This window comes from Notamacropus eugenii, chromosome 1, assembly GCF_028372415.1.
Source record: "Notamacropus eugenii isolate mMacEug1 chromosome 1, mMacEug1.pri_v2, whole genome shotgun sequence".
NCBI lineage: Eukaryota > Metazoa > Chordata > Mammalia > Diprotodontia > Macropodidae > Notamacropus > Notamacropus eugenii.
In genome coordinates, this window is record NC_092872.1 from 55,726,302 (window position 1) to 55,870,480 (window position 144,179).

The 144,179-nt window shown below is 39.8% G+C and overlaps 2 protein-coding genes, 1 long non-coding RNA gene and 2 pseudogenes across 4 annotated transcripts; 3 read left to right on the forward strand and 2 right to left on the reverse strand.

Annotated features, from left to right (window-relative positions):
* Nucleotides 1-395: 395 nt before the first annotated feature.
* On the reverse strand, nt 396-68,022 carry LOC140500133 (uncharacterized). Of its 2 annotated transcripts, XR_011965621.1 has the most exons (4): nt 67,884-68,022; nt 38,483-38,582; nt 2,490-2,586; nt 396-630 (listed from the first exon to the last, which is right to left on the reverse strand). It is a non-coding gene; the product is annotated as an uncharacterized lncRNA (long non-coding RNA). The 2 variants fall into 2 exon arrangements; XR_011965622.1 differs by lacking the exon at nt 38,483-38,582.
* Nucleotides 7,242-7,863, forward strand: LOC140522687 (ubiquitin-conjugating enzyme E2 L3 pseudogene; annotated as a pseudogene).
* On the reverse strand, nt 21,068-23,848 carry LOC140522698 (hydroxyacyl-coenzyme A dehydrogenase, mitochondrial pseudogene; annotated as a pseudogene).
* Nucleotides 55,664-62,481, forward strand: LOC140500102 (brain-specific serine protease 4-like). The gene is made up of 6 exons (XM_072602396.1): nt 55,664-55,862; nt 57,057-57,083; nt 57,510-57,672; nt 58,815-59,089; nt 60,869-61,026; nt 61,763-62,481. Exons 1-6 carry the CDS (start codon nt 55,679-55,681, stop codon nt 62,009-62,011), a joined length of 1,056 nt encoding a protein of 351 aa, XP_072458497.1. The 5' UTR covers nt 55,664-55,678; the 3' UTR covers nt 62,012-62,481.
* Nucleotides 68,023-92,851: 24,829 nt separating the features above from the next.
* On the forward strand, nt 92,852-105,535 carry LOC140501369 (serine protease 30-like). The gene is given in 6 exon segments (XM_072604956.1): nt 92,852-92,909; nt 93,496-93,522; nt 94,136-94,301; nt 95,678-95,970; nt 101,631-101,791; nt 104,187-105,535. Coding segments are annotated over 6 exon segments (933 nt in total). The 3' UTR covers nt 104,415-105,535.
* Nucleotides 105,536-144,179: the final 38,644 nt, after the last annotated feature.

The following is a 144,179-nucleotide window of genomic DNA, read 5'->3' on the forward strand; positions in this document are numbered from 1 at the left end:
GCTTCAGCTTTGGACAGTTCCTGGCAACCACAGGTAGTGTTTCCTGTTTGGAAACCCTCCCAGTGGCAGCAGCAGGGAGTGGGTTTGTAGAAATCACATCTCAGAACCTGCATAGCATTAGAAGGGGAAAAAGAGGCTAGGGGGGAATGTCTGCACAGAAGGACGTGTGGAAAGGCATTGAATGTTCCCAAACCTCTCACTAAAGCCCGTGGCTTACAGAATTTCAGAATTTCAAAGCTAGAAGGGTCTTCATTGGCTACCAAGTCCAACTTATACCTTAAAGAAACACATACATACCTGTACATATATGCCTACCTACATACACACATATGTACATTTATACGCAGGTATACACATATATAGTATGTAACAATATATAGCACATATATAAGATGTGTGATGCATGAAGTATATACACATATACTTATATGCACTTATACACATATACATACAGATACATATATTTATGTCTGTAATAGACAGACTCTAATTTTTCTAACAAGCAGTCCTCTGTCCTTTGCTGAGAGATCTCCAGTGAGGGGGTGTAGCTTGCTTTACTTTGGACAGCTCATCCTCTTGTGAGCAAACAAGAGGGACCAGGAGAGTGCATCCTTCAAAGAGAAGCAACATCTGGAAAGGAAAACAGCTGGCCTGTAAATAGACAGTCCTCGCTAGGGGGGTGGTGGGGTTCAAGGGAGCTAATGGATGTAAGGCCGTTGACAAACCTTAGAGTGCTTTGTAAATGCCAGTTATTCTTATGGTGGCTGTTATCATTTGCTTCCAGTCACCAGATTTCCAGTCAGCTAATGAATTTGTTCCTTTTCTGACCCTTCTACGCACCCCTGCCAAGCTTAAGCAATGTTTATCGAGTAATCCGGAGATTAGCCAGTAAACATTTAGTGACCAGACTGGGGTGGGGATGGGGGAGATGGGCATAGTACAGTTTTAAATTTAATTTGCATTGTTAACACTTTCTTAAGTCTAGTCAATCAACAAAGGAATTTATTTAGCCCTGATTTGTACTGATTGCGGATTTCTGACATGTTGATGCCCACGTTCTTAGCCGAGCTCCACCTGATGCTAATAACTGATTCTGCAGAAACGCGGTGTGAGATGAAACAATGTTATGTGGGCCAATTTGTTCCCTAGGAACAATTCTGTAAATATTATTATATAGCTGAATGATGTTCCAGCGGCTCAAGCACCGTCGCATGTATCAGGCCTTTCTTCCCCATTTCTCCCCCCGCCATCCTCCTGAAATTACCTTGTCTTTGCTTTGTTTACATTTTATATTTATATTTAATTTATTATTTTTATGTTTTGTATTTTCATGTAATAGCAAAAATTATAATAGCTAACATATATATAGTGCTAATTATATACCAGGCACTTAAAAAATATCTCATTCACTCACCTCAACAACCCTGAGAGGTGGATGCTATTATCATCCCCATTTTACAGATGAGGAAACTGAGGCAAAAAAAGATTAAGTGACTTGCCCAGGGTCACACAGATAGTAAGTGTCTGAAGCCAGATTAAAACTCAGATGTTTCTGACTCTGGGCCCAGGGCTCTGTGCATTATGATGCCACCTAGTGCCCACAAATATGCGGGGTGTCCCAAAAGTCTCGCGAAACTTAAAGCTTTAAAGGAATTAAAGCTTTTAAAAATGACTCCAAGATGTTGGGGACACCCTGTATATGTACAAATTGTCCCCACCCCCCAAGAATGTAAATTACTGGAGAGCAGAGGATATTTTGATTTTGATTTTGTCTGTATCCTCAGCACCTAGAACGGTGCCTGGCATACAGTAGGTGCTTAATAAAGACTTGCTGCTTTATTGATATAGTGCAGTTTAGTTACAATGCAGTGATGATTTTCTTTTGAAAAACAAAAACATTGCCTGAACCAACCTTATGAGGGGAGATGTGTGCCTTTGGTGATTACAATTGATTTATGTTAAACTAAGCATAATTTCATTGGCCATCATAGAGATATAAGATCATATCATTCTAGATTTTTATGATTTGGAGTGCCTGGCATATAGCAGGTATTTAATAGATAAATGCTTATTGGATTGAGTTGAATTAAAAGGACGAGAGAAAGACCTCCAGCATGTTGACTGCTTCCTTCATGGAGGATTTATGGAAAGACATGGACAAGAATTGTATGGGATGAGATATGTAGGAGAAATTTTATGTAGGAGAAAACTGAGCCCCAGATAGGTGAAGCCCACTATAGATCAACAGCAAATTGATGACAGAGTGAGGACGAGAATCCAGATCTCCTCTGTGTTAGATTTTCCTGGAGGTATAAAGAAGTACACACAGGATAAAGTCAAAACCCTGGTGCAAATAATGCTGTGGGGAAGCTGGGCACAGGCACTTGGCCTAAGCCAAAAAACACCTTTAGGAGCAACTTTGATAGCTGCTCAAAGTCCCTTTTCCAAAGAGTTTCTTCCTTTTTTTCTTTTCTCTTGCTGTCACTAACCTTAATCTGACTTCCTTGGGATGGTGTTGGCAGATGCCTTTCTTCTCTCATTACCTCAATTGAAGCAATTAGCTGAGGTAGGATTTGAAAAACTTCACTAAGGAATTAAGAAAAAGAATAAAATCGAATAAGTAATATGAATAAAATGAATAAATAACATTAATTATTAACACTATCAGCAATATTAATAAATAATATTGATAAAAATAAACAAATCAAATAATAAAATCAAACCAAGTACAGGAACAGAAGTATCATTTTTATCAAAGCTTATAATATATTCTTTAGGTTAACCAGTAGCTTGATTTCTGTGGCAGTTGAGGGTTTGCAGAATGCTTTCCTTGCAACACCTATGTGAGATAGGCAAAGCAAGTGTTGCTATCCACATTTTTCAGATGTGATAATTGAGTCACAGAATAATGAAGTGACTTATCCAAGTTCACACAGCTGCTGTCTCTTCTTGTCTTTCCTTGTAACAAGAGGAAGATTTTTATATGACAGTTTCCCCCATCCTGATTCACTCAGGTTTGCTGATCAACCTTTCGTTGGGTGGAAAAAATTGATTACACCCTTCTCACTGAAAGTATTTAAGGCTGATTTTGCATCTCTTCTCCTTAATCAGATTGATTAAATTATTTGGATTGCACACTCCCGCAAAGCAAAGCATAGTGGGGAAAAAAACCCTGGAATTAGAAATAGGAAACCTACAATTGAATTCCCAACTGTGACATTTATGCCACACTGCCTCAAAACTTGAGTTACTCCTCCTCTTTTACAGGTGAGGAAACTAAGAGGGTTCAAGGGACTTGACCATGGTCACAGAGCTGGCATTGAAGCCAAGAAGATTTGGATCCAGGTTCCATCTCTGGCGTTTATTGATCGTGTGATTCTGGGAAGTCACTTTTCCTCTAAGTGCTCAAGGCAATTCTCTTAGACCGTAAGTAGCAGAAAGATGCCAACTTGCATTGGTAGAGAGCATCTCCTGTGGCAGTTTCCTATGCCAATAAAATCACAGGGCTAGTCCCACTCCATTAATATGGATTTTTCTAAGACTTTATGATCCTCAAGGCATTATACAAATATGAATTATTACTGATTTGTGAAGGCTTTTATTATGCCCTAGTTTATATAGGGGAGATGTAATTGTTGTCTTCAAATGCCTGAATGATTTTTATGTGAAGGGGCATTAGTCTTGTCCTGTTTAGTCCCCAGGACAGAATTAGTACCATTATTGGAAGTTACCAAGGAACAGATTTTGTTTCAATATAAGGGAAAACTTTCTAACAGTTAGAGGTGTCTAGTCATTGAACGGGTAGCCACAAGGTGTTAGTGAGTTTCTGGTTACTAGAAGGGTTAGATCAGGTGAACCCAGATCAAATCAACTCCACTAAGGTTCCAAGACTGGGTGTGTCAGTCTATCCCCCCCGAAAGTCTCACCAACCCTCCCGATCATTTTCTATGCTAAAGACCACTCCTTCCTTACGTGCATTGTTTCTCCCTTTAGAATGTAAACTACTTGAAGGAAATAATGGTCATTACTTTTGTATTTGTGTTTCTTCCTCTTGGTACAGTGTTTGGCACATAGTAAATACTTAATAAACCTCCCTCCATTCATTTCATTAATTTTCATTCATCCATCCATCCATTCTTATTTAATATTGGACCTTTTCATGATCCTTTTTTGAATTCTCAGTCTCATCCAGATTGTTAGCTATTGCTTACAACTACAAATTTGGTAAACACACTATCAATGATTGTATAAACTACATTGATAAAAATGTTAAGAAGAACAGAGTGAGTCATAGATCCTTGGGACACTCCACTGGAGATCCCCTGCTAAACTGGCATTGAGTCATTAATGGCCACTTTCTGAGTTCAGTCATTCTATCAGCTTCAAATTCTATTAATTGTAATACCATGTAGACCAGGACTTGGCACAAATCTGCAAGAGACTATTTTGTTATTTAGAATAAATTAATGATAATAATAATTAGAATAATTCTAATTCCAAATATATTTGCTTAGAGAAATCCAGAGGGACAGACATCTAGCCTGCCTTTGAAAGTCTCCCTGGCACAAGCTATTTCCACTCACAATCTATAGTACGTATCCTTCAAATGACAAGATTTGTAATCAAGATTAAACAACACTAGACGTGGAGCCCAGATGTCAGAGTAAAGGAAGCAGCCCAGTTCTGCCAACTTTCCTCTCCAAACACCTTTAAAATAACACTTTAAATTGAATTCTGAATAAAAGGTCAAGGTAGCCCAAGACAACTTGGGAGGCCAGAAGGAAAGGTCTGTGACACTGGGGTGGGGTTGGCTTAGAACCCGTGTAGTGGCAGCGCCAGCTATGGGAGGCAGCAGCAGCAACTTTGGGAGTTATCAAGTTACAGTTTTAAGGGGATCTGGCAACTGGTCAGAAAGAGATTAAAGGGGAACTCTGTGCTAGCACTGGGTGCAGGACAGAGTACTCTAACCCCTTTTGGGTTGCAGTTCCAGGGCAAAGAGGATTGTTCACTGTCTCAAAGGATTAGGGGCAGTCACAAGGGATTAGGGGCCCTGAGGAGAAGTAGCACTTTTTATCTCAAGGGAGTAGGGCCTCTGAGGAGCAATATCACTTGTGGCTACAAGGGATCAGGTGCCCCTCCTGGGTAAAGACCAGAGTACTCCTAAAGTCCAGGAGAACAGGACCACACCTTTCCCAGGATCACACCACTTTGGAAGCACCAAAAACTTCCAAGCCCTCCAAACTAGTTCTGAAAATAGCAGTTCACAAAAGCTTGGGACAGTCCACCCCTCTCCCTGCTCCCACCTGGGAACAAAGCCCAATTTTAACATAAAGTTCACAATCAAGAAATAGGATGGAAAAATAAGCAAACAACAACAACAACAAAACTTGACCATTAAAGCTATTATAGTGACACACTCAGAAGAAGATTACAATTTAAAAATGGCTACAAGCAGAGCCTCAAAGGAAAAAAAATGTGATTTGGGCACAAGCTCAATAGTAATTCCTGGAAGAGCTAAAAAATGATTTAAAAATCAAATAAGAGGCAGAGGAAAACTTGAGAAAAAAATGAGAGTGAGAGTGATGCAAGAAAATTATGAAAAGACAATTAACAGCTTGGTAAAAGAATCACAAAAAATAAATTGAAGAAAACGGTACTTTAAAAAACAAAATTGACCAAATGGAAAAATAGGTATGAAACTTCACTAATAAAAATAACTCCTTAAAAAGCAGAGTTGGCCAAATGGAAAAAGAGCTACCAAAGCTCAATGAAGGAAATAATTCCTTAACAATTAGAATTGGGTAAGTGGAACTTACCAAGTGGATTCCATGAGATATCAAGAGACAATAAAACAAACTCAAAAGAAAGAAAAAATAGAAAAAAAGTGAAATATCTCACCAGGAAAACCTGCCTGACAGCCACGATCGAAGAAGGGGCTTAGAGATTAAAGAGAAATTCCATTTGGAATAACTATAGACAATATAAAATACTAGGGAGTCTAATTGCCAAGATGGACCCAGGGACTATATGGATTCAATTACAAAACACTTTTCACACAAATAAAGACAGATTTAAACAATTTGAGAAATACTAATTGCTCATGGGTAGGCTGAGTCACTATAACAATTTTATCTAAAATTAATTTACTTATTTAGCACTATACCAATCAATTTGCCAAAGAATTCTTTATACAGCTAGAAAAAATAATAACAAAATTCATTTGGAAGAGTATAAGGTGAAAAATATCAAGAGAATCAATGAAAAAAATGTAAAAGAAAGTGGCTTAGCAATACTAGATTTCAAACTATATTGCAAAGCAATAATCATCAAAATCTAGTATTGGCTAAGAAACAGAGTGGTGGATCAGTGGAATACATTACGTACACAGTATACAGTAGTAAATGACCAGCTAATGTTTGATAAACCCAAGGATAAATCCAAGCTTTTGGAGCAAGGACTCACCATCTGACAAAAATTGCTGGGAAAATTGAAAAGCAGTTTGACAGAAACCTGCCATAGATCAATGTCTCACATTGTATGCCAAAATAAGGTAAAAAAGGCTACATGATTTAGACAGTAAGGGTGATATCATAAATAAATTAGGGGAACATGAAAAAACTGTCATATCTATGGATAAGGGAAGAGTTTATGACCAAACAAGAGATAGAGAGGATAATGGAAAGTGAAATGAATACTTTTGATTACATTAAATTAAATTAGAAGGAAAGCAGGAAATGCAGGAAATTTTTTTAATAGCAAGTTTCTCTGATAAAGGTTTTTTTTCTCAACTATATAAGGAACTCAGTCAAATTTATAAAGATAAGAGATTCCCCAACTGATAAATGTCCAAAGGATACGAAGAGGTAATTTTCAGATGAAGAAATCAAAGTTATCTATAGTCATATGAAAAAAATGTTCTAAATCACTATTGATTAGAGAAATGCAAATTAAAACAACTCTGAGGTACCATCTCATAACTATCAAATTGACTAACATGACAGAAAAGGAAAATGATAAATGCTGAAGGGGATGTGAAAAAATAGGAACGATAATGTACTGTTGGTGATGTCATTAACTGGTCCAACTGTTCTGGAGAACAATTTGGAACTAAGGCCAAAGGGATATAAAACTATGCATATCTTTTGATCCAGCTGCTCTAAGGACCCTATCCCAAAGAGATCAAAGAATAAGGAAAAGGACCTATATGTACAAAAATATTTATAGCAGTTCTTTCAAAGAAATTGAAATTAGAGATTGAGGGGGATGCCTATCATTTGGGGAATGGCTTAACAAGTTGTGGCATATGATTGTGATGGACTACTATTGTACTATAAGAAATGACAAGCAGAGACCCAAGATGGTGGCCAGCAGGAAGCTGATGAAGGTGCTGGAAGAAATCAGCAAGTGTGGGATGAAAAACTTCTGTAACATCCAGGTTGATGAAGCTAATTTATTGACTTGGCAAGGGCTCATCATTCCCCTGACAACCCTCCACATGACAAGGAAGCCTTCAGAATCAAAATCAACTTCCCAGCAGAGTATCCATTCAAACCACTTAAGATCATTTCTAAAACAAAGATTTACTACCCAAACATCAATGAAAAAAGGCAGATCTGTCTGCCAGTAATTAGTGCTAAAAACTGAAAGCCAGCAACCAAAATTGATCAAGTTATTAATTCCCTCATAGCACTGGTGAATGACCCCCTTCAGGTCAACCTAGCTGAAGAGTACTCTAAGGACCACAAAGAATTCTGTAAGAACACTGAAGAGTTTACAAAGAAATATGGAGAAAAGCAACCCATGGACTAAATCTTCTGTGATTGATTCTAACCAGGGCTAGCAAAGACCTGGAGCAGTGCATTTCCAACACCCCATAACCAGGACTCTTTGGGAAACTGATATGGATCACCTCCTGGCATAAACTTGTGACAGTTACTAATTTTCTACAGTTTTCTTAATCAAAAGTGGTCTAGGTAAACCTGTAAAGAAATGATTAAACATTTAAGATGTTCTAGTTCTGATTTCTTTGTTTTAAAAAGCACTGCTTCAATCTACCTTAAAGGATTGTGTGCTTTTCTTGTCCAACCTATCCCAAATCTTCAGTTTCTCTTCAGGTTTAAAAAGGAAAGTTAGTGAGTGGTGCACCCTCTTGATCCCTCCCTTCCCCTTTGTAGGTCTTATTTTATTGAGTTCATTTTAGTCACACTCCTTATCCCCAGAACAATGCCTTGGAACTCCCCATTTAAGCTCTTCCCTTTCCTCTACCCCCCACCCCAAGCCCTGAAAGAAAAATAGCCTAAAATCCAGCAGTCCTATTGCCTTCGCTCCCTGTGGTTCTGTGTTTTGTGAGATACAGGTTGTGAGATTGTAACATCTAAGAGACCCAAATGAGGCCAAACCCAAGGGTGAAGTCTGTGATGAGGATGGAGCCTGGCTGTTGTGTAAATCTGGCTGATGTTGTCAAAATGATGTTAATTAAATGGGCAACCCCCTCCCCCCACAAAAAAAAGAAATGACAAACAGAATGGTTTCAGAAAAACCTAAGTGAAGTGAGCAGAACTAGAACATCATGTGTAACAGCAGTATTGTAAAGATGATCAACTGATCAACTATGGAAGATTTAGCTTCTCTGATTAATGCAATGATCCAAGACAATTCCAAAGGACCCGTGATGAAAAATGTTATCCACCTCCAGAGAGGAATTCATGAACTCCAAGTGCAGATTGAAGCATACTTTTTTCACTTTATGTTTCTTGCTTTTTATTGTTGTTTTGCAACATGGCTGATATAGAAATACGTTTTGCATGACTTCACATGTATAAATGATAAACTATTGCTTGTCTTTTCAATAAGTGGTAGAGGAGTGAGAAGGAGGAAAAGAATGTTACTCAAAATTTAAAAAAATTAAAAATAAATTATAAAATAGTAAACATAAAAAGATCAAACAGGAGAACAACGTTTAGATATTAGTATTTGATTCATCAAATAGAACGATAGCAACTTAATTTTTGATACATCCTAAAGAATCATTTCCCTAAAACCATACAATTCCTTTTTAACCATCCCCCTTAAATAATCTCCTTTCAATATGACAAAGGTGAACATGAGATACCTCTTTTAATTACCTTTTAGTATTATCAATATCCTAATAATTTTTAGAGAGAATTCTTTCCTGGGTTGTTCAGGTCTTACTCTTGGAAGCTCGTTGGACCTCTGACAAGGATGAAGCAAAAAAGAACTTTATATCAGGACATCACCTCTTTAGAATTTTCATTTATTCAAGGCATAACTGATTAGATCTTTCACTCATATGAGACCAAGGTTCTTAGACAAAAAACGTGGAAAAAATATCATTTAAAAATATTTCTAAATAGGGAATGGGGCACCTTAGTATGCATTAACATGATCAGTTAGTCATTTATTAAATTGTCACATTCCAGGCACTGTGCCAAGTGCTAGAGATGTAAAGTCAAACCCCAAATAGTCCCTGCCCTCTTTACATTCTGAACACTGAGACAGCATATGTGTGTATGTGTGTGTATATGTACATACACACACACACATATATATGTATGTATGTATGTACCAGTCATATCTAACTGTAATCAAAGGTAACTTAGGAGGGGAGGTCAATAGCAGCTAGATGGAAGTAAGAAAGGCCTCATGCAGAAGGTGATGCTAGAGTAGAGTCTAGAAGAAGGCCAGGGATTCTGGGAGGCAAAAGTGAGGAGAGAAAGCATTCTAGGCACTGGGGACAGTCCGTGCAAAGACACACAGATAGTCCTATGAGAGGGACCACACGTAGGCCAGTATGATGGGACCATAGAGAGCACTGCAGAGAATAATTTGTAAGTAGCCTACAAAGGTAGGAAAGGGTCAGGTTGGAATGAGCTTTAAATGTCATGGAGTGAAGTTTATATTTTATCCTAGAAGCAATAGGGAACCGTTGGATTTTATTGAGTAGTGGAGTGGCATTGTCAGACCTGCATTTTAGGGAGATCACTTTGGTGGCTTTGTGGAAGATGGCGTGGAGTGAGGCAGAGAAACCAAAGAGGAGACTCTGGCCATAGTCCATATGAGAGATAATGAGATTCTAAATTAGGATGGTGTCTGAGTGGAGAGAAGGGGGGGTATATCTGAAATATGTTATATGAATAGAAATAAAAAAGATTTTGTAACTGTTTGGATATAAAGGGTGAGTCAAGTAAAGTCAATGAACATTTATTAAATGCTTACTGTGTGCCAAATATTAGGCTAAGTGCAGGGGATACAAATAGCAAAGAGAAAGGCAGTCCCCATCCTCAAGGAGCTTACATTCTCATGGAAGGAGACAACACTTAAAAGGGAGCTGAAAAGCTTGGGGGAGGAAGGAAGGGAAGTGCCTACAGAAGAGCATGGTGGTAAAGTCTGAAGACCTGGACCTTCTTCAAAATGGAGGTCATGGGAAGAGCTCACCAATGGGAGAAGGGTGCTATAGGAGGTCTGTCTCAGGGTGAGAATGCCATAGGGGTGGAGGGAACTTTCAGGGTGAGAAGGCAGCTGAGGTACGCTGTCAAAGTCCAGAGAGTCAGAAGCAGAATTGAGAGAAAAAAGTGAGAGTGAAGAGGCAAGGAGAAATATGTGTCCTTAATACATATTTATACAATACAAATAATACAATACTGGTGTCCTTAATGTCATAGAAGTTTGTAAGATTGGTGGAATTGGAGGAAAAGACAGTGAGCTCTATTTTGGACATGGTGAGATTGCCTATGCCTACATATGCCTACCAGGGATACAGTTTGAATAGGCAGTTTGTGATGTAGAACTGGTGAAAAGAGAGGCTAGGATAGAGCCTTGATAGAACCACAGTTAGCAAGTAAGACACAAATTAAAATCCAATAAAAGAACCTGAGAAAGAGCAGTCACATACAAAGGAGGAGAATGAAAAGAGAATGGTTTTGGGAAAATATAAAAGAGGTGGAATACTAGGAGACAGTGGTCAATCGTATTAAATACTGTAGAGGTCAAGAATGATGGGGATTGGGAAAAGAGCATTAGATTTGGCAATAAAGAGATCTTTGGTGTCTAGAGAGAGGAATTATATTTGAGTGATGGAGTCAGAAACCAGATTAGAGAGGAGAGGAAGTGGATGACTTTTCAAAGAATTTGAGTGAGGAAAGATGAAGAGCTATAGGTTTATAACTAGTAGGGATGGCAGGATCTAATAAAGGTTTTCCTTTTCTTTTCTTCAAGGGTAGAGGAGGCTTGAACATTTTTGTAGTCTGTAGGGAAGGCTAGAGAAAGATTGTAGATTAGAGATGGATGGGATGTCAATGGGGGTAATATACTGGAGAAGACAACACAGTATGGAGTCAAGATACATGCAGAGCAGTTGGCCTTGGCAAGAAGGCACATTATTGGAGAGTGTGGTAAAGAAAGAGAGTTGAGGGTTATGAGATGATGTGGGAAAGAGGTAGCTTTTATCAAATGGCCTTTATTTTCTCTGCAAAGTATGAGGTGATGTCCTCATGAGAAGATATGCTGTGGGAGGTTTAAGGGGAGAAGGGAAGGTCTAGAACATCCACTTTGATTAGTAGAACAAAACCAATTACGGAGGAATGAAAAGATTGCTCTGGTGCAGCGAGGTCGCAGGTGGGATTGGATAACGCATATTTCTAGTGGATCACATCACATTTGGGTGATTTCCTCCAGCTTTTTCAGGATTAAGGGAGTAGGAATAGAGGAGGTAGATGATAGGAATGATTCAGGACTGGGCTTTGGCAAATTGAGTGGTGATAGGACAAAGGGAAAAAGGATTAAAAAGTAGAAAATGGCATGGAATTGAATTGTTTCACTTAGGGATCAAGATTGGAAAAAGAATATATAGAAAGTAAGGATGATGCACTGGGAAAGAACCGAGGGGAAGAGACTAAAGGTCATGGTGAAGACAGAGACCACATTTAGGAGGAGTAAGGGATGAGGAAAGATGGAATGACAAATTATGATCAGATAAAGGATGGTTAGAGTTATCTTTATCTTTCAAGTGGAATGTTTGTGGGTGATGGGAAGATCGAGGATGAGCCCTTCTGTGTGTGCAGGAGAGGTAGAATGAAGGAATAGGTCATAGGGGTTAATTAGATTGAGGAAATGGAAGGTTAGGCTATTTGAAGGAAAATCTACACGTATATGGAAGTCCCCTGGCATGAAGGCAGCAGTAGGGGAGAAGAGGAAGACGGTGAGTCAGACCCTGGATTCATTAAGAAAGGAAGAAGGGTGTTTTGGGGGTTGGTAGGATTCAGCATTGTGGTTGTCTGTCTCTGGAAGCATTCCAGCTTATTAAAGCCTTTCCTAAATTGTGGCATCCAGAATGAGTACTCTCGATGTGATCTGGCCATGGCAGAGTATGTTGGGATTAACACTTTTCTTTGATTCGATATTTCTCATTGCAGCCCCAGATTATATTAACTTTTCTGGCTCCTGCTGTCGGTGGGTGAGTTCACTGTGCATTCATAATCAGTGTCTTCAGCAAACTCAGATTTTTCTTCCACACTAGAATTCTTTTTCTTCATATCTTCAGAATTTTATTCTTGAAAATTCTCTCATTTTAAAAAAGAAACACTTCATTGTTCCTGATAATCTGGAACCCGAAGAGGCATTCAATCATTCATCCTTCAGTCTTTTCATCTTTCTCTGTAGGCAGGAACCTAGCCTGCATTCAGAGTGCAGGTAGCAGTCCTTTGGTCATTGCTGGAATACAAACACCACACAGGACTAGTCCCAGAGAATGTGTCCTGCTTTCAGCACTTACAGAAAGTGAGTTAGCATTGTATGTAATCTCTCTCTCCCTCTATCTCTCTCTCTGTCTCTCTCCTTCTGTCTCTTTCTGTCCCTCTCTCTCCCTCTGTCTCTCTCTTTCCCTCTTCTTCCTCTTCCCCTCCTACATCCTCCTCCTCCTCCCCATCTCCTCCTCCTCTTCCTTCTTCCTCCTTCCCTTCCTCCTTCTGCTTCCCCTCCTTTCTGTCTCTGCCTATCTCTTTCATACCACACACAGACTTATCCTTCTTAATCACAGATCTAATCTTGTCACTCCTCTACTAACATATCTTTGGTGGCTATGCACAGAGTAAAGGGCAAAACTTTCTTACTAATATTCAAGGCCTTCCATAAACTGATGCCACCCCATTTTCTAGTCACATCTCACCTTCCTCTCCTACATGTGTTGGATGCTGTAGCCAGACTAGATACTCTCTGTCCCTTGCACATGCCTTATTCTTTCTTTCCTTCATGCTTTAGTTTATGTTGTTCCTGAAAGCTGAAGTGTCCTCCTGTCTTCTCTTCCTGTTGAATCATCATCTATCCTTTAAAGCACAACTCAGATGTTACCTCTTTCAGGAATACTCTCTGAACCTAACATTAATAATGACCTTCCCCCTAGAACATACGTAGACCTTGCCCCTGTGAACCTTGCATGGCACTTTGTTTTACAACTCTTTTATATACTTAGCAGTTAATACTAACACATTCTAGTTATCTTATCTTTCTACTATTTGTAACTCCATGAAGGAGGGAAACAAGTATTTATTGATTAATTTAATAAGTAAGGATTTATTAAGAACCTACTATATTCTGCACACTGTGCTAAGAACTTTACAAATATTATCTCATTTAATTTCATGTTATTATCCCCATTTTTAAAGTTGGGGAAATGGAGGCAAACAAAGATTAAATGGCTTGCCCAAGGTCACACAGCTGAGGCTGGATTTTAATTTGGGTCTTCCCCAGCTATCTCTTCCCTGTGCTACCTCTTTACATGAGGTCAAGGATTATCTCTTAACTTTGCTTGTTACAGATGATGCTTCATCAGTGTTTGTTGAATAAATGAGCTAAGGGAGAAAGGAAGGAAACAAGTATTTATTAAGCACCCACTGTGTACGTACCAACAAACACTGGGTTATAGGATCTTAGAAGGTTGAATATCAGATTGAAGAAAACCAGACCGATGAATGAAGAACATTAGGTTTCTACGATAATATGTTAGCTTGTGTGTTTGGTCACTGATGACTCGCTTTGACCATAATGTAATCTGCAGCTTCTGTTAATTTATAGCAAGACTAAAAAATCAATTCACATGTACAACATCTGCAGGTGTCTAGGGAAGAGGTATTAAAAAAACTTTGAAAACTGAAGTCTGTTGTGTATTATGTATTGTGTGCATGTGTGTATATAGCTATTATATATTTAATATTCTCTCATCTTAATTTAATTTTAGACATGAGGTAAAAAACACATACTGAGCTTTTGTCATCTGCTCATGTGATCCAAGTACCTTTATATCAAATTTTTTAGACATTTCCAGAATACATACAAAGATTAAATGGCATTGTTTTTATAAATTCCTTGAGAAAATCAATTTCTGTTTACTTCCTCATTCTGTTCTTCAAATAATAAAGATTATTTCTATTAAAAAAGAAGAGCCTACTATGTGCTAAGCACTTTATAAACATTACCTCATTTGATCCTTGCAACAGCTTTGCAAGGTAGATTCTATTTTTATTTCCATTGTACAATAAAAGAAACTGAGGGAAGAGGTTAAGTGACTGTGCTACCAGGGTTGTACAATCAGTATGTGTTTGAAGCTGGATTTGAACTCAGGTCTTCCTGACTCCAAGCTCAGGGCTGTATTCACTGTGTCACCTAGGTGCTTTTGCAATGTTCCTTTACTATTGTTGACCTGAAAACTTGGTTAAGAAAAGGCAACATGGCTAAATGCATACATTTTATGATTTAATTAATTAATTGATCAATTCCCCATAAAGAAAACAGTTACATAATGCATTATGGAGCCAGAAATGTTCTGGCTACCCAGTGCAGAAATCTTCTGGATTATATACATTTTGCTGTGAGAAAGGAACTCTCCTAATTGAGCAAATCATAAATTCAGTAAGACAGGACAATTAACAAAGTAATGTTGGTCAGGCCTTGGGATTCCAGCTGGGTAAACACATGTCTCGGTGACGAGAAAGGAAATCCCACCACTAGTGAGTGACAGGCTTCCTGCCCCAAACAGATAACTGACATAGGAAAAGGCTAAACAAAGTTCAATAGAAATTACGACCTAAGATGTCTATTTTTCTTCACCATTAATATGCCATAACATAGTATATGTCTACAGATAACAAGATACAAAGGAAAGCCTCATTATTCAAGATATAGTGTCTTAGGTTAAAGGTCTCCTCAAGGAGTGTAGAGTCGGCCTTGGCTGGCTTTTGCTGACATAGGAAGAGGCACTCTCTGAGTTTGCTTCAGAGAGAACAAAGAGATTATTCTAAAATTTTATATTAAACATTATCACTATGAATTACTCTTTCACCTGCTCCTAAAAGGGATAATATTTACAAAAATGGGTACCAGGCAAGTGCTCCAGAGAAAAATTGTTGAATGGTTGATATAACTCATCTTTACTTCACTACAAAGCTTTGTTTTTAATCCTGAAAGTTGGGACAAATGGAATGTGATGAAGACCTTTTATATGAGAACCAGTTCTAGGATGGTGGAGAGAGCCCTGGATTTGGAGCTGGAGGACCTTGCTGCTCACTAGCCATGTGACTTTGGGCCAGTGGTTTCTATTTCTATAAAATGAAGATAGAACTACCTGTCTATCTGTCTCAAAGGGCTATTGTAAAGATAAAAAAAAAGTGACGAAAAAGAAACCTTTGTAATCCGTAAAGTTCTTTGTGAATGCAAGGTAAGGAAGGTATGACCTACCTCCCAGAGTTGTTGCCAGGATCAAAAGAAATAATATTTATAAAGTGCTTAGCCTGATAGTAGGCTCTTCTTTTTTTAATAGATGTAATCTTTATTATTTCAAGAACAGAATGGAGAAGTAAACAGAAATTGGTTTCCTCAAGGAATTTATAAAAACACAATGCAAAACAGCAATGTATAAAATACTCTGCCTCACTTGCTTATAGAGTGAAGGACAAAGCCTGAAAAGGAGAGGATGGGGAAGGAGACCAAAACACCCCAATTCATTGAATTTTAGAATACCAGAAGTGAAAGGGAACTTAATGCTAGTGCCTTCTTTCCATAATTATCTCATTTATGTGTATAAATATCTGGTTTGTACAGAGTGGTTTGCATATTGTCTCCCCAGTTAAAACTATGAGATCTTTGAGAGAAGGGAATGTTTTTACCCAGTGCTTAGCACAGTGCCTGGAATATGGTAGGCACTTAATAAATGCTTTTTATGCTGTCATATCCTTATTTTGCCACCAGAGGGCAGAAGAGAATAAGATGAATGACCAGAGCCTCTCCTTTAACAGGAACGAAGAACTTTGAATTTCAGAGCATTAAGGTACTTTAGAGGATTGAATATAAGATCTGGAAGGGGCCTTAAAATAAATAGACTGCTAGAGTTGGAAAGTACATTACAACAGTGGTTTTCAGAGTGTGATTTGGGGACCCCTATGGATCCCTGAGACTCTTTTAGGGGGTCCTTGAGTTCAAAACTATTTTCATGATACTAAAATATTTTAATTTTTAATGTGGTAAACCTTGCTGGATATAACTCACATAAACAAAAACTCTTGGGTAGGGGAGAAGTCTTCAATAATTTTTAAGAGTGTAAAGGAGTTCTAAAACCAAAAAGTTTAAGAATTGCTACCTTAAAATGTAAAATATAGACTATCAGAGCAAAAAGTGACCTTAGAAGATCATCTAGTTAAATTCCTTTTTCTTGTGAAAAGTTTTTTTGAATTTTTTTTTTTAAAGAACAAGTTATTTCCCAATATTCCTTCTCCCCTCATTGAATACTGTCTTGTAACAAAGAACAGCCTTTACAACATTCTGCATCTGTAGTCCCCAGCATCTCTCAAGGAGAAGAAAATATTCTCTGAGAACAAGATTAGTCATTATAATTAATCTGAGTTCATTTGCTTTAAATTAAAAAAAAAAACCCATTGTACTGTAGTCTAATTGTAGTCATACTGTAATCTAAATGTTGTCATATTATTGTTTAATTTTAAATTGTTTTCTTGGTTCTGCTTGCTTAATTCTGCATTAGTTCATGCCTTGTCTCCCTATGTTTCTCTGAATTTTTCCTATTTATCACTCTTATGTTACAGTAATATTCCATTACATTCATATGTAATAATTTGTTCAGTCACTCCCCAACTTATGAATACCCACTTTGTATTTTTTTTGGCTACCACAAAAGTGCTGCAATGAATATTCTAACCTACATTAAAATTTTACAGGTTGAGAAATGAAGGCCTAGTGAGTGAGAAGTGACTTGCCTAAGATCTGACTTAATGGAAAAATCAGACTTCCTGACTTGTAGCTGAAGGCTCTCTCCATTGAACTACACCCACTGGAGCTTTTAAAGAAACACACTCAAAATGTCTCGATGAATTTCTTTCTGCTCCTTTTTAAAGTTGAAAATGGGACTGAATAAAGACTTATTCCACTGATTCAGACAAACCTTATAAGGAAAGAATGTCATTGTGAACTTGCAGGGAATTTGATGGCTGAGAACCGCTTTTCACATTAAAACAGCCAGGGTAGCCGAGCAATGGTGATGGTAAGAAGCTGAGAACAATAGTCCTAAAGGCTACATCACCTTCTTCTCTCCCATACAGTGATTGTCTACAGGCAACAGATTAAAGCAAAGAGAGCCAGACTTATAGGCTGTTATAGGCTGGCCCATTACATGGCTGGTCATGTAACTGATTGTACAAGAAATAGGGAGGGAGAGGAAGGGGAAGAGAAAAGGGGGGAGGAGGAAGGAGAAGGGTGGGGAGGGAGAAGAGAGAAGAAGAAGAAGAAGAAGAAAAAGAAGAAGAAGAAGAAGAAGAAGAAGATGATGATGAAGAAGGAGAAGGAGAAGGAAGAGGAGGAGAATGAGAAAGAGGAAGAGGAGGAGAAGGAACTAAGAACTAGGTAAAAATTTTTCAGGGTAGAACTCTGGGAACCTTATGCTTTGGTTTCCCCCTATGTTGTCTTCCTTGGTGAAGGATATCTTGGATGCTTTAAGTAATATGAAATCCTGGGCTCAGAAAACACCAAATCACTTAGGCAGTAATGATAAAGGACATGAGTCTGCTAAAAGGATTGGGACTACAGACACCAGGCCTGACGCAGAGCCAAGTGCATGCTTCACCAGTGGGATATGTTCTGGGTGTGTTTCATCTCCTGCCATCTTGGGATATAGTGACAGAACCGGGGTCATGTGTGAATTTCTCTTGGTTCCTGTGGATCCAGACCTCTGACCTGAACTGTCTTTCTACCATCTTACTCCTCAATCCCTCTCTTAACCATCTTTACAAATATTATCCAAGAGTAGCAGTGGTTGCCCTCTGGGGACCCGGCCTGCTAATTTGAACACAAGTTGGGAAATGCTGCTATTATTTTTCCTCCTCCTCCTCTTCCTTTTTCTCTTCTTCCTCTTCCTCCTCCTCCTTCTCTTCCTTCTCCATTTTTCTTTAAAAAGCTGGGACAATTTACTTTTGCCCTGTGCAGTTTTCATTTTGATTCTTGAAATATAGCTCTGAAAAAAGGCTTTTAAAAAGCCCATTTTGTTTTAAATGGAGTTATTTGACCGTACCTTTAAACCCAAATTATTCTGGGTTTCTTTAAATGGTCAGTAATAGGTCCAGCCCAAGCTTCTGTAGCTTGTGGTTTAGGATCTGATAGCTTAGAATGAGTGTAAATAGCAATTGTTTTCTGTTCTGGCCAGCGACTCCAAAGGTCTTTCCCCTCCCAGACTGATATCTTTGTGATGGTAAATTGGGCTATCTTTTGTCTCAGTTCTTACCTAGCCCTTAGTCATTGAATGGGTGTGGCCTCAGACAAACTGAGACCTCGGAAAGACCTTAATTTAGAAAGGCCAAGGTCACTCACTACATCTTTGGTCACCACCAGTTGTCTCGACCTTTGTCTTGCCACTGGACTCTGACAACTCTGGAGGAGAGAACTAGGCTGATGACTTTGTGTAGGTCTGCCTCACTCAAATTCAATTCACGTGCAGATCCAGACATGCATTTGATGTCATTGATTCTCTCTGAGAATGAAGGATGAACAACAGTAACCCTGATCCCTGGTGTTTGCAGAGGGAACACTTGCACCAATGCCATCCTTCATCATCATAGGACTCTTCATGGTTTAAGCCCAACCAACAAGTATTCCACCAGTTCTTTGGCTACCAAATTTGCATCCTCTATATCATTAATTGCTCTTATTCAAAATCATTGTCTCCCGAGACAAGAATATGCAGCTCCATCCCACAGTCCCCTAGTCCCTTCCCTCCTCTTCCTTTCTTGTACCTTTTGGGACTTCTCTTGTCTCCCCACCTTGATATCGAAGGGATTGACCTTGGCAAGGGGAAGGGCAATCTCTTCCTCAGGGATCCGAATAAAGGAGGAAGGGATGGGTGAAGATGGAGAAGGATTTTCAGGTTTGGAGTAGATATGATGAAAGAGCTCATGATGTATTGGCTCATTTTCCTTATTAATATGGGAAGTGAGGACATTTACTGAGAGAGATGAGTAGGGATAACATCAGGAGCTTGGGGAGAGAAGAGACGATCTGAAAAAGTAGCTGAGGGGAGTGAAATAGATAGTTAATCAAGGAAGAATAAAAGGATTGCCATGCAGCAGTAAGAGCCTTGCTGATATTAGCATGAATATTTAGTAGACCCAGTGGAGTTATTTCCTCTGTTCATGTTCAATGGGAACAGAGAAAAGAAAATGGTGATCCAAGGCTGAGAAGAGACAGAGTGTGAAGGTGAAAGGGCAGAGGACAAAGGAGTTCAGAGTAAAGGACAGCTATAGGGTTAAGACTATAGTTAGGGGAAAAGGAAGGGGAAGGGAGGAAAGTGAGTCCAAGATAGGAATTATGGAACAAAGAGAGCTAGAGCTAGAGAGAGTGGAAATTTCTTTGAGGATGCTAAATAGATTTAGAAGGAGTGAGATATAGGGAAAAATGGATGGACAAGAGATTATAATCAGAGAGTGGCACAGTTATAGGTGATGATAAGATTAAAGATATGACCATTCATGTAGGTGTCTGAAGTAGAGTAAAGGTGTAGGTCATTAGAGTTGAACAGGCTAATAAACTGGAAGGACAGGGTGTCTGTGACCTTGAACCAGGTACTGAACCCTTGAGAGAGATAGTAAACTGAAGGCCAATGGATTAGAGTAGCAAAGATATGGACTGGATAATACAGACAAGTAGAATGAACCTGAGAGAAGAGGTTGTTGAGTGACAATAGCAGAGGGAAGCTGTGTGTAATCCCTCAGAATTTGGTCCTCCATCACAGTAACCACATTTTCTCAGGATCTCACTGGTCCTTGAGGTCATAAAGTGTATGAAGACTCCTGGCAGTATTCATGGAGAATTTATAGAGAGCCCACTGCTACATAAAAGAGAAGCTAACCTGCTAATCAGTAAACTCATCTAGCACCTGCTTTGGAGGAAGCAGCTGAACCTTGAGCACCCCACTAGAATTCATAAACCCGTTGGTGCTACCAGGGGCAGCTTTCTAAGCCAGCGCAAGGTAATCATTAGAAAAAATAAAAGCAAAAAGGGAAATTTAAAATCTGAAGCCATTGTTGTCCTAAGCGAATGTTGTTAAGGAACCAATGGCCCAGGATGAAGGGGGAGAAGGGAGAAGAGTGGGTTTCTTTATCCCCTCTTCTATTTCATTGCCATATGACAGTATTTCCTGTCCACTGTGAGTAGCTGATACTCCAGATTCTTCCAACCATGCTACCTTGCCACAGTAATGTCTCATATATGGAACAAGGAGTATGCCAACTCCTCTTCCTGACTCGGTAAAGAACAGATTTAGCAAATATTTTATTAAGCATTTACTTTGTGTTTGGCTCTGGCAACATGGAAACAAAAACAAAATAGTCCCAGCCATCCAAGAGCTTACATTTTATTGGGGATAGGAGAGGAAAATTACATAAACACATATACACATAAAAACATACATACACACATGTAAACATACACATATAAACATATGTGTTTAGATACATAGACATAGATATATACACATATAAATAAACCTATATAAAACATATAAACCTATATAAACCTACATGAACACATAAACATGTAAACATTTGTATACCTATAAACATGAACATACAAAACACACACATATGTACATATGTAACACATACATGCATGAATATAAACATTCAAAAAATATAAAAGCACTGATTGAAAGGATCATTAGAGGCTATTTGGAAAACATATACCTGAACTGAGACTTGAAAGAAATAGAATGGTTTTGGATGATGGAGATGAGAAGGAAGCCCATTCTAGGTATGCAGTTGGGCATGCCTTTGCAAATTCACAAAGGTGGGAGGGGGAATGAAAGGCAACATGATGCATTGGAAAGAGTTCTGGATTTAAAGTCAAGGGCCCTGAGCTCAAATCCTGTCTCTGCCACTTGTTACCTGTGTGACTTTGGGCTGGTCTCTTAGCTTTTGTGAGACTCAATTTCTGTATTTGTAAAATGTGATGGGATTTAGTCTAGATGATTTTTGGCCTCTGTTCCAGCTATGATCCTATCATAGTTGAGTTCAAGAATGTCTAATAGGCTTGTTTGGTTGAAACCTAGATGTTGGTGTTCATGATGCTGAGTATTGTGAAATAAAGTTTCAAAGATAGATTGGGGACAGCCTGTGTCAGACTAAGAAAGATGCATTTCATCTTAGAGACAATAAGGAAACCAATACAGATTTTTAAGTGTATGTGGGGGTCATAGACTTTCGACTTGGTATGATATTTTGGCAACTGATGGATTGGATAGAGTTGGTTGAATGGGAAAAAGAAAGAGGAAAGAAGATAAAACAGAAGCAGTAGAAGCTGTGAAGAAGGTGACTTGAAAGGGTTTGAAATTAAGAAGGTCAAAGATTAGAATTTAGAAGGAAAAATTTGGGAGATTTTAATGAGAAATCAAAGGATGAGAAAGAGAAGAACTCAAGAAGAATGAATTGAGAAGAAGAAGGAAGACAAGGTAAGACAAGGGAAAGGAATTGGATCTTCCTGTCAAGATACTAAGGAGGTAAGGTGACAATTTCATCACAAACAGGTTGTCACAGCAGTTCTCCAGGAGAGATGGACACGAGTGTTCATAGTATCATAGTCTCAGAGATGGAAGGGAACTCAAAGGCCAGTTAGTCCATTTTCTCATTTTACAAATAAGGAAACTGAGACCCAGAGAGGTTTAGTGACTTACTCAAATTCACACAAGTAGTCTCAAAGGCAAAATTTGAACCCGGAGCTCCTGACTAGCAGTAATATTCCACTGCCATGCTATCTCCTGTTGGACAGGTAGGTGGCACAGTGAATAGAATTCTGGTCCTAGAGTCAGGAACTTTTTGTGTTGTTCAGTTGTGACTAACTCTTGCTGACTCCATTGGGGATTTTCTTGGCAAAGATACTGGAGTAGTTTACCATTTGCTTCTCCAGCTCATTTTACAGGTGAGGAAACTGAGGCAAACAGGATTAAGTGACTTGCCCAGGGTCACACAGCTAGTAAGTATCTGAGGCCAGATTTGTTTGGTTTTTTTTTAAACATGAATTCCCCAAATAGTTAGGAGAAGACACGAATAGGTGTCACCTTCTTTATAAGCATCTAATTTTACAAGAAAATGAACAGATTCATTTGTTCCAAGGCACAAAGGGCATCAAGCTTATGGAAAAATTGAGACAGACTGAAAAAAAAAAGCAATTAGTTCCCAGATGGAGAAATTTGTTATTACCTAACAAGTGCCAAATAATCTTTAGAGAGATAACAATCAAAATGCACAAAAGTCAGGGCAGGCTGGGTGAGGGAATTTCTGCCCAAACAGCATTCTCATAGGGTTCTTCAGATGGCCAACTGGTACCTGCTGACAAACTTCCTCCCACTCAAGAGACCCAGGGGATCACTTGTATTTGTAAAATCCTTCTCCTGTCTTCCAGCTCAACTTCTTTTCTTCTACCAATTTATTTAGCAACTGGCTGGGTTGGAATGATGAGTCTTTCGAATCCATCTATGATGAACTTGGTGGTATCCAGACCAACATTGTCCAGGAGTTCACATGGACCCATGGGGTAACCAACTCCCACCTTCATGGCTACATCAGTATCTTCTTTTGATGCATCTCTTCTTTCGTGCATCCTGATTGCTTCTATAAGATATAGTACAAGGAGACAGTTTACAATAAATCCGGGGCTATCCTTGCAAATTACTGGATTCTTTCCCAAAACTTTGCTAAAGTCTACAAGAGATTCAAATGTTTTCTGACTGGTCATTGGTGTCTTAATGACCTCTACTAGCTTCATCATGGGCACAGGGTTGAAAAAATGGAGCCCCCCAAATCGGTCTTGCCTGGTGATAGAATTGGCTAAGTCTGGGATTTGCAAAGAGGAAATATTGCTGGCAAAGATTGTGTGTTCTGCTGCAATCTTGTCCAGCCTCTGGAAAAGCTCATTTTTTACTTTCAGGTCTCCATGATGACTTCTATCACCAAGTCAGTGCTATGGACCACAGAAGCCACATTTGTGCTCAAATATATGTTGCTCATGGTCTTCTTAATAAATTCATCACCAGCCTGAGGGTTCCCTGCAAATTTCTTTTTGGCCACTCTTCGGAGGTTTTCTTCAATTTCTTTTTGGGACTTGGTCAGGATCTCATCTGACTGGTCCACTAACACAACTGTATGTCCAGGTGATGCAGCAACCTGTGTGAACCCCGCACCCATGAGCCCATCTCCAATGACAATCACGTGCTTAATGAAGATCTTCTTGGCTGAGGCTGCAGGTCCAGTGACAGAGGAATAGGAGGTCATGAAGTGCATGAATTGCTGGGTGACGAAGGCTGAGGCCAAATTTGAACTCAGGAATATAAGTCTTTATGGCACCACATAACTGCTGCTACTGAGTAGCTCCACTCAAAGTTCATGCTGGTCTCCTTGCTAGAAGACTAAGGGGTCATAAGTTATCAGTGAAGACAAAACCTTTCATTTTTAAAGGATGGAATAATTTTAAATGCAACAATAAAGAAAATGGATCTGAATTTGCTGAGGGGAATTTTAACCTTTGTCAAGAAGCTGGAGGGTTAGAAAATCTCCACAGAGGAGAAAGAAGAGTCTCTTTTTGGTCAGTCAAAAAAGAGAACATTAATCCTTCAGTTCTGGACAGCCAGGAGGTGCAGTGGATAGAGCATCTGAATTCAAATCTAGCCTCTGAAACTTACTAGCTGTGTGATCCTGGGCAAGTCACTTAACTCCAATTGACTCCCAAAAAAATCCTTCAGTTCTTCTCTTGAGAATAATTTTCAAACTATGTATCTGTAGAGTCAAAATTTTTCTTTGTAACCCTCATCCTTATTGATTTAGGTAAGCAAAACAATGGCATCCATAATGGGTGCATTTTACTCTACTGGAGCATGAATGTTTAGAGGTAATATAGATAAGAAGTTCTTACTGAAGACAAAAGAGAAGGAATCTCTGGGGGCAGAAGCAGCTGCTTGTTCCCAAAGGAAAGTGCTTCTGACCCACAGGGTTGGTTAAAAATGTGAGACCATCTAGTAAAGGTCAGAAAAGACAAGGGTGGTGGTTGGTGACTCCAGGCTGAGGGACACTGAGGCAGTGGTTTATTGACAATAACAATGGAGAAGGCTGCTCTGTTCCTGGGTCAGGGTTTCCAATGTCATGGAGAGACTTGTCAGGCCTGATGACTGCCGCCCACTCTTGGTGATTCATGCTGGTGCACTGATACTATCAGGAGGAATCTAGAAAGCATTGCCAAGGATTATGGAGGCTTGGGCAAGAAGCTGAAGACCCAAGGGGCACAGGTGGAGTTTTTCTGTTACTAATGTTAATTGAAGGCAAGGGTTTCAGAAGAGTCAAGTCACCAAGTGGGTATCAAATGCTTACTATGGGCCAGATACTTTTCTAAGTGCTGAGATAGGAAAAAAGGCAAAAACAGTTCCTTCCCTGAAAAAGCTCACATTCTCACGTGTGATTTAATGGGAAAAAAAACCCAAATATGCATATACACCTCGTTTGCAAGGTAAATGGCAGATATTCTTGAAAGGAAGGCACAAGCATGGACCAGGGAGGGTCTCTCAAAGAAAGTGGGATTTGAGCTGAGACTTGATGGAACCTATGGCAGCCAAGAGGTCAAGATGAGAAGGGAGAGCATTCCATGTATTAGAGAGAGCCTGTGAAAAGTCACAGAGGGGGAAATGGCATGTCTTGTGTGAGGAATCATAAGGTTAGGAAGAACTTTAAAAGCCAAATAGAGGATTTCATATTTGATCCTCAAAGTAATAGGGAGCCACTGAAGGTTATTGAATAGGGGTTTGACATGGTGAGACCTGAACTTAAGAAAGATCACTTTGGCAGCCGAGTGGAGGATGGACTAGAGTAGGGGAGAGACTCGAGGAAGGGAACTTAACTAAGACTATTGCAATATTCCAGAAGATTTGAGAAGTCATCAGTTGGTTAAAATCAGCCAATGTATGAGACTAGGCTTTGTATGGACCATGGCTTTGTATAGACAAAATGGTAAATTTATGATAGGCTTTTAGTAAGGTATGCAGCACCTTATAAGTTATACTAATAATGTTTTTACATAGATGCTTACAAATCTAATCAAAGAAGATTTAAATTAAAAAGGAAAGAGAAGGGGAGGAAGAAAACTACCCAAGCACACATACCGACTTGGATGCCATAGCAATCAAGAAGCCCAGACTTCCACAGAACATAAAATCCAAGGAGGAAATCATCAATGAAACCCATGCTCTTGGATATCTATGCACAAACACACAAAGTCTGGGAACTAAGCAGGAACTTGAGATCCTAATACCAAGGAGAGGAGCTCAGCCTAATAGGCATCACTAAGACTTGGTGAGAAATAACCTATGTCTGGAATATATTTTTGGAAGAGTATATTGTATTCATAAGGAACACAATAACTGAAAAGGGGTGGGGGGGAACAGCATTGCATATGAGGAAGATAGACTCATCCAAGGAAATCCAAGAGGTAGAGGAGGGAAGGCTTATTAGGAAGCATTTGGATGAAGATGAACAGTGGTAATGTAGAAATGATATTGTCATTTGAGTATACTATAGCCTATCAGGACAGGAAGAGGAAATAGATGAGGAGTTTGGGTAATAGATCACAAGGTTGGAACAGTCATGTTGTTCAGTCATGCCTAACTCCGTGTGACCCCATGAATGTTGTCCAGGGATTTTCTTGGCAAAGAAGTGCCAAAGGAGTGGTTTGCCATTTCCTTCTCCAGCTCATTTTACAGATGAGGAACTGAGGCAAAGAGAGGTTGAGTGACTTGCCCAGGGTCACACCACTAGTAAGTGTTTGAGGCTGGATTTGAACTCAGATTTTCCTACCTCTAGGCTCTATCCACTGCACTCCCTAGCTAACCCAATCATCATGAAAGACTTCAATTAAGCAAGCAATATATGCCAAGCCTAGGGATGCAGACAGAAAAGCAAGGCAGTGCTACTTCCTAATCAGGGGGAGGTTTAGCTTTAGGATATGATGAAACCCACGAGTCCTTAGGGAACAATCAGAGGTTATATGGCCTAGAGGATTTTCGTGGCAGGGCAGATGATAAGGCCTGGTAGACTTAGGGAGCATTGACAGGGAAGAGGCTAAGTCTGTGTTCCACCAACAGTTCCCAGTTACTAGAAGGATTGCTGTGATTGGCTCCCTACTCATCCAAGTTATTTGAGTGATCAAATCTTTGCCCAATGATCACTAGGAAAGGGGTAGTGGTCTTAAGGATTGAAGCACAGCAGGATTTGGAGCAGGGGTTATCTCCCTTAGGGACAGGAATGGTGTGTGCATATGATCAGCATTTAGCCTAGAGAGCTATCCATTTCATGGTGAGATCTGGGATGAGGGAAAGCAAGGACTTTCTTTGAACTGTTCTGGTTTAGTCTGACCAGACCCTAGTGGTCAGCAGTGTAATACGTCAGTTTAGAAAGCTAACGTAATCTTAGGGGCCATTATGAGAGACCTACTTCTAGATATGAGGTCCCAATGTTACTGTTGTACTCTGCCCTCGTAAGAGAGCAGAGTAACATCTGGAATGTTGAGCTCCATAATTTAGGAAGGATACTAATATCCTTCCTAAAGGATATCAGGAAAAACTAGGGGGTCTCTAGATCACTGAAGGACCTCAAGATCTTGCCATCATTTGAAAGAATCTGGAGATGATAGGGATGATACGATAACTTTTTCAAGTATGTAGAGACATAATACAGAAGGGAAATTATACTTGTTCTTCTTGGTTTCAGGAGGCAGACCTCACAAATATCAGTGGAGGTTGCCAAACACCATATTTAGGCTTGATGTAAAACTTCCTGACATCAAAGGCAATCCAGAAATTACATGGGTTGCCTCAGAAGGCAGTGGGTTCTCCCCTTTCCATCACCTTTTGTTTTTCAATTTTTTTTGGATTGGGGAAGGCAAGGCTATTGAGGTTAAATGACTTGCCCAAGGTCATACAACTAGTAATTTTTTTTTTCAAGTATCTGAGGCCAGATTTGAACTCAGGTCATCCTGACTCCAGGACTGGTGCTTTATTCATTGCTCCACTTACCTGCCCCTTTCTATCACCGCCTTGTCACCTCCATAAATGTTTTAGAGCAAAGTCTGAATGCCTTCTCATTGGGGATATTTCAATGAGGATTTTTGTCCAGAGATGGACTGGACCAGATGACCTCCTAAGGTCCCTTCTAGTCCTTGAGATAGCATGATTCTTTCAAAGGGAAGGATTAGAAGAAGGGAAGCCAATCAGGAAGTTCTTACAATAAGCCAGGTGAGAAGTACAAGAGGTTTTCTGTAGAGTGGTATCTGTGTCAACGAAAGGATAGTATAGATACAGGGGGTGTTGTGTAGTACTTGAAAAGTAATTGTTATGGGGGATGAGAGTGGTAGATGTGCTGAAAAATGTTTAACAACTGCTCTTGGGGGTGGGGCATATGCGTAACATATTTGAAGGTTTAATTTGTATTATTAACATTTTCGCCATCATTTTTCTAAGTCTAGAAGTACATAAAACAATAAAACGAGACCTACTTTGTAGCATTTGCTGATCTGTGAGGTGTAAATGGTCACAGTGAAAATTTAATAATCAGCTCTCAAAAAAGTAAAGAGAAGAGATTCAAAAAGAGCCCTATAGGACAGCCATGCCTAGAGTGGGGTTCAGAGGTAGATAAAAGAAAATATAAACAATAGGGACCAAGGAATGGTGAAATTGTAAGAGGACGACGAGGAGAGAGTATGGAAGTTGAGGAAGTAGAAGGGTGGTCAATAGTATCAAATATCCGGAAAAGTAAAAAAGAATGAAGGCTGAGAAAATGTCCTTGGGTTTAACAATGAAGAGATCAGTCCTAGTCCTAGGGAGAACAGTTTCAGATAAGAGATTGGGTTGGAACATAGAGTGCAAGAGATCAAGAAGTGAGTTGGGAAGTGAGGAAATGGAAACAATCATGATGTGTGGTTTTTTCTAGGAGCTGATGCAGTCAAGTGAATGCTTTTTAACGATGGGAGAAATTTGGGTAAATTTATAGGCAGTAGGGAAGAACCAGTGGAACCACAAAGAACCAGTGGAAGGCAGCCAGGTCACTGAAGGAACTCAAGATCATGTTATCATTTGAAGGAACTCAGCGATTTTCATTCTGGAGATGAGAAAATGAGATACAAAGATTAGACAGATAGGGGAGATTATAGCTAGATAATCAAAGAAAAAGGTCCTAGAAGAGATGAGAACAGAATCATGGACATAAATAAAGGTGTTAGTCTTGGTAAGATATGACACCCCTTCTTCAGAGACTGGAGTCAATGAGGAGGTGAGAGGTGAAGATGTAAAGGGGTGCGTAGGTGTCAATCCCTGGAAAGGAGGGAGGTAAGAACATGACAATTGTCCCTGGTTTTCTCAGCAAAACAGGAGGCAAAGTCTCAGTCCTGTTGGGAAAGGGTATGGTGTGGTGATGTTGGGAGTATAAGGAGAGAGAAAGAGCTGTTGAAGGGAGCATCATAGAGAGTCATAAAGCATAAAGGATGTTTTATAGAAGCATAAAAGGAAAAATAAAAGGCTGGCTATGCAGCTGCAGCAAGAGCAACATTGAGATTAGATCATGTGAATTTGTAGTGAATACCAAATGCCTGGTGGTATGACTTCTTCCAACCAGACAAATCCATAAGATTTAGGGCTAGAAGAGAAATTCAAGATTATTTAGTCCAACAGCCTCGTTTTACCTTCAGAGGGTAAGTGACTTCCCCAGGTCATAAAGGTAATAATTAATTGAACTGGAGTTGGAACCCAGACACCGACTCCAAAGCTAAATACTTTCCCCCATGTTGGTTTTTTTTTTTTTGTGCCAATTTAAAAGTTGGAACAAAAATGTCTAGTAGAAATGATTGAGGGTTAGGTATTGGCAGGGCATGAACAACGAGAAGACAAGGGACCAATGGAGTCAAGGGTGGAGGATAAAGGTGGTGCTTTATTTATGGATAACCATAGAGGCAAGACTATTAAGGCAGAAAAATGAGGCCAGAACCCAGGTGATGGACTAGGAGAACAGGGAGGGACAGAGGCACCAGAGGTGATGATAAACAGAATAAGTTTTGAAGGAGTAAGAGAGTTGGAGAGATAGAAAGATAGGAAATTATGGTTAGGAGGAAAATTTTGAGAGTTCAAGATCATGAAGGTAGCACAGTTGTAGGTGAAAGAACACTGGTTCTGGAGTTAGAGGGCCTTGCATCTACTTCCACTTTTGACGCTTACTAGGTTGGTGATCTTGGCCAAGTCCCAACCTCCCTGGGCCTCAGCTTCCCTGTCTGGAAAGTGAAGGAGATAATGGTGTTTGGCAGCGTGAAGGAGTTCAAAGGGAGGGAACAGAGAAGGCGATGTTTCTGAACTCCAGTTCTGACATTGCCCTTTTGGTGTTAGCCTCTCCTTTCCCTTCCCCCCTCGAACCCCCCAGCAAGTTGAGCTATCAGTAGGTCCTTGGTCTTTATCTGTGATGTCTTAGAAAGAACACGGGACTGAATATTGGAGCATCTTGGTTCGTGTTTGATTACTTACTCAGTGCTGTGTGACTGTGGGATTCAATGTCTTCCTCTGTAAAATGGGAATAACATTAGCATCATCCGTCCCTCGGGATGACACAGAGGGAGCTTTTTGCAAGCCACAAAATGCTATACCATGTGCAATTATTGTCACTTATTATTTATTATTATTAACTTATTATTGATAATAATTCTCTCCTAATCCTCACTTCCCCTTCCCCAACCTCTTGATAGTCAGCCCTTTTGACCGACCAAATCTTTTTGAATTGGATCTCCTACTTCCCTCCCTCTTCCTTGTTTCCCCACTTATACTTGGTTGCTGCCCCACTGTACCTCAGGGCCAGCTCCATCATTCAGTTCCATCCCTCCCTTATGATGCCGTGACCTGTGGCCCCATCACAGTGACTGCACTTCTACTACCACCAGAAACTGAGAGCCTGTTGAGGCCATTAATTCACTGGAGGTAATTAATCATCTGGTAATTAGTTGATTTCTTTTTTTCCAGCTCTTTAACCAGTTGGGATTTGTGTGGAGGGGATGTGGACAGGTGTTTCCTTCTCTGAGTCACCTGTGGGTATCAGGCAACACTTCTGGGAAATTTGCTAACAAATTATTTGCCAGTATCACTTTCTGGATCTACTTGAGCTCCATAGTACAGAAGAGTCCAGCCTGAGAAGACTGTGAAAAGAGCCTGGAAACCAAGATGTCGAGTTTCTACAGGGCTTCTTAATCTTTTTTGTGTGAGTCATGGAACTTGCCCTTTGGCAATCTGCTGAATCCTATGGGCTCCTTCTCAGAATAGTGCTTTTTTAAACATATAAAATAAAATATTAAGGATTACAAAGGAAACTGAACTCTAGTTGTCATGATATTAAAAACAAGGTCACAGTCCCCACATAAAGAACCTTGGTGATTCAGGATTAACTTGTGGTATAATTCTAAGCATCTCTCTCCCTCTCTGGGCCTCACTTTCTTCATCAGTAGGTTTCATTTTCCTCATCTACACAATGAGAGGATTATGGGTACCTTGTAGCACTAACATTCTGGATTCTGTAGGTGTTGTTACCACCATTAGAATTTAAGCTTTTTTGTTTTTTTGGAGGAGATTAGGCAAGAAAATTGAGGTTAAGTGACTTGTCCAAGGTCACACAGCTAGTAAGCATCCAACGTCTGAGGCCCCATTTGAACTCAGGTCCTTCTGACTCCAGGGCCAGTGCTCTAGTCACTGTGTCACCTAGTTGCCCCCAAACAGTGGAGACTGTCTTGATCGATACCCTGGGGACTTAGCACAGTGCTTTCCATACAGTAAATGATTAATAAATAACTTTTTATTCATTCGTCCATTTTAAAGACCCTTTCAGTGATGACATTTTATATGCTTTGTTAAAGTTTCATTCAGCTTTAACGTTTTATGTTCTCCATTAGGGTCTTTTTCAGCTTTAACTCCTTATGTTCCTAGGTCTCTGACAAGCTAAGAGTGGGCCACTCCTTTCAAAGATGGCCATTTATGTATGTGTAGACTTCTCCACCCTCCTCCTCCACAGACAGACAATCCCATCTATTTCATGCTGTTACTGCTTCTTCTACTGACTGCTCTAGAGCTAGCCTTCATCCAGAACATGATAACTGTTTACATCATTGCTTTTTTTTTTTTTTTGCTGGGGTAGAGGGAGGGGAAAGACTATTTTGGGGGTCACCATCCCAACTGGGATACTTGAGATTCACGGCAAGTTAAAGTTGAAATGTTAAAATTTGTTATTTAGAGAAAGGAGATGACAGAGGTACCACCTCTCCTCATAGTTAGAAGGTCCAATTACCCAGGAGAGACTACACCCCCAGTAAAAAATGTTTCTAGAACATCAGTGGGTGAGTTATAGCTACCTCTGTAAGCCTTACAGTGAGAAGATCTCTTAGAAAGAATTTTCTTTTCCTTCCCCAATCTGGGCCCTTACCACCATCTTCTGTTAGGACTATTGAAATAGCCTTCTAACCAAACTAATTCATTCCCAATTTCTTTTCCTTTCCAATCTATAATGTACACACTACCAGACTAATTTTTCTTATGTATGGATCATATATTTCTGCTCAAAACCCTGTAGTGGCTCCCCCTTTACCCATGAAATCAACTTCAAGTACCAAGTACTCCTGGTACTTAAGGTCAACCACAATCTTCTCATTCAGTGAAGTGTTCCACTGCCCTGGGCTAGGCTGTTTCTTCTCTGTTGAACTCATTCCTATCCCCAGCCTATGGTCCTACTACTCCCCCCACTGTGAATTCCTCTCTCTTTTTTCTGTGCTTATCTAAATCCTACATATCCTTCCAAGCTTGCCTCTTACATGAAGCCTTCCTTGGGAACTCCTGAAAACACCAGAATCTCTTTCCTCCCCAACTACCCAGAATGCTTTAGGCTGAGCCACAGGTGCATCTCCCATGACTTTTGCTGAAGACATACACTTGGTTCTGACTAAATAGTCATCGGCAGTAAGTAGGGCCATCTCCCTTCCCTAGACAGCAGGGAAGCAGAGGAGGGTCTCCACACCCTGTGAGGGAGAGATGAGCAATTTTCTCTTCTATCTCCTAGCAAACGCTAGGATATGCTTATTCAGGTCACCCAAGCCTACAACCAGGGCCAGGACCCAGTTTAACAAGAATGTGTCAACTAGAGCTCCCTGGTATGGTGGAAATAGCCTACTGGTTTCCTGCCCAACACGTAGGAACATTTATAAAGAGATGCATTTATACTAAACCAGTCAAGTGGCTTCTACCTACAGCCTGAGGGGACCACAGACATGAGAGATTGAAAACAGTGCTATACTTGGTGTTAGAGAACTGGGTTCAGATCCCAACAATGCTTATTTTCTGCAACCTTCAACAATTTCTTTAATTTCTGTGGACCTTGGTTTCCTCAACTGTAAGTCCAGTCCTAATCCTTTGAGCCTATCATGCCGACTGCCCAACCATCTTGTGGCACTGCCACAGAAGACCTTCCTCCTACATGGAATGGGGTAGAAGGTTGGCCTTGACCTTCTCTTCTTTATCCTCCAATTTAGGACCCTCTCTATTATGTTGCTCATCTTATCTCCTTGGGAAGTGCACCTAGCCACTTACTCTTCTGCCTAGTCTATAGCACTTCTATGGTATAGAGGACAGAGTTCTGAGCTTAAAACCAGTAAGTTCAAATCCTGCCTTTGACCTTGGGCAAGTCACTTAATCTCCCTCAGTCTCAGTATTCTTATCTGTAAAATAAGGAGATTGGATTTGATGGCTTCTGATGTCCTTTTCAGCTGTAAATCTATGATCCTATCATCTATGATCCTTTCATGCAATGTATGTTGGAGTCAAACTGTATTACCCTTTCCCAGTTCTGCATACTGATGTTCACTGTCCCTCAGTGTTGTCATTCACTCCTTCCTTATTTTTATCTGTTGAAATCCTTTTCTATGACAGAATTTTGACCTGGAAGGCATCTTAGAGATCATCTAATCCAAGTCCCTCATTTTATAGAGAAAAAAATTGAGGCCCAGTGAGAAAAGTGCTTTACAAACATTATTTTGTTTGGTTTCCTACAAAAATTCTAGGAGGTAGTTGCTATTATGATCCCCACTTTATAGTTGAGAAAATTGAGGTAGAGAAAAGTTCATTGACTTGCCTGGAGTCACACCACTGGTAAGTGTTGGAGACTGGATTTGAATTCAGGTCTTTCTGACCTGGTCTGCCACTCTATCCATTTCACTCCTTAGCTGCCTCCCAATGAATGCTTATTGACTGACTGATTCCATCCTATTAAGAGACAATCATATATAGTAGAAAGAACCTTAATCTGAGAGTTACGAGACATGAACTCAAGTCCTGTAGCTGCTACTAATTTGATACATAATCTTGAGAAAATTATTGTGCTTTCTCCCTCAAGGGAACATCCTGAGGATCAAATGGAACAGTGGATAGGAAGGTGTTTTGTAGCCTGACAAATGCTCTGACTCAATATGGGTATTTGTGTGTGTGTGTGTATATGTGTGTGTGTGTGTGTGTGTGTGTGTGTGTGTGTGTGTGTGTGTGTGTGTGTGAGAGAGAGAGAGAGAGAGAGAGAGAGAGAGAGAGAGAGAGAGAGAGAGAGAGAGAGAGAGAGGGATGGCAATAGACAAGAGACAGAGACAGAGAGGGAGAGTTTTTGTCATGGTTGAGATTTTTTAAAATTAATATTATTTATTTTCAGTGTTCTACAATCACTACCATATAACTTAGATTTCCCCCCTTCCCCCCTCCCTCCCTCTTCCCTCCCCCTTTCTCCCTGAGATGCCATACAATTTTATATAGGTTCTACATATACATTCCTATTAAATAAATTTTCACTATAGTCATACTGTATAGAAAAATTAAAATGAATGGGAGAAATTATATACCAAACCAAAACATAACACACATAAAAAAATGATCTGCTACATTCTGCGATTGAATTCCATAGTTTTTTGTCTGGATGTGGAAGGCATTTTGCCTTAAAAGATATGGTTGAGATCTTTGTATCTCATGCTTGGAGAACCAAGCATGAGCTGTTGTTCAAGAAATATTTGTGAAAGAATGGTTGTTCTCCTTCGTTCTTGAAGAGGACCAAAATGACATCACGATGATAAACTCAAGTTTCAGTGTGGCCAACTGTGGCTGATCTGATCAATACGAGCTTGGAATTCTCTACCACAGATTGGGCACAGATGGTCCATGTGAACAGTTGGGGTGGATACTCCATATCTGTGCATCCTACATTTCCTTTATGCTATTTCAATTCTGCTTTGCTCATAGAGCACAGCACCCCTTCTGATGTGGGCACGCCATGGTGAGAGGTCCTATGCCAGTGTCTCCTATGTCACACAATCAAATCAAAAGTTCTTGAGAGAGACCTTGAGAATGTCCTTGTATTGCTTCTTCTGAACACCCTGTGATCGCCTGCTCCATATGAGTTCTCTTTTTGGCAAGTATACATTTTACATTCGAGCAACATGGCCAGCCCATTGGAGTTGCGCTCTCTGAAGCATAGTTTGAATACTTGGCAGTTCAGCTCAAGCAAGGACTTCAGTGTCTGGTACCTTATCCTGCCAGGTGATCCTCAGAATCTTCCTAAGACAGTTCAAATGGAAGCAATTCAGTTTCCTGGCATGGCACTGGTAGACTGTCCATGTTTCACAAGCATGCAACAATAAGGTCAGCACAACAGTTCTGTAGACTTTCAGTTTGGTAGTCAATCTAATACTTCTTCTGTCCCATACTTTTCTTCAGAGCCTCCCAAACACTGAGCTAGCTCTGGCAATGCGTGCATCAACCTCATTGTCAATGTGTACAGCCCTGGAAAGTACACTACCAAGGTAAGTGAACTTATCCACAGCATTCCAAACTTCTTCATTTGTTGTAATCCATGGTTCCACGTCTGGATGGTGTGGTGGTGGCTGATGGAGCACCTGTGTTTTCTTGGTGTTCATTATTAGGCCAAAATTAGCACAGGTAACAGAGAATCGAAAAACTAGCAAGTGGTAAGAATGCAGTTCTCTCAGATCCTGTGACTACTCAGCAGGGGAGAGAAGTTTTCAGCACTGTTGATGATCCCTCCCTTCCTGGGACTGTAGCCTTTGGCTTCCCCAATGGCACATCCTCCTAACTCTGTGGAACCTTTACTGTTCCTCATATGTGACGTACTTTATCTCCTAATTCTGAATGTTTTCACTGCCTGTTCCCCATACCTGGAATGCTCTCCATCATCATCTGTCCCCTGGCTTCCTTCAGTTCCAAGCTAAAACCCCACCTTCTGTAAGAAACTTTTGCCGTTCCCCCTAAATCTTAGTTACTCCCTTCTGAGATTGCCTATATTTGATTTTGTCTATATCCATCCATCCATGCGTACATACGTGTATAGTTGTTTATACATTGTCTCCTTCATTAGACTGTAAGTTGCTTGACAACAGGGACTGTCTTTTGCCTTTCTCTATATCACCAGCACTTAATGTGATACCTGGCACGTAGTAGGTACTTAATAACTGCTGGTTGATTGACTAACTGGTTTCTCATAATGGTGCTGGCTGCAGTGGATGAACTCTCCCTTCTGAAAGCGATTCTCATCAAATTTTTCTTAGCACTCTTTCTTTGCTCTGCCTAGATTACATCCCATTTGGTATAAAATATATTTGTGCACTGGTTTTACCCTCCCTAATGGATTACAAGATTGGAATGGGGGGGCAGGGGGCAAGACTGTACCATTCTTGTTTTTTATCTCCAGCTTCCAGCATAGGGTCTTGTACAAATTATCTTCCTAGTTAATGCTTGATAAATTGAATTAAGTTTTGAGGATTTGAAGACAAAGAAGACACAGAAGAAAGAGGACTTCCCTTAGTTTTAGAAGGCATTGGTTTGGGTCCCAATTCTGGCGTTTGCTAGCTTTGTGACCTTGACATGTCACTTAGTGTCTCTGAGCTGCAGTTTTCTCAGCTACAAAATGGTCCTAAGAAGACTGGCGTTATCTATCTTGACCTGGTGTTGGGAGAAAAGCACTTTATAAACTATAAAGTAGTTAATTTCCCTGGTCAGCAATGTAGCTCCTCCATGCCGACCCCACAAGGTATTTTATTTTGCATCTGTCTGATGCATTTATCAAGTAACATTGTGTATTATAGTTATCTATGTATGTACCTTATCCACTATTACACTGTTAAGTTCCATGATGGCAGGGTTCGTATCATCTAAATTCTGCAGATTTCGAATGCATTTATTGTGTAATATTATCTACATATTAGAGCTATCTGTGTTGGTGATTTTAACCACTTACTAGATCAAAAGTTCTATGAAGGTCAGATCTGTCATATCTAAAATGCTTACATCTTCCTATGGCTAACAACAGTACTGGGCACACAGCAGGTAAGATACTACTAATAAAACTGGCATTTGTTTATTTGTCTGGACTCATGATTCTCCATCGGACCATCAGTTCTTCAAGGGTAGGGTCTGTCTTTGGCCTGTCTCTGTGTTGCCAGTGCTTAACATAGTGCCTGGTACGTTATTACTGTAGTTTAGTTGTTTTTCAGTCATGTCCAACTCTGGGTGACCCATTTGGGGTTTTCTTGGCAAAGACACTGCAGTGATGTACTATTTCCTTCTCCAGCTCATTTTACAGATGAGGAAATTGAGGCAGGCTGGGTTAAGTGACTTGGCCAGGGTCACACAACTTGTAAGTCTGATGTGAACTCGGATCTTCCTGACTCCAGGCACAGTGCTTTATTCACTGTGACATCTAGCTGCCCACCTACACTTAATAAATATTAATGACTGAATGATTTCATTCCTTTAGGGAACTCTCAGTGTGGAAACTCCCACTACTAATGCAGACTGACAACTCTGTGTAATTTATGGTCCTAGGGAGTTACTTAGGGCATTGAGAGGTTCATTGTTTTTCCTGTGGCCACAGAGCATAATTCAAATTCTCATCTTCCTGAGGCCAAGGTCAGTCCTCTATCCCCTATGCCATCCTGCCCCCTCTTTATATAGTTTGTCAAATGTTTTAAGGCTCATTTGAAACTCACAACAATCTTGTGAAATGAGAATTATCAGACTATTGTCACACCCATTCATATGAAGAAACTCAGAATAATGTTTTCAAATGCATAAAATAAAATACGGAGGATTAAAAAGGAAACCAGTTATAGTGAAATGCAGTGGTCAAAGTATTTTTATAAAAAAGCAAATTCACAGATCCTGGGTTAAGGACCCCTGATTTAGCCTAACTATATAATTATATAGATGGAAAAACTGAGCTTTTGAGAGGGGAAAGGCCTTGTCTAAGGTCATGTTATATTTGGGGCTCTCAAACATGCTCCATTGTTGATTGGACAGAGTATCAGTTACTGTATAGGAGAAGCAACCAAGGCTGTCTCAGAAAGTCTTATCAATTTGAGAGGAAGAATGACACCTTTCTGCCCTATCCCCAACCAATGGAGTGATAGCATGTAGATTACAGCATACAAAATGCCTCAGCACACACACACACACACACACACACACACACACACACACACACACACACACACACACACACACACACACACACACACACACACACACACACCCGGGTTCCGGCTTACCTTCTTAAGGGAAGAGATATACACAGAAATGCCTATGCTGAGGGTGACTCCTTGGAACCCCAAATAATGCAGCTCCATCTTTCTTGGATTCTGGAAGCTTACCTAGATCTATATCCCTCTGCAAACAACTGAATTTGCCAGGAGGCTACAGCCAACTTCTATCACTCCTGGCAGTATGTATTTTGCTTTTTCCTCTTGAGTAGTTTGAAAAAATCTCTGAGATCTGTTAAGCTCATATGTATGACAGGCTGCCTCTGCTTGAGACAACCTCTCTTCTCCTTACCTTGCTCCTTATCTGGGATCTTTCTTGTCACAGAATCTTCTGTTCTGGTAACTTCTAAGTCATGGTTGATAGTGAAGAAGGGACCCATTTTTGCCTTTCCCTGGTGATGCCATTAGAGAGATATTAGGGAGAGATCAATCACATGTGCCTGATAGGGACCCTGCTCTTTCTGATAAATTCCTGCTCCCCTCCCATCCCCCCCATCACTGAGCTGCCTTGGTGCATGAAGTGATAAAGGCATCTCATCTTTTGAACTCAGTTATGACAGTAGAGGGCAGTTTCTGAAAGTATCATTGGCCCATTTTGATCTTCCAGTTGAGGTCCTAAGATCATTCTACCCAAGGCCCAGTCACTGGCCAGCCACATTCTTAACTTTTCAGTAACTGAGGCTCAAATGTATCCTTTGCCCTGAATCCCTTTTTCCTTGCTCTACCATCATCCCTCAGGTGTCTCAAGTTAGACCTTATGCCTTTTCGTCTGTGAGTTAAAACATACTCATAATAAAGACTAGCTCCTTCTAGCCTCAGGAGATCACTCACTTATTCAATGAAAGCCTTTAAGCCCCCAAACTGCTGTAATAAAGTGGGACATCCTCTTTGAATCTTTGCTTTAAATGCTGTCCCAAGAGTTCACAATAGCCACAAAGGACAGTTCAGTTTTGAACATCTCTGCATTGTCCTTCAACTCTGGTGCTGACCCTGCTCCTGGCTCCCACTTTCACCCCTGGCCTTGGTGCTGGCGAGTGTCTCAGGAAGGAGCAAGATTGGAGCTGTCATCATGATTTTGGACTCCCAATACAATTCATAAAGGTCATCAAAGTGGATGGGGGCTGGGAGTCAATGACACCTGGGCCAAAATTGATCTAGTGAACTTTTTAAAAGGTCTTTAATAGGTGATGGACTTAAAATGAAGTACAAGAGACACATCTTTGGACACAGCTGATGTGGGAATTTGTTTTGCTTGACTGTTAACATTTTTATGAGAGTTTTCTTTTCCTCTTGTTTTTGTTCAATTGAGGGGAGTGTGAGGGAGAGGAAATAAATGCAATTGTTTGGGAAACATTAAAAAACTGTCAAACAACTTTTAAAAAACATTAAAAAACTTTTAGAAGTCTTTTTTTTTTTAAGGGATGAAACTTGATTGGAATAAATTTCAGGCCTTTCCTTTAGGGACCCAAACCATACCACAAGCAATGATCAAAGAAACAAAGAAAAGACTAGTGGTCCTAGTGGACCATGAGTGAAACTGAATTAGCAATATGACAAATTCTGCTGCACATTGTTAGTACAAATCATCCTGTTAAGGTGGAAAATTTTTCCTGGAAAAATAAATTCTCCTTTCTGGTACTTAGTTTATTTTTTTTTCCTATAAAATGAGGGGCTTGAGTTAGATGATTTTAAAAAAGGTTTTATTGGTGATTTAAAAATATTGCTATCATTTTCTAATACTTCCAGTAATACCCTCTTTTGAAACAAAGAAGTATAATTAAGCAAAACAAACCAACATATTAACCATATCTGACAATGTGTGCTTCCTTCCACACCTGTAGCCTATCATCTTTTTACTGAGAGGAGGGAGGAATGTTTCACCATTAGTCTTTTTGGAACACATTCTGTATATCTCCATGTATGTATGTATATATGTATGTATGTATGATATATGCATGTATACAGATATGTATAAAAATAAAATATAATATAGGAAAGAGCAGGAAAGAAAAATAGGCACAAAGAGTATATACTTTATCATTTCTAGATTACAATGACCATTTTATTTCATTACTAATCTTCCTCTGTTTGGCCCTCTTTAGGTCAATTTATTTTTAGCTGTCAAGTAATTAAAGCTCCACTTTTCAAATCTTATAAGCCTTACTTTATTCCTTATTTGGTTATACATTATTTTATAGGGTCATCGGAAAAGAGATTTAGAACTAGAAAGAGCCTTGGAGGTCACTTAGTCCAGATCTCTCATTTTGCATATGTGGAAACTCAATCTTTCAGAGGCTAAGTAATTTTGCTTAAGGTAAACCAACTTTCTTAAATTCATCAGCAAGGCACCCTGAGGAAGAAACAGAAGGCAGCATGTACCACGCAAGTCTAATCACCACCACCACTACTACCACCTTGGCCACCATCTCCCTTTAGATCCTGATGGAGACAGTCCCAAAGCATTGGGAATAGTGGTGTCCCTCAAACCACCAGATCTTCTAGTGAACTTCTAGTGAACCAGATCTTCTAGCCCAATTCCTACAGCCATCATGGAGAGGGGAAAGGGCTCACCTTCCTCATCACTACCAGCAATAGCTCCTGACTAATTGCCATCACCAATCAGGTAGGCCCAAAACCTCTGGGAGCTGCAGTAACTCCCACATCTCTGGTGCTCATTCCAGCCTAGCCATCATCCAGGGAAGTCTTTGTATCTCTGATAACTTCCAACCAACCACTAAACAGGGTAGGCAAGCCAGCCTAGCTGAGTCAGCATTCTGGGGGACAGACAGGTAGCATGTGCCAGGCAGGTCAAATCCCCCCCTCAACAGCCATCTCCTTTCAGACCCTGATGGGGAAAGCCAAGAATCCTAAACCCAGAAACCCTGGGAGTAGTGACGTTAAATAATGATGTTAAACATTAAAGCATTAACATCTGCTTTGTGGTATTCTAAGGACTATGGGACTCTTCCATCTGATTTGTAGCTAAAACTTTCCTTATGTGTCATGTCCTCCATTAGAATGTGAGCTCTTTGAGAAAAGGAACCATCTTATTTTCTGTTTGTATTCCCAACATTTAGCATAATGCTTTGTGCATAGGAAGTGCTTAATAAAAATGCTTTTTTCATTCATTTCTTGGAATTGATCAGTCATTCCACCAATCTGAATTCTGTCCTTTAGCATTGTTTTCCTTTACATTATCATGGTCACTATATGTCAGTTTTTCTTGGCTCTACTTTACTTAGTTCACAAAGTCTTCCCAAGCTTCTCTGAATTTCTCATATTCATTTTTTCATACTGTGTAATAATATTCCATTACATTTCTACGCTATAATTTATTCAGTCATTCTCAAATCGATGGGTACCCACTTTGTTTCCAGTTTTTTTTGCGTGTTTGTTTTTTGTCTGCTTTTTTACTACCATAAAGAGTGCCTATAGTGCATATGGAATCTTTCCCTCTGTCTTTGCCCAACTTGAGGTATATGTCCTTAATTCCTCTGGACAACAATGCTGAACTGTTGCCTTTAGAATCTAGCCACAGGTTTGCAAGGCAGTGTGGATGCTCCATCTCTTAACAGATTGTCCCAAGACTACAGGTCCCAATCCCTGTACTTAGATTGGGAAAGAACAAATTCAGAGGCCAAGGAATGAGGTCTTGATGGACTCAAGGCCTCTTCCCTTACAACATAGGTGTGAACAGTTTCGTCACTTTTCTAGCTTATGAATAAGGCAATTTCTCAGGTCTCTTTCAGATTTGACACTCTGCAGTTATATGACTCCAGAAATCACTGTGTAGCTATACTTTGCTTCAGGTCAGTTGCTTTCAATAGCACATGATTGTAGTAAGGAGATGTGGGATCAACTCCGAGGTCTTTTTTGGCAAGTCTTTTCCTCTATTGGAGCCTCAGTTTCCCTATATGTAAAATGAGGGAATTAGATTTAATCTTTCAGGTCTTTTCCAATTCTGTACTCTGTGAGCTAAATTTTTTACCTAGAGAGTCTGGAACATGAGTTTAGAGGTGGAAAGAATCTTAGAACTCACCTAATTCAACTTGCTCATTTTATAGATAAGAAAATTAAGATCATAGAAGTCTAACATCACCCAGGTAATAAGTAGCAAAGGTGGGGCCCTCTCAGAGCCAGGTAGGCTACCTCCACCTCACTCCAGTTCCATCAATTAATGTTCACAAAGGCATATTTATATGCTCTGAGTCCTCTTCTCTTACAACATCCTCTCTCCTGGGATGCTCTCATTGAAAGAGTCAAACCATTAGAGTGTAGTTAAAGAGAAGGAGGCAAAGAAACCGGGGTTTAGTTGACTCATATCTTTCTGAGACATCCCCAGTTTTGACTATGCACCTAATTAAAGAAGGCTTCTCCCAATTACCTTGTTAACAGACCGAAACCAGTTCCAAAATGTCTACACCTGTTCCACAGTCTCTCCAAGACATTTCTGTTCCACATTATCACAGCTCTTGCAGAAGAATGCTCATCAGCAATGTTGTCAGAGTCATTTTGTGGATATACCAGAGCCCTCTTACAAATGTTAACTTCTTGAGGGCAGGTACCATTTTATTTTTGTCTCTGTATGTCTGGTATTTAGCCTCAGCCAGCCAGGTGGCAGTGTATAGGGTGTTAGTCTGGAGTCAGGAGGACTTACCTTCATCGGTCAAATCTGATATCAGACACTTACTAGCTATGTGGTCCTGTTTGCCTCAGTTTCCTCATCTGTAAAATGAGCTGGAGAAGGAAGTGGCAAGCCACTCCAGTATCTTTGACAAGAAAACATCAAAATAGGGTCATGAAGAAACAACAATGTCCTGGCACTTTTTTTAAAAACAGTACTTGTGATATTATGAATCCAAAGAGCTCCCATGATCCCCTCTCCCACTGAAGATCAGCATCTTCTCTGAAACTTAAAATCTTAGACAGTTGCCTGAGGCACTTAAAGGCTAAATGACTTAACCAGGGCCATGCAATCAATGTGTTTCAGAAATGAGACTTGAACTTGGCCAGGTCTTTTCCATTGAACCTCTCATGTTAGGAGTCAAGCAGCTTGGTACAGAGTAGGCACATAATCGCTGCTGAATTATTACTATAGAATCTAAAGAAGAGACTTTGTAGTTTGTGGCTAGGAAGATGAGACCTAGACTCTATGAAGAAAGGGAAGGAGTTGGGATACTTGAGTTTGGAGAACAGAAGACTTTGGGTGTGGTGTGGTGGGGAATCACATAATCCCATGAAGAACTACAGAATCTTGGAGTTGGAAAAGACCTTTACGACCATCTTGTCCAACCCATACCTGACCAAAAATTTCCTCTACACTGTCTATCCATCCTTGGAAGAACTTTTAATGTATCCAATGCATTTTTGGACAGCAGCTAGGTTAGTGAAGTGAATAGAGTGCCAGGCTTGGAATTAGGAAAATCTGAGTTCAAATCTGGCGTCAGACACTTATTAGCTGTATGACCCTGGACTAGTCACGTAACCCTATTTGCTTCAGTTTCCTCATCTGTAAAATGATCTGGAGAAGGAAATAGCAAAGCACTGCAGTATCTTTGCCAAATGGGAACATGAAGAGTTGTACATGGCTCAAGTGACTAAACAGCAACAATAACATTTTAAGGACATTTTTCCTTTCAACAAACTTAAACCTGCTTCTTTGTCATCCCCTGATGCTCCTAGTTCTGCTTTCTGGAGCCAGGCAGGGCAAGTCCGATTCCTCTTCGACAGCACAGCCCTTTAGGTATCCAAAGGCAGCTATCTTCAAGTGTGAAGGGGAAACCTTAATGACTGTCTTGGGTGAGCCTTTATACCCTCTAGGTCTCTTGATCTGAGAATATCCTCCTTTTTAGCTCTAATATTCTATGTTCTAAAGTCTCTTGCAGTTTTGAAATTCTATGTTGTGTGTTCCAAGATTCCTTCTAGCTTCTTCTGTATTCCACGTTCTGAGTTTCCTTCAAGCTTTAATGGCTTTTGGCTCTATGGTCTTCTGGAGCATAAGGAGTGGGGACAGGAGGGAGGGTGGCCAATGACTCAATTTTCTCAGATAGAAGAGCAAGAGAAACCATGTTCAAATGAGCGAAAGGAAATTTGATCAGATGGAGGAAACTTCCTCCAGATGGGAAGGGTGAAGAAATATTGGATGAGGTTGAAAAGAGCTCGCTACTGGGGAACTTTAATTATTAACCAGGTAAACTAGGAAGCTGTTTTGAAAAAACCATAGGACTACAGAAATTCCCTGACTTGTGCTGCACTATTACCCCTTCCCTATAAGGTTTCCAGGGATGCTTCACCATAAGGAAACCTTACCTCTGAATAATACCGAATACCTACCACATCTATTATCTCATAGCCATTTCAAGAGGCTTGTGAAGGGGACCATGCCAGAGTTATTACCTCTGTTTTACAGAGGAGGAAAATGGAGCCCTAAGGAGTGAAAAGCCAATTTGATAGGTGGAGGCAACTGTTTAATGGAAAGAGCCATGAATTGGGTTCCAGGAGTTCTTAATTCTAGTTGCATTTGTATCATTAGCTTGCTGCATCAGGAAAAGTGACAGGTACTTGGAGTCCAGAGAGGTGGGTTCTAGTCTAGATCCTGCCACTAACTTGCTGTGTGACTTTTGAGAGGTCATTCATTCTCTCTGGGCCCCAGTTTTCTGATCTATACAATGATGGGATTGGGTGAAATGAATTCCAAGGTCTCGTCTAGCTTTGACATTTTTTGGTCCAATGGCCCTGCTGGGTCTAATATTTTGTGTTCTCTGACAGCTGACATTTGCACAGTACTTTGTGATTTACAATATGCATTGATAATCATTGCCTCATTGGAGCTTCTCAATAGCACTGTTAGGTAGACGGTACAAGGATGATGATTCTCATTTGACCGATAAGAAGTGACATCATGCCACAGAAGTGACTGGCGTGATGTCACACAGATAGTAACAGCAGTGCCAGCACTAGAACCTATGGCTCCCCACTTTAATTCTGGGGTTGGATCCAAATGCCCAATCCCCATCTCCTTGGGCTCGGAGACACTCAAACCTTATGTAATAGCTAACAATCTTACTGACCTCCTAACATTTACTCTACTGCCCAACCAGTCACAAAATTCTACAAAAATAAGCATAACAGAGGAAAGAAAGTGTGGCCACAACATCACTTTCCACCTGAATTTCTCTTGGGCACAAGGGCAATGTATTGTGATAAAACAGATAGCGTCTCCCTCACCATAGACAACAGACCATTGTAATTGAAAAAGATGGCAGGACAAAGAATGTTAGATCATGAAGTTCCCTTTATGATCCTTAGAACATTCAAACCTGAAGGAATGTTAGAGAAACCATTAAAACTGAAAGGGACATTAATTATTGCCCAGTCTAAGACCCTCATTGTATGGACAAGGCTCACATGACTAAATTCATGAATAAACGATAGGATGAGGACTAGAACTCAGCTCTTCTGACTTCTGGTACCAGGCTTTTTCTACTCTACCATGTCATAGCATCCATTTGTCTATCTCTATTTATTAGAGATCAATTTGAGCAAAGCTTCCTGGAGATAGAAAGCTCAGAGGATGACTGCTGAGGTCATCCCAAACCTACGGTTCTCAGGGCCCTCCTGCTGGTAACCCTGAGGAGTCAAGCACACGAGATAGTACTCTCATTACCCAGCACATTCCTTACCCCCAAACCGGACTCCGTCCTTGCCCAACTCTACCACTGACATGCTGTGTGATCCTGGCCAACCTCTGCTTTGTGCAAGGTGGTTTGCAGGATAATAGCTAACATTTGTATAACATTTTAGACTCTCTCTCTCTCTGTACACACACACACACACACACACACACACACACACACACACACACACACACAATCTTGTTTGATCCTCATAACCTATGAAAGATGTATTATTATTAATCTTATTGATTATTAATAATTATTAATCTTATTTTACAGATGAAGAAAATGAGTCTGAGAGAAGTTAAGTAAGTGTGTGAGGCAGGTTTTGAACTCATGACTATCCACTGGGATACCTGACTGCCCCAAGGAGGGAAAGGCAGGGCTTAGGGCTCAGGGTCCCTCATATTCCAGGGAAGAGGAGGGATTCAACTATGTGGTCATAGTGCCTGAAATTCTTCCATGAGTAATTCATTCCTTTGGTTTAGCATTGCCCTCCATGTTCTTTTTAATTGTAGATTAAGGAAGCAGAAACTGTTGAAATAAGCCCTAGACAGTCAATAACACCTTGGTGGGAATTTGGTTTACTAGATCCTTTCCCAAGGTATGGGTGCTGAGTAGAACCATAGAATCACAGGATCTCAGAATTGGTAAGGACCTCCAAGGTCATGCCTAGTGATGTTAACCCAAGGAAGACTCCCATAATATGGCATCCCCAATGAGTGGTCATCCTACCTCCACAGACAGGAAATGCATGACCCTCTGAAGAATTTCACTCCACCTTGGGATGACCCAATTGTTTCTTTTTTTTGACATAATTTATTTGTTTTCAGTTTTCAACATTCACTTCCATAAGATTTTGAATTCCAAATTTTCTCCCCATCTCTTTCCACCCCAGGACAGAGTGCACCCTAACCACTCCTTTCTCCAATCTGCCCACCCTTCTATCACCTCCTCTTTTCTTGTTCCCCTCCACTTTATTTTCCTGTAGGGCAAGATCGATTTCTATACTCCATGACTGGTATTAATAATAATATAACTAATAATACAACATAATTAATAAGTAATTATAATAAGCTGTTATTTGAAAACCCAATTGTTGAGCCCAGATTTCTCTTCCCATAACTTCCTGCTTACAGATCTTTGTCCTGCTCTCCAGAGGCTCACAAAACAAGTCTAATGTCTTTTTGTCCTGATAAGTATCTTTCAGGTATCTGAAGGTAGTAAGCAAGTCTCTCTTCTCTTCTTTGGGCAGAACATCTCAGTTTATTCATTCATTTGATGGTTTATTCATTCATTCAAAGGTTTATTCATTCATTCAACAGACATTTATTAAATGTTTACTGCATAGAGTGCCAGACTAGGTACTAAGGGAGAATCAAAGCATGCCTGCCCTCATGGAACAGTCTAGTACTGGGGGTAGAAAGGGCAAAATAAGACATAAGCAGAGATAACTAACTAGACCAAAAAAAAAAAATGCTATGTGAGGTCAAAGGGGGAAAGACATCACCAATGAGGGGGTATCAGGAGAGGGTTCATGGAGGAGGTCCTATTGGAGTCTAGCTTTAAGGATGAAAGATGGTGAAATTTTTCACCATCTAAATTATTTGCTCTCTGTTAATCTGGGTTCAAATTCTGCCTCTGGTACTGAATGGGTGACAATGAGTAAGTCTCTTTGAGACCCAACTTCCTTATCTGTCTCTAAACCTCATCTAAAATGGAATTAGAACAATAATTCTTTAGTACTTACTTCATAGGGATGTTGTGTGAGGCTTGAATTAGATAACGTATACCAAGTGCTCTGCAAACTTTTAAGTGCCATATAAATGCCCAGTTTTACTATTTAGACAAGTTACATATTTTGTACCCAGCCATTTAAAAAAAATTACTTATTTATTTTTAACATTTAAAAAAAAATTTTGATTCTCATATTCTCTCACTTCCTGTAACCCTCCCCCACCTACTGAGAAGGTAAGAATTTAATAATGGTACATGTAAAATCACATTCAGACATTTTTCAAAGGTGAAGAAAAGGAGTTTGTTCTTGATCAGACAGCTTAGTCTATTTATTATAGGAAGAAGAGGACCCGAGTTTGAACCCTAGTTCCTGTATTTATTTCCTGTGTGAATTTGAGCAAATCAGCTTAGCTTTCTGTACCCCAGTTTCCCCAGCTGTAAAACGTAGGGATTAGATTAGATAATCTGTAAAATTCCCTCCAATCCTGTCTTTTCATACTAATGCCTGGGGTAGGACAGGATGTGGGGTTTTCTCTGTCCAGTGTTATATCGCAATAGGAAGCCCAATGCTTTATAGTTGGGGCTGCTGAATTTCCAGGAGAGAAGTCCCCAAGGCAATAAGCCCTTGCTTCTAATCTTCTTTGTGGAGGTACCTGTTAATAAAGCTTTGCCTCAATCAGACTAAGACCTGTTAAGGTCTCCCCACTCCATCCTGGGCCACCTCCAGTTCTCTTGATCTATATCTGGCCACTGGACCCAGATGGCTCCAGAGGTGAAAGTGAGGCTAGTGACTTTGCACAGCACTACCTCACTTAAATCCAATTCACTTACATGTCATGGTGTCACCTTCCTGATGTCAAGGTCTTCTTCAAGAAGGAAGGACAAAGCAACCTATCAACCACCTACTGATTCTTGGAGGCCTGGCTCAAATGCTACCTACTCCATGAATCCTTTTCAGAACTCTCTCTATCTCATCCCATGTCATTACCCTTTGTCTTCCTCTGATGAACTGATCATTTTCTAGTGTGTTATCTGTATAAATCTGGGTCTTACCCCCCTCCCAATTGGATTGTGAAGAATTCAAGGCCAAGCATCATCTTTTATTTACCTTTTGTTTCCCTTCATAGCTGTAAGCAAAGAACTTTGCAAACCTTTTAGCATTATGGAAATGAGGGGTATTGAGAATAAGAAAATATTATCATTGTAATTAGAACAATAATTCTTTTCTGAGGTGGAAGGAATATGGGTGTGGAAAATTGACTATAACATCGGATATTTTCAGTATATAAATTAGTTTTGTTAAATGTCACCTTCCCTTTATTCTCCTTTGTTAAAGGACATGGAGAAGGGAAGTATTTATTGGGAAATGTGGTACAAAACCCCAAAGATATCAATTAAAATTTATTTTTAAAAGCAAGTAAGATAAAAGCATTTATTGTATTGCTATTATTTTGTTCTTTCTATTTCAGTTTGGTGGAGTTCACGTAGAAACAGTGCTGGGACAGGTTGTTTTCTTCCTTTTTTTTAAGTTTAAGGTTCTACTGACTATTGTGCAGCTGAATAAAATATCTGAATTATTACAGCAAACTTGTCCTTCTTATCATCATTGGATCATTCTTATTATTCTCATGGGAAACACTGCTTCGGTCCGTGGGAGGGTCCAAGGTTCCAACTGCTCTTCCTTTTCCACCAAGGGCCGTCTGTGGTCTGGAATTGGGATGTCACCTGTAAGTGGCCATGGCTACTTCAAAGCTGATGATAGTTACTCAGAAAAGGGCACAAAGGGTTCACTCTTCTAGTGAAATCTCCCTATTTAAACTAAGTGATGAAGACCCTAGGGCTCTCCGCTCCTACTCTAGGGTGGAAGTGGGCGCCATGATGCTAGAAGTGTTGGAGTTGTGTAATGCCATCTAAAGAATCAAAAGAAGATAGAAAGTCAGCTATCTGTCCTGTAATCTAGTGTTGCACTCTGCTCCTCAATGTGATCAAGGGTCAGGCGGGAAGACCAAGGGACCATTCAAGGTTTTCTGCCTCAAATCCTTTCAGTGCTAAGTGACTGTGTGGCCAGAAACAGCCAGGAAGTTCATCCACCCTAAAAGGCCCAAGTGTGGAAACACCAAGTTCCTTGGAATCTCTTGGAGGTTCCAATAGGGCCTCTACTCCCTGGGGGTAATTCCCATTGTTTAATTCAACCTCTGCACTGTTATTATTAATGATTAGAAAGAGCCTTAGGCTAGGAGTCTAGAGCCATTGTGTGAGCCCTGTGACTTTGGACCAGCCATTTCCTTTCTCCAAGTCTTTTATCTCACCTTGTCAGATTAGGGCCTATAAAATCCTATCATGTGTAGGGGAAGTGTTTTCTGGAGAGTGACAATAACTGGAACAACTCCCTCCAACTCAAAGCACTTATAGGTTTAAAAATGTGGAAAGGTGCCATACAGAGAGGAAGAGCCCCTGTATAACACTGCTTTACTTTCTTCCTCTGCTAGTTGGACCAGCTCTGGGCCTGCAGGAAAGTCCCTCCCTGCCCCTCCACCAGGACAGTCACTTCTAGCACTCTAATACCTTGAGGGACAGAGGAAAGGGAATCTTCCTTTTCCCAATTAGATTGGGGATAAGAAACCTTGGTCTCTCTCACTTCTGCCTTCCCATAGCCTCTCCCATTCCCCCATGGAATTTGAAGAATGGTCCTCCAGGGCAATTCTCCCAGACTGCTTCTGAGAATTTCCTCCATAGTTCCCTCCTATCCTTTTAAACTATTTTGGGGGCCCCCCTATATTCCTCTCCTCCCTTTGGGTAAGGCTCCTTGGTTATTTTTTCAAGTCTATCCCACCCCAGAATCTGCTCCATTTCAAGAGAGATGTCTGCCTCATTCACCCTCAATTTAGTTTGTCTAGAATTTGGAATGAAGGCCTGATAGGGAGAGGAGGTATAAGTAGGAGGGAGATGTTGGGGCTAGGAATGGGGCAGAGTCCTGGGGGTTCGTATGGATTTGGAAGTGGGGGTGGTGGGATGGCAACCACTTGAATTTCTGGAAGGGAACAGAGAATGTCAGATCTGGAATAGGTTGTAAAAATCATTAGTCTACTCTTGTCATAGATAAGGAAGCTGAAGCCTAGCTAGGAGCTTGCACAACTTTATACAGCAAGCTAGTGACAGAATTTCCTTTTTACTTTTTTTTGTTTATGTTTGTTTATTATGAAAACGAGTTATGTAGATAAACTCCTATGGTTCTCAAGAGTTTATCTATGTGATATCTCATTTTCATAATAACCCCATGAGATAGGCAGTGCTAGTACTATTGTTGAAATTGTACAGATAGGAAACTGACACACAAAGAAATGAGAGATTTTTCCAAGGTCCTCAGGATTTGAACCCTGGGAGGCTGCCTCACATATGTTCTAGTGCCTTTTGGGACAAGGGTGGGGGCAGAAAGCAGGCTTCTTCACCACGTACTTTAAAGCAATGTAATGGCTCTCTTTTTTCCTCCTGGAGGGCAAAGTCTGCTCTCTGTCCACTTGGCCATCTGCCTGTCTGTCTGTCTGAGAAGGGGAAGGGCTGCTGTCTGAGTGTGGGAAAGGCTAGTCAAAGGACAGATCCTGCCACAAATATAAGTTTCTCCCACCCATTGGGTCACAGCTGACTGGTAATTGGTAAACCCTATTGGGGAAAAACCTCCGCTTGAGTTCACAGCAGACACAACACAAAGTCCAAACCACCCCTAATTTCCCCCTAATTATGTCCCTTCCTTCCTCCTCACCGATCAGCACTGAGGTCACACTGATGAGATCATAGCAAGTAAACCCTTTGACCCTTACAGGGATGTGTTTTGCAGTGTTTGAGAGATCTTAGAACCTTAGTGCTGGGAAGGACCATTAGACATGGAGCTTAATCCTTTCATTTGACAGAGGGGGAAAATTAAGGCCAAGGATGGGAACTGACTTACCCAAGATCACACAGGAAGTTAGTGGCTTAATTAAGACTCATGCCCAAGTCTTCTGATTCCTTGGCCAGTGAACAAGGGATTTCCTGCTGTATAATGACCTTTCTACTATACCATGTCTGCCTCTCCTAGACTGAGGTCCAAAGTGGGGAAGGGGATTCTGATTCTCCCTTCCCTCCTAGCACCCAATCTTTGCTCCCCAATTCTACACTCAAACTTTCCAAATCACCACTTAGAGGCTGCTGCTGCTGAAGTCGATATAGCACTGGGCCTGGAGTCATGAAGACCTGAGTTCAAAGCCATTTCAGACTCTTACTATGTGACCCTGGGCAAGTCACTTAACTTCTGTTTGCCAAAGTCTCTATAAAATGGGGATAATCATAGCACCAATGTCTCAGGTTGCAGTGAGCATCAAATGTGGTAATACTTGTATAGTGCTCAGCATAGTGCACATAGTAGGTGTTATATAAATGCTTGTTTCCCCATGCTCATGAGTCATGGCATCATTGTGGCCTGGGTCTTGCCCATAGGCCTCTATTACCCCATCTTTCCTCATGGTACCTAGATTCACTGCCCTTCCTTCCCCCCCTTCCCCCCCAGCCCTTAGTTTCTGGCTCTTATCATAGCTTCTTAGTCTCTTCTCCCACTCCCCCTCCCACTCTAAGAAGCTGAGGAACAGGTGACTCCTCAGAGCCTGGCAATGATTGGTCCAAGCTCCACCCCTGCACAGCAAAAAACAGTGACAACAGGAAGGAGACCAGTTGGGTCACTTCTGGGAAGATTGTGTCCTGCCAACCAGGAGGTGGCCCTGGCTTCTCTCCTGTGGGCTGAGTTTTGGAAGCTGGGGGACCTGAATCACAGCTTTCCGGGAAGTGGGCTAACGGGATTCCAGAGCTGAGGGCTGGGTCAGGTCCACTGTGACTGAGTCACACAGGACTCTGGCCACCAGAGGCCAAGGGGCCGTTAGGGGCCAGGGTACCTGCCCCATCCCATCCCTCACTCTCTATGTCTCAGAAGCCATTACTACACACATGCACGCACACATACACACACACACACACACACGCACACACACACACACACACACGTTCTGTTCCTGGACCCAAGACCTCCTGTTCCAGCTCTTAAATCTTTCTCCTTTGATGTGCCTGCAGATAACACAGTTAGAAGTAATAGTTTAATACGTTGTATAACAAAATAAGGACACAAAGTCAAATCTAGTAAGGTTAAATTTAATTTGGATAAATGTAAAGTCTTACGCTTGAGTTCAAAAAAATCAACTCCACAAGCTTAAGTTAGGAGAGGTATGACTAGATAGAAATTCAACCAAAAATCTGGCTTTTTTCCTTAGTGGAATTCAGAGCTCATTATGAATTAATAGTGTATTGTGTATCAGCTGAAAAAAATCAAATGCCATTTTAGGCTGAATTTAGGGAACTAAGGATGCTGATGGTATCATTCAATCATCACTGATCAATCAAGCACTCATTAAATACCTACTCTATTCCAGATACTGCGCCAAATGAAACAGTCCTTGCCCTTAGGAGCTTTCACTCCATCCAAAAGACAGTGTCTTGATTTCTTGGTATTTGCAAGGTCTGCAAAAAGTTCTCAGCTTTTGGAAATGATATTGATGACCTGGAGAGTCTCCAGAGGAGGACGAACCAGGGAAGAAGGGTTTTGAGATGATGCTATCAGGGTTATCAGCTCAACACTGGGCTTGGCTCCTACCTTCTGTTGTCGACCTTTCCACACCCCTTTACATTTTCTGCCACCAGTGTCCTCCCTCTGAGATCCCTTCCCATTTACTGTGTATGTATGTAGTGGTTTGAGTGTTGGTCTCCTCCATTAGAACATGAGCTGTTTGAGGGCAGGGACCATACTTTTGTCATCCTTTGTATCCCTAGAATTTAGCACAGTGCCTGGCACAAAATAAGGGACTTAATAAATATTTGTTGACTGACTGGTTGAAGGATCCAAGAATATTTAGCTTGGAAAAGAGAAGATTTAGCATGGAACATGATACTTATCTTCAAAGGGATTTGACTTGTTTTGCTTGGTCCCTACAGGAACAATTGATAGAAATTAGGTTTGATAAGGAAAACCTTCATAAGGATTAGAGCTATCCCAAACACCAGTGGGGTATGGAGTAGTATCCCCTCACTAGACAGCAAAAGCTGGGTGGTCATTTGTCCAATAGTTTGTAGGGTGAATTCTTATTCAAGTATGGGTTGGACTCGACAGCCTCTAGGATCTCTTCTAACTCGGCGATTTTGTGATGTCTAGTCAAGCATCTGCCTCCCAGCCTCTACTGGATCACCATTTTTTCCACACCTGGGAAATCTCCCTAGCATCAACCCCCCTCCCCCCAAATCCTCCCTGTACACAGTGAGAGCTCAGACCAGGATTAGAACTAATTTATGTGTTTTTCATCAGCTGTTGGGAGATAATATAGTAAGGTGTATCCTGAGCCAGGAGATGCTCTCCCTCCTCTACTTTGACTTACTATGGAATGATGGAAAAACAACAGGGTTAGAGGTCCTGGGTTCAAACCCTGTCTTTAATGGTTGTGACCTATGTGACCTTGGACAAATCATCTCTACTTTCTAGAATTCAGTTTCCTTACCTGTAGATTGAAAAAGTTCACATAGATGTCCTCTAGAGTCTCTTCCAGATCTAGATCTATGATTCTTCTATCTATGATGACATGGGCTATGGGCCAAACCACTGGACCATTCTGGGTCTCAGGATCCCTATCTGTAAAATTAGGGTGTTTGACTAGAAGGATCACTAAAGGCTCTTCCAATGATAAATCTGACTGGGTTCTGGCCCCGCTCTAACCACTAAACCCCTCTTTGATCTTTGGCAAGTCCTTTCTTCTGTGATATTCAATTTCCTTTCTACTTCCTCCTAAGATGGGGTGTTGGCTTAGATTAGGGAGTTCTTAATCTGAAGTTCATGAATTTTTTAAAAAATATTTTGATAACTGTGTTTTAATATAATTGGTTTAACTTGTAATCCTGTTTTATGTATCTAAGAACATTATTCTGAGAAGAAATCCATAGACTTGAAAAAATTGTCAAAGGACTCCATGACAAAAAAGATTAAAAACCTTTGAACTAGATGATCTCTTGAGCTCTACGGTGCAGGTGATAGACCCCCAAACCTAGAATCAGGAAGATCTGATCTCAGTCGCAGTCTAGGACATTTACTAGCAATGTGAGCAAATCATTTAACCTCTGCTGACCTTGGTTTCTCCATTTGTAAAATGGGGATTATAATAGACCCTACCTCTCATGGTTGTGGTGAGAATAAAATGAGATATTGTAAAGTACTTTGTGAACCTTAATGAATGTGTATGTGTATACGTATATACATGTACATGTGTGTGTAGGTGTATACATATATATACATACATGCACATGTTATTAAGTGCCTATTACATGGCAGGCACTGTGCCTAGCAATGAGAATACAAAGAAAGATGGAAAACATTCTTTTCTTTCAAAGAGTTCACAGTCTAATTGGGGACAATATAAAAACTGCCATGGACAAACAAGATATAGGTGTGTGTGTGTGTGTGTGTTTACACACACACACACATGTATATGTATTTGCATATGCGTGTATATACACACATATGTATGTTTTTGTACATGTGTGTGTACACACACATATGCACACACACATATACATATGCACACACACACATATATATGTGTATATATGATACATTGGATATAATCAACCTATTGAAGGCACTAGTATTAATGGGGATCAGGAAAGGCTTCTTCTAGCTTTAATATTTTGGATTTCAAGGTCCCTTCTGGTCTTGAGTTCTAAGGTTCCTTGCAGTTCTGACTTTTTATGTTTTGCTCTCTACAATCCTGTCCTACTCTGACCTTCTGGGTTCTAAGGTTCTAACCTTAACATTTTTTTTTGTTCTTTACTTCTCTCTCCCTCCTCCTTCTTGAGGCCAGGGAGCTTGCCCCAAAGCCAACCATTCCATGGACCTGAGGCAGGTGGAGGAAGCTGGTTCTGCCCAAGGCCATATTAATGACCCACAGCCTTGGGACAGGGCCTCAACCAAGAACACACTGATTCAACTGGTCTAACAGCATTCCACCCTCCCCATGGATAAAAACCAAGGGCCTGCAAGCCAGGCCACATACTCAGTCTTTCTCTCTGGAACGCACAACTCCTATCATCCTGGTCCCAGGGCCCTGAGCCCTCCTTCCTCACTCACCATGGGATTTTCCAGCTCTTGCTGGGGCTGGTTCAGGTTCTTGGCCTTTCTACCTCTCCTGGTCCATTCAGGTGAGTCATTAAGTTGGGTTCCCTTGACTGGACTTGCTGTTTCTCTCTGACCTCTCCTATCTCGCCTCCCTCTTCTATTCTGCAGTGTTCTCCTTTTTCTCCCTAGAGAGTCCTTGCTCCAGCTCCATAGCCTTCTACCTCTACTTCCTAAACCTAGCTCTCTCTCAGTTCCTTTTATCTTGCTCCCCCTCTTCTCTGCTCCTGTTTTCTCTTCTAATTTTTATTTCTTTCTCTTATTCTCTTTCCACTCTGGTGTCTATTTTCATTCTACTCTTTCTTTGCAGCTCAGTTTCTTGCTTTTAATTTTCTTATACTTTCTAGCTCTAATTGTGTGTGTGTGTGCGTGTGCGTGTGTGCGTGTGCGTGTGTGCATGTGTGTGAGTGTGTGAGTGTGTGAGTGTGTGTGTTTGCAGCCTTGGACTAGGAATCAGGAACACTACGTTTTAGTTCTGACTCTGCCATTGATACAATGTGTGATCTTGAGTGAGACACTTCCCTTCCTTGGGTCCCTTCCAACTGTGACATCTTATGAGTCAATGAATCTGTCAACGTCTCTGGCTCTGTTTTGACCGATCTACCTTTTCTATACTGTCCCTGTACTGCTCCTTCTTCTGTTTTCCCAGAGCTTCCACTCTCTTTTCTCATCTTGTCCTTGCCCCAACTTCCATCCAAGAGAGGGTAGAGATTCTGAAAAGGGACATAGGGCAGGTTCAGCAGGAGGAAATGCATTTGTAGCCTAGAGAGATAAGACACTGCTCTAGGGAAGAACTGATGTCAGGAGAATAAGTATTGAGTGTTAAGGGAAGTCTGCACTGGAGGCTCAGATATGGAAGGAAAGTAAGAAGGGATGGTTCTCATAATCTAATTCTCCTTGCATCCATCTCTGAATCTATTCAGAGCCTACAATGATGACTTGAATGACACATAGACAGAAAGTTCTGGTGGGTAGAGGGAGGATGGACAGAGGGGTGCTTGGAGGTGCAGTCAGAGTTACAGGAGAACAATAAAGTTATGTTCCTTTCAGCCTCCAGGCAGTGATTCCCAAAGGATTCCTGCCCTCTGGGACCCAAGGGGCTTCTCAGAAAGGGGAGGAGTATGGGGATGAGGAGGTCTTTGGGACTGTAGGCCTGGGTTTAGAGCTACTGGCCTCATTCTGTTCAATCATCTTGATACTTTTTTTTTTTTTCCTACTAGTCCCTCTAGAAGCTGCTGAGATGCCAGGTGAGTAGGAAATACTGGGGCATCCCAGGAAAGGATAGGAAGAGAATAAATATTTACCTAGCACCTTCTATGTGCCAGGCACTGTGCTAAACTCTATATACATATCTTTTAATTTGATCCTCACAACAATTCTGCGGGGGGCGATGCTGTAATTATTCCCATTTTGCAGTTGAGAAGACTGAGGTAAACAGGGGTTAATTGACTTGCTCAGGGTCACATAGCAAGTAAGTATGGAAGATCAGATTTGAACTCAGGTCCTCTTGGCTCTATCCACTGTGCCACATAGCTTCTTCTAAGGGAGACAAGGGGTCCTCATTACAGGATGGAGGAGATCAAGAAAAGCCAAGAGAAAATGATGGATGATATGGGTTAGGGAAGAGTTGCTAGAGAAGAGAAAGGAGTTCTAACTTCCTCTTTTCCCTCTAGATTGTGGGAAACCCCAGCAGCTAAACCGAATTGTAGGCGGTGAGAATGCCTTGGATGCTGAATGGCCATGGATCGTCAGCATCCAGAAAAATGGGACTCACCACTGTGCTGGCTCCCTGATCACCAACAGATGGGTGGTCACAGCTGCCCATTGCTTCAAGGAGTATGTTTTCCTCCTACCCTTCTCCTTTCCTCTCCCAGAAATCCTGTCTCCTAGATCTCTCTTCTTCCTAATAAATAATAATAATTTTTATGACAGCTAGCATTTTTTCAGCACTTTCAGGTTTGTAAAGGGCTTTACAATTTTTCTTCATTCAACTTGGTTCTCATAACACCCCCTGGGAGCTAGATGCTATTATTATCTATCTCTTTTCACAGAAGAGGAAACAGACTGAGGAGTTTAGTGATGCGTCTGAGGCAGGATTTGAATTCGGGTCTTCCTTAATTCAAATACAGCATACTATTCACTATGCCATCTAGCTCTTTCATAGGTATCCTGCGCCCCAGACCTATCTATCCTAGAAGCCATCCACTTTGTTTCTCTGTCTTCTCTCAGAACCCAAGAATCTTGTTGGCTAGACCTCTTCTTCCTAGAATCCAGGGATCCTGTTTCCTGTGCCTTTTTGCACTAGAACCCAAGTATTTTGTCTCCTTGTTCTCCCTCCCTAGAGCTAGAAAGCACCTTTGAGGTCATCTGGCCCAATTCTTTCATTTTACAGATGAAGAACTTGAGACACACAAAGTGTAAGTGACTTGCCCAATGTCATGTTGATAGCGAGTAGCAGACCTGAGATGTACTTGTGGCCTTCAACTCCAAATCCCAAATTTTATTTCGTTATACAACACTGCTTCTTCCATACCCTGGCATCCTATCCCCCATATGTCTTTCCCTTAGGAACCGTATTTCTTGTCCACACTTCCTTCCTTACAACCCAAGCATCTTGCGTCCACAGACTTCTGTACTCCAAGAACCCCAGCATATACTACTTCTATATGGAGCGAGACCAAAAATCCTATCTATACCATTCTTGACCAGCAGTCATTCTGCTTTCTCTTAAAGACTTCTAATGAGGAAGAACACCCCTGAGGCAGCTCATTCTACTCTTCCAGAGCTTTAATTGCTTGAAGGTCTTCCTTACATTAGTCTTCTCTCATCTCTCCAAGAATTAAAAATTTTGCCCTTCTCTTCTCCTTTAAAACTCATGTCCTGTCCCGCAGACCTCTCCCCTCACCAAGAACCCAGGCATCCTGTCCCAAGTAGCCCCCATCTTGCTAGTTCTCAACTAGCTATTTCTCTCTTTCCAGTTCCGTGGAGCCATCTCAATTTTCAGTGCTTCTGGGGGCCTGGCAGCTGGGAAACCCTGGCCATCGAGCCATACGAGTGGGCATGGCCTGGGTACTGCCCCACCCTAAATACGTCTGGAATGAAAGCAACCGAGGGGACATTGCCTTGGTACGTCTGGATCACTCCATCAAATTCTCTGAGCATGTCCTGCCCATCTGTTTGCCTGACAGCACTGTGAAACTCCTTCCTGGTACCACTTGCTGGATTGCTGGCTGGGGCAGCATTGCAGATGGAGGTGAGAGCTCTCATGAAACACGCATGTTCACTTAAAGAAGGAAAAGTTATGGATGCCTGGAGGCAGAGACAAACAGAGTGGGGAGAAGGTTCCAAAATTGCTCTTCCCTACCTTGGTTACACCGTATCTAGAGTAGGGTTTAATTCTAGACTTTATTATAAAAACGACTTTGACAATCTGGAGCTTACCCAGGGAAGGGCAAATAGGAAGTTGAGGGGCACCAATAACCAAGTATGAGACTACTTAGGCAACTGGGAATGTGTGACAAGACTCCACGATTACATGAGAGACAGAGAAGCAAAGACAGACTTAAACACTGAGTCAAGATTTTAAGGACCAGAGAGCCTCATGTTCAGCTGACCTACGTACTGAGTTTACTGATAGTATTCAAAGCCATTGGTCCAGCAAGGATATGACGAGACATGTTGTCATTCATTTCACTCCCACATGGGTTTCAGTGTTGGTTCTGGTCCAGAGAGAGGGGAGGCAGTAAAAGTTCTAGTCCCAGGAAACCAGCCCTTCCCAGAATATTAGGGTGATGCTGAGTGGCCAACAAGAGTCAGGAGCAACACAGTTCTATACCCCAGACAGAGAACAATTTTACAATTATGCAGGAACTGAACTTATCATCAAGACATTCTGACTGTTTCCATCTCTCTCTCTCCCCCTACCTCTCCTTCTGGAGGGTTAATGGGAAGGAGCTGTGATTAACCAAGCTGCCTTAGGTTCAGAGAAGCAAAAATGTGGAAAATCTACTTTATATCCCTGTTTTTAAATGGCGTTATGGTAAAATGGTAGAATATTTTATCTAGAAGGCATCTTACAGGCCTTTTAGTCTAACCTTGGCCTAAATTATAGTCAAACTTGTACCTACTTAAACATCTCCATAAATGGAGAAAACACCCACGGCCTGCCAATCATTCTTTCCTAGTCTGGTTTTTTAGCTGTTGTTCAATTGTTTTTCAGTTATGTCTGACTATTTGTGACCCATTTTCTTGCAAAGATATTGGAGAGGTTTGTCATTTCCTTCTCTAGCTCATTTTATAAGTGAGGAAACTGAGGCAAACAGGGTTAAGTGACTGGCCCAGGGTCATACAGCTAATAAGTGTCTGGGGCAGGATTTGAATTCAGGTCTTCCTGACTTTCATTGCCCAATCTAGCTGCTGTTCTGGTCTTTAGGGCCAAACAATTTAAATCTCATCCTCCCCACCCCTACCCCATGATAGTCTTCCTTGTATTTGAAAATAACAATCATGTTCCTTCTAAGTTTTGTGTTACCAAGGCAGACTATCTCTGTATGCCATGGTTTTGTGTCCTGTCTCCATCAAATTAAGTCCAATATAGGATTCCTTCAGTGAATTGATAAAGGGCTAGAATCTAAACACAAGGACATATATAGACATATTGAAAGACACAGAGGAAAAGAAAGACACTCAGGTCCAGAGACATATATAGGGAGCTAACCAAACAGAAAAGAAACTGAGACAACAAAAAGAAATAGACAAGTCAAAAGGCTTAGGATTCTGAGGGGTATCTGCATCATTGGGAGTATCCTTAAAACTCTGAAATTGCTAGCAGGGAGTCATCTCCCAACCATCAGTGATAAGATCCTGAAGTAGAGACCTTGGTGCTGAGGGATGAGTGTGGACCATTTCTTACTGTCCTTACAGAGATGGGGAAAAGAAAAGGCTTCTGAAAAGTCCCTGGGAATGGAGAAGACTGGGGACTGGTTCTCTCTGAGCCTGACTCCCTCTTTCCTTTCCTCTTTCTCCCATTTAGTTTCCCTGCCATATCCCCAGACCTTACAAAAGTTGAAAGTTCCCATCATTTCCTCTGAGACATGCAGCCGTCTCTACTGGCAGGGTGTGGGACAGGGGGTCATCACCTCAGATATGCTGTGTGCTGGCTACCTGGAAGGCAAGAAAGATGCATGCCTGGTAAGTTCCATCCCTGGGTTGGGTGATTGGCCTACTCTAGAGGGAGCTATCTTCTTCTCTAACCCTACCCTAGACCCAGATAGATAGATTGTACCCAGGAACAATGAATTCTCCCAAGAATCAGGTGGTACTTCTTCGGCTCATTGACTTCTGTGGCCTCGTTCACTCCCTTTGGCATGACAACCCAAGAGACAATCTGATTCCTCTCTCAAGAGCAATTCTAGACAGATCCCCAAGCGGCTTTATTCTTAGCAGCCAGCAAAACTTGCATTAGTCTCCTGATCCTCTGCCATGTGTCAACTCAGGGGCAAGAGGCTACCTGAGCAGAGCAGGCCAGTTTGGCTGTGCCATAAAATCCATAAGGGGGAGGGGGAGTTAGTGTATTATAAAACTGGAAAGGTCAGTTGGGGTCAGGTTCTGAAGGGCTTTGATGCTTAACAGGAAAGAGAAGTTGAGTTTTGTGAGTGTTTAAAATGGTTTCCCACCTAATTTCTTCTGTGTCAGGTTGTCTGGTTTCCTTTAGAAATTGTAGCGGCTGCTCATCTGTTCTCGTTCCTAATAGCAGAGTATTTCAGTAGGGGCTGAGGGAAGGAAAGCTGTCAGCCACCTGGGTCCGACTGGGTCCAACTTGCTCACCCCAGAGCCAGGAGATTTCATGACCTGTTTTACTTAGCTTACGCTAGGTCTTTCCTCTTTTCACGTTCTAAAAGTATGTAACTTTTCTCCATCCCTACAGGGTGACTCAGGGGGCCCCCTCATGTGTCAAGTGAATGAGTCCTGGCTTCTTGCTGGCATCATCAGCTGGGGAGAGGGCTGTGCTGAGCGCAACCGGCCTGGTGTCTACATTAGCCTCACTGCCCACGAGACTTGGATCCAAAGGATAGTGCAAGGGGCACAGTTCCGAGGACAGCCATGGAGAGACAGTGAAGACTTCAGGCTTGTAGGCAGGAGGCCTGCTCAAGGTTACAGACTGAAGTCTTCCTAGGGGTGGGAGGTGGGATCTAGGGGCCAGCTGAGGGGTCAGCTAGACACCTGGGTCTGTGACTTCGTGTTGCAGTGTCTCACTAAACCTATGACCTACCACTGAAGGGTGGAAGAATTCAAATGCCTAGCTTCATGCCTCACCTCTGCTGCCAATTAGCTTTCCCCTAGGCCTATGCCATTCCCTCTGGGATTAGGCACCCTCTCTCCCCACCTCCCCCAGGCCCTGAGGAAAAAGCAGGGTATGGATAGAAGGTGAGAAGCATGAACTTCCGTGTCCTATCCCGGCTGGCCGGTGACCCAGAGCTGCCTCAGTCTCATTCCCTGGTTAGGTAGAGAGGGGTGAGAGAAGAACATAGTCCTCAGGAAAGTCTATGTTTGAATGTTAACTGAGTTTTATAGTTATTTGTAACCACTTCTATGTATCTAATACTATTTATTCCTCGAATTTCAATAAATTTTTTATTCACCTGTTCCGGGATTTTTCTCTTACCCAAGCTTCCTGTTTCCTGACATGGGATCTTGACCATAACAGAAATATCCTTTCTATTATCCTCAAAGGGGCACTTCCCAGGTCACCAAGATTCTCCTATGATCCAGATCTCCTTACCAGAAATGTTACAGGACAGAGGAAATAGCTGAACTATACTAGGATTCTAATCCCAGTTCTACCACCAACCAATTGTAGAAATGTGGGCAAATTTCTTTTCCCCCAGGATTCATTTTCTTCATCTTAATCAAAGTGTTAGAATAAGTTATTTTCAAAGTCCCTTCCAAATCTGACATTTCATGATCTAAGATCCCTTAGAAATCTGACATTCTATGTTCTTTATTGTAATGTCTTTTCTATGTCTAAGATCTCTTCCCACCATGGAATTCTATATTCAATGTTCTAAGGGCCCTTAAAAGTCTGATCACCTTTGTTTTTTGTTTTAAACTCCCTTACAACTCTGAAATTCTATATTCCCTGTTCTAAGGTCTCTTCCAGCTCTAGCATTTTATAATCTAAGTCCTTTCAAGCTCTGACATTCTATATTGTAAGGCCCTTTCTCTCTGACATTCGTTGTTTTAAGGTCCTTCTCAGCTCTGACACTATATGATTCTTCTTAGCTTTCTAGACTGTATTGCCTTGTTTCCAGACCCCTCACCAGGATCTTTACAGCTCCTTGTCTCTTCAGAGTACCCTGCCTCCTCCTTCCAGACCCCCACCATTGGAATTCTCATGTCATTATCAGAGATCATAATTATATAACACTTCATAGTATAGAGGGTGCTTTCTGGCAATAACCCTGTGAGACAGGCAGAAAAAAATCATTATTCCTATTTGACAGAGAAAGAAACAAAGACTCAGAGGGATGAAGTGACTTGTGCTGGTCCCATAACTAGTGAGTGGTGGAGCTAGGATTCTCACCTAGTTCTCCTTGCCCCACGCTCTCTCTCCTAGGCCACTTCTAGGCAACTACCCCCCCAACTACCCTCCCCAGCTCCTAGTGATTCATTAAGGCATGGCAGAAACCAGGGACATGACTGAGGTGAGGAGAGGGGAGAAGTCAAACTAGAGACACTGCCCTGTGTGGCATGTAGGAATTAAGCATATAGGGGATGGAGTTGGGAGAACTCCTGTTCTCTTACTCCAAACTCTCCTAAAGGAAACTACCTGAATATCTCTGTGGGGACTCTGACTTTGGAATGTCAATGGTATACTGCAGAGGAAGAAACCTAGCCTCTTGGCATTTTAGAGATCAGGATTCTAGATGATCTCTCAAACAGTTTTTCTTGTGTCATGGAAAACCCCTTTGGTAGTCTGGTGAAGCCTATCCTTCTCAGAAAAATGTTTTTTAAAATGCATAAAGTGAAATACATCAGATCACAAAGCAAACCAATTACAGTGAAAATAAAGATGCAAATTTTTCTCCCCATTCAACTTCATAATCCCCTTGAAATCCATCCAGGCACCAGGTTAAGAATTGGCAAGGAGTCCAAGGTCTCTTCAAGTCCTAAAAACTTACTGGCTCACACAGTCTGACTGGTTGGTCCTCTGTCCTATCCTTCCAGGCCTAAATTTAGGGTAGAGTCACTGATGGTATTAACAGTGATCATCTCATGGTTTTGTAATATTTGTTGGCTTGCAGAGATAGGTAAGGCAGCAAGATGAGTAACTTGCCCATGTTTGAACAACCATTCAATGTCAGAGCCTGGATTTAAATTCAGACCTCCTGCCTTCAGTGGCAGTACTTCCTCCACCCCCCCACCCCCACCCCCACCCCAACACACCATTATACTGTCTCTCATAAAGCATTCAAGTCAAACATTTATTAAGCACCTACTTAAAAGGTGTATGTAGTGCACAGAGTGGGGCTAGGTTCTGGGAAAAATACAAAGTTTCTGTGAGACCTAGACCTGCCTTCATGGAGTTCAAAGAAAGTACTTTTCTCACAATACCCCCGTGAAGTTGGCAGGGTAACATTATCTCCATTTCATAAATCCCACAGGCTTATATTATTAAGGAAACATTATTACAAGTGTTGCTTTCAGGGAAGAGAAATTCCTTCCCATGCTAGAAAAAGGTAGATAATTTATAATTTCAATTCAGATAAGGAAAATGCACCAGGGGCAAAAAACCAAACAAACAAAACCCCAAAGAAACCCCCCAAAATCACAACACCCAAGAACTACCTATCCTGGAACCAATTCATTGAGTATTGGTGATCAGTAAGGAAACTGGGGAGGAAAGATGCCTCTTAACTTATCCACATATGGCTATCAACTTCCTTCTATACCTTTGGGGCCAATGAAGACACCCTCTCCTGACTTTGTACCTTTTCACTGACTTTCTTCCATACCTGGAACGTTCTCTCTCCTTACCTCCTCCTTCTGGCTTCTTCAGCTTCCTACAAGACAACTTGAATCCCATCTTCTGCAAGAGGACTTTCCCATTCTGTTTCTCCCTGTCCCCTCTCAGTCTGAGACTATCTCCCCTTTACACTGCATATATTTTGCCCATGCATAGTTATTTGCACACTATCAGCCCCATTAGAACATGAGGTCCTTGAAGGCAATGAAATGCCAGAGTGAGTATTTGACTGACTGACCCAAGTGAGAACAGCTTAATTCCCTTGGGAAATATTCAGTGGCTCCATCTGTAGAAAACCAAGTTAATCTTACTATCGTGCTCTACTCATTTAAATATGAAATCCCATAGATTCAACATATACAAAGTCATTCTGGCTCAGATATATGTAGGTTCTGGAACACACAGACAACATCTCACTGAGAATCCCCATAGAGACTTAAAGTATGTTCCCTTAACTCTGAGACTGGGCCTGTGAGGCTCAGCATAGGAACGTCTGTAGGAAGACCACCCTTTGCCAGAACCGTGGGTCTGAATTCAAAGCCCTGTCAGTCTGGAAGCAAATGTACTGAATCACTAAGCGTTGTGTGTAGTAATCAGATCTCTTCCAAACAATACTTTTATTGGAAGATATTCAAATAGCTATTTGGAAGATGGTCACGTTGGAGAGACTTCTTCTATGTTTGAGAACAAAAAGGATATGTCTCATCTACTCTTATGAAACCCTTTGTAGGAAGTTTTAGAAATGACCACATATGGTTTTACATTTAAGGAACAATTTTGGCACAGAGTGTTTGTGAAAGATACATACTGAGATGTGAAATCCTAAGAATTTCATATAACATCAGGGACTTAAAGTTATTTTCAAGGCCCAGGGAATCTAATTTATGAGAATGAATAATTACATCTTATCACATGTTATGTGTGTGCACGTGTGCACGTGCATGTGTATGTGTGTATGTGTGCATGCGTGTGTACATGTGCATGCATGTGCAGTGCACCTGTGCCTACGTGTGTGTATGCATGCGGGTATGCGTCCATACACGTGTATGTGTATGCGTGCATGTATGTGCATGTATGTGTGTGTATGTGTGTGTGCATATGTATGTGTGTGTGCATCTCAATATAACTTTATATAAAATATTAGTATTTTTTGGTAACTTGTGGCATATACTTGTATTTGGATGTTATCCTAGTTTGTTTTGTTCCCCAACTAGTAGCTTTTAAATTTACAGGCCTAGCAAATTTCTAGCCTTATGTATGACTTTATTCTATGTATATATTTGAGACCCCAGTGTTTCGCTTTCATCCAGGGGAGGGAGCTGAGTCTCATGAGCATTGAGTGACTTGCATAAGAGCATGTAGCTAGAAATGACAAAGTTGTGACTCTAGCCTAGTGCCTAACAAACATCTCTCAGTTGCCAGCTATTTGCACAACACTGTACCAGGTGCTTGAGGTATAGACACAACCCTTCCCCCTCCCCCCACCAAATGTCCCCCAAACAGTCATTGTTTTTAAAGAGTTTACATTGCTACTGATTCTCCATTTAACATATACATGGTTTAGTGCCTTTCCACAGGGGCCTTGATGGAACATCCCTCCAATGCCAGGGAGATATAATGTGGGGAGAGGGGAGAAGGAGATGGAGGCCTCATTCTGAGGTCTCTTTTGTTGATACCAACCCTTGATCCACCATGATCCTGCCTCAGGCTCAATCCCAATCCCTGGGCCATGCTCAGAGATTTGGGGTGAGTCGAGCCTCCTCACCCGCTCCCAACTGATTCATTAAGTGAGTCACTTGAGATTCTAGAAATTCCTCCCCAGCGACGAGTGTGAAAACAATGAGACAACTGGATTCTTGGATTTCCCTTCATCACGAACTCCAAGTCACCTCTTTTGACCCCTAGCTTCCTTCTCTTCCCCTATGTTGGCAGAAATCTGGCAAAAGAGCCAGAGGGAGGGGATTCTCTAGGCAAAGTAATTAGGAAGAGAGCTTTTCTGCACTCTGAGAACCCCCTCCTACCCCAAGACCTTCCCATTCTCTTGTCCTGTTCCTTTCAGAACCTAGGCTGCCTTTTCTGGGTCTTATCTCTTCCTCTCCATCCTTAGGGCTTCTTGACCCTTCCTTGCCCTCCCTGCCCTCTCCTGACCAACCCAGCCCCCTCCCAGTTCTTAATAACTCTGATCCAAAGCTGGTAGTTTGGTTTAAAGCAATCTTTTTTTCCCTAGGCCCTGAGCATTTCTTCAGTTCCTATAGGGGAAGGAGCCCTGAGTTGAGTCCAAAGACACGAGTTCCAGTCCTGCCTCTGAAGGACTTGCTCTATGAACTTAGCTGAGTTACTTCCCATTTCCAGAAAGGTTGCCCCATCTGTAAACTGAAGAGACCAGAATATCTAGACTGTAAGACCCTTTCCACTTCTGATATTTTTTGTTTATATCGGAAGGTCCTTTCTATCTAGAGTTATAACTAGCATGGGATGATTGGGATTCTACCCCAAGTACCAATAGCTTGGTGTGAGTGCTTCATCCCCATGGTAACTGTTGACCTGAGCAGCCATGTAATGTTTGATTTCCCCTCTAGGGTGCTGGTCACCGTGGCACCCTCCTGGGGGCTATCTCCCTTCATCCCCAATCTTTCAGGGATAGGAAATGGACTCTTCTCAGGGTTGGACCACTCCCTTTCTCGGCATGACTGTACCCAGTGGCTCTTTGTGATGTCTGCACCCTTGACGATTTTTGATCCAGTTGAAAAAAAAATTCTAGCTATATCTCTGCTTCCATTTCTTACAGTGTGTGTTCCCAGATCTGAATATTCTGTATTTTCTGTTCCAAGGTCCCATTTAGCTCTGATATTTCATATTTTATGACTGTGATTCCAGCTCCTCAACCCCAATCCAAAACCCTGACCTCTTCAAGCTCAACTCTGTTCCCTGTTACTCCCTCTCCCCAGCCCACCCACATCTTCACCCCCTCAACTTCACCTAGGACCTGGGTTTTCCCACCCCACCCCCAGAGCATTCTTACCTGGGCTGAAGAACCCCTCCCTGCTTCACCATAACAGACTGGTCTCCTGCTAACAGGAGCAGAGAACCGGTCTGGGGAGGAAGGAGGTGACTCAGAGGAGAAGAAGGGTTGGGCAGGGAAACTCAATGCCAGGTGTTCTGTGTTCTCCTATTAACCTGGAAACCACAACCTCTTACAATGTTTCAGCTGGAAGTCCATCTTCTTGACCTCCTTGTTATTTCAATGATACTTTCCTGTATCTTCATTCAGACTCTGATCTCTCCATCTCTCTCTTTTTCTGCCCCTTAGTCTCTATATCTACCTATGCTATCCCCCAGGTTCTTCTCTTTTTTCCCATTACCCCCCTTTGCCTCTTTGGTCTTCCCTCTGATGTAGACTTCTCCTTCTCTGTGTACCTCAGTTGTCCCCTATGTGTGTCTCCCTTAGTCTACCCCTACTCTCTTTGAATCCTTTAGTCTCCCCCTCCCTGTGTCTCTCAATCTACTTCTCTTTCTGGTAATCTAGAGAGCTACAGAGTCCTTCAGTGGTAGAGTATTATTCTGTGTGTCTTCCCCAGTCTCCAAGTCAGAAAAAACTTAAAGATACAAACAACTTTCCTCTCTGGTGAGCCCCACCTCCCCATGGACCTATATATAGTCCCCCAGACTCATAGTACTACTTTGTTATTTTCCTCTAGATGCTTTTTGTCACTCCCTTTTAAAGTTCAAACCCAAGGGTGTGTAACTCAGATGTAGGAAATAGCCACAAATTATGTCAAGTGAGGACAGGTTGGGGATATTTAGCTACAAACTCAATCAGGTGAAGACTGATTGGGTCTATTTAGCCTGGAGAAGTGAAGATGGGTGGTGGGGTGGGGAAGCATGGATTTGATAGCTATTTTCGAGTATTCTAAGGAATGTTACCTGAAGGGAGATTAGATTTGGTCTTCTTGGCAACATATTGAAAAATCAAGAATGGCTGTGGTTTAACATTTCATACCATATGCCAAGATAAGCTGAAAATGGGCACATGATTTATACATAAAAGGTGATATCATAAAATAGAGAAGCATGGAAAAAATTACTGGTCAGATCAATAGATAAGGGAAAAGTTCACGATCAAACAAGAGGTAGAGAGGATCACAAGAGGTAAAATGGATAATTGTGATTGCATTAAATTAACAAGTTTTGCAAAAAGAAGACCAATGTAGCCAAAACTAGGAGGAAAGCAAGAAATAAGGGAGAAGGAGGGAATTTATAGCAAGTTTCTCTGATAAAACTCACCTTTCTCAAGTACATAGGGAGATGAACCAGTTTATAAAAATAAAAACCATTCTCTGATTGATAGGTGTTCAAAAGATATGTACAGGTTGTTTCCAGAAGAAGAAATCAAAGCTATCAATAATCATATAAAAAAATGCTCTAAATCACTAATAATTAGAAAAAGGAAAATTAAAACATCCCTGAGGTACCACCTCAAACCTATCAGATTGCTTAATATGACATAAAAGGCTGGAAGGAGTATGGAAAAGTAGGGATACTAATGCACTGTTGATGGGATTATGAACTAGTCCAATCATTCTGGAGAACAATTTGAAACTGTACCCAAAGAACTATAAAACTGTGTATACCCCTTACACCCACAAAATTCCAACTAGGTCTGTATCCCAAAGAAATCAAACAAAAATGAAAGGACCTCTATGTACAAAAATATTTATAACACCCCTTTTCTTGGTGGCAAAGAATTGGAAATCGAGGGATTTTAAACTGAGGAATTTGAAGTTGAAAATTTTATCAACTGGGAAATAGCTGAACAAACTGTGGTATGTAATTGTGACAGAATACTATTGTGCTATAAGAAATGATGAAGGGGATGGTTTCAGAAAAACCTGGAAGACTTATTTGACGTGATACAAAGTGAAGTGGGCAGAAGTAAGAAAACATTGTACACAGTAACAGCAACATTGTAATGACAGTCAACTGTGAAAGACTTAGATCAGTGTAATGATCCTGACAATTCCAAAGGACTCATGATGAAAAATTCTATCTACCTCTAGAGAGAAAACTAATGAACTTTGAATAGACATTGAAACATTAAAATTTTTTTTTTTTGCAATGTGGTTAATGTGGAAATGTTTTGCATTTCTTTATATGTATAATGGGAATCATATTTCTTGCCTTCTCAATGGGTACGGAGAGGGTGGAGGGAAGGATGGAATTTGGAACTGAACATTAAAAACAGCAACAACAGTAAAAAAGAATAATTTGGGTCTGAAAAAAAAACCCTGTTTTTTTTCCTGGCTTGGTTTTACTTAGTCCAACAAGCTTTCTATGCCCTCTCCCATTTGATACTATCTCTACTCTATAGTCACTTCTTTGGATAGCTAGTTTTACATTCGACTTTTACCATTAGAAAAGCTCCTTGAAAAATAATAACATGGTTCATTGGGAATGGCAGCGGGTCAGGATTTTCAAGGAAACCAGGAGAAAAAGATGTAAAGGAACTAAACTCAGTAGTATCAAACTTTAAACCATATTATAAGGTGAGAGCAGTCTTGAAGTATAAAATGGATGTTAGATTATTTTAAATTAAAAATTTCCTATATATATAAAATCTGTGTAGCCAAGAATAGAGGGAATGAAGAAAATTGGGGGGAAACTCTATAGACAATGTCTCACATAAAATGGGATTGGGTCAGAATATTGTTGTGATATAGGAATTGATCGGCTGTGGATTTAGAAAGATATGGATTCTTGGACTTAGGAAGGAAGGTGCTATCCAACTTCAGAAAAACAAGTGGAAATAAGCATAATATGGACTTACATGTATGCATTTGAGTGTATGTGTATGTATATATATGTAAATATATATTTGTTTATGGATGTCTATGTCTGTGTGTATGTATATATATATACACACAAACACATATATATAGCTATGTATACATATATGTACACATACATACACACATACCTTTATATATATACACACATACATATATGTATATACATATGCAGGCATACACGCATACATATATGTATATATGTATGTTTGTGTGTGTGTATATATATATATACTTAATTGTAGCTTTCTTAGGGGGGAGGAAGGGACAAAATAAAGTAAAAATTCACAGCAGAGACCAAAAGAAAACCTACAAGGAAGCAAAGAAAAGCTGGAGAGTTTTGAATTTTTGCTTTATATTGAATTTTGAATTATTGCTTTATATTGAATCTTGTTCTGCTGTGTAAGTGGCAATGTTTTTTTCTTTTCTTATTTTGAATTTCAGTTTTAAAATAAATTTAAAAAGTCAAAAAACCCAATAAAAATAAAGTTTAAGAAGAGGAAGAAAGAAAAGCTCTTTGAGGGTAGGTTTTGCTAACTTATGCTTGTATTCCCACCACTGGGCGCAGTGCCTGGCATATAGTTAAGCATTTAAAAATTCTTTGTCTATCCTATGATAATTAAAAGCTTTACTAATAATAGATTCCCTTCTGGTTTCCTGATCCTCAACCCTGCATGCCAGTAGTGGTAGGGAGGTTGAGGTTGAGCTCTTTCCCTCTCTTCTGGCTTTACAATCCACCAGGATCCAGTGGCCAGAGGGACAAGATCCAATATACCTTCTTTCTCATCCACTGCCAATACTCAGCCTGGTGGATGGTGGTGAGACAGGTTTAGCCCATGGAAGCTCCATCCTTGGAAGATGCACAGTGTGTTCTGCCTACTGAAAGCTCATGTGGAAAAGTCTGGAAAGCCAGTACCAAGCAAGTCATGATGAAACATAATGAAATGATCTTATTTCCCAGTCCAGAGCATGTACAGGTAGTGTCACTGTATTTTAACTAGTCCTCCTGTTGTTCCGTTGTTTGTCTTTGCTTCCCAAAGAGGACCAATGGTATCAGGAAGGTGATATCTTGACTTGCAAATAAATTGGATTGAAGTGAGGAAAGGCTGTGCAAAGTCACAAGCCTCATTCTCTCCTCTGCAGCCATCTGGGTCCAGTGGCAAGATATATATCAGGACAACTGGAGATGGTTCCAGATGTAGTGGGAGACCCTGGCCATTTTTAAGCTAAGGTCTTTCCCAGGTCTCAGCTTGTCTGAAGCAACACCCATTTCATGATGAAGGCTAAGTAAAGAATGAGGCAAAAAATGGCCTCTTTTATCTCAGAATTTCTGGCCGAAACAGAAACAATTGCTATTTATATTTACTCTGAGCCATCACAGTCCAAACAATGACCATGTGAGACAGATTATTGTTAGCCAATTGTGAGAGTCAGAAGGATTTGGGTTTTAAGGCATCATCAAGTAGCTCCATGTGAATCCCAATGGGCTTTATCAAAGCCTAGGTTTCCAATGCTGTATTTCAAGAAATTATTAATGAAACATAGGGCAAAAGAGTTAATTGTCCCAGTTTTTTTTTTTAAAGAATAAATAAGTAGGGAAGAGAAAAAAAAAGAAAACTAACTTCAAACCCCCAAGATATTTTGTGAGGTTTTAGCAATCAAGATTTATATTTCTTTGGTCCAAGCACCCACAGGTAGGGATATATGGATAGAGGGAGAGGAGGAAGAGGAGGGAGGTAGAAGAAGGAAGGAGCAGCATCGCCCAACTGGAACTGGCCAGTTGGGTCCCCAGTGAGTCAGCTACTACTACTTACAGACTGTTGTTTGTCCTTTCTTCTTGAAGAAGATCAATGACATCATTAAGGTGATGTCTTGACTTTCAAGTGAGTTGGATTTACGTGAAGCAGAGTTGTGCAGTCCCCAGCCTCACTCTTTCATTTGGAGCCATCTGGGATCAGGACAACTGGAGATAGCCCTGGATCCAGTGGGAGACCTTGGCCTTTTTAAGTATAGGTCTTTCTTGGATCTCAGTTTCTCTGAGGCAACAGTCACTAAGTTATTAAGCCCAAGTAAGAAATGAGGCAAAAAATGGCCAAAAAAAAAAATCAATTTGGGAGGGGAAGATCCTCAGGGTTTCTGGCCAAAACAGAAACAATTGCTATTTATACTCACTCTGAGCCATCAGAACCCAAACAATGACCAAATGAAGCTTGACCAGTCCCCTTACTATAAAGAGAAGAATCTTTCAACTGCCTGTTGACCTGGAATTGAGAGTGTATTCAAAAGGAACTGCTGACCTGAAAACTTTGCTAAAGAAAAGGCAACAGCCTAAATGTATGCATTATTATTTAATTAATTCCCTTTAAAGAAAACAGTAACGTAATACATTAAGGAGTCAGGAAATTATCTGACTACCTGATACAGGAATCTTCTAGTTTATATACATTTTACCGTGAGAAAAGAACTCTCCTTGTTGAACAAATTGTAAATTTAGTAAGACAATTAACAAAGTAGGGTCAATTGGGTTTTATAATCCCAAGCTGTGTGAATTTCCTTTCTGTAGAATGTCTCTGTGACATGTTGATAAGGACAAAAATCCCTTCACTCTGATGGCACATGTCCTGCTGACACCGAAAAGGGTATCTTAACAAAGTTGACAAAGTTGAAATTACAGCCCAGGACATCTGTGTTTTTCCTTATCACTAGGATGCCAGGAAAAGGGTCTCCTAAGGAAATTGCTAAGTCAACCCCATTTGCTTCACTGAGGCATGTTCACTTGAGATAACAAATGAGATTATTAGGTCCAGACTCTTCTTAATTCAAGCTTTGGCCCTTATTAAAGTCCAAAATTTATATTAAATATTATCAGAACTAATTAGAGAAGACCTTTTCCCTTTCCTGGCAGCCTTAGATATTTGTAGGCCTCTGTTTGGGTAAAGGCCTCAGATACTTTTCACTTGGAGTTGGAATTGTGGCTGGTGGATTTGGGAATCTACTATTGCATTTGTTCTTTCCTGCTCTGAGCCAATGTTTGTCAGAGACAATGCATTAATACGCAAGCATTTCTGCTTGGAGAAAGTTCCAAAATGGCGAAGTTTATTTTGCCAACTGAAATTCTCCCCACCTAATCCTGTTACATCATGAAATAAAGAACAAAACTCCCTCAGCAAGAAACCAAAAGTACAAAGTTTACTTAAGATTTTTGATTTATCAAACAAAACTCTAACTATATTAACGGTAGCGCACCTTTGAAGAAAATATCCTCTTGGAACCACTTACTTCCTCTTTAGCTACTTTTCTTTCAGTCTGGCCTAATGTGAACAAAGAGATATTTCTTTTCATTGAATTAAACAAAGAGGCTTTCATTCCTAGTTTGGTCACCATAAAGAAAAATAAAGTGCTTTAGTTTCAGGGAATTGAGATTCCTTCCTGAACTAGATCGAGAATTCTATTTAAAAAAAAAAAAGCCTGAATAGGCCTTTGATTCAAATAAAACCAAGGACTTTAGAATACTACTGTTTCCTTGGCACTGATTAAGTCTTCTGATAAGGCTTTACTAATATTTAGGTGACACCAAAGACTTTAAGTTATTTCTTATTTCTTAAAATTAAGATTTTTTTAAAAAAAGAGATGTAGTACTATATGCTTACACTGTTATGTTATGCCCAAATGTCCCATAGATGAAAAAATTAATAGATAATCTAGAGCTGCTAAATAATATAGCATCTGAGTGTCTAAAGAAAAACTTAATCCCCAAAGAGATCAAAGTAAGAAAGGCTTGATATGTATAATATTTATAGGAGCTTTTTTTCTTATGAGTATTTGCTTATAATTTTGAGGTTATTATCAAAGTATGGATTTTTTAAAAAAAATACTTATTTTCAGTTTTCAACATTCACTTCCACATAATTTTGAATTTCAAATTTTCTCCCCATCTCCCTCCTCACCCCACCTTAGGACAGTGTGTATTTTGATTACCCTGCAAGTTGCCCTGCCTTCTATCACCTCTCCCCCATCCCTGCCCCTCCTCTTTTCCTGTAGGGCAAGATAGATTTCTGTATCCCATTTCCTATATCTCTTATTTCCTAGTTGCATGTAAAAATAATTTTTAACATCCATTTTTAATGAGAAGGCAAGCAATTTGAAATAGATTATACATGTGTAGTCATGAAAAACACTTCCATAACAATCACATTGTGAGAAACTAACTATATTTCCCTCTCTTTTGACCTGCCCTCTATTTTTTCTATTCTCTCCTTTGACCTGTCCCTCCTCAAAACTATTTACTTCTGATTACCCCTTCCGCCAATCTGCCATCCCTTCTATTATCTCCCCTCTATTATCCCCTTCCCTCTGCTTTCCTATAGGGTAAGATAAACTTTCATACTCAGTTGAGTATATTTGTTATTTCCTCCTGAAGCCAAATCCAATGAAAGGAAGGCTCACTTATTCCCTCTCACCCTGCCCTCCTTTCCCTCCATTGTAAAAGTTCTTTCTTGCCTCTTTTATGTGAGATGATTTCCTACATTTTACCTCTCCCTTTCTCTTTCTCCTAGTACATGCCTCGCAACACTTAATTTTCTTTTTTTAGATATAATTCCTTCATATTCAGCTCATCCTGTGCCCTTTATCTCTCTCTCTCTCCACATACATATACATACACTCATACACACACACACACACATATATGTGTGCATATATACAAATGTATGTGTGTGTATATATATATTTCCTCAAACTATCCTAATACTGAGAAAGGTCTCATGAGTTACAAATATTATTTTTCCATGTAGGAATGTAAACAGTTTAACTTTAATAAGTCCCTTGTGGTTTCTCTTTCCTGTTTACCTTTTCATGTTTCTCTTGATCCTTGTATTTGAAAGTCAAATTTTCTACTCAGCTCTGGTCTTTTCAACAAAAATGCTTGGAAGTCCTTTATTTCATTGAAGTTCCATTGTTCCCCCTGAAGTTTTGCTGGGTAGGTAATTCTTGGTTTTAATCCTATCTTCTTTGACCTCTGAAACATTATATTCCAAGCCCTCCAATCCTTTTAGTGTAGAAGCTGCTAAGTCTTGTGTTATCATGATTGTATTTTCAGAGTACTTGAATTATTTCTTTCTGGCTGCTTGTAATATTTTCTCCTTGACCTGGGAACTCTGGAATTTGACTATAATATTCCTAGGAGTTTTCCTTTTTGGATCTCTTTCAGGAGGTGATCAGCGGATTATTTGTATTTTACTTTCTAGTTCTAGAATATCATGACACTTTTCCTTGATAATTTCTTGAAAGATGACGTCTGGGCTCTTTTTTTTGATCATGGCTTTCAGGTAGTCCAATAATTTTTAAATATCTTTCCTGGATCCATTTTCCAGGTCAGTTGTTTTTCCAGTAAGATACTTCACATTATCTTCTAATTTTTCATTCTTTTGGTTCTGTTTTATAATTTCTTGATTTCTTATAAAGTCATTAGCTTCCATTTGCTCCCTTCTAATTTTGAAGGAATTATTTACTTCAGTGAGGTTTTGGACCTCCTTTTCCATCCAGCCAATTCTGCTTTCTAAGGCATTCTTCTCCTCATTGACTTTTTGGACCTCTTTTGCCATTTGGGTGTCTAATTTTCAAGGTATTATTTTCTTCAGCATTTTATTTGAGTTTCCTTTAGCAGACTGTTGACTCTTTTTTCGTAATTTTCTTGTAGCACTCTCATTTCTCTTCCCAATTTTTCCTCTACTTTTCTAATTTGATTTTCAAAATTCTTTTTGAGTTCTTCCATGGCCTGAGACCAATTCATATTTTTCTTGGAGGTTTTGGATGCAGTGGCTTTGGCTTTGTTATCTTCTTTTGGATGTATGTTTTGATCTTTGTCACCAATTATGTAAGAAAATACTTCTTCACTGAGAAAGTAAGAATTTTTAGTTTGTTTCCTTCTCCCCCATTTGCTCATTTTCCTAGTCAATTACTTGACTTTTAAGCTGTTTGTTAAGTGAGGGGCTCCAGAAGCAGCCTCTACTTCAGTGGTGGCTATCACCACCTTGGAACTGGGGCCAGGACTTGGGCTGGAGCTGGGGTCAGACCATGCTCCCCTCTCAGCCAAGTGAGACATCCTCCCCACTGACTTTTGAAGCTATCTGGTGTTTGTGGGTTGAGAAGCTTGAAAACTGCAAGTACCGCCAGTAATTCAGTTCCCTAAGGCCTGCATCAGCTTTGTCAGTGCTGGTATAGCCTATGCCAAACTGTGCTCTGCTTTCAGACTGGTGTGATAGACCCATCCTGTCGACTTTCCAGATTGCCTTGGACTAGAAATTTTCTTCAGTCTGTCCTTTTGTGGCTTCTGCTGCTCTAGAATTTGTTTAGATTCATTTCTTACAGGTTTTTTGAGGGGTTGGAGGGGAGAGCTCTAGCAGGTCCCTTCTTCTAATCTGCCATCTTGGCTCCACCCCAGCAGCTTTTTTTTTAATGGCAAATAAATGGAAACTAAGGAAGTGCCCATCATCTGAAGAATAGCTGAATATGATACATGGATATGATATATCGATGGAATGGAATTCTATTGAGCTGTTAGAAATGATGAAAGGGATACTTTCAGAGGACCAGCATCCTTAATGAGTATTGCTGTAAATATTGTATGAAATATCTGCAAAGAAACTACACTAATGTTGAAAAGAGTATACACTACAATAAAATAGGATTTGTATCAGGAATTTAGAGTTGTCTCAATATTACGATAATTATAAACATAAGAGGAGATAGTAGTAGACCTGTGATTTCATGGATATAGGAAGTTCCTGTATGAGAAAACTCTATCAATGCCATTTGACACCTTCTGTACAACTTGCAGTCTTAGAGATTTTCTTAGAATACAAGATGTTACATGACTTTTCCTGAGTCACACAGCAAGTATGTAGCAGAGTCAGGATTCGAATTCAGGTTTTTTAGCTCTGAGGACAGTTCTTTATCCTCCATGCCATCCTACCTCACAAACAAAGCAGACCATATTTATAACAGAAGCAATAAAGCCACAATCACATCAACAGATACAGAAAAAGCTTTTGACAAGTGCCAATACTCCTTTTATTTTAAAAATATTAAAAAGAAGTGTGACATATAAAAAGTTCAAGAGACATAGTTTCTTGGTAATTAATAATTTTTATTAATAAAGCTAGCATATTATTAATAAAAGGATAGTCATCTGGCTGTCTTTCTTAGAGCAAAAGACAAATCTTGGAACTTACTCACTACTTATATGCCCTTGGAAGAGTGGGTGTTCCTGAAGATGGAAATCAACTCTAATTGGTTAATAATTAATGAAAGAATGAGTATTATAATTAGAAGTGGACCTATTCTAATGAGAGTCTGAGATAAGTGACTCTGATCACTCAGTCTTGGTCAAAGAGACTTCTCTATATTAATGTCACCTTGTCTGATAAAAGGGAGAAATGACATTTTTGTAGATCTATCAGCATAAAACACAATGGGCATCCTCACCTGGATGGGGTCCCACCAAGACTGAGGAGAAAGTTAGCCTGATCTTATCATCAGCAATGTCTTTCAGATTCTGATTTGGCCTAGTAAAGAATAAAGTTTCAGAAAAAGGATAAATCTTGTGTCTCAATATTAATAATGTTATTTAATAATCAGAAGAAAGGAAAGCTATCTGTAATCATGTGAAAAATGCTCCAAATCACTAATGAGAGCAGCATAAATTAAAATAGTGTTGAATTTCCACCTTACACCCATTACATTGGCAGAGAGGACAAGAAAGGGAAAATGACAGTTGTTTTAAGGGAAGTGGCAGGAAAGGCTGATGGATTGAATTGATCCAACTGTTTTGGAATACAATTTGGAAATATACCCAAAAAGACAACATACCCTTTGACCTAGTTTGTATCCCCAAAAGAGGTCAGAGAAAAGAAAGAAAGGAAAAAAGAAAGGTAGAAAGGAGGGAAGGTAGCTAAATAATAACGCTTTTATTAATCACATATTATATTCCAGGCACTCTGCTAAGTGCTTGTGTATGTGTGTGTACATACACACATGCACATATGTCCTCAGTACTTAGCACTATATTATATACACATATATACATATATACAAGTTTATAAGTAGATGTAGCTTTATAAAAGGATTACGTATTGTGCTATATGTTATATTACACATAATGTGTATGCTTTATATGTGTGGGTGAAAGTGAATATTTTGAAGTACCCAATTATCATAATTTTACCATTTATTTCTCCCTGCAATTAACTTTTCCTTTAAAGGCCTAGATATATTTAGTGCATATGTGTTAAATATTGATGTTAAATTATTGTCTATGGTATTATTGAACATAATATGATATCCCTGTTTATCTTTTTCTTATTCAAATTTTAGATTTTGCCTTATCTAAGATCATGATTTCTACTTCTTTTTTTTAGTTCAGTTGAAGTATAATAGGTTTTCTCAATACCCTTTTGAAAGTAATTAAAATTTTATTTTTTTATTTTTCAATTTTCAAGCATTTTTCTCCTTCCTGCCTACACCATTGAGAAAAAAGAAAATAAAATCCTTGCAACAATTTTGCATAATCAAGCAAAACAAATTGCCGAATTAGCCATATCCAAAAATATTGGATATTTTTTGATTCATTTATATTGATTCATTATGTTTTTGTCAGGAGGCAGATAGGTGGATAGTCAGGATTGGTCCTCTGAAATTGCAATTGTTCATTACATTGATTAGAGTTTTTAATTCTTGAAAAAATTTTATAGTACTGGTGTTAGATTATAAATTGTTCTGGTTCTGTTCACTTTATTCTGAATAAGTTCATAAAAATTTTTATGGTTTTCTCTGAAACCAACATTACTTAGAGTGCAATAGTATTCCATTACTATATAATCCAAATAATAATAATTTGTTTAGCATTATTTAATTGAAAGGTACTCTCTTAGATTTTTGGCACTGCAAAAAGAGCTGCCATAAATATTATTGTACCTAGAGAACCTTTTCCTCTTTCTTGATGTCTTTGGGATATAAGCCTAATATCAGTATGGTTGCCTCAACACATATGCATAATTTAATAGCTTTGGGGGAATATTTCAAATTGCTTTCCATAATGGCTGTGATAATTCACTGCTACCAAAAATGTATTAATACGACTCTTTACTTCCAGCCACTTCCAAAATTTATCATTTTCTGTCTTTGTGAACTTTGTCAATCTGGTGGATATAAATTGGAACCTCAAAATCATTTTAATTTGTGTTTTCTTAATTATTGGTGATTTAGAGAATTTTTTTCCCTACAGCTATAGATAGCTTGAATTTCTTGAGAACTGCCTTTTCTTATACTTTGACCATTTATCAATTGGGTAATGGCTCTTATTCTTATGAATTTGAATCAGCTCCTTACCCATCTTAGAAATAATACTTTTCAGAGGAACTTATTGCGAAGATTCTCTCCACCCCACCCCACTCACAGCTTACTCTTCCCCTTCTGATATTATCTGCATTTGGATTTGTTTGTGCAAAATGTTTTTAAGATTATGCAATCAAAATTGTCAATTTCATCTTCTGTGATCTTCCTTATTTGGTCATGAATTCTTCCAATATCCATAAATAATAAAGATAATTTCTTCCTTGTTCCTCTAATGTCTTTTTTAAAGTAATATTTAATTTTTCTCCAATCTAATTTCTTTTTGATATGACCTTTTATATCTAAGTCCTGTATCTATTTGGTACTTATCTTGGTTTATGTTATAGGATATCTTTCTAAATATAATTTCTTCCCTACTGCTGCTCAATTTTCCCAGAAATTTTTGTCAAAGAGAGAGTATTTACTCCAACTATATGGATCTTTGGGTTTATCAAATACTGGGCTGCTAGGTTCATTTACTTCAGTTTGTTGTGTAGACTATCTGTTCCACTAATCAACCTCTTTATTTTTTAGCCATAACAAAATGTTTCTATGATTATTGTTTTATGGTATAGTTTGCAGTTTGGTACTGCTAGGCCTCATTATTTCCCACTTTTTCCCGCATCATTTTACTTGGGATTCTTGATCTTTTACATTTCCAGTTGAATTTTGGCATTTTTTTCTAGTTCTGTAATGTGATACTTTGACAGTATGATTAGCATTAAATAAGTAAATTAATTTAAATAGTAATGCCATTTTAATTTTATTGGCTTGTCCTATCCATGAGCAATTATTTAGATCTTCTATTTTCCTAAAGAGTATTTTGTAGTTATAGTCATATAGTCTTGGGGTCTATCTTGGTAGGTAGACTTTCAAGTATTTTATACCTGAGTTCAACTCTGCTCTCAGATACTTACTAGTTGTTTGACCCTACACAAGTTGCTTAATATCTGTTTGCCTCAGTCTACTCATGTGTAATATGGGAAATATAATAGCATTTACATCTCCAGGTTGTTGTGAGGATACAATGAGATAATATTTGTTTAGGGCATTGCAAATCTTAAAGTAATATATAAATTCGAACTCTTGTTATTGTTGTTAGTAGTAGTAGTAGTAATAGTAGTAGTATTTAGTAGTAGTGTTTCATAAGTACTTTAAGCATAATTTCTCATTCTTTCTCTTCTAGTTGTTTTTTTTTTTGGCAATATACAGAAATGGTAATGATTTATGTGACTCTGTTTTATATCCTGCTCTATTGTTGAATCTATTGTTTCAAATCATTTTTATTTTACCGTTTTGTGTTCTCTATGTATACCATCATTGGCAAACATGATAATTTGTTTCTTTGCCCATGTTTAATCCCTCAATTTATTTTTCTTTTCTTATTGCTATAGCTAGTGTTTATAGTACTGTATTAAATAGTAGTGGTGACGATAGATATCTTTGCTGTACCCCTGATATTATTTTTAAAAACTCTCTAGTTTATTTCCTTTACATATAATATTAGATCTTGGTGAGGTATATATTATTTACCATGTTAAGAAAAAGTCCATTTATTCCTATGCTTTCTAGTTTGTCTGTTTGTTGTTGTTGTTTTATAGAAATGGATATAGTATTTGTCAAAACCCTCTTCTGTACCTATTGATATAATAATATTATTTTTATTGTCATAAATATGGTCAACTGCATTTGTAATTTTGTTAATGTTGAATCAATCCTGCATTTATGATATAAGACCAACATGGTCATTGTGTATAATTTGTTATATGTTGCTTAGCTCTTTATTTTAATGCATTGTGAGTCTTTATTTTTCAAGTGTATTTTTTGTAAGTTTTAATATGTTTCACATATTGTTAGATTTTACTTTCTAATCCATCTTATTAAACTCTTCCATTTCATGGGTGAATAATTTCTATTATGTTATGATATTTATTTCGTCCTATATTCTTATACCCTTTCCTCTTCAAATGCCTCTTTTCCTCCTTTAGAATATCCCTTCACAAAGAAGAAGACTAGTGAATGAAGGAAAAGGTTCAGTACTGGTAATTTATATTTGATGCCATATGCTTCTGCTCCTCCCAGCTCAGCCCTCTTATCTTCCCATAACCCAGACCCTAATCATAAATTCTTACCTTTTTTTCTTTTTTTTTAAGCCCTACTTCACAATCCACCATCTGAGGCTGGCGTTTGTTTTACTTCTGACTAATTCCTCCCTGAATCTAATAGTCCTTATTCCTTGCTCTCCCTTTTCCCAGTTCCTACTGCTTTCTTGTTGAGTTGAATGTATTTCTACATCAAACTCTCTCTCTCTCTCTCTCTCTCTCTCTCTCTCTCTCTCTCTCTCTCTCTCTCTCTCTCTTTCCCCCTCTCTCCCCCCCTCTCCTTCTTTCTCCTCTCTTCTCTCTCCTCTTTCCTCTCTCTCTCTTTCTGTATTTTACCATCCTTTGACTGATTCCAATGAAAGTGAGATTCAAGAAATGTTCCTTTCACCTTTTTTTTGTATAATCCTTGAGGGTAGGAAATGTTTCATTTTTGTCTTTGTATTCCCAGAATCTGCCACAGTGATGACACATAATACAGACTTAATAAATGCTTTTTGAATAGTTGATTCTTCTAGGGAAGTTTTATTAAGTCTCTGGTCTCTGAATTCTATTCAGAAAAAGAAAGAGAAAGGGAGAAGGCAGCAGAAAATTAAGGCTCAGTAACTTCCCCTTCAGGCCATATGCAGATTGCAATAGCCTCTGGTTCAGTTTCTATGCCTCAAATTTCACTTCTCTCCAGATCATCCTTTGAATAACTGCCAAACTGATTTTCTTTCCTAAAGAGTGTGTCTTACAATGTCACTCTCAAAACAAAACAAAACTCCAGTGACTTCCTATTGACTTTAGAATTAAATATTTTATCTTTATTTGAACCCTTTAAAATGTCTCTTTTTGTGCATTGTAATGTATATAGCTATTAGAACAATAGCATATTGTAATAGGATGCTGGAGATGATGCCCACTAGCAGGTAAAAATCCCCAGTGTTTTGCTATTTGATTTCCTGGGAAATTGTCATAATCCTGAATATTGTAAAAATGGGCTAATGTCATTCGTAATCTACCCTTTCAGCCTAAGGAAAGAGGCATCTAAAACTGTGCAAAAGGAGTGACTCAGGAGCAAGCATTTTGGTACTAATAATGAGGCATGGGCATCTGAGTAGGAGGAAGGTCAGCCACCATGACTGGCAACTTTATCAAGAAAAGAGAAAAGTATCTTAGAGAAGGGAGGTACCAGTCACAAGAACCTCCCTGATGGATTCCAGGATGGAAGCTGTGTCATCAAGTCATACATGAGCAACGTGGAGAAGGTGCTGGGTAACTGGAACCATTTATGCTGCTGAGATCACAGATGCTAATTCCTCACTCCTTTTCTCCCCGTTCTCTTTATCTTCTTGGGAGTGAGTGAGCCACTTCCATTTCTTAAGATTCTGTTTATCTTTTGTGCTTTACTTTGTGCCTTTCAGTATAATAATAAATTTGATTAATTATTTCATCACTAACTAACTTTGTTTTAACTAGTCTTTGTTTTAAACTGTGATACTGCCCCTACTGGTTCAGACCCTCATTATCTCATACCTGGTTTCTTTCAATAGCCAGTTGGTGAGTCTGCCTGCCTCAAAACTCTCCCCACTCCAATCTATCCTCTAGTCAGCCCAAAGTACTTTTACTAAAGTGCACATCTGATCATATCATGCCACTCCTCCCCATCCCCCAACTCAATAAACTCCAGTGATTCTCTGTTGCTTTCAGGATCAAACAAAATATTCTGGCATTCAAAGCCCCTCATAACCAATCTCCCTCCAACATTTCCAGTTTTCCTACACCTTGCTCCCCTATGCATACTCTTTAATCCAGTGTCACTGTCTTCCTGACTATTCCACAAACATGTCACTCTAACTCTCAGCTCTGGGCATTTCCTCTGACTGTCTCCCATGCCTGGAATGCTCTCCCTTCTCTACTCCACCTATTGACCTTTCTGATTTCCTTTACATCTCAACTAAAATTCTTCTTTTTATTGGAAGCCTTCCTCAACCCCTCTTCATTCTAATGTTTTCCTCTGTTTATTATTTTCTTTTTATTCTGTGTATAGCTTACTTTGTATATAGAAGAGATTGTAATCTTCTTAAGAGCAAGAATTGTCTTCTACTTCATTTAATATCTCTAGTGCTTTGCACAGTGCCTGGCACATAGTAAGAGCTTAATAAATATTTATTTATTGATTGACATTTTGTCATACTTTTTTTTTGGTCTGGGAGCCTGGAGTGAAAAAGAGAATGATCAATTTTTTAAAAATGACTTCTCAAAGCAGAGAGAGAGAAACAGAATTTGTATCTTTCCTACTAAATGAGTTAGTAGGGTTTTTTGTTTTGTTTGTTTTATTTTTTTGGACTGTGGAAAGGCTGTGGCGATCTGACTGGCATTGAGATAATAGGACCAAGGCTGGACCTTAGCCTCTTCCCTTTCCATTGTTTTCTTCTTGGCATTTTGAAAGGAAAACCTCTCCTTCATAAAGGAGAAACTAGGAAGTAAATCTTGCCCAATGGTAGGATCTCAGGGAGTGTCTGGGAAGAAGTAGAAAGACCTACAGAACCATGGAGATGAATAAGAGGGAGTAATAAACGGCTCCCTGCTCATCAACCAAGCCTATCATCACACAACTGCTGGGCATGTATAGAGTTTACAAAAAAGTAATTATTCACCTACTGTGGAGTCATACTCAAAACTTTTTTTTCTGGTTAGGATGCCCAATAAAATTATTTGGAGAACACTGCTCTAGCATATCTAACACTTTCATCCATCTTTCTTCATGTTCTTTCAATGTCTTTCCAATGATGGTGAGGTTATCTAAACAACTCAACAGTTTCATATAGTCCAAATATCCAGCTTCTCCATAAGCTATTGTAATGTGCCTCTGAGATGCTTTGGGTAATAGACAAACTGGTAAAAAATCTAGCTAGGCAGATTAAAGCTGTCTTCACCACTTTCCTCTGCCATAGAGATCTATTCTATCAACCCACTAAAATTACAGATTGTTCAGAGAGCAATCTAAAGCACATTGAACTGTACATATGGAGATTTGTTCCTCTATAATTCTCTTGTTCAAAATCCAACATTGTGAACACATTCCTATTTTCTCATTCTTCTGTCCCAACACTCTAGGCAATGTTTCTGTCCTGCTGGACTTTTATTTACCATTTACTCTTTCAGATGCTTACTGAGATCACTTCCCCCTTCTGAACTTCAGTTTTCTCATCTGTACAATTATGGCATGAGATTAAATGATCTCTTAACATCTTTTCCAACTCTAAATCCTGTGGCTATGATCCTAAATAAAAACTCTGTTTTTTTAAAATCTATGTAATGGAGATGATAATACCTTCTCTCCTGAATTCATAGTATGTTAAGAACATCTAATAAGAGAATGACTGGAACATCTCCAGTCATCCTGATGAATATCTGGTCACTGGACCCAGATGGCTCAAGAGGAGAATTGAAGCTGGTGACCTGCACAGCCCTCCCTCACTCAAAACTGTTGGGATTGGAAGTTCAAATCCGTGTGGACGGTCTCGGGCAGGTAAAAGTGGGACTTCTAAATCTTAGAGTCTTACGAGGCCCTCCATGAACAGCGGGGGTTCGAGAAGGTCAGACTGAGCTAGCTCGGCTAGCTCGGGTATTTCCGCCTCTCCCCTGGAGATACGTGATGGGTGGAGTCTCCCTGCCCTCGAGGTCGTCTCGGATTGGAGCACACCTAGTTACCTAACAGCACGGTATTGAGATGCAAACTGTGTGGCTGAAGGTTAAGTAGGATTGAGGAAGCCTGAAAGCTCTCTTAGCACGTAAGGAGCCAAGAGGACAGTAGGCTCCGCTTCTCTTCTCTTCTCTCTCCCCTCCCCCTCTCTCCCCACTTGTACTTCTATTTCCAAGCCCTTAAGATCCTAGCCTCCTTAGGAAATCTCCCCCTCTTCCTCCTAAGGAAGACCCCCCTGCACTTGTAACCCCAGACCCCTGAAATAAAGCTCAACCTTGTTCGACTCTGGAACATCCTTTCTCTCATATGTGCATCCGGTTTTGGCCAGCTGAAGACCTCGGGAGGTGAGGTAAGAAAGACTCGGGTAGCCCACACAGGCCTCTAGGCCTGGCAAAAACAAAGTAGTAAGGGCAACTCATGTCATCATTTCTCTGAAGTCATGGTCTTCTTTGAATATGAAGGATGAACACAGACAGAATAAGAGATTGGCTATTAAAGTAATTTGGAAACTGCAAAATATTAGAGATATGTCACCTATTCACTCCATTTGACAGATATTTTTCAAGTATCTACTATTGGCAACCTGGGGTGCGGAACCTGTGGCTTCTCTCTGAAGACCACATGTGGTCTTGTAGGTCCTCACGTGTGGCCTTTTGACTGAGTCCAAATTTTGTAGAACAAATCCTTTTTAAAGGGGAGTTGTTCTGTGAAGTTTGGATTCAGTCAAAGGACTGGAGGACCTAGAGGCCTCGCCTGTAATTGGTGTTTGGGAAGATATGGAGATAAATAAGATATAGTCCCTTCCTTTAAGGGACTGTATAGGAATAGACTAGTATAGGAATAGGACTTAAATTAGAATGTGTTTAAGTGTTGACCTGAAAATTTAGTTAAAAAAGGCAAATGGGTTAAATGCATATTGTTTATTTCCCTTAAAGTTAGCAGTAACATGATCATAGAGCCAGAAAAACTTCTGACTGACTAATACAAGAATGACCAGGCTTAAATTTGTTTTAGGACAATCCAAGGTAATCTGTGTCCTTCAGATTTATGGTGTCTCCATATGTGTTTAACTATACAATGAGAAAGGAATTTCTTAATTGGATAGGTTGTAAATACAATAAGATAACAGAGTTGACAAAGTGTCAACTGAAATTATGACCCAGGATATCTATGTTTTCTTTACCATTAACATGCCATAACATAGTATATGTCCACAAAATATTAAGATATGGAAAAAGTCCCATTATTCAAGATAGTGTCTTGGGTTAAGGGTCTCATAAAGTGTGCTAAGTCAACTGCATCTGGCCTTGTTGTCATAGGAAGAGGCATTCTCTGAGTTTACTTCACAGAACAAAGAGACTGTTAGGTCCAGGCTCTTCTTCTGATCGATTAATTCAAGCTCTGGTCCTTATTAAAGTTCAAAAAATGATATTGAATATTATCACAAGCAAATAAAAGATGAGGAGAAATCACTTTTAACTAGGGAAGCAAAGATCTGAGAAAATGTTCACGGAGAAGGTGACATTTGAATTGAGTTGTGAAAGACAGGTAGAAGATTATTATTGCAAGAGAATATAGATAGGATCATTCTCCGGGAGGGGAAAGAAAGGAATACAGGGAGAAATTTAGATGATATAAAAAACAAAAGATACCAATAAATTATTTAAAAATGAAGAAGAGCAATAGAAAATCCTATTGGCAATAGCAGAGAACTTTTTTTTCCTTTTGGAGGCAATCAGTGATAAGTGACTTGCCCAGGGTCACACAGCTAGTAAGTGTCTGAGGTTGGATTTGAACTCAGGTCCTCCTGAGGGAGGTGAAATAACATTCTTAAGGAGATAGAGAATTTAACAGTATGTGAGTGTATGAATGGTGTTGGCAATAATGCAGAGGGATGGGAGAAGACTTCCTATTTGTAAGATATATTAGTTCAGAAATCAGAAAGGTAGAATTTCACATTTCCTGAGGGGAAAAAAGAGCTTTAATGACGCTCCATTAATGCCCATGGGCATAGTGATACTGACGGACTTTGCTCCAGGACTTAGGAAAATTCTATTTGAAACTAGGAGACCATCAGCTGCATCTGAATCTGTCTCCAAAGGTGAGTGTTAGAGAAGGCCTTTAATCCCATGTCTTAAAATCACAGTATTTTAGAGCCAGGAGAGTGCTTAGAAAAGACATCTAGTTGAACCCACATTTTATAGTGGAGGGAGGTTGAGATTCCAACAACGGAAGTGACTTGTGCAAGTTATACACCTAGTTACTGACAGAACAAGGAGAGAACCCACAGCTGCATAATCCACAGGCTTGTCCTGTGATATGTTTCTTTGTCTCAGGCTAGTTTGTCTGTCTGTCACCAGGCTGGTCTGTCCTTGGGCTGCTCTCTATGGTAAGGCAACACCATATAGGTAGAAGCAGAGGTGACTGCAATAAGTAGCAAAATGCTATGTATGTAGATGATAGGTGAGGTGTTAGTTATAAGGAGTAAAGTTGAGATCCAGAAAGACCTGCAGAGTTTGCAAATCAGAGTGTCAGAATTAGAGTGTTTTCCTATAGTTGGTAGAGAGTAGTAGTGGGATCTAAGATCAACCTGATTGTCTTGCAGGATTAGTTTAGCAATAGTAGCTCTGTCCTTGACACCCCAGGGAGTTTTATCCAGCCTCTATAGGAAAAGTATTGAACTTATCTAAAGAAGGATACCCAGTTATCATTTGATGAGAAGGTATTTTTCTGCCACCAAAGCATTTCTTAATCAGTCACAGATTTATACAAGAAATTGAGGGTTGGCAAAGACCTCAGTCACCATCTAATCCAACACATAAATGAAAGGAATTTGTGTCCATTGGTCCTTCAGTCTTTGGTCCTTCAGTCTTTGAAGACTTCCAAGGACAGAGAACTCATCACTTTATAAGGCAATCCAATCTGTTTTTGGAGAACTCCAATTATTAGACAGTTTTTCCTGACCTCAAACCTAAATGTGCTTCTTTGCCACTGTAGCCTTCTTGGGTCAAACTGAACAAGTCAAATCCTTCCTCCACATGGCAGCCCCCCCAATACACATCTTGAACCTTCTCTTTTCTAGGCTAAACACATATAATTCCTTCAACCAATTCTCATATGTCACGGACTCAAAAACCTCAACCATCCTGGTTCCCCTCCAATGGATGTTCCCCAGACATTGATCATGTCCTTTTAAAACTGCTCTGCACCCAAACTGAACCCAATATTCCAAATGTCGTCTGAGCAGGGCAGAGAACATTGGTGATATTATCTTCCTGTTCCTCTTACTGAAGTCCAAGACCACATTAGCATATGTCCCACATCTGCTGTCTAACTGTTTCTCCTCCATCTTGTGTCTGTGAAGTTGACTTTCTATATCCAAATGTAAGACTTTACATCTATTTCTATTCAGTTTTATCTTCTTAGGTTCATTCCAACACTAATTGGCCAAGCTGCTTTTAGATCTTGACTCTATCATACATTATCTTGGCAATGCCTCCCAGCTTTAATGTTCTCTTAAACCATGACCAACGTACCACCCATGAATTTAACAAAGTCACTGAAAAAAATGTTCAACAGCCCAGTACCAAGGACAGATCTATGGAATGGTCCACTGGGCACCTCCCGTCAAACTGCTAATTAACTCTGAGTCTGGTCATCCATGGAGCTTGGAATCCATCTAATTATATTCTCATCTAATCCATATCCCTCTTTTTTCTCTACAAGAATAGTATGATAGACTGCATAAAAAAACTTTGATAAATTCTAGGTAAACTATTTCTATCACAACTATTATTCCTTATCTATTAGTTTAATAATACTGATAAAAATGGAAATAAAAAGTTAATCTGATATAATCCATTTTTGATGAAAACATCCTGATACTTTGTAATAACTGCTTTCCTTTCCTTTTATTTAATTTTCCTAATTAACAAAATTTAATTTTGTCTCCCTCCCATTCTTTGTGTGTGTGTATGGGTGTATAACCCTTGTAAGAACTATACATGGTCAAGCAAAACAAATTCCTTCATTGGTTATGTTCAAAAATAAGTCTTACTCTGGGGGAGAGAGAGAGAAAGAGAGAGAAAGAGAGAGAGAGAGAGAGAGAGAGAGAGAGAGAGAGAGAGAGAGAGAGAGAGAGAGAGAGAGAGAGAGGAAGAAGGAGGAGGAGAAAGGAAGAAAGAAAGAGAAAAAGAAAAGAAAGGAAAAAAGAAAATAAAATTGGGATATTTGCCCTTCTGCAATCTTGGAGTATCTTTCCTGTTTTCCATGAACTTTCAAATATCATGAGAACGTCTAGCAATCACTGCTGTTTGTTTTTGTAACCATGGATTTAACTCTTCTAGGCCAAAGGAGGCCTATTTTCTTGATTGATGACTCCCTGGCTAGATTACCATTTCACGAGGGGTCCCAGTCATACTCACTTCACTCCCAGCTCAATTCACTCCATTGTATAGGTACTCTCCCACCTCTCAGCCCCCCACTCCACCCCTTTTTCCATAGCCTTTTAAAGTTTTGTCTTCTGTATTAGAATGTAAGTTCCCTGAAAAAAGGAAGTCTTGTTTTCTTTCATTTGTATTTTCAATATTTAGCACATTGCTTGTTTTATAGTACATGCTTAATTAATGCTCTGTCTGTCTGTCTGTGTCTTTCTAATGATAATATTTAATATAAATTTTAGACTTTAATCAGGGCCAAAGTTTGAATTAAGAAGAGTCTGGACCTAATAGTCTCCTTTGTTTAGAGGATGCCTTTTGATGTCAAGCAAATGGGACTCGCTTATCAGACTCTTCTTCTAGCATCCTAGTGTGAAGAGAGGAAAACACAGATAGATACCTTGGGTTGTAACTTCAGCTTTTGTCAAACTCTGTTAAGATAACAACTTCAAAGGCCTGTTTAGGACAGGAAGCCTGGTGGGATTTTCTTACCCAGCTGGAATCCCAAGGCCTGACCAACATTGCTTTGTTAATTGTCCTGTCTTACTGAATTTATGGTTTGCTTAATTAGGAGAGTTTGTTTCTCACGGCAAAATGTATATAAGCCAGAAGATTTCTGCACTGGGTAGCCAGAACATTTCTGGCTCCATAATGCATTATGTTACCGTTTTCTTTAATAGGGAATTGATTAATTAATTAAATCATAAAATGTATGCATTCAGCCTGTTGCCTTTTCTCTAACCAAGTTTTCAGGTTAACACTAGCTACCTACCTATCTACCTACCTGTCTGTCTGCCTGCCTGTCTTTCTATCCACCTATCTTTTCTTCCTTCCTTCCTTCCTTCCTTCCTTCCTTCCTTCCTTCCTTCCTTCCTTCCTTCCTTCTTTCTCTTTCTTTCTTTCTTTCTTTCTTTCTTTCTTTCTTTCTTTCTTTCTTTCTTTCTTTCTTTCTTTCTTTCTTTCTTTCTTTCTTTCTCTCTTTCTCTCTTTCTTCCTTCCTTTCTCTCTTTCTTCCTTCCTTTCTCTCTTTCTTCCTTCCTTTCTTTCCTTCCTTCTTTCCTATCAATTGGTATTTGTCTACCTACCTATCTCTCTGTCTCTCCTTTCTCTCTCCTTATTTATGCTGGGTTTCACCTCCCCATTAGTAATTTTCGGTACATCATTTCTAGTGCAAGGTCACTCTCTTTGGCAGAGAAAATGGAAGCAAAGTAAGCAGCAAAAGGGAGGATCTCCTTTCTTCCCTCTTTTTAATTCTCCTGATACAGATTTTTCAGCCCCTAGCCCAGCCCTTTTCCTTGCCAGGCTCTAGCAGTCCTGACACAATTGTTCCAGGCTGCTCTTAGTTGTGCCACACTCTTCCATTCATCTCCTGTGTTTCTGGGCTACCTCAAGGAAATTATTCCTTTGGGTTAAGCCTTCTGTTTTCCACGGCAGGAGTGGGGGTGAGAGGGAGGAGGCAAGAGGTTGTTAAAAAGGAGGGAAGAGCTTGTTCCCCCCAGGGAAAGGAGAACCGCCTCCCCCCCCCCCCCAAGCCTCAGAGAAGTGGGAATGACATTTTCATGGGATTTCTTAGAGTTGGAAGGCTAGGAGTGGAAGAATTTATTCATTCCAATGCCCTCACTTTACACACAATGAAACAAAGACTCAGGTAGGCAGATTGATTTGTATTGATAGAATCTGGAATCAGGAGTCCCAAGTTCAAATGCTGAGTCACTCAGACACTACATGACCTTTGGCAAGTCACAGCTTCTCAGAATCTTAATTGCCTCATCTGTAAAACAGAGACAATCCTACTTACATTCCCTATGTCACAGAGCTGTAGAAATGGGACTTGTTATACAACAATAACACCCCCCAACCTTGCAGAGTTCAGAGACTGTGGGTGTAGAATATTGTCAGACTTGGTTATGTTAGTTACCTAACTGCTTCTCTCTCCCTCTCCCTCTCCCTCTTCCTCTCCCTCTCCCTCTCCCTTTGTCTCTCTCTCTCTCTCCCCCTCCCTCTCTTTTTATTCTTTGTTGCAAGGGGTAGCTTTCCGGGGAAATAAGGGAGAAGGACTGAATTTGGAAATGAAGATGATGTAAAAACAAAACAGATTGATAAAAATTTTAAAAAGAAAAAAAAAAGTGAACTATTTTCAATACACTTATCCAGGTTCACCTGGGCAGCAAGGTGAGATTTGAATCCAGATCTCCTGACTCTAAACCCCATGTTCCTTTTACTTCACTGGGGTGTCTCCTATCAGGCAACTATACTATAAAATTGTCAGGAAGAGTTGGACTGAGGGGCATTATCTAAAAAAAAGCCTTTCCAGTCTTGCCTTTCCAGTTTTTGCATCATATTTACACACACTTTACCCATAATGGGGAAGGAGGGAACAGGAGACTGAGAGGCTGGTATTGATTGAACAAGAATTCAGGGCCAAACTCTATTTTATGACCTATCCTGCTCCTCCCTGAGGGTGGGAACCACTCCAAGGACTCTGACCTGGGAGGGTGAGCTCTGCTCTGCCACTCTTGTGTGGGGTGCCCATGGGACCATCTACCCACTCTCTCTTGCTCCCCATGGTGCTGCTGCTACTGTTCCATGGTGAGTGTCTTCTGGGCTTAAGTGACCTATCCCTGGGAAACTGCTTAACCCTAAAGGTTCCTCTAGTCCTTGACCCTTTCTTTGGTGTGTGCCTTGACCTTCTGTGGTCTCTTACTGCTTCCTTGGGAGGGGTTCCTGGGAAACTAGGTTGCCACACAGTCTGATGGGTGCCAGAGTGGTGGAGGAGGGGAGTGGGACTGGGTGGTCCACCCAGGGGAACAATAAAAAAGATCTAGTGCGGAAAGCTGGGAGAAGACCCTTTTGCCTTGGCCTGGTTTCCCTTCCCTGGGAGCTGGGATGCATCTACCCTCTTGGAACTTCCCAAGTCTGGGGATGCTGGAATGGTATCTAATCTATACATTTTCCTTGCCAACCTCAGCTTGTTTTCCCCTCTAGCAGTCTTGACACGATTGTTATAGGATGCTTTTCCATTTATCTTCTTTGTTGCTGTGCCACCTCCAGGAAATAATTCCTTTGGGTTAAGCCCTCTGCTTTCTATTGAGGGGTGGGATGGGGAGGGAGGAGGAAAGAGGTTGCTAGACGTCCAGTCTGACCCTAGTCTTTTCTTCTTTTTAATCTCCTTTAGGTGTCCATGGAAACAGTCTGCCAACAGGTAAGTAGCTAATTCTGGAAAAGATATCGAGAGCAGTCAGTCTGTTGGCCTAGCCTTTGGGACAGACAGCAACATGGAGAGCCCAAAAGTGGAATCACCCATGCAGTGTCACAGAATTGGAGTCCCAATTCAAGTTCCACTTCAGATACTTGTGTTCTCTTGGACAATAAATAATTCTCAGATAATTATGTTCTCTTAGACAAACCTTATCACCCATCAATGCTTCCATTTCCTCATCTATAAAATGTAGTTAATAATGCTTTACTTATCTCTCAGTGCTATTTGTGAGGAAGACACTTTGTAAATTGTGAAACACTGTGTGATCTAGAATTATTACCTGAGTGCTGGGGTTTTTAAGAATCCTTGGGCCCTGGGAGGAGATGGTGGTTTGTAAGGAAAGAGTGGAGAATAGGAATGGGTTAGAAGAGCTGGGAAGCCTCTGGTATGTCAAGGGGTAGTATTTGGGTAAGAATGGCCAAGATGTCCAGTATCAGAGAGGACAGTGAAAAACTTGAAAAAAGACTGACTTTTTGAGAGGGAAGCGGGGGTGGTGCTAAAGCCTGAATGTCTCATGCTACCTGGGTGTCCTCATAAGCTTTCTCTCTCTCGACAGTGTGTGGAACCGCTAAGGTAGGTGGGAGAATTATAGGAGGGCAGAATGCCCAGGAAGGACAGTGGCCATGGCAAGTCAGCCTAAGGATCTCACCAGGGCGGCATATCTGTGGAGGCTCTCTCATCCATCCAAGCTGGGTGCTGACTGCAGCTCACTGCTTTGAAAAGTGAGTAAGGTCTCTGGCAAGTTGAGCTGAATGTACCTAACCCTATACCAGTGGGGTGTGATGGGCAGGGGTATTTTAAACCTTTACCCCCAACCTGGAATTTCTCACCCTAATCCACAATTCCTGGGCTATGTAGCTTGGGGAAAGGACAGCAAAGAGGGTGGAAGGAGGAGGAGGAGGGAACAGTCTCTTCAATTATTTTCTTGTACTTCCTAACTCATAGTCTCCAGGAAATTTCATTTCCTCCAGTTTCCCCTATCTAGGCATGGATGACCTTCCCTGAGTCTCAATTTTCTTTTTTATAAAATATGGTGGTTTAGCATAGAAGACCTCTAAGTTTCCTTCCAGGTCTAAATCTATGATCCTAAGAGCCTTCCTTTATCTTTAGTGCCCTAAAGATAGATGGGGGAACTTTCAAAGTACTGAACTATGTGAGATGGAGAAGCAGTGAATTACAGAGAATGTGGCCTGGTTCTTGGAGTCAAGTGGCTGGCTGCTGTCCCTACTCTGTCACTTCCTGTCTCTAAAACTTAACTCCATTCTCTTCTGGACCTCAGCATATAGCAGAGTGCCTTGCACACAAGGCAGACACTTGAAATTAGAAAATGCTTCCTGAATGAATGAATGACTCCAGTTCAAATCTCTCATTTTTGAGGTGAACAAATAGAGACACAGAGAAGTAAAACAATTTATGCAAGGTAACATAGCCATTTGGAAGGAGACCCAAGATATTCCTGAGCAGACAACCTTTTTCCTATATCCAATAAAACCACATCAGATAACCACTCCCATCTATAAATATAAACCCAACCACAGGGGAGGGAAGAACGTGTCACAGTGCTAGCACATAGGAGGTACTTAAATAAATGCTTGTTGACTAGAAACTTGTTTACTCTTCTGAGTGCTAACAAGTATTTAGTAATATAGCATTTACGGAGCACTTCAGGGTTTGCAGTGCACTTGCTATACATTATCTCAGTTGATTCTCACAACAATGCTCTAAGGTAAGTACTATTGTTGTCCTCATTTTATAGATGAACAAATGAAGCCTGAGAAAGGTTAAATGATTTCTCCAAAGTGATACACCTAGTAAGAGTCTGAGATGGGATTTGAACCTTGGTCTTCCTGACTCCAAATTCAGCACTCTTACCCACTATACCACCTAACTGCCATCAATTAGGTACCAGGCACTGGGCTAGGTGCCCACCTACACATACACAGAGAATAAAACAATCCCAGTTCTTGAGGAGCTTACATTCTTAAGTAAGTATATAAATATAAAGAGAATACATGCAAGTCTTTAACCAAATAGTTCAATCCCAGATAGTTTGTGAGGAAGAGCACTGATATCTTTATCAAGCTCATCAATCCTTCAGCTGACCCGGTCTTTATTTTCATTCTAGTTCCCAGCAGCCCTCATTGTATCAAGTCAGTTTGGGAGATCTGAAGCTATATACAGTCTCACCCAATGCCTCCTTTGCATCTGTGCGAAGAATCGTCATTCACCCTTCCTACAAATGGGGAAGCAATAACCCCCAAGGGGACATTGCGCTGGTCCAGTTGGGCTCCCCCTCTCAGATCATCCCTGTTTGCCTCCCAGCACCCCACATGAAATTCCTTATGGGCACTCTGTGCTGGGTGACTGGGTGGGGGAAAACCAAAGAAACAGGTAAGGTGAGGCATAGGGTAAGTGTGCTTACCTGCTTGCTAATCTCTCAGCCCAACCAAATGCTACCTCCTCCTTTGAACATTTCCTGACTATCCCAGTACATAGGAATCTCTCCTTCCTTTGAATTTATGTAGCCTTGGCTGTCTGTTCCATGAATGTGACCTTGATTAAACACTGCCCATTACTTACAGACATAATGCAGTCTCCTCAGATAGTATTTTCCTTGAGGACAAAGATTATGTAGTATAAAGAGCCCCTGGTCTAGTTATGATACCTGGTTTTGAGACCCAATTCCACCATTGTTGTTGTTCAGTTGTTTTCAGTTGTGTCTGACTCTTTGTGATCCCATTGGGGTTTTCTTGGCAAATACACTGGAGTGGTTTGCCATTTCCTTCTCCAGATCATTTTACAGATGAGAAAACTGAGGCAAACAGGGTTAAGTGACTTGCTCAGGGTCACATAACTAGTAAGTGTTTGGGACTGGATTTGAACTCAGGAATATGAGTCTTACTGACTCCAGGCCTGCTACTCTATCCACTGTACTACCTAGCTGCCTCATCCAGCTCTACTATTAAGTCTTCATAGAACTCCAGCTCCTCCAAATTTTTCTTACCTTCAATAAGTCATAAAATATAGTATCCTAGAATCGGGAAGGACCCTAGCAATCATCTAGCATAGGTTCCCAAAGTGGGTGATACTGCCCCCTGGAGAGCACTGGAATGATCCAGGAGGCAGTAGTAGCCTTGGGTGCAATTGAGGGGTTTTGAATAAGGAGGTGGTGAAAGCATAAGGAAAGAAGAGAAAAGAAGAAAAATTTTGAAAAACTTTGTATATATTTTATCTGTTGTGTAACAGAGTTAAAGTCATAGTGATTACATTATTTTCCAAATAAACACACAAAATACAAGTCATAATTGATCAGTGGTCAAGTCTGCCAACAGGTCTTATCAAGCAAGTGTTGGCAGGTGAGCCTGTCATGCATTGTTGGGAAGTCCAGCATGCATTGGCAGGAATATGTGCATGTAATGACTTGTTTATAATATGATCCTATATCCATATATATAATTTGCAATACTGCATCATTAAAATTTCAATACAGGAAAATCCCCACAAATTTATAATAAATTATTAAATTTAAGATGTCATTTAAAAATATATTATTTTGAAATGATGCAATTAAAAACATTAAAAGGTTCAAGAAAGTAGATTTTCTAGGAGGAGTGCTGAGTTGTTTTTTTTTTTTTTGGAAAAGAGGGCAGTAGACCATACAAGTTTGGGAAGATTCTAACACACCCCCACTCCAATTTTACAGATAACAGAACTGAGGGTCAGAGAAGGAAAGTGATTTGTTCAAGGTCACACAATGAATTAGTGACATAACCAGACATATGTTTGTGATATTGATATTATAGACTAGGACAGTCAGTCACTTAACAGTTAATAAGAGTTTAGTAAGGACTTGCTTTTTTTTTTTTTTGCCATGCTTTGAGCTAAGTATTTGTAATCCAAACAAAAGTAAAAAACTGTCTCTGCCCTCAAGGACCTTACATTCCAATGATGAGACAAACTGTAAATCACTAGGTACATCCAAGATTCATACAGAATAGATGGAAAGCAATCTGAAAGGAGAAAGTAAGAAAGACCTCTTTGGGAAGGTGAGATTTGAACTAAATCTTGACAGAAGGGGAATGGATGGGAGATGGAGTGTGTGAAGAAGAGCAAATGGAACTATATAGCTAGATTATAGAGTACTTGCAGGGAGGCAAAGTGTAAGGGGACCAATTAATTGCTTTATTAATTATGGTTCCTTCTCATCTTTCTGCTCGGAAGGCCAATCATTTGGTACTTTAAAAAACCCATAAATATGTTATGGGTATCATCATAGTTGTCTTGATTGAGCCTGCATCCCCATTGTGTGTGTGTGTGGGGGAAATAAAAAAAATGCTTGTATTTCCTCATGGACCCTAGGAGAGCAGAGCCATATCTTAGAATCCAGCTTCTGGATCAAGTCTACGTGGACAAGGGGGTAGATGAGTGACCTTTCCTGGGGCTGTCTTTCCTCTTTCCTATGGAGCCTATATGTGTACTGGGCAGCTAGGTTGTGCAGTGGATAGAGCACCAGTGCAGGAGTCAGGAGAATCTGAATTCAAATCTCACCTCAGACACTTGACACTCACTAGGTATGTGACCTTGGGCAAGTCACTTAACACCAATTGCTTCATCCTGGGTCATCTCTAGTCATCTTGATGAATATCTGGTCACTGGATTCAGATGGCTCTGGAGGAGAAGTGAGGCTGGTGACCTGCATAGCCTTCCCTCACTCAAAATAAAGTGAAGTGCAAGTCATGCCATTATTTCTCTGATGGCATGGTCTTCTTTGACAACGAAAGATGAACACACACATGTGTACTATCTACCTAACAGGATTGTTGTAAGGAAAATGTTTTCTACACCTTCAAGTGCTATATAATATTGGGGCTTTTTAAAGTACTATAGAAATGCGAGCATAATTATTTAGTGAAGAATCTTTTACTTAAAACAAATTAATACCCTAAGAATTAGAATTGTAGATACATAATTTAAGAATTGTCTAATAGTTTTTTCCTGCTGTCAGATATTAGAAACACAGTAACATTTGCTTCTATTATTACAGGAAGGTTTTGAGTATTAAACAGAATAATACATAGGAAATGTCCCCAAAGTCTTACTGTAGTTTTAAGTTTTAATAACTTTTGAAGTGTGACAAACATACAAAAAACATTTGAAGGCACTTTCAACATTTTTCTTATGGAAATTCAACATAGCTACCATCATATGCTCTACAATTCAGTGTTTCTTAAACTGTGGGTTGCAACCCCATGTGGGTCACGAATGGGAAAAATTTAAGAAGCCTTACAGTGAATCTGTCTAGTTGATCTTTTGAAATTTGTAAAAATTTTCATCAGCTGCTATTCCATAACTAAAAAGGATATATTTGTAATCCCAGCCTTAAGTCATTCAAAAAATGAGGTCTTGATGCATACATGACAATTTTGGTATGATCACACACAAAAAGGCTTAATTGAGATATATCAGGTGACTAAAATGATCTTCTCTACTGATCCATTGGTCTGAGAAAAAATCATCCAGAAACTGTTATACATAATGCATGAGTGCCCCATTTTGTTAAAACCAAAATTTGAAAAAGTATCACTTAATTTACAAAAATAAATATATTTAAATAAAATTTCAAATGATTAAAAAAACAAGTTTATAGCACTTATACTTATGAAATCATTAAGGCTTAAAACTGTATTAAGGAGTTTGGAACACCCTGTATAGAAGGTGCTTTGCAAACTTTAAAGCCGTCTATAAATGTTGGCTATTATTAACACCATTACTACCATTGTTATTGCTAAAAGGCAATCCTTCACAAGACTGTTGTATCAGATGAGGTAATGGATGGAGAAGTACTTAGGAAATATATTATTCATGTATTAGCTATTATTTTTATTATTATATTATCTTGTTTTTCCTTCCCTCCTCATGTTCAGTAAGTTCCTAATATAGCCTTATAGAATTGGCTTGCATTTTTCTACAAGTCTCAGCAGCTGGAATTTCCCCTCCTAATAGTGGTCCAGGTAGTAGACCCCTAAGTGAAATTCCAGACCTGCAACTCCATCTGCCTTCAGAGCATCTTTACCTGGATATTGGGGAGGTACTACAAGCAGTGATCTACCAGTTTAGATCTTTCCCAGAGGGGGAGATATTGCTCCTCCTTCTGCCTTGACTATCTCTTCCTATAATAACACCCTGCATCTAATCTCTCATGTCTGTAAATTGTGGTGTTTTCTTCCATCCTTTCCTCTTCCATTTAATCCCGTCAACTCTACCTATAGATTACTTCTTATGATCGATTGTCCCATTCTCTGAATTCTCCCTGCCACCACCTTGGACAGGTCCCTCATTGCCTGCCCACACTATTGCAATCACCTCCCGATAAGCCACCCCACCTCCGCTTTTCCTCTTTGGAATCTATGCTTTATACCCAAGGGCAGACTTTGCTTCTTTATTCATGGATCTGGTTATGTTACTTCTCTTCCCCAAACTCTTCCACGATTCTTTAACACTTTATCCTTAATGTGATGTCCTCTACCAACTAGGTTTCCAACTTATTATACTTTTTGGTAATCTCCATTCAAACCAGACTGGACTGCCTGCCATCTCCCAAATACAGTTGGTGCTCCCCTGTCTGTCTGCTTTTGCTCACGTTCTTCCTAATTCCTGCAATGCCTTCCTTCCGTATCTCCACCTGCTGAATTTCCACCCATCCTGAAACTGCCGACTCACATGTCACCTTCTCCAGGAAGTCTTCCTTGATCCACTGGAGAGGTTACTGACTATCCAGGCTTATACATAGAACTTTGCATGTATCTCTCTAATGTACTTATCATGTATTTTTAAAATTGTGAATATATATCATCTGGGAAAACTATATAATGTAGTGGATAGCACTGAGTCTTGTATTAGGAAGACTCATCTTCCTGAGTTCAAATCCATTCTCAGACATTTACTAGCTGTGTGACCCTGGGCAAATCACTAGACCTTGTTTGCCTCAGTTTTCTCATCTGTAAAATGAGCTGGAGAAGGAAATGGCAAACCACTCCAGTATTTTGGCCAAGAAAATCCCATGAAGAATTGGTTGAACAACAATGACAACCACAAAACTTTGTCTAGGGGGAATCAGAGAAGATCTTGTGGAGAGGGTTATATCTGAACTGAGACTTGAAGGATGGGGAAGATTGGGATATGGAGGAAAAAAGGTGGGGAAGGCATTCTAAAAGTAGGGAAATCTAAAGATGAGAATGAGTAGAAAGACAGTAGTCTTGGAGTCTTCAACTTGAATCTCAGCTCTTCTGTTTCCTATCCGTGTGTCTTTGAGCAAATCTTTCCCCATCTCTGAGCCTTAACTTCCACAATTTGAAAAATGAAGGGAGTTGGACCAGAACTATATGGCTCCTTCCATTTCTAAGATTCCATATGATTCTGTGGTGGGTGTGAGGTAGAATGGGGTAGGACGTAGGAAACCGGTTAGTGAAGGATGGCTAGGTAATAAATGAATAATTAAAATAAATATGAATAAAATAAAATTAAAGTGAATAAATTAAAAAAAACACATTTACTATGCACTTTCTATGAGCCAGGCACTATGCTAAGTGCTGGGGATAGAAATAAATATAAGCAATACAGAGCCTGCCCTCAAGAAGCTTATATTCTAACAGGGAAAAACAACACCTCAAGGAGGTGAAAGTGGGAATGATAAGATTTGGAAAAGGCCAGGAGAGGGTATGGTTCCAGACAGGGTGGGAGCTCATTCACTTCTAGGTTAGTTAAGTCTCCCAGATGTCCCTAACACAGTTATAATTCATGATGTCCCTCACCTTCAAGCTAGTTCATAGGATCATAGATTTAGATGGGTCTTAAGATGGGTCTTCAGCCATCACCCAACTCCCTCATTTTTCAGATGAGGAAACATACTGAGAGAGATTAAGTGGCTTGCCTGAAGGCCCACAGGTAGCAAAGTTGAGATCTCAAATCTGGTCTTCAGATTCCAAGCCCAGGCCACTTAACCATTGTCCAGTGCTCACTGCCTCTTTGGCAAAAATCTTCTCTTTCCCCAGATATTTCTTGGATCTTACAAGAAGTCCAGGTGCCCCTGATTGATGTCAAGACTTGTGATGCCCTATACCACATCAATAACCCCACAGCCACAGGACAAGCCCTGGTTTTGGATGACATGATATGTGCTGGATATGAGCAGGGCCAAAAAGATTCCTGCCAGGTGAGAGCAATTTCATCTCCTTCCTTCCCCCAAGTTGTCCAGGCTCATAGACTAATAACAGTTTCTCACTGAATGAATGAATGGATGTATCCTGGATATATGGGAAAAGCATTTATTAGGCATCTACTATGTGTCAAGTACGGTTCTGAATGTTGGGGATAAGAAGGCAAAAGTGTGACGGTCTCTCCTTCGCAAAGAACTTACATTTTAACAGATGAGGGCAAGTTATAAGTGAGAGGAAGCCAGGGAAGGAAATCTTCCTTTGTCAATTGATCAGTTAATAAACATTTACTAAACATCTACTATGTGTCTAAGCACTGGGGATAAAAGACAGTCACTGCTCTCAAGGAGATCACCATCCAATGGGGAAAAACATGCATACAACTATGTAAAAACCAACCATATACAGGACAAATCAGAAAAAACCCACTGAGGGAAGGAATTTGAAATAAGATGGATTGGGAAGATTTTAGCTCAGACTTGAAAGAAATCTGTGGAGTCACAGGAATGGTAAATAGAGCCACACGGCAGGGCATTGCCATGCCCTTTCCAATAGTAATTTTGATTTGACTACCGTTCCCAGCCCAAGAGATAGAATGAGGGGTAGGATATAGGGGTAGTGGTATACACACACTGAGGCAGTGTAGATGACAAGATATCCCAGGCTGTTTGAGTTGTTTGAGTGGGAAACATGGTCTACTAGGGCCAACTCGATGTAGTTCTTTGGGCAAGTTTGCACTAATTCATTGGCCAATCCAGTTTAGATCCAGTCGAATTCCAAACTTAGTACAATGACTCACTTATTGAGGGAGGCAGGCATAGTCTCTGGATTCCACCAAGACTTTCTGAATCTCTGTGGTCCCAGTGTCCCTTGCCCAACCCCTATGGACTTGAGTCTGGGAAATTCCAATCTCAACCCATGGAGCTAGAGGGTGGGGTTCTCTAAAGAATCATGAAAAGCAAGAATTTCCCATTAGGATCTGGGAAAAATGAATCCAACTCAGATCCTACCTTCCCCTGAGATCTTACTAAGACTGATGACTGAAGCCCTGCCCCTTTCCTTTCTTCCCTATCCTCCAAAATCCTGCTGCCACCAAGATTCTCATCTTTTTGGTTTTGGTTATCACCCATTTATTTCTCTTCCCCTCCCCTCCTCTCTCCTGGTAACACTCACTTCCAATGTCAAGCCAATCATGGTTTCTAACGAGAGTTTATCAGTGAAAAGGGAAGAGCTAACGTTAATAGTGGTAGAGCACCAGACGAGGAGACCTGGATTAGAGGCTTAGCTCTTCTGTTAGTTTACTGAGAGACCATGAGTAAATCACATTTTCAGTCTCCTCTTCTCTAAAATTAGTGGGTGATTAGATATGTTAGGATGGAAGCTCTCCCTTTGCATATACCTCAGGGACAGCTCTTACTGGGCCACAACTCTGGATCACCACTTACTGGCTGAGTGACCTTGGTAAGTCATTTCTTTGACTCTGTAACTATGATCTCATGATATAGGACGTGTCCAAAGTTACCCAGATGGTTAGTGGCAGAGTTGATACTTGAACCCAGGACTTCTAACTTCAAGTCCAATTCTGCTTCTATTGTAGCATTCTGAGCCTCCTCCCTTCCTAGAAGTTATTATAGTAGGTAGTCATTCTCTGGAGCTGCCTGCATCTTTTTAGAATGCTTGCAGAATTGCCTTAGTGTTCCTACTATGTACCTTGCTAGGAAGAAGTCTCCCACCAGATAAGGGCATGTGGGGTCATGCGTATTCAGTCTGGAAACACTGTAGAGGGCTTTAAATGTCAAACAGTAGAATTTGTATTTTATCCTAAAAGCAATCAGGAGCTACTGAAGATTCTTGGGCAAAAGAGCAACAAGGCCAGATCTTTGTGACCCTGGCCACATATATAACTTCTCTTTCATAGTCTGCCTCTCTGGAAAATGGGAGTTGCCCTTAATGGCCTTTGAAGTCCTTTTCTGATTCCAAATCTATGATTCTATGATCCTTCATTGGACAGAGCCTTAGATCATTTATATCATTTACAATTCAATAATTCCCGAAAGTACAACAGAAAATCATAGTTCATAGGGTTCGAGTTAATCATACACTCTGGGACTGAAGTAGACCCTGGAGTTGATGCTCTGTCCCCAGCCCCACTCTTCTCTGCATGTGCAGGATCTAGATGACCTAAGATCTAAATATACATCTATTATGACTAACCCTGCGCCTCTCTCTCTCTCTCTCTCTCTCTCTCTCTCTCTCTCTCTCTCTCTCTCTCTCTCTCTCTCTCTCTCTCTCTCTCTCTCTCTCTCTCTCTCTCTCTCTCTCTCTCTCTCTCTCTCTCTCTCTCTCTCTCTCTCTCTCTGTCTCTCTTTCTCTCTCCCTCCCTATCCTTCTCAGGGTGACTCTGGAGGCCCCCTTGTTTGTAAGGATCAGAATATCTGGTTCCAGGTTGGGGTGGTTAGCTGGGGAGAAGGTTGTGCCCTACCTAAGCGACCAGGAGTTTATACCTCGGTCCAGGCTTACACAGATTGGATTCAAACCACCATCAGCTTTGCTCCAGATGTTCTTTCAGGGCCTACCTACCCTATTCTGCTACTGACCCTGGTTCTTCTCAGTGTTCAATAAAATTCTTCCTACCATGCCTCAACTCTAACCACCAGGGAACTTTCTATCCTTTCATTTGCTCTTTGCTCTCTGACTGATGGCAGCTGCTGCTGTCTGGAGGATGGAAGAAGAGGATCGCAAGTGGACACACCCTGATCCAGCCCTGCATCTGGTGCTAGTGAACACAAGAGTGGAAGCATACATGGTCCCTATCCAAAGGGAGGGAGGTCACAGTGTTGCTGGGGAAACAGCATTTATAGCTCCACAATAATAGAAACATTTATCCAGCAATATGTCAACTGTATATGTGGGTCCTACCTCTGTGTGCAGAAAAAAGCTCAAGGGAGTGTCACCCTGGGCTAGAGTCACCAGAAAAGGATTCCTAGAGGAAGGAATGAGAACAAAATTGGGCAGCAAGAGACCTGGAATTCAGTTCTGGCTCTGTGATCAGAGCATAATCATTTCCCCTATCTACGCCTCAGTTTCCTCTTTGGGAAAATGGTTGGTGGCTGGATCTCATACCATACGTCAAGATAAGGTCAAAATGGGTACATAAAGGATGATACCATAAGCAAATACCATAAGCATGAAATCATTCACCTGTCAGATCTATGGATAAAGGAAGCATTTAGGACCAAAGAAGATATAGAGAACATTGCAAAAGGTAAAATGGATATTTTGATTACATAAAATTTTAAAAGGTTTTGAACAAACAAAACCAACGAAAGCAAACTTAGAAGGAAAACAGAAAACTGGGGGGAAATTTTTATAGCAAGTGTATCTGATAAAGGCCTCATTTCTCAAATATATAAAGAACTGAGTCAAATTTATAATACTTATCATTCCCCAGTTGATAAATGGTCAAAGGATATGAACAGGTAGTTTCTGGAAGAAAAAATCAAAGCTATTTATAATTATATGAAGAAATGCTCTAAATCACTGTTAATTAGAGAAATGCTAATTAAAACAACTCTGAGGTACCACTTCACACCCATCAAATTGGCTAATGTGACAAAAAAAGGAAAATGATAAAAGTTGGAGGGATTGTCAGAAAACTGGGACACTAATGTATTGGGGTTTTTTCCACATATATTTATTTTATTTTTAATTTATGAAATAAGACAAGTATTTCCATAACATAGTACAATAAAAAGATTATTGTTCATGAAACTGCAAATCTATTATATACAACTTACTATTATTTTAAATATATAATAAAGCTATTATGTGAATTTCTTTTTTTCTTTTTCTCTTCCTCCTACCCCTAGCCTAGAGATGGCTACCCGTACACACAAATATATATGTGTGTGTGTGTGTGTGTGTGTGTGTGTGTGTGTGTGTGTGTGTGTGTGTGTGTGTGTAGAATTACTCTAAACATCTATTTTTCAGTTCTTTCTCTAGATGTAGATAATGTCTTTCTTCATATGTCCTTTATAGTCAATTTGGATATTTATAATAGTAATAATGACTTATTTGCTCAGTCATTCTTTTTTAATTTTTAATAGTTTTATTTACTTATTTTTAGATTATGACATTCATTTCCACAAAATTTTGAGTTCCAATTTTTCTCCCCATCTCTCCCCTCCCCCCCACCCCCTAAAACCTTGCATTCTGATTACCCTTTCCCTCAATGCACCCTCCCTTCTATCACACCCTACCCTTCCCTTATCCCCATCATCTTTCTTTTCTTGTAGGGCAAGATAAATTTCTATACCCCATTACCTGTATTTCTTATTTCCCAGTTATATGCAATAACAGTTCTCAACATTCATTTCTAATACTTTGAATTCCAGCTTCACTCTCTTCCTCCTTCCCCACTCATCCCCACTGAGAAGGCAAGCAATTCAATACAGACTTTATATGTGTCATTTTGCAAAAGACTTCCATAATTGTCATGTTGTGTAAGACTAATTATATTGCTCTCCATCCTACCCTGTCCCCCCTTTTTCTCTCTTCTCTCATTTGACCTTGTCCCTTCCCAAAAGTGTTTACTTCTAGTTACTCCCTTCTCTCATTTGCCCTCCCTTCTATCATTCCCCTCACCCCACTTGTGCCCTTCTCCACTACTTTCCTATAGTATAAGATAGATTTTCATGCCAAATTTCATGAGCATGTTATTCCCTCCTTAACACATATGTGAAGAGAGTAAGCTTCACTTTTCCCTCTCACCTCCTCCCTTTTCTCCTTCATTGAAAAAGGTTTTTCTTATCTCTTTTATGGGTGATAGTCTGCCCCATTCCATTTCTCCTCCCAATATTTTCCTCTCTCACCCCTTAATTTAATTTTATTTTTTATGGATATCATCTATTCTGATTCAACTCAAGCTGTACTCTGTGTGTGTGTGTGTGTGTGTGTGTGTGTGTGTGTGTAATCCCTCCACCTACCCAAATACTGAGAAAAGTCTCAAGAGTTACAAATATTATCTTTCCAAGTAGGAATGTAAACAGTTCAGCTTTAGAAAGTCCCTTATGATATCTATTTCCTATTTACCTTTTCATGCTTCTCTTGATTCTTGTGTTTGAAAGTCAAATTTTCTTTTCAGCTCTGGTCTTTTCATCTAAAATGCTTGAAAGTCCTCTATTTCATTGAATAACCATCTTTTCCCCCTGAAGTATTATATTCAGTTTTGCTGGGTGGGTGATTCTTGGCTTTAATCCAGTTCCTTTGACTTCTGGAATATCCTGTTCCAAGCCCTTTGATCCCTTCATGTAGAAGCTGCCAGATCCTGTGTTATCCTGATTGTATTTCCACAATACTAGAATTGTTTCTTCCCAGCTTCTTGCAATATTTTCTCCGTGACCTGGGAACTCTGAAATTTGACCATAATATTCCTAAGAGTTTCTCTTTTTGGATCTCTTTCAGGATGTGACTGATGGATTCTTTCAATATTTATTTTGCCCTCTGGTTCTAGAATATCAGGGCAGTTTTCCTTGATAATTTCATGGAAGATAATATCTAGGCTCTCTTTTTGATTATGGCTTTCAGGTAGTCCCATAAGTTTTAAATTGTCTCTCCTGGATCTGTTTTCCAGGTTTGTTTGTTTTTCCAATGAGATGTTTCACATTATCTTCCATTTTTTCAATCTTTTGGTTTTGTTTTGTAACTTCTTCCTTTATCGTATAACTCCACTCTCATTTTTAAAGAACTATTTTGTTCAGTGAGCTTTTGAACCTCCTTTTCCATTTGGTTAATTCTGCTTTTTAAAGCCTTCTTCTCCTCATTGGCTTTTTAGACCTCTTTTTCCAATTGAGTTAGCCTATTTTTAAAGGTGTTATTTTCTTCAGCATTTTTTTTTTGATTCTCCTTTAGCAAGCTGCTGACTCGCTTTTCAAGCTCTTCTATGGCCTGAGCCTATTTCATATTCATTTTGGGGGTACTGGAGGCAGAAGCCTTGACTTCTGACAATATGAATTGCTCTTCCTCATCTGAAAGGATGGAAGGAGATATCTGTTCACCAAGAAAATAACCTTCTATAGTCTTATTTTTTTCCCCTTTTTTGGGGCATTTTCCCAGCCAGTTACTTGACTTCTGAATCCTTTGTCAAGAGGAGGGTCCTAGTGCTCCTCCCCCCCCCGCCCAGAACTGTGCTCAGGGCTGAGATTTAGATCAGCTGCTCAATTCCCCCAGGAACTTTAGGCAGGGGCAGGGCCACCACTGAGTTCTAAGTTTCAGATACCCTGTTCATTTCCCCCCAAGCTTTAAGCTTGGACAATGGACCCAGGCTGCTTCCAAGGCCACTGTAGCAGCCAGCCACGTCTGCTGCTGCTGCCACCCTCTCTGCCGGTGCCTGGGGCCAGTGCTGGGGGGACCCTGTTCCCCTCTTGACCAACTGGCAAAGCCTTCCCACATTGACCTTTGAAGCTTTCTTTTTCATTTGTGGGTTGAGTGATTTGGGACCCTCCCTGCTGGGGATTCTATCCCAGAAGTCTGTTCTGATCCTGTTCCTCCCTATGCCAGGCAGTTAGAGCTGGGCTCCTCTCTGTTCAGCATCCCGTGGGATAGACCTTTCCTGTTGGCCCTCCAGGCTGGAAATCTCTTTCACTCTGTCATTTTGTGGCTTCTGCTGCTCTAGAATTTGTTGAGAGTCATTTTTTACAGGTATTTTGTGGGCTATGGGGGAAGCACTAGAGTATATGTGTCTTTCTACTCCCCATCTTGGCTCCGCTGCTCAAAATCATTCTTAAAACAATATTGCTATTACTGTATATAATGTACTCTTGGTTCAGCTCTTTTCACTTTTCATTATTTCATGCAAGTCTTCCCATGCTTTTTATAAGATTATTGAGTTCATCATTTCTTATAGCACAATAGTATTCCATCACAATACTATACCACAACTTGTTCAGCCATTCCTCAATTGATGGGCATCCCTGCAATTTCCAGTTCTTTGCCACCACAAAGAGAGCTGCTACAAACATTTTAGAATATATGGGTTCTTTTCCTTTTTCTTCTGATCATCTTTGAAAAGTATTGCTGAGTCAAAGGGCATAGTTTCTCAGATAAAGCTCTCATATCTCAGATATATAAAGAACTAATGTGTTGTTGGATTTGTGAACTAACCCAGCCATTCTGGAGAGCAATTTGGAGCTATGCCTAAAGATCTATAAAACTGCACGTCCTTTTATCCAGCTTTACTACTACTAGGTCTGTATACCAGAGATTTTTTTTTTAAAAGGGAAAAGAACATATTTGTACAAAAATATTTATGGCAGCTCTTTGTTGGTGGCAAAGAATTAGAAATTGAGGAGTTGTCCATCAACTGGGGAATGGCTGAACAATTTGTGGTATATGATTGTAATGTAATATCATTATGCTATAAGAAATGACAAGGAGGATGATTTCAGAAAAACCTTAGAAAGACTTACATGAACTGATACAAAGTAAAGTGCGAAGAAGCAGTGGCACATTGTACACAGCAATAGCAACCTCATACAATGAATAACTTGTGAATGACTTAGCTATTCTCAGCAATGTAATGATACAAGAAAATCCCAAAGGACTCATGATGAAGAATGTTATCTGCCTCCAGAGAAAGAACTTATATCATCTGAATATAGATGGAAGTATACTATGTTTTTACTTTCTTTTTTGTTTGAGTTTTCTTGCACAAAATGACTAATATGGAAATGTTTTACATGATTGCACATGTATAACCTAAATCAGATCGCTCACAATCTCAGGAAGTGTGGAGGGAATGGAGGAAGGAATGGAATTAGGAGCTCAAAACAAAAAAATAAAACCCCAACAAATGTTAAAAATTGTTTTTATGTGTAATTGGGGGGAAATAAAAATATTATTTAAAAATAAATAGGTGGATAATAAAAAGAAAAGAAGTGCTTGGTCTAGAGAGGGGTTCTTAACCTTTTTTTTTGTGAAATGGTCTCCTTGAGAGTCTGATGAAGTCTATGACTCTCCAGAATAATGTTTTTAAATGCATAATATAAAATAGGAAACTAAAGATTAAAGAAAATAAAGATGTAATTTTTTCTTCCTAGTCAAGTTCATAAACTCTTTGAGGGCCTGTGAAGTGCAGATTAGGAATTCCTTGACCAGATGATCTCCATGACTTTTTCTGGTTCTGACATTCCATAATAACAGTGAGAAGAAATTAAAACTATGTGGGAATGGAATAAAGTACACATCCTCATCATCTTGTTTGCTACTGAAGTTGTCCCAGAGATGCCTCTAGTGAACTTCCAAAGGAGGAGCTAACACATCTAATCAATTACAAAAAGGCCATCATTTTGTTAATTTGTGTAGTGGTGGATAAAAGAAAAATGGGGAATCATGACCCAGCCCAGTGTCATTTCTATCTGAAATCTATCAAACTAAGATGAGAAAAACAAGATAACTCTAATAATAAAGATGACACAAAAGAAACTATAAAAAAGAACCCATATTATATTCAGTGTGTTAAGGCTTTTACAAAGCACTTTCCTTACACTGACCCCATGGGGCAGGGAATGCAACTATTATCATCTCTGTTTTATGGATAATGATGATGATGATGATGACAACGACAACGATGATAATGATGGAATTCAGGCTAAGAGATTAGAGGACTGTGACCAAGGTCACATAACTAGAAAGTGCTGGAGCTAAGTTTCAAAGCAGATCCCTTGACTCCAAGCCCAGGTCTCCCACCATGGTAACATGTTTTCGAAGGTCCTGGCCCTCTCTGATATTTTATGTTTGATGAGTCTAGGTGATGACACTTAAGCTAGGCCATGATGGGTAAGATTTCAGAGGCTGAGGGGAGGAGGAAGATAGACTGGGAAAGATATGAAGAAGATGTTAAGACCAATAGGTCTTACTTGAGTGTGATGGTATTCAGGGAGGTGATTTCTTGCCCAATGGTTCAGCATCGTCAAGGGACAGACTGAAGCCTGGCTCTCATTTAACTTTATTTACCCACTGGATTTTTCTCAGAACAGATATGATGTCAGCTCATGCTCTTTTTCATTGCTAAAGGGCAGACTCCAGGCTTGGTTTATCGTGCTAGGCTATAGAGAGATGGGTTGGGGGCGGGGGACAGAAAAACCTAGTGCAGAGTCTCAGTTTGAGAGTCATGACTAGGGCAGAATGACTGGGATTTTGCCAAAGGGCCTGAAATTTAGAGAGCACTGATAGCATTTGTACTCCTTCAGCAGATAGAAACAACTGAGGTTAGCACCTAATTAGCAAATTTTAATTTTACAAAAGAATAATTAGTTATAATTGGAAGCTACCAGATGGCCTACTTCCTTCTTGTCACAGGCAGTTCTGCCCCCTTCTGGTCCAGCTGCTCTCTGCTCTCTTCTCTGACAGCAACTTGACTAATAGATACTTCCTGGGTTATGGCTTATGGAAGCTAGTCTCCTGGGGTTTCTTTCTTCCATCTCACAGTGGTACCCTAAACCAGAGGATGCCTTATCTCCCAAAGCCTGAGGTCTCACCTCTGGGTTTTTCTGTGCTTCAAAAGAATTTGTCTTAAAGTTGATTCGAAAGTCTTAAATGCTATTTGCCCTGGGTGCTAAGATTGCTCATTATGGCTGTGTTTAGACTACCATTTTTAAGAAGAGTTCTATGCCTGGAGGATGGTTCTGTACCTCTTCTTAGGCGATAACCAGGGGAATGGAAGATGCTATAGTTGGGATGATGCAAGTTAGACCTCAGGAAGCACTTCCTGACTATACACGTGCATGAGAAGTGGCAGAGACAACTCCCACCACACCTGAAGCTACTTGTCCAGGGGACTCAGTCATAACGAAGGCTGATTGTTTTTGCTGATTAGGCCTTGGGCACTGTGGGTGGAAAGAAGAGATAAGAGAAGGCCCTGCCAGGGAAGAACTATTTCCGAGGAAGACAAAGAGAAAACAACAATAAGGTCCCTGCCCTCCAAGAATTCCTGATTTGGGGTGAGGATCCTGACTCAGTCATCAAATGTGTTAGGTATCTTTCTTAGCTTTGTCACACAGCAACGGAGCTCAGAGAACACTTATGATGAGGAAGGGGAATGGTCTCCATTTTGAGGAAGTTCCCCACTCTGAAGGGGAGATGGTCCCTGCTCTTTGGGAGCTTTTGTTCTGAAGGGCTTGGAAAGTAGTCCTTGGTCTAGTGAAGGGTGTGGGGAATAACATAGATCCTGCGTCTGGGCAATCCTTAGTTTGAGGGAGGAGATAGTCGCAGCCCTCAGGATAGCCCTGGTCAAAGGGTGGGAATTGCATAGCACCTATGCTGGAGGACTTCAATATTTGAGAGAGGGGTCTCAGCCCTAGCCTGAAGAGAGCCCTCAGTCTCAGAGAGAGAGAGACACAACCTTTAAATTCAAAGAACTTCCATTTGGAGGAGGGAGGTATGACTCCTACCTTTTGGCTGCCCTTGGTCAAAGTAGGAGAGAAGTCCTTGCTAGAGGGGATGCCCTAGTCTGATCTGAACCACTTCCTGAAGGGCTTGCTCTGCACTCTGGCAGCTGCCAGGGTTGTGCAAGTCAGATGCAAGTCAACAAGAGTTTATTAAGTGCCTACTGCATGCCAGGCCCTGTGCTAAGGCTGAGAACAAAAAGAAAAGGAAAACAGTCTCTTCCCTCAAGGCGCTTACAGTTCAATGGTGGATAAAAATGAATGCTGCCAAATTACAAAGAATAAGCATGCATGGGTCTCAGATTCTGCTGCGGGAAGCTGAGAAGTAGGAGCTGCCATGTTTCTAGCTTCATCACTCTGGGTGGGGACCACCAGCTTTTCTAGTTTGGTAGAATCTACCAGAGCTTCTTTGCTGACATAACCTTCAGGAACCTAGGGTGTTACCTCCATGATAAGGCATCACTAGTTTTTAGTTGAGAAAACAGGCTGAAGAAAATGGTAATATACATAATGAGAATTTTGCTTCAGTTTAAATTCAGATAACTCAGAACTTGTGTAAAATATGCAAAATACTTGTTTGCGGTATGTTTAGATCACCATCTGTGCTTCCTACCTACAAAAATCCCCCATTTGTACATTTGATAACAGCATATGTATGGTTATCACTTGAGTTCTGCATTTTTTTTTATATTGCCAAAACCAGGACAACAATTTTAAAGATTTCTTTTATTGGATTTAACTCATTTTGTGTATATTCATTTAAAATATAAGTTCCTTTAAGGATAAGAACTGCTTTCTTTGATCTTTGTACTTCCAGGGCCCAGTAATATGGTTCCTGCTATACAGTTGGCACTAAATAAATGCTTGTTGAGATTTAAAAAAAAAGAATAAGCAGACTTGAAAGAAGACATATGAGAAGATGTTTCCAACTACTCCTGTGCAGAGGTGGGAGGTCAACAGGTGTTGCACATTGCACTTATTTTCAGACATTTTCCCTATTTTGATCAATTATGCTGATTTTTGTTGCTTATTTTTCTATTTTAATCTTTTAAATTACTATTCATTGCATGGGATAAGTGTCTGAGAGGGAGTAAATAGAAACTATGTGAAAAACAGATATCAATAAAGACATTTTTGGGGGGAGGCAACATATAAAGACAAAGACATTCAGATAACTGGACCATCATTGAATAAATGCTTATGTAGTCGATTTTACAATTGCTACCTAGGTGTGAATCCCAGTCTGAGGTAAAGCTGAGGAAGAGGGCGGGAGAAAGCGGTGATTTTGTGGGCAGGAAAACACCTCGACCCTGTTCCCTGGACTATTTTTGTAGGTTTTTCTGGGAGACTTCCAGTTTGATGTTCCATACCTTTCCTTTCCTCTTTGTGGTTGTGAATGAAGAGGCTTCTGGGACACTAGAACTGTGGAAAGGCAAAGCTGAGTGACTGGGGTCTCCTGCAGCATTACTGCTCCAGCCTAAATTGGTCCCAATGAAGAAAGAGTGAGGGTATATTCTGGAGAGCTATGGTAGTTGCACAGGGATATAGAACAGGTATGGAATCAGGCCATTGGTGATGCAACATTGAACTGGGCTGGAGTGAGACCAGATGGGACTGGCCATCCATGTATAATTCCCTAGCCATGGTGAGATGACTCATGGAGAGATGACTCATAACCATGCTGGCACTTCCCCCTGTTTTCTCTGAGCACTTGCCAAGATGATCTCAGTGAGTTCTCAACCCACAATCTCTTTCCTTATTCTCTGCCCCCTTCCCTCAATCCACTGGCAAGGAGAAGGAGATGTTGGAGGAAAGGAATCAATTGGATGAAGCCATTTACATTTTTGTTATTCAAAAATTTCAAATATTTTGTTTGCTATGCTACTGCTCTTTTTTTAGTCAGTCACCTTATTGAACTTTAATAAAACATGTGCCACTAACATCTCATTTGTTCCTAAGAATGAGGCTAGTTGATGAGACCAGGTTTCCTAGATTTGAGATGAGTGATTTTCCTATTTTAGTCATTTTGGAACACGTTCTAGATTGTATACTTAAATCTATATTGAACTTAGAGCCAACAATAGTCCCTCAGAGGCAGCTAGGTGGTGCAGTGGATAGAGCAGTGGGCCCAGAATTAGGAAGACTTGAGTTCAAATTTGGCCTGACACTTACTGTGTGACTGTGAGGGGAATGTCACTTTAACCTCTGTTCGCATTAATTTCCTCATCTGTAAAATGGGAATAAAAATAGAGCCTACCTCCCAAGGTTGTAGTGAGGATTGAATGAGACAATAAAGTGACTGTGCCTGACACACAAGTGCTTAATAAAACCTTCCTTCCTTTACTTCCTTCCTCCTTTCCTTCTTGGCCAAACTCAGGGTGGTGGGAAGAGGAGTAATCTAAGTAGGTTGCATACCCTCTGGTGATCTAGGGGATACTGTGACCTTTGGACTCTGAAGCAGCCACTTGGCTAATGGTCTGAGGGTAGACCAAAGTATAGATCCTATACTTCCCAGCTGGTTAATTAATTTATCAAAGCAATAGCCAAAATTATTCAATATTTCTGGTACAACTTGATGATTCATGTATCATATGCTTCCTGATTTTATAGCTTTCCCCAGTCAAATTAAGCTAATTGTTCAGAAGGAGTTAGTTGCCTATGGGAGATGGGATAATATGAGCCAATGATTAATGAGCAGCCCTAGATATTGAGGCTATCTAGATTTCTAAGCATTAATAAATGCTTTGTGACTAACTGATAGAAATGTGCAATAGCTCAAGGCCAAGTACAGATCTCTGGGGCATTCCTCTTGAGATCTCCTTTTAAGATAATGTCAAATTATTTATCTCTACTCTGGGTGAAGCCATTTAACCACTTCTGTAGCCAATCAACTATCCTCTTACTTAGTCCATATCTCTCTTCTTGTTCACAAGAATACCATGAAGGACTTTATCTTATCAAAGACAAGTTCACTGGTTTGTAGTTTGCAGATAGCTTGTTTTTATCTCTTTTGAAATTCAGACATTATTTACCCTATTCAACTTCTGGAGCATCTCTTCCCTTTTTCATGATCCTTCAAAGATCATGGATAGTAGCTTGGCAATCACATTTTCCAAGTCTTTCCTAGGATTCAGCTGCTTTGTATCTGGTGATCTGAATTTTTCAAAGGCAACTAGTGATGGGAGGAAGCAGAGCCTTGTTTTACTTCACTGATGACTGGGAAGGCAGGAGAGCACTGTCCATTATCCAGAACCCGGGCAAGCGTGATGTCATGAAATTGACATATGATACTAATGAACTTCTCTGGGCAACCAAATTTTGACATAATTTTCCATAAGACCTCATGACTAACAGTGTCAAAGGCCTTGGTGAGATCTACAACCATCGTTTACAGTTCTGCTCCTGGCATTTCTCCTGGAGTTGTTGGGCAGCAAACACCATATTAACTGTTCCTCAGCCTTTTCTGAAGCCACACTGACTTTCAGGTAGATGACCATCTTCCAGGTGAAGGATCAGCCTATTAAGGAGGACTCTGGTAAGAATCTTGCCAACAATGACTAAGAGAGAGACCCCCCCCCCCCCACCTGTGATTGTAGCAGGACTATCTATTTTCTTTATCTTTCTAGAGATGGACAATGGAGGCATCCTTGAACTCCTGGGGGATAATCTCCTCTTGCCATATAAGTTGGAAAATTTCAGTCAGCTTTTGCATGAGCAATGAATCCCCTACCTTGTAAATCTCAGCTGGAATAGAATCAGCACCAGGTGCGTTGCCACATGAAAGGAGTCTAATGGCATTCAAAACCTCTTCTTCATTTGGAAGTTCAGTTGAGGGGGATTGTCTTCAGCCTGAAGTAAACTGTGAATGGCCTTAGCATTGATTGAGGACGGTTTGTTAAGGAAACTATGGAAGTATTCAACCCATCTCTTTAGGATCATGTCCCTACCACTAATCAATGTGGCTCCATCAGCTCTGAGGAATTGTGATGCACCTTAAGTTTTTGGTCTATAAACAGCCTTCAGGGAATCATAAAAGCACTTTGGATTGTTACTATCAGCAGAAAACTGAATTTCATCTACCTTCTTACTGAGCCAGGAATCCTGCATCTCTCTAAGCTTTGCTTGTATTTTACTTTTTGATGGAATTAAATGCTGCCTTCTTAGAGACTGATGAACTGTCCTGCTGGTAAGTCCTGTAGAGTTCTCATTTTTCATTTAGCAGCTTCTGAATTTCCCCATCATTTTCATCAAACCAGTCTTGCTGTTTGTGAGTGTTCTGACTCAGAAGAACAAATGCAGTGCTGTACACCAAATCTCTGAAAGCTGCCCACTCCTTTTTTGCTTTATTGTTGACAACTGTGTGTTGGCTCAACTTCAAGGCTGTGTGTTTGCTCCCATACTTTTTAGCAAGATGTTTTCAGCCATGTTGTCAAATGCTTTTGATGAGGATAAAACACAGCATCAAGATCAGCTACAGTACTGATGGTAAGTTCTTCATTTTGAAAAGGTTCCAAGCCAAGACCAAAGTGAAGGGAGTGTTGGTGCATGATCTTCTGTTTGCAGATGATTGTGCAATGTAGTTTCTGAAGCTGAGATGCAACAAAGTATGGATCTATTCTTTGCGGCTTCTGCTAATTTTGGCCTAACAATTAACACTAAGAAAACACAGGTGCTCCATCAGCCACCACCACACCATCCATATGTGAAAATATGCTGTAGCAAATGGGGAAGTTTTGAATGCTGTGGATAAGTTCACTTACCTTGGTAGTGTACTTTCCAGAGGTGTACACATTGATAATGAGGTTAATGCACTCATTGCCAGAACTAATTCAGTGTTTAGGAGATTCCTAAGGAAAGTATGAGAGAAAAGAGGTATTAGACTGACTACCAAACTGAAAGTCTACAGAGCTGTTGTGCTGACTTCATTGTTGTATGCCTGTGAAACATGGACAGTCTACCAGTGCCATTCCAGGAAACTGAATCGCTTCCATTTGAACTGTCTTAGGAAGATTCTGAAGATCACTGGGCAGGATAACATACCAGACACTGAGGTTCTTGCTCGAACTAAACTACCAAGCATTCTAACTATGCTTCAGAAAGCACAACTCCGATGGGCTGTCCATGTTGTTCATATGCAAAACATATGCTTGCAAAAAAAAAATATTTTATGGAGACCTCCCACAGGGAAGACAATCACATGGTGGTCAGAAAAATCAATACAAGGACACTCTCAACTCTCTCTCTCAAGAACTTTGGAATTGATTGTGTAACATGGGAGACACTGGAAGAGGACCACTCTTCATGGTGTGCCCACATCAGAGAAGATGCTGTGTTCTATGAGCAAATCAGCATTGAAACATCTCAAAGGAAACATAGGATGCACAAATTTAGAGTTTCTACCCCAAATGTTCACATGGGTTATCTGTGGCTAATCTGTGGTAGAGCATTCTGAACTCATATTGGTCCGATCAGCCACAGTCACACACATTGAAACTTGATTTTATCACAGTGATGTCATTTTGGTCCTCTTCAAGAATGAAGAACAACAACCAACTTCTCTCGAATTTTAACTTCCTATTAAATATTTTTGTTCTAAGTTGTGGTATATGAATGTAATTGGATACTACTGTTCAATAAGAAATGATGAGTAGGCAGATTCCAGAAAAATCTGGAAAGATTTAGATGAACTGATGCAAAGTGAAATGAACAGAACCAAGAGAACATTAAGAGCAATATTGTGATGGAAAAGGAGGTTCAAAAGCTCACTGAAGAAAATAGTTTTTTCAAAATTAGAATGGAACAGATGGAGGCTAATGATTTTATGAGACACCAAGAAATCACAAAACAAAACCAAAAGAATGAAAAAACGGAAGAGAATGTGAAATATCTCATTGGAAAAACAACTGACCTGGAAAATAGATCCAGGAGAGACAATTTAAAAATTATGGGACTACCTGAAAGCCATGACCAAAAAAAGAGTCTAGACATCATCTTTCATGAAATTATCAAGGAAAACTGCCCTGATATTCTAGAACCAGGGGGCAAAATAAATATTGAAAGAATCCGCAGATCACCTCCTGAAGGAGATCCTAAAAGAGAAATTCCTAGAAACACTGTGGCCAAATTCCAGAGTTCCCAGGTCAAGGAAAAAATATTGCAAGCAGCTAGAAAGAAACAATTAGAGTATTGTGGAAATACAATCAGGATAACACAAGATCTAGCGGCTTCTACGTTAAGGGATCAAAGAGGGTGGAATATGATATTCCCGAAGTCAAAGGAACTAGGACTAAAACCAAGAATCACCTACCCAGCAAAACTGAGTATAATACTTCAGGGAAAAAATGGTCTTTCAATGAAATTGGGGACTTTCAAGCATTCTTGATGAAAAGACCAGAGCTGAAAAGAGCAACATTGTGTGATGATCAACTATGAATGACTTAGCTCTTCCCATCAGTATCATAATCCAAGACAATTACAAAGAACTCATGCTGGACAATACTATCCACATCCAGAGAAAACACTGATGGATTCTGAATGCAGATGAAAGCATACTACTTTTACTTTATGTTTTTCATGCTTTTCTTCCCATTTTGGTCTGTTTTTTTCTTTCACAATTATGGGTAATATATAAATATATTTTACATGATTACACATAAAAATTTTTTAAAATCTCAATTTTATTCTGCCCTTTTCAGTTCAAAGGCCATTATTCTTGTCAGAAAATACAGATACCAAAAAAGAGTTAAATATTTCTCTTTTTCTGTAATACCAGTCATCTTTGCTTCTTCTGTGGTCCCCCTGAACCCTAGTTCTTTATCTTCCTTTTGTGTATTTTCTCCTCTCATTAAGATGTAAGCTCCCTGAAGGTAGAAATTGTCTTTTCTTTTTGCTTGTGTTTGTATCCAATGTCTGAGCAAGAGTTCCATGGTAGATACAGGCTTCTGAGGGATATTGTGGTCAAAATATCATGGCATTTGTGTTTCCTTGCCAATTCTGTGATTCTAAGTCTTTACTGAACACCTACTATATGTAAAGTTTTGCATGTGTGGGGAAAATAGAGAAGTATAAGAAAGACAGCATGATTGAAATGGAGAGTTCAGAAAGGGGAAAGAATGAAATAAGATGAGAAAGCTTGTGGGGGAGCCATATTTAAGTTTTCAAAAGCTAAGAAGACCAGGCTGAGGTATTTTTTATCCTAGAGGCAATAAAGTTTCATTTGACTAGCTATGTTTGGTGCAGAATATAACATGGACATGCCTGTGTTAAAAAATATCAATTTGGGAACTATTTGGTGCATAGATTGGAAAAAGGAAAGAGCAAAGGCAGGGATACCAATTTGGAATCTATTTCAATAATTCAGGGGAGAGGTGATGAAATTCTAAATAAGGGTGGTAACTGTTTGAGTGGAGAAATCGAATGGATGCAAGAAGTTATTTTGAAGGTGGTTTTGATAAGATAACAACTAATTGACTATGGGGACTGTCAGGGAAGGAATAGTCGAGGATGATTCCTGGGTGACTAAAAGGATGGTGGTGAGTTCAAAAGAAATATTGAGGTTTAGAAGAGGGATGAGGTTGAGGGGAAAGATAATGAATTGTTTTCAACATGTTCAATTTGAGTTGTCTATTGAACAGCCACATAGAGTTGTTCAGCAGATAGTCCTGAAATTCAGGAGACAGATGGGGGCTGGACACTGGCTAATTTGGAAGTTATCTGCATAGAGATGATAACTTAACCCATCAGAATTGATGAGATTACTGAGAAAAAAAGTAGAGCAGAATTTTACGAACTGTGGAGTATTCTCTCCTGCTAGGATGGCCGAAAACTTTTTGAGTGAAAGTAATGGCCAAAATTATTAGGTTTTTTTAAGTACATCTCCTGCATAAATACATCTACTTTAAATAAAAAAATAATCTGAACAAAGTTCAGATTAAAGTGAAGATGGACAAGATTAGCATGGTAATTTAGCTACAACTGACAGGGAATGCTATCTAGGGATTATTTAATATAGTATGTGTGAAAGAGATTGGATTTGAGTCAGCTCATGTCAAATCTCAATGCAGGCGTGATCTGCTACTGGCACCATTAAGTGGTGTAGGCTCATGACAGATGAATTACACCATTAAGCGGCTAGCTACAACTGAATGTGTAGTGCATAAATTTGAAGTTAAACAATTCTTTTATGGAAGCTAAAAGTAGCGTAATATCTGCTACATTTCTGAACATCGTTAATTTTTGTAAGTTTAATAGAATAATCAGGTTTCCCAAAGAGAGAACTGCTTAAGTCAGTGAGGTGACCCAGTGGATAGAGTGCGGGACCTGGAGTCAGGATCAGATTTTAGAAATATGAGTGAGAACCTGCATATGGTTTCAGGTCAACGCAAGAATAATCAATTTTAGGGGAAAAAGACCCCAGTCCATTAAAAATGAGTAATAATTGTAAGTATCTATATAGTGATTTAAGGTTTACAAGGTGCTATACATTTGTTATCTCAACTGATCCTCACAACAATCCTGTGACATAGAAGCTATTATTATCTCCATTTTGTAGCTGAGGAAACTGAGGCCTGTGTGTTGTTATAAATATTAGACAGAACCTGGGGACTTCCCTCTGCCCCAACTCACATGCTATTTCCAATCATGCTAGTCTCATAGTTTTGTTGTATGCTTTCTGCTGGGTTGGTATCCATTGGACTGACATCACTCTGCCAGATATCATTCTGCTAGACATGTAATTTTTGTGGTCTCTGGGGTCATGCTTGACTGAGTCTTCATCTCCCCCAGACACCACCTCAACTTAAATCTCAGCTATCTCTTCATGGAAGAGACGGTGTTGACCTACTTTCTTAGTTTAAAGCCTAGAGGTAGGCTTCCTGCCCCTCCCCTTAGAAAAAAGGAGATAAAGCCCAGTTCTAGGACCAGCAGAAAGTCCCCCTGTCTTAGTCCCTTGGAACAATAACTATTACTGAGTCTTTCATCTCACTAGTATGAGAGCCTCAGCCCCAGATGCCAAAGTCTTTGGAACAGAGAGCTGAGTTGTCCCAGCTCATTAGACAAACTTAGCCCTTTCTTTGGACCCTTCTTCCTAGTCCAGGCTTGAGTCCAGCGATGAGAAACCTCACCCTTGTGTCCCTATACTTCTCATTTTATCTATGAGGGATAAACTATAAAACAGGTGATGATATTTACCTAATAGCTATGGGGTTCAGAGTTCCCTAGGTTTTCAAGCCCTAAGACTCTTCTACTCTCCATCGAAGTGGAGACAACATCAAGCTCATGAGGCAAGGTCTAGTCTCAGTTACATTCCTGTCCCCTTTACATGTAGTTGAAGCCAATCAATCAATAAAATCTGAGCTAAGGTAATTACTTGCATAGACTGTTTATGAAAAACATTGAGTATGTGACTTTTTTTTGGTAGCAAAAGTTTGTTAAATAAAGTCTGGAAACCACTGGTTATAAAGAGAGAAGACAAGAGAATATAGAACCACACTTAGCAGATGAAGATAGAAGGCTAATAAAAGGGACAGGGAGACAAACAGAGTCCCATTCATGATAGTTAAGGGAATAGAGTTTATTGGGAAAAAGTGCTATGAAGCTGTCAAATAGAATGAGGGAGGAGCAAGGCTCATTGGATTTAGCATTTAAGACATCAATGGTAATCTTGGGGAGAACAATTTCAGCTGAATGGCATGGCTGGAAACTAGATCGCAAGGAATTCTGGAAGGAGAGGGAAGGTGAAGAAGTAGAAGCAATTCTACATGAAGGTGATTTGTATGTGAGGCAGCTTTTTCCACTTTCGTGTAGTTCTAATTGTCAAGAAGGTTTTTGTTACATCCATCCTAAATCTACACTGTTAGAATTCCTATTTGGTCAGCTCACCTCTACCCTCTTCCCTTTCCATATCATCCTTCAAATCATTTCAGAAGCAGTCACATATCTATCACCTCTGTGACCTTAGACTGGTTCATTGACTTGTTTGGGCCTCATTTGTCTAATTTGTAAAATGATGGTGTTAGACTAAATGATTTCCAAGGTCCATTGAAAAACATGAGCTCCTATGCTCCCATAATGGACTAATCTTTTTTATGTATAGACCTGATGATGTCATTCCACTACCCCAAACTCCTTAATAGTTCTCCATGGCTACATGATACAGTGGATAGAGTACTGGGCATAGAGTCAGGAACATCTGAGTTCAGATGTGACCTCAGACACTTTATAGCTATGTGACCATGAGCAAGTAACTTAACCTCTGTTTTCTCAACTGTTAAATGAGATAAGCTTTGGGTTATTATAATAGAAAATTATAACATAACATATTAACATAACATAGCATAATATATATAACATTGATAACATAACATAAAATTATATTTATTTTATTTTTCCCCAATTATATGTAAAAAAATTTTAACATTCACTTTTAAAACTTTTAAGCTCCAAAGGCAAGCAATTTGATATGTTATATATATGCAGTTATGCAAAACATATTTCCATATTAGTCACGTTGTGAAAGAAAACACAGAAACAAAAACATCCAAGAAAAATAAAGTTTAAAAAAATGAGCTTCGATCAGACTCCATCAGTTCTTTCTCTGGGGATGGATAGTATTTTTCATCATAAGTCCCACAGACTTGTCTTGGATCATTGTACTGCTGAGAATGTCTGTCATTCACAGCTGATCATCATATACTGTGATTGCTGTTATGTTCTCCTAGTATTGCTCATTTGACTTTACATCAGTTCATGTAAGTTTTTCCAGATTTTTCTGAGGGCATCCTGCTTGTCATTTCTTAGAATACAATAGTATTCCATCACAATCATATACCACAACTTGTTCAATCATTCCTCAACTGATGGGCATCCCCTCATTTTCCAATTCTTTGCCACCACTGAAAGATCTACTATAAATATTTTTGTACATACAGGTCCTTTTCCTTTCTGTTTTTTACCTCTTTGAAGTACAGACTTAGAAGTGGTATTGCTGGATCAAAAGGTATGCATGGTTTTATGGTCCTTTGGGCATAGTTGCTCTCTAGCAACTATGATTCTGGGTTGAATCAGTATGCAACTTCATCAATAATGCATTAGTGTTTTAATTTTCCATATCCCCTCCAATACTTGTTATTTCCCTTTTTTGTCATATTAACCATTCTGATAGGTGTGCAGTGGTACCTGAGAGTGGTTTTCATTTGCACTTCTCTAATCAATAGTGATTTAGAGCATTTTTTTTTCCATAAGACTATAGAGAGCTTTGATTTCTTCATCTGAAAACTTTGGGCTCATACCTTTGACCATTTATCAATTGGGTAATGACTTGTATTCTTATAAATTTGATTTAGTTTTCTATATATTTGGGAAATGAGGCATTTGTCAGAGACACTTGCTGTAAATTTTATGAGTTATGATTTTCCAAGTTATGATGACTAATCATATTTCTCTCCATTCTATTCTTCCCCATTCACCCTACTCTCTCTCCTTTCACCTCATCCATCCTAAAAAGTGTTTTGCTTCTGACTACCACCTCCTGCAATCTGCCCTCCCTTCTATCAGTGTCACCTCCTTTTATTATACCCTTCTTCTCCCACTTTCCTATAGGATAAGATAGATTTCTATACTCCATTGAGTGTGTAGGTTACTCTCTCTTTGAGCCAATTCCAGTGACAGTAAGATTCATGCACTCCCCTTCTACCTTCCCTTCCCCATCTTCCCCATCCACTGTAAAAACTCTTTTGTGCTTTTAAAATGATTTACCCCATTCTTTCCTTTTCTCTCTTTCCTTTTCTCCCAGTACATTCCTCTTTCTCATCCCTTAATTTTACTTTCTTTAGATTATCTTCTTATCATATTCAACTTACACCTGTGCCCTCTGTCTTTGTACACTCCTTCTAATCACCTTAATAATGAGAAAGTTCTTAGGAGTTAACAAGCATCATTTTCCCATGTAGGAATGCAAACAATTTGACCTTATTGAATCCCTTGTGATTTCTCTTTCCTGTTTACGTTTTTATGCTTCTCTTGATTCTTGGATTTGAAAGTCAAATTTTCCATTCAGCTCTGGTCTTTTCATCAGGAATCCTCAAACGTTCTCTATTTCATTGAATGCTCCCCCTCCCTTTTATCCCCTTGAAGGATTATGCTCAGTTTTCCAGGTAATTATTGGTTGTAATTCTAGCTGCTTTGCCCTCTGGAATGTCATATTCTAAGCCCTCTGATCCTCTAATGTAGAAGCTGTTAAATCTTGTGTGATCCCCACTGTGGCTCCACAATATTTGATGTTTTTTCTTTTTGCTGCTTGCAATATTTTCTACTTGACCTAGGAACTCTGGAATTTGACTATAATATTCCTGGCAATTTTCATTTGGCAATTCTAGAATATCAGGATAATTTTCCTGATAATTTCTTCAGAGATAACGTCTAGGTTTGTTTTTTTTTTAATCATGACTTTCAGGTAGTTCAATAATTCTCTCCTGGTTCTGTTTTCCAAAGCAGTTGTTTTTCTAATGAGTATTTCCCATTTTCTCTATTATTTCATCTATTTGACTTTGTTTTATAGTTTTTTGATGTCTCATGGAGTCATTAGCTTCCACTTGCCCAATTCTAATTTTTAAGGAATTATTTTTTCAGTGAGTTTTTGTACCTCCTTTACCATGTGACCCAATCTACTTATTAAGGAATTTTTTTTCAGTGAATTTTGTACCTTCTCCCCTCAACCCCCCACTTTTCCAATTCTGCTTTTTAATGGATTCTTCTTTTCAATGAATTTTTGTATATCATTTTCAATTTAGCCAGTTCTGCTTTGTAATGTGCTTTTGTCTTCATTAAGGTTTTGTGCCTCTTTTACCATTTGGCTTATTCTATTTTTTTAAGGTATTTTCTTCAGAATTTTTTGTGTCTCTTTTACTGAGCTGCTGACTCTTTTTTCATAACTTTGTGGTATCACTCTCATTCCTTTCCCCAAATTTTTCTCTACTTCTCTTATTTGATTGTTTAATCCTTTTTTTAGCTCTTCTAGGATTCTTTTTGGACAAGAGACCAATTCACAGGTTTTTGGGGTTTTTTTTTTGAGGGTTTAGATGTGGCAGTTTTGACTTTGTTGTCTTCTGAGTTTGTGTTTTTATCTTCCCTGTCACCACGGTAACTTTCTATGGTCAGGATCTTTTTTAGTTATTGTTTTGTTGCTTGCTCACTTTTTAGCCTATTTTTTGAATTAACTTTATGTTAAAGTTGGACTCTGCTCCTGCGGTGAAGGGGGCATTGTCTCAAGCTTCATGTTTTTTTTTGTACCACTATTTTCAGAGCTAGTTCTAGGGATCCATAAGCTTTCATTCCTTCCAGGATGTTATGATCTAAGAAGAAGTGTATTTGCTACTCTCCTGGCATGTGCTCTGGTCTGTGAGTGACAAAAGCACTCTTTTCTACCCTGGAATTGTGACCAGCATCCCTATTCCCCTGTGGCTATAAGTTCTGATGTACTAATGTTCTTTCTGTACCTGGAAAGGTGACCCAGAGCTGTGACTCAGCTCCACACATGGGCAATGCAGCAAAATCCTGCACCCAGTACCAGCAAAGGGACTCCTGTAATTTCCTTCTGATCAATTGCTCAACCTCCTTACCATCTGTGGGCTGAGAGCTCTGGAAGCAGCCTCTGCTGCTACAGATTTAGTCACCCTCAATGCTTGGTTCTGTTCTGTTGGAGGTACTGCCTAAGCTGGTGTAGCCTGCACTGAGCTGCACTTCACTTTCACCCCAGTGCAGTTGACCTTTCCTGCTAACCTTCTATGTTGTCTCAGGCTAGAAAATTGTTTCACCCCACCCTTTTGTGGGTTCTGCCGCTCCAGAGTTTGTCTTGAGGCATTATTTTAATTTCTTTGAAGAGGAATTTGGGAATGCTTATATGAGTCCCTGCCTTTTCTCTGCTAAATTGGCTTCACCCTAAGATAACATTGGTGAAGCACTTAACACATGGTAGGTGCTATGGAAATGTTTATTCCCTCTCCTCCCCTCCCCCCCATGGAGCAAAATCAGATTTCTTTAGATTGGAATTGATAGTCATTCAATATCCCATAGTTGGTATATGTGTTGAATGGAAAAGGACTCATTTTTCTATAACAATGAAAGTTTAAAGCCCATACACACAGTGAACAAGAGAGAGGGGCTATTGGGAAAAAGAGAAGCAATGTGGGAACAGCTGGGGCCTCCATTTATATTTCCCTGATTCAATCTTCTACTCACAACAGCTTTTCCAAATCCTTTTTATCCCTGCCATGGATTCCCCCTTCCCCACCCTTTCAGCTGAGAACTTTGCTTCATACTTCACTGAAAATATTGAGAAAATCTCTGACAGCTTCTTCTTCTTCCCATCTCATCTCCCATCACTCAGATGTCTTTCCTCACTATCTCCTTCACACCTTTCTCACATGAAGAGGTGGTTCTTCTTTTTGTCAAGGGAACCTCTCTCTATATATATGCATCCTTGATCCATTTCCATACTGTATCCTCTAGCAGATTGCTCTTTTATCCTCCCCACTCTCTCACTCATCTTTAATCTTTCTCCATCTACTGACTGCTTCACTGCTGCTCACAAATATACTTATGTCTCCTCATCTTCAGAAAAACCTTCATTTGATCAATCTGTAGTAGTTACCATCCTATATCTCTCCTCCTTTTCATGACTACACTCTGTAAGAAAGTCATCTACAAATGATATTTCCACTTTTTCTTCTCTCATTCTTTTCTAAATGCTTGATAGTCTGTTTTCTAACTTACATCATTTAACTAAAACCGCTCTCTCCAAAATGACCATTGTTTTATTCATTGTCAAAAATAATGGCCTTTTCTCAATCTTCATCTATCTTGATGTTTATGTACCTTTTAGCCTTGTTAATCATTCTTTTCTCCAGCATATTCTCTTCTTTCTAGGTCACTCTCACTATTCATAGATGCCTCTCAAAGATCTGTCATTAGATCTCTTCTCTTCTCCCTTTATGTTATCTTTCTTGGTGATTTCATCAGCTCTCATAGGTTCAATTATCAGCGCTGTGCAGATGAATCTCAGATCTCTTTATCTAGCTCTAACTTCTTTCCTGGTCTCTAGTTTTGTATCATCAACTGCCCACCAGATGTCTTGTAGACATTTTAAATTCAACATGACCAAAACAATTATCTTTTCCTTCAAATCTTCCACTCTTTTTAATGTCCCTGTTACTTTTGATGGCACCACCATTGTGCACCTCGGATCACAATATAGATGTCATTCATGACTACTCTCTACTACATCTTTGATCCAATTTGTTGCCAAGTTCTGTTGTTGCCACCTTCATAATATTTCTTTCATATTCCCCTGTCTCTCCTATAACACTGACAGTACCCTGGTGTGGGCCCTTACCACCTTATGCTTGGTTTGTGATAGCAGACTTCTAATTGGTCACCCTTCCTCAAGTTTCTCCTTTCATCTTCCACTCAGTCCTCTTCCTAAAATTCAAATCTGACCATGTCAACCTAGCACTCAGTCAATTCTAGAGGCTCCCTATGCCCTGAAGGATCAAATAGAAAATCATCTATTTGGCTTTTAAACCCCTTCATAAACTTGTCCTTTCCTACCTTCCCAGCCTTCTTACACTTTACTCTCCTCCACATACTTTCCGATTTGGCAACACTGACTTTCCACCATTCCTTGCACAAGATATTTTATCTTCTAATCCCATGTGTTTTCATTAGCTATCTCTCATGTCTGGAATGCACTCCCTCCTTGTGTCTACCTCCTGGACACCTTCAAGATTCAGCTTGAATCTTACCTTCTACAAGAGGCCTTTCCACTATCCTGCTACCATTTGTTAGTGTTCCAGTTCTGAGATTACCTTCAATTTCATGTATGTATATATATATAAATCTTGTTTAAGGACTGTTTTTGCCCTTTTATTTGTGTGTCCCAGAGCTTAGCAGAAGCCTGACACATAGTAAGCATTTAAATGCTTGTTGATTAGACTTGACTTAACATATAGTCATAGGATTAATTAGGAATGTGGGGTCAGTTGGGAGCTTAAGACCTGGGACAATCTGGTGGAGTAGTACACAGTTCTAAGCGAGTAAAAACTGACATGAACTTTGGAAAAATAGGAAAATAAGGGGTTCTACCAAATTCCTTCAATAATCCAAATATGCTCTTGATACCTAAACCAGGGAGAATCAAAACAGAGAAACTATAGACAAATATCCCTATTGAATATCAATACAAAACTTTAAAATAAAATAACAGCAAGGAGACCATAACAACAAATGACAAAGATAATTCTCATGATCAGGTTGGATTTATATGCCAGGAATGCAGGGCTGACACAATATTAGGAAAACTATAAACATAATTGATCATATTAATGACAAGAAGAACAAAAATCTTGATTATGTAAATAGATAAAAAAAATCTTTTAAGAAGATACATTTACTCCTGTTAAAAATATTAGAAATTGTAGGAATAAATTATTTTTTAACATAATAAATATTACCTATCTAAAACTGGGGATAAAGGAAGAAACAAAAGACAGTTCCTTCCCTCAAGGAATTTATAATCTAATGGGAGAGACAACATGCAGACAAATACATGTACAAAGCAAAGTATATACAGGAAAAATAGGAGAGAATTAATAGAGGGAAGTAAGAGGGTTGACCAAGGCTTCCTGTAGGAGGTGGGATTTTAGCTGAGACTTAAAGGAAGCCAGAGAGTGCAGTAGGGAGAACATTCTAGGCAGGAGGACAGCAGAGAGAATACTTGGAGCTGTGAGATAGGGTGTCTTGTTTGTGGAACATCCAGGAGGTCAGTGTCACTGTGTATTGAAAGTGCACATCAAGGAGTAAGGTGTAAGAAGACTAGAAAAGTAGGAGGGGGCTGGGTTTGAGGGTCCTGAATGCCAGAGAATTTTGTGTTTGTTTTGTAGGCAACTGAAAGTCACTGCAGTTTACTGAGTGTAAGGGGCAGGGTTGGCATGATCAGACCTGCAATTTAGGAAAAATCACTTTCATGGCTGAATGGAGATGGATTGGAGTGGGAAGAGATTTGAGGCAGTTTATTACATTAATTGAGATGTGAGATGATGAGGGACTGTGTTGTATTGGTACCATCAGAGGAGACAAAGGGGCACATTGTAGAAATGTTGCAAAGATAAAATCAGCAGGCCTTGGTAACAGTTTGGATATGGGGGGTGAGAAATAGTGAGGAGTCCAGGATGACTCCTAAGTTAAAAGCCTGAGTCATTGGGAGGATGATGTTGCCTTCTACAGTAATACGGAAAGTTTGAGTAGGGAGAGGTTAGAGGGAAAGATAATGAGTTTCATCGTGATATATTGAGTTTACCATGTCTTTTGGACATCCAATTCAGGATGTCCAAAAAGCAATTGGACATGTGAGATTGGAGGTCAGCAAAAAGTCTGGAGTAGGAAGAATCGTTAGCACAGAGATGACAATTAAATCCATGGGAATTGATGGGATCACCAAGTGAAGTGGTATAGGAGAAGGGAAAAAGACTCAGGACAGAACCCTAACTATAGATACCTATGGTTAGGAGGTATTATCTGGAAGAGGATCCAACAAAGGAGGTAAAGAAAGGAGAAGTCAGAAAGGAGGAAAACCAAGTAGAGAGTGGTGTCTTGAAAACCTAGAGAGAAGAGAATGAAGGAATTGAGAGTGATCACTAGTGTCAAAGGGTGCAGGTAGGTCAAGGATAAAGAAGATTGAGAAAAAGTCATTGGATTAGGCAACTAAGAGATCTTAGAAACTTTGGAGTGCAGTTTCAGTAGAATGATAAGGTCCAAACATGGATTATAAGGGATTAAGAAGAGAGGGAGAGGGAGAAAGTAGAGTCACCTGTTGTAGATGGTGTTTTTGAGTTTAGCTAAAAAAAGACAGAAGAGTTATAAGACTATAGTTCATGAGGATGAAAGAATTAAGAGAGTTTTTTTCAGGCTGGAAAAAACATAGGTGTGTTTGTAGGTAGTAGGGAATGAGTCAGTAGATAGAGATTGAAAATAAGTGAAAGTGACACAGCCCATAAAATACCTGTAGAGAGGGACTCTCAACAAATTTTGGAGCAACAGAAGTAGAGAACAACAGAGTGAAGGAGATTTCCAGCCCAGAGTGACCTCAAAGGCCCACGGGAAGCATGGGCTGCACCAGACGCAGAGTTGAGCACGGAGCCCCGCCCAGCCTTGGCCACACAGTCCACAGCTCGTGAACAGCCATTGGGGGTGGAATCTTCAGTCATGGAATCCCCAGTTCCAGGTTTGAAGATTCCCTCAACACACAGGCTCCAAAGGTCAGTGATGGGGTTTTTCCAGCTGACCAGGAAGGGAGAAGGGCCTTCCATAGCTCTGGCAGCAGGCAGCCACCTCAGAGGCTATGTGGCAGGCACAGCAGCCGCATACATTTTTGGAGCATAAAAACCCTGGGGGCATTGAAGAGCTGATTCTTGCCTCCACCCTGAGTGGAGGCCCTGGGCAAGCTGGTCTTTGTCTCACACTGAATGGCAGCCCTGCCCATCCAGCTTATCTGAAAACCAGCCCCCAGTGCTGACTTGGGAACTGGAGGCCAGGTGGTTGTGGAGAGGAACCTCTGCTAAGATTCTGGGCACAAAAATCCCTCTCTGCATCCAGACCAGTACACGCTTGATTGTGCCACATTGGAGGAACTGAGATCTGACAGATTCCCAGAGTATACCCTACTTTTGACAAAGGACCCCAAAGTCAAGTAACTGGTTGGGAAAATGCCCAAAAAAAGGAAAAAAAATAAGACTATAGAAGGTTACTTTCTTGGTGAACAGATATCTCCTCCCATCCTTTTGGATGAGGAAGAACAATGCTTACCATCAGGGAAAGACGCAAAAGTCAAGACTTCTATATCCCAAACATCCAAAATAAATATTCATTGGGTTCATGCCATGGAAGAGCTCAAAAAGGATTTTGAAAATCAAGTAAGAGAGGTGGAGGAAAAATTGGGAAGAGAAATGAGAGAGATGCAAGAAAAGTATGAAAAGCAGGTCAACACTTTGCTAAAGGAGACCCAACAAAATGCTGAAGAAAATAACACCTTGAAAAATAGGCTAACTCAATTGGCAAAAGAGGTTCAAAAAGCCAATGAGGAGAAGAATGCTTTCAAAAGCAGAATTAGCCAAATGGAAAAGAAGGTTCAAAAGCTCACTGAAGAAAATAGTTTTTTAAAAATTAGAATGGAAAAGATGGAGGCTAATGACTTTATGAGACACCAAGAAATCACAAAACAAAACCAAAAGAATGAAAAAATGGAAGATAATGAGAAATATCTCATTGGAAAAACAACTGACCTGGAAAATAGATCCAGGAGAGACAATCTAAAAATAATGGGACTACCTGAAAGCTTTGATAAAAAAAAAAAAGCCTAGACATCATCTTTCATGAAATTATCAAGGAAAACTGCTCTGATATTCTAGAACCAGAGGGCAAAATAAATATTGAAAGAATCCACAGATCCCCTCCTGAAGGAGATCCTAAAAGAGAAACTCCTAGGAACATTGTGGCCAAATTCCAGAGTTCCCTGGTCAAGGAGAAAATATTGCAAGCAGCTAGAAAGAAACAATTCAAGCACTGTGGAAATACAATCAGGATAACACAAGATCTACATTAAGGGATCGAAGGGCATGGAATATGATATTCCAGAAGTCAAAGGAACTAGGACTAAAACCAAGAATCACCTACCCAGCAAAACTGAGTATAATACTTCAGGGGAAAAAATGGTCTTTCAATGAAATAGAGGACTTTCAAGCATTCTTGATGAAAAGACCAGAGTTGAAAAGAAAATTTGACTTTCAAACACAAGAATCAAGAGAAGCATGAAAAGGTAAACAGCAAAGAGAAGTCATAAAGGACTTACTAAAGTTGAACTGTTTACATTCCTACATGGAAAGACAATATTTGTAACTCTTGAAACTTTTTTCAGTATCTGGGTAGTTGGTGGCATTACACACACACATACACACACACACACACACACACACATAGAGGGAGACAGAGAGCACAGGGTGAATTGAATACGATGGGATCATATCTTAAAATAATGAAATTAAGCAATGAGAGAGAAATATATTGGGAGGAGAAAGAGAGAAATGAAATGGGGCAAATTATCTCTCATAAAAGAGGCAAGTACAAGACTTTTCAGTGGAGGGAAAAAGGGGGGAGGTGAGAGAAAAAAACATGAAGCTTACTCTCATCACATTCAACTAAAGGAAGGAATAAAATGCACACTCATTTTAGTATGAAAACATATCTTACAATACAGGATAGTGGGGGAGAAGGGGATAAGAGGGGGGGGAATAATGGAAGGGAGAGCAGTGGGAAGAGGGAACAATTTTGGGGAGGGATAGGATCAAAAGAGAGAATAGAAGAAATGGGGGGGGCAGGATAGGATGGAAGGAAATATAGTTAGTCTTACACAACACAACTATTATGGAAGTCATTTGCAAAACTACACAGATATGGCCTATATTGAATTGCTTGCCTTCTGAAAGGAAATGGGTGGGGAGGGAGGGATGAAGAGAAGCCGGAACTCAAAGTTTTAGGAACAACTGTTGAGTATTGTTCTTGCGACTAAGAAATAAGAAATACATGTAATGAGGTATAGAAATTTATCTTGCTCTTCAGGACAAAAGAGAAGATGGGGATAAGGGAAGGGAGGGATGTTAGAAGGGAGGACAGATTGGTGATAGGGGTAATTAGAATGCTTGGTGTTTTGGGGTGGGAGGAGGCGAGAAATGGGGAGAAAATTTGGAACCCAAAATTTTGTGGAAATTAATGTTGAAAACTTAAATAAATAAATTTAAATACAAAAAAAAGAAGAAAATAAGTGAAAGTGGAGATGACAGAGAAGAAAACAATTTGTTGGAGAAGTTGGGATGGAATGGGATTACTTAAACAAGAGGGGTCAACCTTGGTAAGGAGTAAGACCATTTCATTACATCAGAGGAGTGAAGGAGAAGAAAGTGACAGAAGGCATCTGAATGATAGGAGATAAAGAAGGGGGGAGAAGAGGGAGTTCACGGCAAATGGCCCCAATTTTTTCTGTAAAATATGAGACAAGGTACTCAATTGAGAAAGTGGGGAGAGGGAGAGCCATGGAAGGTTTGAGGAAGGATGAAAAGGTTTGGAGAGTTGCAGTAGAAAGTGCAATAGTAAGTTGATAGATGAGTTACATAAGATTACCTAGCAACAATGAGGAGCCAGCTAGGATTATGCAATATAAATTTGCAGTGGACCCAGTTAAGGTGGTTGCATTATTTTCTTTACCTTTGTTCAGTGGTATATATGTGTGTATACACATATGCACATACACATGCATACACACATGTATGTATATATACATATGTGTATATATGTGCATGCATGTATGTATATATACACACACAAAGACCTAAGTGGTTAGGGTATTTGAGGAAGAATTATTATGTACATTGATGTCTCCTACTATGAGGGCAGAAGTTGAAGAGAAGAGAAAAATTGTGAGCCAGGTATCAAACTCATTGAGGAAGGAAGGGAAGTGACCTGGGGGGTCTATAGACAACAGATACCACATTGGATGGTAGGTATGAATACCTGAGTGATTGAGAAAGGGGAAGAATCTGGGAAGGAGCAATGAGGAGTGAAGAGAATTCCAACTCTCCTACCTCTACCAGTGAACTGAAGAGAAGGCAGTAAGTTGCAGCCAGTGTTGAAAAGGTGACTGAGGAGGCTGTGTCATCAGGGGGAAGCCAGGTTTCAGCAACAGCCAGTAGTGGGAGTGGGAGAGGAAAAGATTTAAGATGAAGGGAAGCTTCAGGGAACGGACATTCCAGAGGGCACAATGGAAGGACTCAGTGAAGTTAGGTTGAAAATTTAGGATGAGAGCATTGTGTGTTCCTCCTTCATTGCTGAAAAAGACCATGCCATCAGAGAAATAAAGACATGACTTGCACTTGACTTTGTTTTGAGTGAGGGAGTGCTGTGCAGGTCACCAGCTTTACTTCTCCTCCAGAGCCATCTGAATCCAGTGACCAGATATTCATCAGGATGACTGGAGATGATCCAGGATGAGGGTTAAGTGACTTGCCCAAGGTCACACAGCTAGCGAGTGTCAAGTGTCTGAGGTGAAATTTGAACTCAGGTCCTCCTGACTCCTGCACTATCCACTACACCACCTAGCTGCCACCAGGATGAGAGGATTAAGGAGGATGGGAATGAGGAATCAGGTGGTAGCAGGTATGGAGAGGGCTTTGGATGATCTGTAGGAATTCACCAGGATGTGAAGGTAAGATTCAAATACATGAAATATAACTTAGATAAAAAGGGTGACACTAAAAACATTAGAGGAACAAGGAAGAAATTATCTGTCAAGGAATGGGTATAGAAATCTATCTTACCCTATAGGGAAGTAGACGGGGAAAGGAATAACAGAAGGGATGTGTGTGTGTGTCTGGGGGGGGTGATAAAAGGGAGGGAAGATTGGGGGAAAATGTAACAGAAGCAAAATACTTTTGGGTTTTGGGTGAAAGGAGAGATGGCATAGAATAAATGGGAGTAGGGGGAATAGGATGGAGGGAAATAAAAGTAGCAATTGTAACTGTGAAAAAAATTTGGAGCAAAAATAAACAATCTAGAAAGACTTGCATGGGTTGATGCAAAATGAAATATAATGGGTATAAAGTGACAGCAATACTGTAGGATGATCAGCTGTGAATGATTTATCTCTTCTCAGCAATACAATGATTCAAAATAACTCTGAAGGACTTAGGATACAATATGCCATCCATCCCCGGAGAAAGAACTCATGGTGTCCGAACACAGACTGAAGCATCTTTTTTTCACTTTATTTTTCTTTGAGTCTTTTTTAATCTATGTTTTCTTTCACAACATGACTATTATGAATATGTTTTGCATGATTACGCATATATAACATATAGAATTGCTTGTCTTCTCAATGGGGAGGGGAGGGAGGGAGAGAATTTGGAACTCAAAGTTTTAAAAATAAATGTTAAAAATTGTTGTTTACATGTAATGAGGGAAAAATTAAATACTAAATACTTTTATAAAAAGAAATTGTTGGAGGTGGTGGGGCAGAGTCAAGATGGCGGAGTAACAGCATGGACTTTCTAGAGTGTTCCCACCAAGCCCAACCAAATACCTGTAAAAATGGCTCTAAACAAATTCTGGAGCTGTAGAACATACAAAATGGCAGAGTGAAGCAAATCTCCAACCCAAGATAGCTTGGAAGGCTGCTGGGAAGTATCTATCATGCAAAACTGGGAGCAGAACACAGCCAACTGTGGGCTGCAAGTGCATAGAGGGGACCTAAGCAGGCCTTGGGGAGACTGAATCACTCACACCTGTATTGGTTTCTAGATTTCATGACCCCAAAATGTGAAGGATAAATTGGAAGGTCAGTGGGACCAGTACAGGGAAGTGGAGTGGCCTAGCCTCAACCCCAGGCTGGCCGAGAGGGGAGAGAGAAGAGGAACCCACAGAAGCCATAACAGCAGCAGGGATGGCTGCAGCCACTGTTTCTGGAGCTCTAGGCCCACAGACTGTGGGGGGATCAAGCAACTGACAGTACACATGCCCCCCCTCTACCTCCACTGGAAGCAGAGAGCTACCTTGACAAAGAGCTCAAAAGTCAAGTAAATGGCTGGGGAGATGAACAAAAAAATGGAAAAAGAATCAGACTATGGAATCTTACTTTAGTGACAAGGAAGACCAAAACATGCAAACAGAAGAAAACCAAGTCAAAGCTCCTCCATCCAAAGTCTCCAAGAAAAATATGAACTGGTCTCAGGACATGGAAGAGCTCAAAAAGGATTCTAAAAATCAAGTAAGAGAAGTAGAACAAAAATTGGGAATAAAAATGAGAGTGAAGCAAGAAAATCATGAAAAATGAGTCAACTGCTTGCTAAAGGAGACCCAAAAAAATGCTGAAGAAAATAACACTGTAAAAAATAGACTAACACAAATGGCAAAAGAGATCCAAAAAGCCAATGAGGAGAAGACTGCCCTAAAAAGCAGAATTGACCAGATGAAAAGAAGATTCAAAAGCTCACTGAAGAAAATAATTTCTTAAAGATTAGAATGGAGCAGATGGAAGCTAATGACTTTATGAAAAATCAAGAAATTATCAAACAAAACCAAAGGAATGAAAAAATAGCAGACAATGTGATAATATCTCATTGGAAAAACAACTGACCTGGAAAATAGATCCAGGAGAGACAATTTAAAAATTATGGGACTATCTGAAAACCATGAACAAAAAAGGAACCAAGACATCATCTTGCATGAAATTATCAAGGAAAACTTCCCTGATATTCTAGAACCAGAAGGCAAAATGAACATTGAAAGAATCTACTGATCACCACTGGAAAGAGATCCAAAAAGAAAAACTCCTAGGAAAAGTGAACCAAATTCCAAAGTTCCTAGGTCAAGGAGAAAATATTGCAAGCAGTCAGAAAGAAACAATTCGAGTATCATGGAAATACAATCAGGATAACACAAGATCTAGCAGCTTCTACATTAAGATAATACAGGGTTTGGAATGTGATATTTCAGAAGTCAAAGGAATTAGGATTAAAATCAAGAATCACCTACCCAGCAAAACTGAGTACAATACTTCAGGGGAAAAAATGGTCATTCAATGAAAAGAGGACTCTCAATCATTCTTGATGAAAAGACCAGACCTGAATAGAAAATTTGACTTTGAAGCACAAGAGAAGCATGAAAAGGTAAACAAGAAAGAGAAATCGTAAGGGATTTATTAAAGTTGAACTGTTTACATTCCTACATGGAAAGATAATATTTGTAACTCTTGAAACTTTTCTCAGTATTTGGGTAGTTGGAGGGATTACACACACACACACACACACACACACACACACACACACAAAACATATATATATACATATATATATATATATATATATATATATATATATATATATATATATATATATATACAGAGGGACCAAGGTGAGTTGAATAGGAAGGGATGATATCTAAAAAAATAAAATTAAGAGGTGAGAGAGTAATATATTGGGAGGAGAAAGGGAGAAATGGAATGGGGCAAATTATCTCTCATAAAAGAGGCAAGAAAAAGCTTTTTCAATGGAGGGGAAAAGCGGGGAGGTGAGAGGGAAAAAGTGAAGCTTACTCTCATCACATTTGGCTTAAGGAGGGAATAGCATGCACACTCAATTTGGTATGAAAATCTACCTTACATTACAGGAAAGTAAGGGAAAGGGGATGAGTGGGGTAGGGGTGGGGATGATAGAAGGGAGGGCAAATGGGAGGAGGGGGTAATTAGAAGTAAACACTTTTGGGGAGGGACAAGGTCAAGAGAGAGAATAGAATAAATGGGGGGGACAGGATAGACTGAGGGAAATATAGTTAGTCTTTCGCAACATGACTTTTATGGAAATCTTTTGCATAACTACACATGTATAACCTATATTGAATTGTTTGCCTTCTCAGTGGGGATGGGTGGGGAGGGAGGAAGGGAGAGAAGCTGGAACTCAAAGCTTTAGAAATGAATATTAAAAATTGTTTTTACGTGCAACTGGGAAATAAGAAATACAGATACTGGGGTATAGAAATCTATCTTGCCCTACAATAAAATAGGGGAGATGGGGATAAGGGGAGAGAGGGCTGTGATAGAAGAGAGGGCAGATTAGGGGAAGGGGTAATCAGAATGCATGGTGTCTTGGAGTGGGGGAGGGGAGAGATGGGGAGAGATGGGGAGAAAATTTGGAACTCCAAATCTTGTGGAAATGAATGTTGAAAACTAAAAAGAGTAAAAAAAACTTAAAAAAGAAAAGGATTTAAAAAAGAGAAATTATCTGTCACATCTAAGTATAGATAGAAACATTAATGACCAAACAAGAGATAGAGAGATTCAAGGTAAAATAGACAATTTTGATTACATAAAATTTAAAGAATTGCATAAAACCAGTGCCAATAAATGGAAGAAAATCTTTATAGTAGGTTTCTTTGATTAAAAGTCTAATTTCTAAGATATAGAAGATATATAGAGAATAGATTCATATTTGTGAGTCATGCCAAATTGATAAATGATCAAAGTTTTCAGACAAATAATCCAAGTTATCAATAGCTATATGAAAAAATACTCTAAATATCTAATAATTACAGAAATTTAAATCAAAGTAATTCTGAGATGCCATTCACAATAGACAGATTGAAAACACTGTCAAAAATGGAGAATGATAAATGCTAGAGGGGCTACGGAAAAACAAGTACATTAATACACTTAGCAGAGTTGTAAGTTGATGAAGTTGTGAACTGGTCCAGCCATTCTGGAAAGCAATTTGGAGCTATGCTCCCAAATATATTAAACTGTATATACCCTTAGATCCAGTGATACTACTACAATGTTCATACTTACAAAGAGATCAAAGAAGAAAATGATCCATATGTAAAAAATTTATAGCTTTGTTAAAAAAAATTATAACAACTCTTTTCTGTATTGGCAAAGAATTAGAAACCAAAGAAATGCACGTCAGTTGGAGAATGGCTAAACAAATTATGATATTTGAATTCATGGAATACTATTATACTGTAAAAATGATAAAAGGGATAGTTTCAGAGAAAACTGCCAATATTTATATGACTTATAAAGTGAACAGAATGAAAAGAGCAATTTATAAAAAACAAAAAACAATATTGTAAAGACAAACAACTTTGAAAGTGTTAGAAACTCTACACAATGACTAACAATGATTCTAAAAGACTCATAATGAAACATCCTCTGTACCTCCTGACAGAGAGGTGATGGATTCCAAGTGCAGACTGAGGTTGTGGGATCTTTTTTCTTTTTGTTTTTGACATGGCCAATGTGGGAATTTGTTTCGCTTTGCTTGAATATAGTCATTTGTAAAAGTAATTTTGTTTTTCTTGCTTTCTCAATGTGGAAGGTGGGAAGAAAAAGGCAATGCGAGGGAGAGAAGCAGGATTTTTCTTTGAAGAAAGAAGAAAAAATGAAATTATTTTTTAAAAAGAGAGTGGAAGTTGATATAAGTTCAGATAATTCTGGGGAAAATGAGTGAACATAACACACCTTCTCCTCTGCTGACAGGGGAAACAGGCTGTGAGATGAGAAGTGGACATCACTATCAAGTCTTTCATGTTTACTCACACTACTAGGACTTCCCTTTTTAGCTTTGTAAAATTTGTTTTGGGGGACATGGGGAATGAAAAATATTCTTGTTATCTGGATTTTGATGGCAAAACCATTTCTGTTCTTAACATATTTTGTATAGATTCTATCTCCATCTTTGCAGAAGCTGTTCCCTATGCTTGGAATGCATATCTGCCTCTTAGAATACCTAGATTCTTTCAAACCTTGAGTCAATGGCCACCTTCTACATAAACCTTTAGTACTTAAGCATTCACACAAATTATGTTGAATAATATATAACATGGGCTTATTCTGAGCATGAACAGATACTCTCTGCTTGTTTCATGTCATGTATGACTCGTTATTAGAGATTGGTCCTGTGTGATGATGGAGAGTTGCCTAATTGGCTGATGAGCTAGAATCACTGGTGATTTTCAACAGCAGATGAAGAGTTCCTTAATTGAACTTTCAGCTAGAACTTAGTGGATATACAAAAGGGGTAGTCCACTATCTTACCTCTTTCTTTTCTTTTCCATCTTCAGAGGATCAGGACTATTCTAAGTTGTGTCTGGAGAGTCAGGTAGGGAGAAAGGCAATCACCCCATCTCTTATTTGGGTCCAAGCAACTGTGAGCATATGTCCTACCTAGGCAAGCCTATGCCTGGTATGGAACTGCCTTTCTTTGGTTTTTCCTTTCCTTAAACATATGACCTTCTGAGTCTTGAAAAGTGTGGAAATATGTATTTGTAGCAGCAACAGAAGCAACATTCTTTAGAAAGACAGTAGCACATACTGCTCATATAGACAGTACATGTATAGACAGTAGTGTATACTGGCATGGTAGCATTAGTGGTTTCCATTGGAGAGGCAGTGGAGTACCTTTGAGTGTCAATGACTGATTTTTAGGAAAGTATCTTCATCTGAGAAAATGGCCACTGGATATAAAGGACTGACTCAGTTTGACTGCTTTACTAGCAAGTTTTCACCAGCTAAGTGTTCAGTGCAAGGGAAAGATGAAATGTAGAAATGATTAATTAGAGTACTGAAAACTGTATTAATCTCCCAGTTAATTAAACAAGTAGTTGTAAGTTGTTCCTGTTTAAATAATTCTATTTCTGTGTGCTATAATTCTTTTTATAGTTACTGTTTTCTGTTTAGGAATAAATTACCTTCTCTATACCTGATTCATATTGTACATTGAGTTTGTCTTTTCCAACTCCTTTTTGGGGTGGTCCTACCTAGACTGAACCAAAATTAGCATTGTCCTCAGGAAGTTAGAGTAGGGGTTTAATAAATCAATGAATGTGAGAAAGGGGAGTTTAACTAAATTAGAGGTAAGGCTTCCCTGGACCAAGAAACCTTATCAAAACCACAGTGGCTGGGTACAGAACAGGGAATGGTATAGGTTCATATCTTTTGTACTTCCAGGAGGCATAAATGATGCATAGAATCACTATTTTTCTGGTAAAACATTCATCTGGGCTGTTGGGACAATACACTGCTAGGCAAGTAGGTTGTTCCTCAAGGCTGTGCTGGCTCATCAGGCTCATCTACCACCAAACTGTAGTGTGGATTTTAGTTCCTAGACCTCTGGTGGCTCTTCTGGTTTTTAAAGAATCACTAGATCATACCTAGTTTGTTTCATCTCCTAGATCATTCACCTTATAGCAGGTAAGAAGGAACCACAACAAAGATGGAGAACCAATAGCACTGTGTATACAAGGCCTCATTAATGCCCAAAGGGCATTAGGGCCCAAAGCCTCTTTCCTTATCCTAAGGTTTAAGCCTGTCTTTCCTTACAGATTTGGCCTGTTTTTGTCCTTTAGTATACTCACTACTTTCTATCTTATCTGACAATTAATAGACTTTTCTTGGTTTTACAGTTAAGTGGGCAGGAAACAGTCATAGAATACTTGGGCATGATCTGAGATGGGGGAGGGACAAGGTCCCCCATTATACATACCCTAAAGCAGGATCCCCAAGCACCCATGAGGGCTGGCATCAGGCAGAGCAGATGCACATGATCATGGGACTCGTCCCTCATTAGTTGGTCTCCCTATTCTAGTGGATATACATGCTGTATCCCCCCAATAGACTGTAAACTCCTCAAAAGCAGGGACTATTTCATTTTTTGTCCCTATATACATAGAACCATAGAACCCTAAACCTAAATGTGTGTGTGTTTCATAAATACTTGTTGATTGAGTCTGTGCTCAGATTTGTATTGGTAGCTTGCTTTTTGTAAGTCAGGTAAGGAGGTATCAAATAGGGGCAGTTAGTGTGCTAACTCAGTATAATTGAGAAATATTTAAAAAAATAAATAAAACATAGTAAGAACATATATATATATATATATATATATATATATATATATATATATATATATATATATATATATATATATATATATATATATATATATAACATTTCATTTTAAAACTAAGTCAATACGCAACCTGCAGCAATCCTTTTGTATGAATTGATGGCCACCTTTGTATTTGAGTTTGATACCTCTGAGTCAGGACTGAGTTAGGAGAATTAAAGACAAGCTAAATGCCGATGTTTCCAGAGGGACTTCCGGTGCAAGGCATACCAACTGTTGTAAGACACAAATTCTTCAAGGTTGAACCCAGTCTTTCTACAGAGAAGGAAAGGGTCTACTAACACTACACTGCACAGGGATTGCATGGGTCTCCATACTCTTCCAACCTTTTCTCATAATACTTCCTCCTACATACTACAACTGAAATTGGATTGCTTTGACTCTTGCTACCACTCCCTATTTTCTACCACATCACCCTGTTCCCCATGCCAAGAATGCCCTCCCTCCTGCCTTGCTATCTGTTGAGATAAGGTCATAGGATTTAGAACTGAGAAGAACATTTGAGTCATCTAATCCAACCATCTCATTCTACAGATAAGGAAACTACTCTCCTCATACACCCCCTCCCCTCCTACCCGGACCAGAGAAGGAGTGACTTACTCATGGTGACACAGACACAGCTAGAGAGTAGCAGAACTAGGATTTGAGTTTAGATCCTCTGAGTCAGAATCTCATGATGCTTCTCCTCTAGCATGCTGTCTATCAGATATCTCCTATTCAGTCCTGAACATTCAGCTCAAATGAATAAATAAATTTAAAATCAAATAAACTTAAAGATAAATTTAAAATAAATATATATTTACATTTATTTATGTATTTTATTATATGTATAATTATATATTACATAAATACATGTCTTTATATATTCACATTTACACATATGTATATATGTGTATATATGTATGCACACATGTACATATGTGTCTATATGTATGTATAAACACACACATATACTACCAGTTGGTAATGACTCATCTTTTCTCAAACTTCTAAAAGCACTTTTCTTACGTCTCCCATGTGCACTTAATAAGTAATATTATTTATAACACTTGATATGTGTGTCATATTTCCCACTAGACTCCACAAGGGGAGGGACAATGTCTTATCTAAACTTTATAGAACCTGGCACTATGCTCTACACACAAGTAGGGGTTTGAAAATGGTTTGTTGAGATTTCCTGTTACTGAGGTTTTAATATAATCAGCTATAAATTATATATTATAATGGCTTTCATTATTTTTAAATTTTTATTGATGCTATTTGTTTTACATAAGTCATTTCCAAACATGCCCTCTCTACCCAATCTTCCCTTTGAACAAAGAAAAAAAAAGTAAAAACCAAAAGCAAAGACCCTGACCGCTCATCACCATTCCATATCCTTAGTCCTTCACCTCTCCAATGGAAAGGGGGTGGTCTTATGCCTTTAATTGTAAGCATTTTATTGCTTATGAAAGTTCATGATTTGGAAAGGCACTTATTGTGGGAGAAAAAAATCATCCATGATAGATTTGTTCTGAATTTCAAGTAAGCTCATTATTGCCAGAGGCTCAGTCACCTCCAAAGGGTAGAATGTTGGTTAGAGTGGTGAGCTAGGAGACCAGGTAGAAGAATTCAGCCCTTGGATGGGCCTCAATATTAGGACACCAGCTAGCACGAGGCCTGATCAGGGAAATGCACCTAAGAATGAGAGGAATTCCTATGGGTGTATATATCTTCTAATCTGCACTGCTGAGCCTTTCAAGATCAATCTTATTTTATCTATCTTTATAATAACTGCAGAAGATGGACCAAAGATTTTTAAAATGAGGAGACTGAATTAGAGAATCTCTGAGGTCTCTTCCAATTCTCATGTTCTGTATTATATGTTCTGAATTACTTTCCAGCTATGATATTCAGTGTTGTAATATTCGTTGTTCTGTTCTAATTTCTCATTGAATTCTAACATTCTACCTTCTATGTTCTAGGGGCCCTTTGAACTCTAATATTCTGTTTTACATTCTAATCTACAAAATCAAACTACTTCACACCAAGAACTAGTCAGTGCCTATCCCTCCTCCAAAGTGCCCTCAACCTGGTTTGTTTAGAAAATGGGAATCCTGGTGGTTAAATACATTTCCCAACATTAGGCACGCCAGCAATTTGCTGAGGGATGGGTGGAACAGCATTGCCCCCTGGTGGGCAGCATAGGGAATTCAGATCCCAGTCTCCTTGGGTCTTCCTCAGTGTAATGCCTAAATGAGTGCTGAAGAGAGCAGAGTGGTAGTTGTTGAGTTTCATGGAATTCTTAGAGCTGGAATTGACTGTAGAACATAGAATTGTAAAGTTTGAAGGGACCCTAGGAATCATCTAATCCAGGAATCTCTACATCAATTTCCTCATCTGTAAAATGGGAATAA

What these genes read in the sequence shown, in the direction of transcription:
- LOC140500102 (XM_072602396.1), top strand. Translation starts at nt 55,679, where the DNA reads ATGGATAAAAACCAAGGGCCTGCAAGCCAGGCCACATACTCAGTCTTT. An exon ending in AGAAGCTGCTGAGATGCCAG is followed by an intron (nt 57,084 to 57,509) that starts GTGAGTAGGAAA and finishes TTTTCCCTCTAG; the next exon opens with ATTGTGGGAAACCCCAGCAG. An exon ending in GGGCAGCATTGCAGATGGAG is followed by an intron (nt 59,090 to 60,868) that starts GTGAGAGCTCTC and finishes TCTCCCATTTAG; the next exon opens with TTTCCCTGCCATATCCCCAG.